Consider the following 133,012-nt stretch of genomic DNA (forward strand, 5'->3'; position numbering starts at 1 on the left):
CAATAGCTCCCCCTTTATCTGCCGGTTTGATCACCACATTATGATTATCCTCAAGGGCCTTGAAAGGCACTTTCTCTTGGTTTGACCGAATGGGGAAGAAATCTTTACTGGTGATCTCAATACCTTCAATTTCGCTGATAACTGCTAGTTTAAATGTTTGCACACCAAGAGGGGTAGCCTGTGTCTATGGTTGGAAAGCGGACTTACTTCTAAGACCGGTATTCTTGAGAATAGGTGGCACTCTTGGGTGGTCTGAAAAAATGTGTTATGCCTAATCTTTCTAAAGAATAGGGCCAATTTGCATCTCAGGTTGAATCTGTTATCATGTGGCATTATGGGGTGTTGGGACAAACCCTAAACCCCTCTTCGAAACTGTAAGGGCTGTTGGGCTAAATCTTACCGCTAAGTTGCAGCTCTGCTCGGGCCTGCATGGTTGTTGTCCCTGCCCTTACTCCTGGTCACAATCTGGGGCTCCTCTGTCCACGGAGCCTTGGCAACCTCTTTGTTTTTGTTTTCCCCTGCCCATTCCTAAAAATGGAGGTCTTGCGGGTAGGGAGGGGAAACTTGGTTGAAAATGTGGTTACAGGTGAGGCCAGAAACCTAATGGATATCTCGGGAGTGAGGGGTCCCCAAGGTGGCAAATATGGTTAGTACTGACTTTCCATTTCTTTATCCTCACTACTTCAGCTTCCACCAGAACTAAAAGACCAATCAAATGGTGTATGCCGTTTCCTTGTAGTTTTTAGGTTTTGCATAGGCAGCACAGCTGCCTCCAAGAGGCATCAAGTAGTCAGTATAAGGGGTGAAACTCCACCCATTGAGTTTATATTTGTTATCTAGCTTGCCATTGGTTAAACCTGGCACTGCTATTTTTATGTAGCTGATTGATTGGCTGGTGGTTTAAAACATCACTTCCGTTCTGCTTCCGTTTTGCAGGAAGCTGCACGGACCAACTACAGTCTATTTCAGCTGCTGCCTGTTCTCTATTCCTCTCAGGACTACTTGTTTTTTAATTTGCGCTTAGCACACCATGCCCGCTTTCACTTTCAAAGCAGGGACAATGGCGGCTGTCAAAACTAGTTTACTATAGCGATCGCGAAAGCATCGTTTTCAGTGCTGCTTGTGTCTCCCAGCAATATGAAATACAGTAGTGGGCGCTCGACAGCCTACCTGTACAGTACGGATCGGCTACATCCCAAGGTGGAGGGAGCCAGGTTCGATGCAGGGCTCGCACCTCACTGCCTCCTGCTGCTGACTGAAGCTATAAAGGTCTCCTGCACACTGCTCCCGGGGATCCCCACGGGACCTCCTGCAACGTGTAATGGGGGCTCCTCTCCTCTCCCTCCCCCCCCCCCGTTCCCCCTCCCCCGATTGGCATCTCTCTTCTTTCCATTTCTACCTCACCCTCCAACCCTCAGGCCTGAGAGAGTTAGAGGAGGGGAAACAACGTGAAGGAGGAAGACAAAATGAGGCTGAAGGACCGTGTGACCAGAGTTCACCAACGACTTTCTCTCTTTACACCCTCCTCTCTCCATTTTATCTTTCTACTACCGTCTCTCTTTTCACCCACATTCTCTCCCTCGTTTTCTTTATTCCTCCCTGCGCCCTCTCTCTTCGTCTAACTTGCTCTCCCCCATAGTTTGTTTTCTTCTGGTTTTCCTCTCCCCTTTGAGCTCTGCCTGTGCTCAGTGCTAGTATTCCCTGCGGTGTATTTTCTACTCCCACCCCCATTTTTAGGTCTCGCAAGAGGTGTCGGCTTGAGCAGCTTGCTGCTCTGGCCACGCCTTGCGAGAGATTTTGTTCTAAAAAGGGTCCTTTAAGCCCCGCCCCTCCTTTCCATTGGGTAGCGTCAGCGTTCATGGTAAACGCTGGCGTCCCATTGGAAAAGAGAGGTTTTGGGAGCCACCCTGTCCGTTTTTTGGACAGCCCCTATGGACACCGGCCAAGCATTTTGAAGCCAGGCACTTTAAAAACGTGTACCACTCTCCTGACTCTCCCCTCTCACCACTCTCACCACTCACCACTCTCACCACTCACCACTCCCTACTCTCCCCACTCTCACCGCTCTCCCCACCCTCCCCTCTCTCACCACTCACCCCTCTCACCAGTCGCCCCTCTCCCCTCTCACCACTCGCCCCTCTCACCACTCTCCCCACTCACCACTCTCCCCTCTCACCACTCTCCTCTCACCACTCTCCCCTCTCACCACTCTCCCCTCTCACCACTCTCCCCTCTCACCACTCTCCCCTCTCACCACTCTCCCCTCTACCCACTCTACCCTCTACCCACTCTACCCTCTCACCACTCTACCAACTCTACCCTCTCACCACTCTACCCTCTCACCACTCTACCCTTTCACCACTCTACCCTTTCACCACTCTACCCTCTCAACACTCTACCCGCTAACCCCTCTCCCCTCTAACCCCTCTCCCCACTCTCCCCTCTCACCACTCTCCCCTCTCACCACTCTCCTCTCTCACCACTCTCCACTCTCACCTCTCTCACCCCTCTCACCACTCGCCCCACTCTCACCTCTCCCCCTCTACACTATCACCACTCTCCCCTCTCACCACTCTCCCCTTTCACCACTCTCCCCTCTCACCACTCTCCCCTCTCACCCCTCTCCCCTCTCACCACCCTCCCCTCTCACCACTCTCCTCTCTCACCACTCTACACTCTCACCTCTCTCACCCCTCTCACCACTCTCCTCACTCTCACCTCTCCCCCTCTACACTATCACCACTCTCCCCTCTCACCACTCTCACCTTTCACCACTCTCCCCTTTGACCACTCTCCCCTCTCACCACTCTCCCCTCTCGCCACTCTCCTCTCTTACCACTCTCCCCTCTCTTCTCCTCAATGCAACATACACTCCAAATACCACTCAGTGCCACATAATTACACGCCACATAATTACACTGCACTCAATGCAACCTACACTCCAAATACCACTCAGTGCCACATAATAACACGCAACATAATTACACTATACTAAATACAACATGCACTCCAGACAATACTACTCAGTGCCTCATAATTATATGCTACATAATGACACTGCGCTCAACGCAACATACACTCCAAATACCACTCAATGCCACATAATTACACACCCCATAATTACACTGCACTCAATGCAACATACACTCCAAATACCACTCAGTGCCACATAATTACACGCCACATAATTACACTGCACTCAATGCAACATACACTCCAAATACCACTCAGTTCCACATCATTACATGCCACATAATTACACTCTACTGAATGCAACACACACTCCACACAATACCACTCAGTGCCACATAATTATATGCTACATAATTACACTGCACTCAATGCAACATACACTCCAAACAATACCACTCAGTGCCACATAATTACACACCATACAATTACTCTACTGAATACAACATACACTCCACACAATACCACTCAGTGCCACATAATTATATGCTACATAATTACACTGCGCTCAACGTAAAATACACTCCGAATACCACTCAGTGCCACATAATTACACACCACATAATTACACTCTACTGAATGTAACACACACTCCACACAATACCACTCAGTGCCACATAATTACACGCCACATAATTACACTATCTATCTATCTATCGCCCTTACTATCTATCTATCTTTCTATCTATCTATCTATCTATCTATCTATCTATCTATCTATCTATCTATCTATCTATCTATCTATCTATCTATCTATCTATCTATCTATCTATCTATCTATCTATCTATCTATCTATCTATCTATCTATCTATCTATCTATCTATCTATCTATCTATCTATCGCCCTCCATCTATCTATCCATCTATCACCCTCTATCTATCTATCTATCTATCTATCTATCTATCTATCTATCTATCTATCTATCTATCTATCTATCTATCTATCTAGCTATCGCCCTCACTCTATCTAGCTATCGCCCTCACTCTATCTATCTATCGCCCTCACTCTATCTATCTATCGGCCTCACTCTATCTATCTATCGCCCTCACTCTATCTATCTATCGGCCTCACTCTATCTATCTTTCGCCCTCACTCTATCGCATCACCACAGCATCACTCAGCACCCCCACAGCATCACTCAAGGGCACCACAACATCACTATGCGCTAGCACAGCATCACTGAACGCTACAGCATCACTCGTCGCCACCACAACATCACTCAGCGCCACCACAGCATCAATCTGTGCAACCATTCAACAACAGCTGGTTCAAATATGTTCTCTCAATGTTTCAAGCTTTATTACAAATGTCACAAAAAGATGTTATTATTTCACTTCTGTTCTTGGATTTTCGTCACAATAAAATACACTGAACTATGGGCCCGATTCACAGATATTCACAGAAGGCACTTACTCATTTCGGTATTAACAGAAGTTAGGAGTCCTAACTTTACAAGTAATAAACTAAGAAAAATCCTAACTTTAAGACTTTTGGTATTCACAGAAGGCATTTAGGAGTCCTAAAGTTAGGACTCCTAACTTCTGTGAATACTGAAATGAGTAAGTGTCTTCTGTGAATACCAAAATGAGTAAGTGCCTTCTGTGACTATCAAAATGGTAGTAAGTTTTGGATTTTGTCTTAAGTTAGTTCTGTGAATCGGGCCCATAATCTTCACAAACGTTATTTACAAAAGTTTAAGCTAGTGCCATTATAAATTACAATAACTTTGATTTAAGTATTAATTATTGAAAAAAATTAAAAGCCTTTGTTATTTTTTAATATCAATACATCTAATTCACGTAAATACAACACATATTGCATTCCAAATGCTCCAGGTGTCACATTTGCGAAAGTAACAACTATTGGCATTGTAAATGACAAAGCTATTAATTTCGCTATTTTCAAACCCAACACATAAATTAAAAATGTGTCATTTACAAGACCAATTGCTCAAACTTTCCTAATGGGAAACCTATTGCATTGCAAATGCTTGTTTATTTTGTTGTCGAGTGGAGTTACTCTTTGGTGTAATAGTCATCGGTCGTGTATGGAAAGGTTGTGGCGTGGCTGAACTTCTTGATAACTTTTTGTAATTTATCTTCAGCTGGATTAAAAATTCTCAATTATTTTACATTTCTTTGTTGCTTTCTCCAAGTCTCTTTGAGTATGTTGATATTTGGATTATGGCTTTGAGATTATTTTCACTGGTCTGTATGTGTATGAGCTGAAATTCTCTTTGCCATGTTAGTGATTAATACGAGCCAGTCTCTTCTGTGTTTTCAGGTGATAAATGACTATTCCTTTCGGAAGGTCACATAATCCAGGAAAATGCGAGGCTCATTTGTCACTATAATGTCCTCGGAGCAGCTTTTGCTTGTAAATTCTCAGTCTTAATGGCATCAGAAGTGTCATTTTTATTAGATTCTTTCTATGCTGTGTCTGTTACCCAATCACCTGCTTAGGCCAAAGATTGTGTCACATTTATGTCACCTAGGATTAAGGGGGCAGTTAAGATTTTCATGACCATGTCCTCGTCAAATGGTAGTTAATTTTGTTCAGACATGCCGAGAGAGTGAAGTGTAAAGCACTTTAATCTATGTTATAAAGTATGGAAAAAATTTAAATCAGACCCAAGGTAGTCGAAAATTTCTGTTTTATTCCCTGGTCTGCAAACCATTTACAGTACAAAAAATGGTGTGATGTTTGCGTACACTATGTGGTAAATAAAATATTACCCTGGCTGAATTTCTAGGCATTAACAATTAGCATGCATCAAGTGAGAAGCAGAGTCCGTGGTATCTGAGTTAAAATGGGCTTTATTCCAATAACTCGAGTCAAAGGGAGAATATGTTCCATCACCACAGAGGTTCAGGAAGAGTCTTCTAACATTTAATAACAAAACATTATATTATATACTTTTTACTCCTTGTACATAGGAGCAGGCGCAAGACAGAAAATGAGATAAGAGCATGTGGGCGTGCATGAGGGTGTGTACTTTGATGAGTCATAGGTAGGTGATAGGTAGGTGTCATAGGTGGGTGGGTACTTAGAGGAGGAGTTGGCATGACCAGCTCGAACTGTGCCCTAATTGTGCAACTTTGAGCATGACGTGCAATTGACGTGTAACTGGGAGGAGGCTGACTTTCAACCTAGCAGAGAGATCTCTTATGTCAAGGCGACCAGCACATCTAGTACAACTGATATCTAGAGTCAGCAAGCAAAAGAAGCAAAGGTTGTTCGTCACTAAAAAAACAGAGAGGGCATATTTATTCGTTGCATGAGCTTTCTATGGGTGCAAGCACTGTGATTTACTTATATGGAGACAGAATGGCTAGGCCTATCTCCCTCGGACGGGTTCTGTGTACTTTTCCTCAAATAACTGTTATTCATAAATAATACTGTCTTGGCAGGCCTCTTGCGAGGTCGGAGGGACGTAACTGCAGCTTCAGTGTGTCAGGAGTCATGAACTGCAAATACATGGGCCTTATGCTACCTTAACGTTTGGGAGACTTTGATGACTGGCATTTCTAATGCAGGACATGATTGCAGAGGCCTAGTGATTCAGGCCACTACGGGAAATATGCATGGGTGACATGCACATGACATGTAACATAGGGTATATGTAGAGGACATTTTTTTTTTTTGGTCAGGCAAAATATCATTTTCCTCATTCCCTCCTTGTCCCCTACATAACCCTTTAGGATACATCTATATTCATGAGACCGTATAGTTCATCATACAGAATCATTTGTTCATCTTTAACTCTTTGTTTACGTGGATGGGGAATACAGGCAGCGGCACACAGGCCGCAAATCGCCGGACCACACTGCAGACAGAGACAGCAACCAAATACCATAAGTAGGGCTATTCCTAGGAAGGACATAACTTTCCATCCCCATGCAGATATTACACCCCAGAACCAACTGGACCAAGTCCATGTGCCTGGGTCTTGATGTATGGCATGAGCAATCTTGTGGAGCCTTGTTATTGCTTCGTACACAGATGGTGCATTATCTGGGATGAAAATGCAACAACTAGATCGGATCACTCTACAAGCTCCGCCCCTATCCGCCAAGATGACGTCTAGAACGAGGCGGTTTTGAAGAACGACAAGTCTAATAGCAGACTGTTCCTGGGTCAAGTTCGCCAGGGCAGATGCAGTTATATTTACAACTGTTTCAAGAGTCCTTGTTAACCTGCGTATCAGTTTACTGTTTTGGACGGGACCTATGAAGAAAAAGAATCCTTTGTTGAAATCTGTATATTGCTCCAAAGCTGTTTCAGTCTGATCGATACCTGCAGAATCTGTCTCTCTCTTTTGTCTAACATGTTCTAGTCGTGAATCTCTATGATAATTTGATGGGGCTAGAAAAACGGGTGGCAATAAGAATGCTATATAACAAGTCCCACCCCAGTCTAAGGGCAGATGTACGTAGGCTGTCTGACCACAAATGAAATAGGTATGGCGTGATGTTTTGAAAGAAGAAAGTCCGTTATCATCAAACTCTACTACAGTGTTACACTTGCTGTGTCCCATATGTACTGAGCCTTTCTTACTAACACATAAATCACCTTTTGCTGGCAGGACTGAAATAAACGGTGGACCTGTGTTTTGCTTGGGCTGAACATTTAACATTATAAAATTAACAGATGCATTTCCCTGTTCGTACTCTTCATTCTCTAAATCGGATCCCTTTCTTTGGGGGAATCCGTCTTTGTCTGGAAAGCATGCTTCATTCATTACTTTATTCAGGTTTCCATATATCCAGCCACCTGGATAAGCTATGTACCTTCTATCTATTGAGGTCATTAGAGCAAACCATGCTCCACACGAACCATTGTGTGAGAACGGTAAAGGGTAGAAGGGCAATACTCCCTTCGTCTCTTGATAAGGGGGCAGTTGGCCACATACCCAGCAATCAGTCGCATTGCTGGTCTGGTGAGAATGGTGTAACATTCGAATAAATGTATTGTTACGTAGTGCAAGTCGATATGACAGTTCATGGGGAGGCAGGTCACTAAATGTGTGCTCTGCGGTGCTGTTACTGGAAGAGTGTATATGTGAGGAAATGGGAAAGAAAACATGTAGCAATAAACTGACACCAATTATAACAATGCACAGAATAAAAAGGATGATCAAAGTAACTATACATCTACTGCGTAATACCTTGCAGTACTTTTCCTTCTTATCTCTCTTCTTGCTATTCTCATATGTGATCTTATGCATGTCAGAATCGAGTCTAACCGATTCACCACCGGGTGGGCTTAAACAATTAAACTACGTCTGACTTGCTAGTTCTATACTCTTGCTGAGGGGTATATTCTAGCAAAGGTCTTCTTTATTAAAAGGTTCAAAGTTCCAAAGTTCCAAAGTTCCAAAGTGTCTTTTGTAGTGATGAAGGTGAGTTCGGCCTTTACGTCCTTCCACCAACTTCGGCGTCTTCCAACGTGGCTCAAGGGGACTTGAACGATCAAAAATCCGGACACAAGTATAGAATCCTCTGGTGCTATGGCATGTTCCTTGACCTGGGTGTCAGGTGTCAGGGAAGGCAGCAGCAACCTGTGAATGAAAAGAGAGTAGTGCAGACATCAAGGAAGCCAGGTAATCTGTCAGCATGTTACTGTCAACATCAGTTAGTTTTTCATTTTTAGGCATAGGCGTACCCCACATATATACTCCATAAGGAGATAGGCCTGTTCTGGAATGAGCTACCGTAAGCATGTAAAAGAGGGCGACCGGCAAGGCCACCATCCAATCCACGCCTTTTTCTGTACAGATCTGAGCAACTTTTGTCTTAATTGTCTGGTTTGTCTTTCTACAAGGCCTGCGGCTTCTGGGTGTCTGACACAATGGAATTTCCTCGAAGGGACACTTGTTTCATTAATTCAGTGGAGAATGGCTGATCGTTATCTGAATAGATCACATGAGGTGATTCATAGCTGGGGAAGTACTGCGCACTAATTGTCTGGCTGTTGTAACAGCAGTATAATCTGGAACTGGATATGCTTCTGTCCATCTAGACAGTGCACAACTACTAAGACATATTTGTTGATTCCTTGATCCTCTACATCTGTCCATTTGGATATAATCCATCTGGAGAACCTCAAAAGGGTGGTCAGGAGGATGAAATCCGCCTTGTTCCACCGGAATGCCTTTACCTGGATTGAACTGACAACAGATCATACATGTTCGCACTATCTGTTGCACATAGGTGCTTGTTAAACCAAATATACTGTAAGCTGTCTATCATCATCTATCATCTTCTCTCCTACGTGTGTTGGACTATGTGCTGAGAAGAAAACAATGTACCCTTTCCCTTAGTCATCTAACCATGGTTAGTCTGGACCCCTCCTTGTAAAGTCCATTTCATTATCTCATCTGCAGTGGCATGTGTCTGTATGTCAAGTACATCTTGAGTGGGATCCCTGACTGTCATACATGTTGTCAGTAATGGTACCTCTGTCCTTGTCGTGTCTGGTGGTGTCTGTGCTGTCTGAGCCATTACCCTGGGTAATGGTGTCTGTAACTTTGGTATGAGCTTTATATTTCAGGATAGAAATGGCTGTAGGTAAATGTATGGCCTCTAACAGGGCCTGAATAAGCTGGCTGTGCTGAATCATGGTCCCATGGGAGGTCAAGACTACGCTAAAGGCATATTGTGAATCCGTATAAATGTTTACTTTCAAGTGCTTTGCTCTTATGCAGGCTTGTGTCAGAGCAATGAGCTCTGCTGCTTGTGCTGCCAGGGTGTCTATATTCTGTGTCTCTATGACTTCTGTGGTCACGGCATACGCTGCTACTAATTCTCCTGTACTTGTTCTCATGCATGATCCATCTACATAGAGTGTCAGGTCTGGGTCTAGAAGTGCAGTATCTGTCAGGTCTTGTCTTGGTCTATTCATTACTTCCACACAGTCATGTGGTGATGCATTTACTGTACTTGAGGGCAAAAGTGTTGCAGGATTCAGAATGTTACAACGTCTGATCTCTATGTGTGGTTGAAATAATGTCAGTTCATATCCTGTCAGTCTCGCTACAGTCAAATGTAAAAATAAATAAAAATAAAAAAGCATAACATTTTTACTGTGACATGGAGTCGCTAAAGCTGGCGCGTGACATAATGCTCTTTTTAATTCCTCAAATGCCAAGGTGTGTTCTTGTGTCCTAGGGAGAACAGTCAAAATGGCTGCCTCCTGTGTAGTTAACTGTATGAGCGGTTTGCTAGATATGCATACTGGGGAATCCATTGCCTACAGTAAGAAGTGAGGCCAATAAAGGCACGTACTTCCTTTTGTGTCCTGGGCTGTGAAAGGTTAGTAATGAGCTGTATGGTTCTTGTGTTAGCTGTCTACCTGGTGTACCCTCCTTGGAAAGCAAGTGTTGTACACCACTTGCTTTACACAGAAAGTGCAAGACTGTCAGAGATGCAATGTCACAGTCTGGTTCTGATCTTGCTGTAATTAGAATGTCGTTTATGTTGGTAGGCATGTAAACACTGTCCAACCGTTCCTTTAGTGTCTGACTGTAAATGCTAGGGCTCACTGTCATCAATCTAGCAAAAATAATTATATAAAAATAAATAAATAAATAAAAATGAATTCTCAATTCAAAAGCACTATTTAATATTGGGGAACCTCTATCCAAAACCTCTGAAGTTTTACAATAAATCCTACTCTAAATCCTGGCAATAGTATGACCATACTACCTACAATATGGTCTCTAAATGTATCTGAATAAAATCCACATTATTCTTGTCATAAACAGAAGGCCTAGAAGCCTCGATACTCCTTTGAGAAACAGCCCCTCCCTCTAGAATTATGTTCGCGCTCAATTCCAAGCCGGGCTACACTGTGATCTAAAATTGAATGACTGCCAGATGCTGAACTCATTGCAAGAGCAAGACTCCTGCCAATTATTCTGTTTACACTACTGGGGGAATAACTATCCATTTGCAAGCGTGACTTTATCTGAAGTCAATGAAGCTTATAGTGTTGACTGTAATGAAGAACACTTTTTCTGTACACAAGTCAGAGGGGCTGGGGAGGTAACTTCGCTACGAACTCACTCCTTGCTCACCTACCCCTCCCCTCAGAGCCAGGAGCTGGCTCAGTGTCAAAAATCACTAAGAGGAGACAAGCCTCTCACTCGTCTCTGCTTCTCTAAAATTGGGTCGCTGCCAACGCTGAGCTCATTGAAAGAGTCAAGCGTCTGCCAAGTTTCTTAAAGAGTGGGCTTGGTTGGAATGCAAGCTTCCACCCTCTGCAGGCGAAGGAAGCTAGTGTAAGTCTGAGCAGTAGCCCTCCCTTCACATAAACATTTTCTCCGTGGCTCGTCAAGTATTTTTATTCTGCTTGCGAAGGAAGCCTGACTTAGCTGGAGAACAGCAAATAATCGTCCGCGGAAAGGAATTGGAGGATGGCCAATATCAACAGACAGGCACTCCAAGAGAGAAAAAGCCCTCCCTTTACATAAACATTTACTGGGAGCCAGGCCATCTCGGTCTCGGACTGTGTCTCAAGGTCAAAAACACATTCCTTGTACTTCAAACATATCTGTTCCCAGGCCAGGGCTTTTCTAACCTTAACTGAAGCAAAATTTAAAACGTGGTAAAAAGTAAATTAATAAAGACATATATTTTTCTGTAACTAAGTGACATGCTAGCATTTTAAAATAATTCTGTACTGCTACTAGCTGCAAGGGAAAAAATAAACAGAACAAAACAATCATGGCATGGAAACACACCATATTTTACTTTTTTGAAAATAACATGTCGAACTCCTTAATTCTGCATTGCATAACCAATATTTTCATAAGTAAGTGTGTCAGCTTTTCTATTCTACCTATTAAAAGGGCCAGATTCATACTTTTTCAAAAGGCCATGTTTTCTAATTTTAGTGGGGACTGTTCTCTGCACATATTAATTGAAGCAGCCTGTCAAAGTACATAGGTGAGCCTTGAAACTAAATGAATGCAAATCAAACTAATGTAGGGGACTCTTAGCAATGCACTAACATGGTAGTGTATTGTAGCTATCAAAAAGGGCCACGTTCATTAATTTCACAAATAGCCACTTTCCTAAGTGAGTGGGATAACATTCACACGCTATTCTAAAGGGCAGCTTGTATTGGGAAAAATATTCTGTAGAAACATTCCTATTTAAAAAACACACTGTTCTATTACAATAATTAAAAACGCATTCTATGAAGGGTCTGATTTATATTTTCTTGTCAACCCTGAAAACATCTAAGCACCCTCCGTGCAAAACCCTTATCACAATCCCACTGGTCTATTTACAACTTTACCGACCTCTGAGCCAAACACATTAAATCAAGCGTTCCAAGGCATTTACCATTCAATCTGCAAACTGAATACGCCCATAGGATAACATGGCAAATCGCACCTCCACACAAAACATGCTTTTTCCACCACTTCCACAGCTCAGATCCTTTTCAAATTTTGCATCACAGTAGTCCAAGCTATTCCCTCACCAAAAAGCAACCAAATCCCTCCACAGGAACGGGTACGAATTTCCGCTCAAAAACACGCCCCCCCCGCAAACACCAAAAAAAAACGCCAAAATTCCTCAACACCTTGTTAAAACAAATACTGCCTTCTCAATAAAAGATATTAACTCTTTGGCAGCTGAAGCACAATCATTCCCCAATGACTGCAGTACATGGGAAAGTCATGAACTCATCTCTCCACGTTATCACATAACACATACGCATACGCACATCTTAAAAACATTTTCTCTAAGCACTTGAAAGAGATCCAGCTCTCTCCTGCCTAACGTAATGGCTAGGGACCTGATGATAACATGCTCTGCACAAGCCATAACTACATGGCGCTATTTACAAGCCATATTTACAAGAAACTCAACAAGTCACAAAAATGACACGCTATTCACAAGGCATATTTACAAGGAGCTATACTTAAGAATATTCAACAAACTACTCACAAGTCTTAAGCACAAAGCGTAATTCACAAATAAACCAACTAGTTACTCACAAGGCACTTGCGCAGTCCAGAAGGGACTTGTCTAGATACAAGGAAATGAACGCTTCAGATGCTGTCGGCTTTAATTCTACATACTCTAAAGGGTACAGGTGGTGGCGTTCTCTACCTACTGGGTCTTTCTGAGGTGGTCACTTTAGCTAGTTTTTCTGACAGAACGGGATAAATACCAGTTAACAACGGCATTTCTTGGCTTGTTTAGTTCTCTCTGCTTTATTGAATTCATTCTTTGTTCTCCTATGTCACTCTTTGCGCCATAACTCAATGGCGTCTTTCTGAGAGGGTCTTGACTTCTTTTTCCAAATGGCGTTTAGCCCATGCTTATTATACATAAAATGACCAGGTGTGTCATAACAAAAATTATTTTAATCCTATCATAAACTAGCACATTTACAGCTAGATTCATCAAAGACCCGTTTTGCGAGTCTTTAATAGCGATTCATAAGGAATCGCTATTAAGGACTTGCAAAACAGGATTCATGTAGGAATTGCAAAAAATATTGAGATTCCTACATCTTCCTTATTTGCGATTAGAAAATTGCTAATCGCAAATAAGGAATAACTCCCCATTCATTCCTATGGGCCTAAAGGCCTAAAGGCCCATAGGAATGAATGGGGAGTTATTCCTTATTTGCGATTAGCAATTTGCTAATCGCAAATAAGGATGCGATTTCAAGGGTGCCAGGGGTGTCCAAAGTACACCCTGTAGCACCCCTGACAAGGAAATGTAGCCAGATGTTGCGCACACACATGTCCAAAGGACATGTGTGTGTGTAACATACCACTCAGAAAAATGCACTAAACTGCATTTTTCTGAGTTTTCGCTACTTACCACGAAGTCTGACTTCGTGGTAAATAGCGGCCAGAAATAGCGAATTCGCTAATAGAAAACGGTTAATGAATTGCATTTAAGGAATCTCAAATAGAGATTCCTTAAATGCAATTCCTCGCAAATATGCGATTTCGCAATTAGCAATTTTTGCATTTGGGAGGATGAATCCCAAATGCAAAAATTGCACTCGCAAAGGGCCAGATTCTCAGAATCTGGCCCTTTGCGAGCCGTTTTCGGCTTGATGAATCTAGCTGTTAGGAAACAAAACCAATCAATGAATCGATTGATCTTGTAAAGTATTATACAGACAACATTTGAGATCATAGAAATAGCTAGAATAAATTCACATTTTATTTGCAGCCTGATGAGCCACAGGCACACATCTCTTGCATGCTATCATAACATCCATAAAACGTGATATGCACTTGTGGTCAGGAACTGGGGTTTGAGGCAAATGACAATGAGACACAAATATACAATGTTGGTTATATATTGCTTCACAATATCAAACAAAGAAGAATTTAGGATTATGGGGTCACCGTATGGGACTAGCTACAAATGGTGATTAAAGGTCACACATAGCGTTTTGTCATAGTTATAATAATGGGTACTAAGGAAATGTATTCAGTGAACACCAAAGGTAGTTTCACCACTTTACCACTTTTTTTTCAATAACAAATTGACCATGTGGCCCCTCAGCATCATTGGGTAAGAGTGCTAAATAAACTGGCGTTTCAGCTCCCTGGTCTGGAGTTTTTGGGGCCTTGTCACCTGCCATGTCTGTCTTAACCCACCCAGGACAGCAGGAATTAAGAAGTATTCCATCTGCTCCCCTTTCTTTAGTAAATGTGCTGGATTTGTAGAGCGCACGGCTGCCCGTGAGCGTCCCGGCGCTTGCTTAGGGAACCCTTCCTGGTATTCCCCTGTGAGAAACCCCGGCAGGGTGTACACAAGGTGAAAGCCAGGCATCCCGCCACGAGGGGCCGTAGTGGAGATTAAGCAAGCTATTGCCCAGAGTCGCAGAGTGTGACCCCGTGGGTTGAGTAGGCACCAGAGCGAGAATTGTCAAGTCCGTGGAATTTTTTGAGCCCGAGACCCACCGAGGCGGGGAATCGAACCCTGGTCCACGGTCGATCTCAGCTTCCGGGTCTGCCGCCTCTAACCACTGAGCCACGCTTCTCCACTTAGTCAGCTTCCTAGCTTGAATCATGGATAGAACAGTTACTCCCATTTTTGAAACCCCATACGCTGTGTTGGGCCAGCCCTCCTCACTGCGATTTTCATTCTTGGGGTCATCAAAAAACGTTTCCATGAGTGTTACTAGCTCGTCTTCTGTGATGGTCTCACTGCGAAACTTCTCTTGGAGATCCTGACTGCATTTGGCCAAAGCACGCTGACTAACCATGCTGGAAACATTTACAACTCTTCCTGTATGAAGAAAAAAAAAATCTTTAAATTATAGAAGTTCAATAATTGCAGGAAACTAAAATAAGTTCCTAAATAAACTAGTATATTTAATTCTAGTGGTTTACAAAAAGTATGGAGTTGAAGAATTTAAATGGATATGAAATTAGGCTGATGCCAAAGTAAATAAAAAAACAAAATCTAAATTGTGATTAAATGTATTTTCTTGACTGCAAATGGGTCCCCGTTATGCCGACTCTGTGCTTCTTCCAATTCCCCTCCTGTGCATTCCACAATTCCTATTCTGCACCTGCGTCGCTCAACAAAATGCCTTATTGGTTGCCTGCCATGTTGACCCTCAGCTTCCTAATAATATCTGCTCTATTCGCACCACAATTTGCTATGAGCCTCCCACCCTGCCGAGCTGCACAACCCCACCATGCCTGCCTCGTGCTCTCTACAATGCCAGGTCTAGGGTGACCCGATTATCAGAATGAAAAGCCGGGACGGGCACAGACATAGAAATAGGACTAAATGTCCTATTAGGTTTCACGGCTTCCTAAACACAAATATATGTATTTGTGTTCTTTAAAAAAAAAAAATATATATATATATATATATATATATCAATTCAAAAGCTGTCCCTTATTTTCAAAGAGCCCACTAGCAGGTAGGTGTGGAATTTCGTTTTAATGGGCAGATTGCATCAAAAACAGAGAGAACAAAGTCCTGATTAATTTTCAGCAGCCTGACGCGTTTCATGCTCTCCTGAGCATTTCTTCAGAGGCTAATCAAAATCTGTGTGGAGCTGAAGTCCTTTTAATCAAAAGCACCTGCCCCAGTGGGCGTTGGCTCCTCGGAGCCTGCTGGTACTTGAAGTTCTGTGTTTTGCGCTCGTGCGCTGCTCCCAGAGATAAAATAAAGATTACTTCACTTGAGGGAATGAATATCCGGACCCACTGGGGTTTCAAGTGAAGTAATCTTTATTTTATCTCTGGGAGCAGCGCACGAGCGCAAAACACAGAACTTCAAGTACCAGCAGGCTCCGAGGAGCCAACGCCTCGATCTGGGAAGTGAATGTGAGGTTGAGCTCATTGACATTAATAAGCTCAACAAACCTGCTGGCTTTCTCTTTGCTTCCCTTCCACACGATAAACAGATCGTCTATATAACGCCACATATGCATCACGTACAAGTCATAAAGTGCCCTGTGCTTAATCTTGAGGACATGCTCCTCCCACCAGCCAACATGTAAACATGCATAGCTGGGGGAGAAGCATGCCTCCATCGCCACGCCTTGTTTTTGTTTGTATACTTTGCCATCAAACATGAACACATTATTCAGTAAACACCTTTTAATCATCTCCAAAAGCATTTTGTTATGTTGGTACATACCAACCACCCTTTGTTTAAGAAAATGTTCCACTGCACGGAGACCATCATCATGCTTAATACTAGTATACAGCGAGGCAATATCAAGAGTTAAAAACCCCAAATCATGAGTTCATTGCACAGTATTTAACTTTGATAAAAAGTCTATAGAGTCCTGTAAAAAAGTAGGTAAAGTGGTAACAAATTCCTTCAGGTAGTAATCTACATATTTTGATGTACTTTCAAAAATGCTATTGATAGCGGAAATAATTGGTCTTCCTTGTAATGGGTTTAAGCCCTTATGAACTTTAGGGATAAGATAAAAAATGGGTGAGACCGGATATTCTTTAAACAAAAATTTGAATTCATCTTTAGTAATCAAACCCTCCCTCTGCCATTTCAAAAGTTCATTCTTGTATTCACTATTGATTTTGCGGACAATTACTCCATTACTAAGCTCATAGGAATCAGGATCACTTAATTGTTTTAAAGCTTCTGATGTATATAGTTGCTTGTCCCACAGAACAATGTTACCACCCTTGTCCGCATTATTGATAACCACTGAATCATTCTCCCTAAGTTTTTTCATCAATTGGAAGTATTCTCTCTTTTTGCCACTAGCTTTGGTCTTGAATTTGCACATATTTTTATACAACGATTTGAGTTTTTCTGTCACTCTTTCGTGGAAAATATCAAGGGCATTCCTAGGCATTATGGGCACAAAGGTTGATACAGCTCTGAAGGGGCTGTTGCCGGGTGAGGATATGTTGATCCCCTCCAATTGCGCCACCCTTTGAGAATCAATAATTTCCGTTGTGTCCTCCAACAATGTATGATGGGTAGTTAACAATGGAATTGCCCCTGCAGAAAAGCCTCCTGTGACGTTTGTGCAGTAGTTGTGTTTTTTGCCCTGGTCTGTCCGTGATTCTTGATCATGAAAAACTTTTTTAATTTAATCTTGCCAATGAACTTATAAACATCAACCCGAGTTTGTACAAAACCAAAATTGCTTTCCAGGCAAAAACTTAAACCTAATGCCAACAGTTGTTTCTCGGCATCATTCAACTCTATTTCTGTCAAGTTAATGATAGTATTGTTGCACTAAGTTGTTATTTGTGCCAATTCCTTCTCTTTGGTTGTCGCCTGTCGGTTGTGTTTTGCACATTTCCTCCTTTGTTTCCTCCGTCTGTTCCTTTCTTGACTTGTTGTCCCTGTTTGGTTCTCGGTCGAAGGGACTGTAGTCTTTGTTCCCTTATAAAATCCAACTCATCTGCTTATGAGATTGGACCTGGTAATGCAAGTGACGAAGAGGAGCTCCCCGAGCAATTGCCTGAATCGGAATCCAATCCACTCAAAACCATACTTGATTCCGAACTTGAGGCCGTTTCGCCCAAGGCTGTTGCTTGACTTATTTCATTGGCACCTACAGGTGGCTGATTGGATCTTATTAGCGCCTTTTGTTTTTTAACAGAGTTGTACTTACGAGCGAAGGTAAACACCTGTCCTCTCTCGTAGTCGTTCTTGTCCCGAGCAAATTTCCAAGTTTTTCTGGTCTTTATTGTTTCCTCATGTTTATTTTTCCTTTCCAGCATTTCTTTGATCATTTTCTCCACTGAGTCCTTATTGTTAGCATTTGTTAAAGCATCAATTTCATTTTGTAAGCGTGTTATTTCCTGGAGGTCACTGTCACGGTCTATTTTAGCATATTTAATGAGCAGGCATACCAAACGCATTGATGCGTCGAGATTATTTTCCGCCCACTCCTTGAAAAGTTGCGGATTCGGATTATCGAAGCTGGGTGCCAACATGATTCGTAGGCCCCTCGGTACCCGCCCTGCTTCATGATACTTTTCACGTAACTTCACCTCCCACCATTTAGTAAGTTCGCTGCAATGATGCTTTTCCAACTGTTTCATCAGGCTCCTCAAATCACCATTTTGTGTTGTTATTTCCACATTTCGCCTAATACGCTCGTCGATAGACGGCAGATTTTAAACCAGTCCCTCCGCTGCCTTCTCCCTATTGGCAAAGATTTCATCCATGTCGTGGCACACTGATTCTTTCACTTAATTTTATAACCATTGAACCGCTATTATGCGGCGAGAAATCCTCTCACTGAAAACGCTATATATATATATATATATATATAGAAAACCAAGTCTCCAAACACTGCAAACACTCCTGCAATAGAAGACACGGACCCCAGGCTGCAGTAAGGTAGGTTTTAATCTCCTCTCAGGTAACGCGTTTCGAGCAACACGTGCTCTTGATCACACACCATACACCTGGTCAGCACACATTTAAATACATTTTTTTCCTTTGCAGTGCTCCACCTCCAAAGTGAGTCACATGGTGCATGAACATAAATAAAATACTTCACCGCACCCACCATCCACAAACTTAATGACAGGGGAAAGGGAATGAAAAAATATATAACTGCATGAATGCAATATATTACACTGTTCTCATAGATTACTCCTTGTAAAATCCATCATACAAGGCTTAACATTACACCTCCTTTACAAATTAATCCAAAAACACTACTCCAGATTCACAAACATTATCTACTACATATAAAAATAAATATAAATATATGTATATACATATATATACACTGTACATATATAAATACCAACATATATTGAATTCCTATATAACCATATACACTATCTACAAATATATACAATTCGATATCACTACATAGAAAACCTACTGAACTGGAGTTTGCTGCCGGTCCAAAAGGTAGGTATCTGAGAACACCATATTCAATATATTCACAGTTCCCCTCTAGTCATTACTATAACCCTAAGTGGCAATACATAAATGAGTCAATGTGAAATGATTAAAAAAACAACAAAGTACAAAAAAGATCTTTGTGTTTAGTAAATTTCATAAAACGTGCATTTTTCATAATTTATACAATTTCTCGTTAGGAGAGAGTTTTTTCATAGGACTTTCAGCTTGTAATCAGTTCAACGTCGTGGAAGATGTGGTTCACACGATTGTTTCCTAATGGATACAACTCAATGCTACAATCTTTATCATCTTACGCATTGTAATTCGTAATCCTTGTAGACCCTTTGAAAATAAAGAAAACAAGAATCCTAATCAGGATCGGATTTCTGAGGATTGTTACTCATGTGCTACGCAACACAACATACATAATGTGCTTAATTAAAGAAGATTATGCAAATCTTCAGTTGTATTGAGCCCATTTGGGTATTTACAATCCAGCTCCACTATGTATTCTGTCTCTTTTCTTCTTAGGAGTCCCTCTCTGTCACCTCCCCGACTGAGAGGAGCCACCACATCAATAACAAAGTAAGTCAACTGAGACAAATCATTGTTATGCGTTGACTTGAAGTGGCGCGCCACTGGGTACGCACTGTCATTATTCACTATGGCACGCAGATGTTGCAATATCCTGACATGCACCTGCAGCTTGGTGCTGCCCACATACCGCAGCCCACAGGTGCACGTCAGGACATATATAGCAAACTCACTATGACAGTTAAAGTTACCGCGAATGGCCTTCCTAATTGGACAGAATGGTGTGCTATAATGAGTGGTGTTCACACCAAACTTGCACGCCCTACATGTGGAGCATTTGAAAAACCCTTTATACTTGAGCCAGGTGCTGCCACCACCTGATTCTGGGCTACTTTTCACTAGGCTATTGTGCATACTTTGAGATTTTTTATAGGTTATCGTAGGTGAATTTTGTAATACTTCACTATAAAAACCATCAGTCATCAAAATTGGCCAATGTTTCCTAACAATGGACCTAATTTGTTTTTCCTGCTTGCTATAGGTCAGAATCAGGCGCGGAGTACTATCTTCTGAAGTGGGTTTTGATGTCTCAGGTCTAAGTAAAGATTCCCTGGATTTGTCACGGCTTCTTTGTAGGGCACTGTTCAGAACCCTATCACTGTAACCCCTGACTCTTAGCCTATCTATGGTGTTTTTGGCTTCTCGTTCGAATATCTCAGGGGTACTACTTATACGTTTGACACGCACCAATTCTCCATATGGGACATTATTGATCACATGTTGCGGGTGGTTACTGCTGGCGTGTAATATGCTGTTGCCAGCTGTCGGTTTACGGAAAAGGGAGGTAGTTACAGAGTTATTTTCAATCATTAGATGAACATCTAAAAAGTCTGCCTGTACCTTACTAATGTTGGAGGTGAAGAAAAGATTTTCCTGATTCTTGTTGAGAGCATCAACAAAAACTTGCGCACTTGCCTCATCCCCCTCCCACACACAAAACACATCATCTATAAACCGTTTCCAGTATCGCACATGCTGAAATCCTGGTGTGGCAGTGAGGCCGCGCTCCTCCCACCAGCCCACGTGTAAACACGCGTAGCTGGGAGAGAAGCACGACCCCATCGCCACACCCCGTACCTGTCTCCATATGCCCTTTGCAAACATAAAATAATTATTATGCAGGCACCAGTGTATCAAGTCACACAACATTTTGTTGTGTGCATAGTATTCACATGATCGAAGACCAAGATAATGTTTGATTGCCTCTAACCCTTTGGAGTGATCTATGGACGTATATAACGACTCTATATCCAAAGTTACAATACACCAGTTCTCTTGCCACACAATGGAGGATAATTTTCTCAAAAAGTCCCCCGTATCCTTAATATAGCTTGGTAAGCTTTTCACAATGTCTTGCAGGAAGAAATCAATGTAACTGGAAATGTTCTCTCCTACACTGTTAATGGCCGCAATGATTGGACGGCCAGGTGTTGGAACTTTCCGTTTGTGTATTTTAGGAATCAGATATAATATGGGTATCACTGGGTGTTCAACATTCAGAAAGTCATATTCAGTTTGTGAGATCAAATTGTTCCTTTTGAATGACATTAGCATCTTTTTCACCTCATATATATATATATATATACAAGTGAAAGGCACCATAAACGCAACAAATGCCGCAAGGAGAGGAGGAAACGCCGGCGGCTTCACGAAAAAGCAAAGAGGGAAGGGGAATCCACAATGAATGTAGCACGGGTTATTATTTTCCCTCCCACCACTTTAATGAATGAAACGTCAACTACTGAAGAAACAAAAGCAAATAATAAAAAAAACAATGATGAAAGCAATAATAATAAAAAAAGTAATGAAGAAAAAGTGGAAAAAGAGAAAAATGTCAGTAAAAATATTGAAAACACTGTGATTAATTTAACAGACCTTGACCTGAACAATGCGGAAATTCAACTCTTGTCCTTGGGTCTCTCCTTTTGCCCTAAAAATAGTTTCAAGTATGTCCAATCCAGGATTGATGTTTTTAAGTTTATTCGGAAACTGAAACTCCTTAAATTTCATACATTGAATAAAAGAAGTGATCACGCAACTAAGATTTTACAAGAATCTCAACCTAGTAGGACTTTCACGATATCAGATACCATGGCCCTGAAAACTGGACACTCTCTTTTAGCTTCGGAGAAGGAGCCTGTTGAAAATACTCAAGTAGTGCTGAAATCCATGGGTATCACGAGTGGTAGTGCTGTGAATAGACCTTTTTGTCCTCGATCTACGTTTGTCCCAATGATGCCTAGGGACGCCATTGACATTTTTAGCGATCGAATGTTTGAGGATTTGAAGAAGTTGAATCATGTTGTGGCAATTAATCAGAAACATAGGAGCTACAAGGATAAACAGTACTCTAATCTCATGCGGAAAATCAACAATCATGGAAACATTATAGTGAACAAAGCTGACAAAGTCGGAAACGTTGTTTTATGGCCACGAGATGTATATATTGCCGAAGCTGAGAGACAGCTCAATGATCCACTCTGCTATAGGAAGGCCTCTTTTAATGAACTTAACAAAGTGAAACAGCTAGTCCACACTAATTTGTCACAGTGGAAAAGAGAAGGTTTAATCAGTAAAAAGGAGTTGGAATTTCTTAAGGTACATCATCCTATTACTCCTACTCTGTATTTGTTGCCCAAGATCCATAAAGGTATTTCTCCTATACCGGGGCGACCGATTATCTCAGCCCAGAATGGATTATTGGAGACAATATCCAAATATGTGGACTTTTTTCTTCACGGTTTTATGGAGGCTCTTCCGACCTACATAAGAGACACTAGTGATTTCTTGAATAAACTGAATGGAATCACGTGGAAACCTGAATATTGGTTCTTGGTAATGGACATTTCGTCTCTCTACACATCTATAAATCATAGTGATGGCCTAAGAGCGAGTGAATATTACTTGGGTGAAAGGGACATCAGATTCTATGAACACAGTAAAATGTTGATCAAAATGATTGATTTGTGTCTAAACAATTTTTTGTTTAACAATGAGGTGTTTCAGCAGCTGCGGGGTGTGGCCATGGGAGCGTGCTTCTCCCCTAGTTACGCGTGTTTACACGTGGGCTGGTGGGAGAGGCATGCTCTCGGTCAGCCCCGGGGTTGTTTGATTGGAACAGAGACAGGGATTGTCAACATGTGGCATTTCATAGACGATGTCTTTATAATTTGGCAGGGTTGTGAGGCTTCGGCTGAAGACTTTGTCAAAGAAATCAATAGCAATGTTTTGAACCTGGAATTCACAGCCACTATAAGCAATATCAAAGTTAATTTTCAGGATGTTGAAGTGTACATTTCTAATAATGAGATCATGACTAAAATGCACAGAAAGGTCACGGCAGGTAATTCTATTTTACATGCCCAGAGCAACCATCCTTGCCACCTAATTAAAAGTATTCCATACGGAGAATTTTTAAGAATTCAGAGAATTTGCAACAATGAGGTAGATTTGAATATTTGTCTGGAGGATTCTGTCCAAAGATTCTTAGTTAGGGGTTATGATAAAAATGAACTAACTAAATCCCTGAGGCAGGCGATGGCCAAAACCCCGACAGCTCCTATAAACCCTGTGGTTAACTACTAATAAGCCAGCAGAAATAAAGGAAAGTGAGATTGAGAAATCTAAAATTAGGCTTATCACTACTTTCAATTGCCAGGAACGTAAAATTAGACAAATTGTTAAGTCAAACTGGCCGATCCTCATGACTGACATAACACTAGCCCCCCTGTTGGAAGATTATCCAGCAATAACTTTTCGAAGAGCTCCTTCGATGAGGGATGTGTTGGTTAAATCAAGTCCTGAAGTCACTGTTAAATCTAATTGGCTATCCAATAGAACTGGATTTTTTAAATGCAGCTCTTGCAGAGCATGCAAATTCGGAGTGAATACCACAGAATACCAAGAAGCTTTTTCTGAGACTATTAGTAAGATTAACAATCATTACACTTGTAAAACTGATCATGCAGTTTACGTCTTACAGTGTACCTGTTTAGTTACGGTACGTTGGAAGTACGAAACTTCAGATGTTTAATCGAATCTTACAACATTTACGGGCAATAGTCAACTCCGATGCTAGCTATCCAGTGGCGCGTCATTTCAAATTAGTTCATAAGAACAACTTGAACGATTTGAAATATTTTGTTATTGACGCCGTCCCTATCTCTAAGAGAGGAGGAGATAGAGAAAAAAGATTGAGACAAATGGAGAGCCATTACATAGTACTTCTCAACAGCAAAATCCCAAATGGCCTTAACATGGGGGAGGACCTTCAAAACTTTCTGTAAATATAGCTGATTATATATCCTGTAAACTTCTTTTTTTTTTTTTTAAATCTCTTTTTTTAGTTTTGGGATAACTATGAAGGTCCGTTATGATTAGCTTCCTCTTTATGCAGCAATATTAAATAGCTTTTAGTTCTTGGCTTTTATCAATATGTTGCTATTAGCATTTTTTTTAATTGGTTTTACCGATTTTATGGTCTTACCAAATTTTTGTGTGCTGAGGATATTACTGATTTTTGGAATGGTTGTTAAAAATTATACATTAATTGAAACATCATGTTTTCTTAAAATAGTAAACAACCACATGTTGCAAGATGAACTTTTGAGAAACTCTGTGGAAGTATTTAAATTATCTGGACTGAATTGCTTGCTAGGGTCTGTTATCAGATATCACTGTTTGCACCTTATCAGATAAATTCTCCTGCTGTTACTTGCATAATTGATGAATTAGTCGTGTTTATACTATTTTGCACTTTATTTGCACTTGGCACTTTGCACATCATGATACATATGCTGCTAATACCGGTTATGTTCTTGGTATTTTTGCTCATTATACTTCTTGTATGAGTATGCACAATCATCACTTTTTGCACTCGTTATATATTAAGTGGTTTTTAAATATTGTATGCAACATCTTTATATCACCTCTGTTTAATCCTCTTTGACTACATACTATACCATATGTTCTTCTTAGGGCACTTGCCCTTTAGTGTTTGGAACTGCCACAATAAGTTTAGCTTTTTGATGGTTTCTATAGATAACTGTTATTCCAGGATGCATACAAATGCTAAATTCTCTCTGGATTAGCGGCAAGATTTATTGTCAGATTCACAATTTCATTAACAATTTGATGAGATCATTGTTTGGTCTGGCATATATGTAAGAAGAGAGAATGTGGTAAAACAAATAAGTATGTTTTTCATTTCTATGAGGGGTAGGAGGTGGAGTCACGAAAGGTGTGCACAGTATTTAAATCACTCATGTCTCTGGGTATGTCATGTGATCAAGTCCGGGTTCCACGGACGAAACGCGTCATGCTGCTACCCATCTTGGAATAAAGCACTCTTTTTTTCATCCATCGCTGTGGTCTGTACCTGTTTGTGTTGGTGTTCGGTTTGGATTCTTGCACTGCAGGACTGTGGAGTTCGATATATATATATATATATATATATATATATATTCACGTTACTTTACTGCCCGTTCTGCAAAGAGCTCCAGGGTCTGGTTAGCAGTGGGCCTAGCCTTGCCCTGTGAACTCTGAAGCCCTAATTAACACCTCATTAAATCTTGCTGTACTACTTAAATGAGGCGAAGCAGCACAGCAGGAGAGTTTAAAGAATTGAACTCTGTCCCCGTTTCTAAGCGCGCCAGTTGAAATGTGAAACTGCACAACACTGTAATTAACGTGCAGGATAAAGTAAGTAAGTAAGTGAGGGATTTATTTAGCGCTCGATTGCCAAGGCGTCTTGACACTGGAGAAACATAGAAAGATGAATGAGTCCACAAATACAAGCTCCACTACTAAACCGGGTAGAGCCACGTCTTTAAAAGGCCACGGAATTTGGATCAAGCTGGTTGAGATTAATATCCAAAGGCAGCTTGTTCCAGAGTTTGGGAGCCAGGTATGAGAGGCATCTACCACCCCATCTGGCTTTCCTCCATTCCGCCCTGGACAATACCATTGGAAAAAGTTGCGGTACAACAAAGGACCACCACCATACAGGGTTTTGTGGACCAGGCAAAGAGCCTTAAATTCAATACGCTGCTTGACGGGGAGCCAATGAAGGCTCCTAATGGCCCCAGAAATATGATTGAATTTAGGAATGTTGAGTAACGTCAAAGCAGCAGTATTCTGAAGGGATTGCAGCTTGGTCATCTTCCATTTGTCAATCCCTTAATAAAGGGCATTGCAATAATCGATGCAACACAGTAGAAGAGCGACCACCACAGTTTTCCTTAGCTCCATAGGAAGCAATAGTAGTATCTTTTCGAGGATTTTTAATGTAAAGTAACATGCCGAAGTAACTTGATTAATCTGAGCGGCGAAATTAAACTGTGTGTCCCAGACTGTAAGGATGGGGCCCTAGGCCCGCATTATAGAAATAAGTGTGACACGGACACCAGCTTATGGATAGTAAATCTGGCCATGAGCACGTGCACTCAGGGTCTTTTATTAACAGCGTCACCTGACCCAGTGACGTCTGTGGTGGGTGGGTGTTCAGTGTAGGGTTACACTTGGAAGCAACTAGACTGTGTCCTGGCAGGACACTACATTCCTCCCAAAATTTTATGAAAGGAAAAGCGAATGTCCAACCTGCAAGAAAAACAGAATACCAGAAATTTACAGCCCCCACCGGATTCTCTTCAGGCAGCCGGCTGGGAGATGTCAAAAGTTCTGGACTGCAAAGTCAATCAGATGAGCTTCACCTCGGCGGTGTACTTCAGATCATCCTTGTCTTGCTGTGTTGACGCTTATCTACAGTGTTCATCACTTGGAGCATTGGGAGCAGAATGGGTGTGACCCTTGAGGGGTCTCGCAGGTGTTCCTAGTCCAGTGGATGACAACGCTTGTTGGTTGTTGGAGACGACTGCGGCACGAGAGGTCTTTCTTTGGATTTGCTGATCTTGATGCCTTCACACCTCCGTCCGGCCAAGTAACTTCCGACTTGCCTTTCTTGCCGGACTCCTCTCTCACTGGAGCCTCGAAGACTGGCCTCTCCTGCTTGGACTCTTCTCTCACTAGAGACGCTGGGAGGACCCTCTTGCCGGACACGATGGGACCGGGTGGACCGTGCGGGGCTTCGCATGAGCCGCGCAAAGGCGTCGCTGAGGAACTGCCAACAGACTCACCGCCAAGTTTCTCATGATGTCCTCGGGGGTGTTGATGTCATCCGCCAGGATGGTCTTGCCGTTAGGACATGGGTTCAGTGTCTTCACCAGACCGTTTCTTGGTGCCAGGTGTTCACCTGGGGCCTTCGTGCTTCCTGTTGCCTGTCGTGGAGCTGCCGCTGCTGCACCTCTCCCATCCGGATTCCTCTATCACAGGACATGCGGCCGAGGCCCTTGTCCCCTGGACTGCCACTTGATCGCGTGGGCTGTGCGGGTCGCTGCGGAACTTCGGACATGGCCACAGTCGAGTCTTGTGTAGTCCACAAGGGTGGACTGTCTAGTGCTCGGGTATGCTCTGCTTCGGCAAGCTTCAGGTTCACGGGGCACCCATACGGTTCTTCAGTGGTTGGTCTCCTCGAATGCAGGTTGTAGGGATTACTGGGATCCACATGGATGTTGCGATGTTCCTTGGACAGCACCGATGTTCCTGTGTGCTGACTGTTGCGATGCTCCTTGGACAGCACTGATGTTCCTGTGTGCTGACTGTGGTTCTCTCTCTTCCTCTGTGGAGTGATGTTGTGTTACTCCATTCTTCCTCTTCATTCTCTTCCTCGACGCGGTCCGGTCTTCTTTCTTGCTTACTCATGCTAATCAGGCTTCTCCATGTAGCAGGCCCTCTACATGTCGTCCCCTTGGTCTTATCCATGTGGTAGGACACTGTCTTCCCCTGGCTTGTTGACTAGACCTGTCGTCGTATCTTCCTGTTACTTGATCACTTCTGTTGCCTTCAATCAGGATACCCGTCCTTGGTCAATTCCATCGTGACTCTCTTGTCTCGTCGGGTACCTTTGGCTCTACTGTTCCTCCTTCCTTTTCTTTATGGCGTCGTGCCCTTCCTTTCCATGTTCCTTCTTGCGACGTGGTCTGGTCGTCTTGCTGGCGTTGGCCTTCCCGACCAGTCTTCCCCAGGCAGCGTACACCTGTTTCTTTCTGGTCTGGGCATAGCTCTCCATGGTGTTCTTCTCTTCTCTGACTGGACCGTTTGTCGCGATCTTCTCTGTTGCTTCTTTTCTTTCCTTGGCGACCAGACTGGGTGGTCGGCTTTCATCTTCGGCATGAGTTGTCATGCTGTGCTATCTTCTTCGTGGTCGCTATTCACCATCACGGTGTTTTGGCGTTGGCGCGCTTTGTCTGCGCGGAGGAGGATTGCGTCACCGCTCCTGGTGCAACTCTGGTGCATGCTGCCATGCGTGCTGATGATGGCGCTCTGGTCGCTGCGAGACGTCGCTGTCTCTCTTGGGGACCTTTGTGCTCTGTCCCGTGGCATTGGCGTGTCGCTGTGCAGCGTCACTCTGGCGCTCTTGATTCCTGGCGCTCCTGGCACGTTCCGGCGCAGTGCGGCACGGTCCTGTCGTGCGGGTGTGGAGTTCTGGCACTCCTGTCGCGTTCTTGCACTTCGTGGCGTGTTCCTGCGTTTCTGGCGCGTTCCTGCGCTGTCTGCTGGTGCGTTCCTGCGCTTCTTGGTGTGTTCCTGCGCTGTCTCTTGCGCTGCTGTGTGTCTTCTGTGCACACCGTTGCCTTCTTCTTTGGGAGTGACCACCTGTCAGCAGGTGGTTCTCTCTCCGTCTCTGTGCATCAGTTGTGGGGGGGGGGGCTCTTATGCTGGCTGGCCTGTGTTTCCTTTGCCCGTTGTAGGCTTGCTTGTTTTCTCCTTCCCTTTTGCTTTCCAGCTACAGACAGTAGCACAGACGGCCACTAAATGGCAGTGTCGGGTAGCTTGTGGGACCTCCGTCCAGGGGCCCTTACTCGCTGCTAGTCCCAGCTGTCCCCCAGCCTGCTCCGGCGAGTTTCTCTGTTGACCTCTGCCCTCTGCTCGCAGCAGCCTCCCATTCACCTGCCGGAGTTTGCCCGCAGTGTCGAGGCACGGGCCGGCGCCGGGGATCACCTGCTGCGATAGGACACAATCTGGGTGCCTTCTCTGTGCTCCCTCACCCCGCTGCCACAGCCTGTGCGGCGGGGGAGGGGCACACACACACGAGGAACAGCCGCTTCAGTCCTAGGCAGTCACCGCAGGACAGCTTCTTGTTTGCGGTGAGTCTTTCTCTTTGATTATGCTGCGCAGGGGGGCTCGCACTGCTCTCACAGGCTGCGGGCCGGGTGCTGGTCCTCTCGCTCCTTCACCTTGCAGCACTTGAAAGCGGCAGCCGGCCTCAAGGCAGTCCGGCCCCGCGTGCCATGGGTTCTGCAGGGCCTAGTGCTTTCTCCGGCGGGGCAACGGTTCTCCTCATAGCGGGTAGGCTCCGCTTTACTTTCTTCGGCGCCCGGCAGTTTTCACACGCTCCCCGCCGCAGCAGCTTCAGCTGCACGCCGCGCGGCGGGGGTTGCTGTAGGCAGACCGCGGACTTCACCCCCAGGCAGGGGGCAGCTCACAATGTGCTCATGAGGTGCGGGGTCGGCTCCCGGTCACCTCCTCTGTCGTGTCGGCCCGGGGCTTAGCTCATGCCCGGCGGGCCTCTCGGCGCGTCGCGTTGCAGGGGGAGCCCTCTAGGCGGGCAGCTCTCTCCCGCTTTTCCCAGGATGCTTGGCAGTGGCACGCACGGGCTTCACTACCGACCTCATCGCCATTGTAAGGATGGGGCCCTAGGCCCGCATTATAGAAATAAGTGTGACATGGACACCAGCTTATGGATAGTAAATCTGGCCACGAGCACGTGCGCTCTGGGTCTTTTATTAACAGCGTCACCTGACCCAGTGACGTCTGTGGTGGGTGGGTGTTCAGTGTAGGGTTACACTTGGAAGCAACTAGACTGTGTCCTAGCAGGACACTACATCGACCACACCCAGATTTCTCATCTTGTCCACTGGTGACGGACACTCTCCTGCCTCCGTTGGCCACCAGGCTGTGTTCCAGATAGGAGGGTCTGCTATCCTCTTCTGTAGGGGTAACCCTGGTAATACCACTCACCCCCTCCCCTGTGATTGACTTGGTTTGCACCACTGTGACATGCTGCAACTTCAGACCACACTCCGGATATCAGCGACCTCAAACACCCACACCGTAGGCACCCCTTTATTGATCCACTGCACGTTTAGCGAGCACCTTATCTATCCTTTTGCACAAGGCAACATAGGACCATTCACCATCACGCTATGTATGAATGATATAATTATACTCAAGTGTACTGATGGACATTCATTTTCTTGACTTGTAGAGTCATCCCCTGATGAAGGGCTGCCAGAAAGCCCGAAATGCATTGGGACACGTGATATAATTTTGGTCGACATGAGGATGTACCATGTATTATAACCATGAAATGAAATGAGTTATACCATGCATTGAATGAAAAGAAATAAACACAGAAGTGAAGCAACCTTACATTCACTGGCTAATTGATTGTTGCAGAAACCCTAGTTAGGGTCCAGAAATGAAACACTAAGACTTGGTCTTTAAAGCAGTGCGCAGAGGAGTCTTCCCCTCTGATAGGGGAAGCCATAGTACATGCTGTAGAATGTCACAGTGGCGAACGTTCAGTGGTAAGCTCCCTGCGCAAGAGTGTGACTGAAGGTGTTCAGGACGACAGCTGTGGCTGGGGTCCTTTTTTGTACTTCCTTTTTTACCCCTGCATCTCCTGTGCTTCCAACAAGGGGAGGACTAGATACTCGTTTTCACACTGGCGACAGAGGACGGGATTCGAAAGCAGAGAAGTACCAGAGAAAGTGACCCCAACACGCTAATGAAGGATGTTTTATGGTGTCCTGCTATGGTACAGTGAGTACTGCAAGGAGAGTTTCCTTTTGCGTGTTGGGAAACATATGTGCTGAAAAGTGTTACGCGCATTACTAGATGTAACAGAGGAATGCTTGCTGAGGAGGAAAAAAAACACAGAATTCCTTACCTTCTGCTGGAGACTTTGATTGATCGTATTCTCCTAAGTACTGGCCACATTGTGCTCTTATCTCGGGCTGAGCAGTTTCGACTGCCGGCGCTGGGCGAGCAGCACTTGGGCTCTGAGGAAAGAGGTTAACGTCCTGGGTGCACTTTGCCATACGCGCTTCCTAGCTCTGCTGTGTGCACTTTTGAGAGGATTTTCAGGGTTAGGTGTCTGTTGAGGTGGCACTGTGTGGTTTTGCCTTCCTCTCTTCGTGTTGTATGAGGTGATTTTTGCCAGTTAGACACGGCTTTGAGACGATCGCCTTGCCTAGGTGTATGCTCCAGGGCCTGTGGACGCGTTTGGATGGTATTGGTGGTGTCCTTTTCGCCCCGCACTACTTCCTGGCAGTGGGCAGTGGAGAAGTATCCAAGGACAGTCACGCTGACTGGCACAGCTCTTGTCAACTGAGTTGAGCAGCTGTGACGCATACTCATCTTTTAGGTGTGTGGCGTTTTCAAAGCCCATCCCAATGCGCTACTACATGCCGGTCGCGCTGACTGGCACAGCTCCACAGTAAAATATATGGGGAAAAAAGCGCTAGTGCTGCCTAGTGGATATTAAACAGTTGCCGGTCACGCTGACTGGCAAAGCCTTCCTCTCCCTCAGGAGTACATCAGTTACCTCAGACACATTTTTGTCACCGCGGGAAAGAGAGACATTGCAGCAGTTTTCCTAAGCTCTAAATAATTTAGTGTGCAGACAACCTTCGGGGATATATCCAGCTGCTCAAGGAGGGCAGTTCCAGAGGAGACTTGTTGTATTTGTTGATTTGTGTAAAGAAAGGAGCCTCACAAAATTCAAAGAGCAGAGCATGAGAGGAGCTCTGCTACTCGCTGGAACAGATTATTAAGTGAATATCGCCACCTAGTGCTTATCGGGTGTTATTGTTCCCCTTCCTTCATTTCTCCATTTTTCCTCCCACTGTAGATGCTTTAATTCACATCCTGACATTATATCTCTGTCCTACATACACACTTGGCCAGACAAAAGTGTATTGTGTAAATTTTGTAGTGCAAGGTACTTTACATGTCTGACTGACATCCAGGGAAACATTGCAGGGCATCTGTCTCTCTGGAGTCAAATACTGTACCCTTTAGGTATCATGCAGAACGTCACACCACCGTCATTCTTTCAGACCACTCCAGGGGAGCCAGTTTTAAAGTGGAATAAGTGGGAAAAGGTTTTATAGAATTATGCAGTCGTATGTGGTCCTAACTTGGGACTTGAAAGGAAAGTGGCTTTACTGATGCACCATCTGGGGGCTGAAGGGCAGGAGGTATTAGAACATCTTCCTGATTTGAATGCCAATGACGCAAGAGGGTTGAATGAATATGAAATGAATCTGAAGAAATTAGACACCCATTTTTTGCCAAAAATAAGCACCATAATGGAAAGATACCATTTTGGAAAGAGAGGGCAGAAGGAGGTAAAAACAGTAGAGGAATTTGTCTCTGAGCTGCGTAAGTTGCTGGCTACATGCAAGTTTGGGGGAGCTTGTGAGGAGCGGATACGTGATCAATTTCTCTTAACATGTATTATTGAACATATACGTGAGGAGTTGTGGTTAAAAGATGACCTGCCCCTTGGGGAGGTGCTTATCGTGGCGAAATAAGTGAAGCACATGATGGAATGTGTGAATGAAATTAAGCAGGATAGCGAGGGTAAAGACAAAGCGAGTGAAGTCTCTGTTGAAAGGGAAAATGTGCTTGAAGTCAGAGGGCTAAAAAAGGAACAAAAAGAGAATAAGGGGAGTTGGAGTTTCAAAGGAAACTGTTACAACTGTGACAAAGCGGGTCACTTGGCAAATAACAAAGAGTGCCCCGCCCTAAAAGCCACATGCACTAAGTGTGGTAGGAGGGGACACCTCAGATAATGCTGCAGGAGCAATGCTAATTACAGGAAACATAACAGGGTTGACTCTACCCGTGTCTGTGACAAAATTGTGTTACAGGTTCAGGGTGAGTCAGTGAGCATTCCTAAGGATTTTATAGCTGTGGAAGAGACAAAAATTGAAGCAATGTTTGATTCTTGTTCCAAACTGACAATTATATCTGCAGAAGAATTTGGGAAAGTGTCTAAAGGAAAATTGAGCCTGCAGAGAATGGATGTAAGACCGGGAGGTTATGGTGGGCAACCCACACAGATGAAGGGTTGCTTCTGGGGTACCGTAGGCTATAGGGACAGGCTAGCGGTAGAAAAGATTTAGATATCCAAGAAAGGGGATAACATCCTGGGGTGGCAAGCCCAAAAAGACTTAGGTATCTACCTGAATCCCAACAAGAATCCCCAGACATTAGTACAAGAAGTGGGTAAAAGTCTTGAAGGGATTGAGGAAGAGTTCAAGGAGGTCTTCACAGAGAAATTAGGATGCCTCAAACACTATGCCCACAGCTTAAAACTTAAAAAGAACTCTAAGCCTGCCCAGCCAAGGTTAGGAATCTTCCCATATCGATACAGGAGGCTGTGAGGGAGGAGTTGGAGAAGTTGTGCAGGTTGGGGGTGATTGAACCAGTAGAGGCCACTAAGTGGTTGGCACCCATTGTTGCAGCCAGGAAGGGGAATGGGACAGTGCGCTTATGCATTGATCTAAGAGCATTAAACAAGGAGGTCATTGTTGATCAATCTCCCCTGCCGAACATTTCGCAAATGAGCAGATTAGCGGGGGCAAAGGTGTTCACCACACTTGATCTAAGTTCTGCCTACTACCAAGTCAGGCTCAACACCCGATTCACAGGAACTCACAGCATTCAATACGCCCATGGGGGAATACAAATTCAAGCGTATGCCATTTGGACTAGTGTCCGCTGCGGCGGTTTTCCAAAGGATCATGAGCAACCTTCTTAAGGGCATTCCTGGGGTTATGTGCTACCAGGATGAAGTTCTGATCTTCGGAGAAGATGGCACACAACACAAACTCAGGATCAGACAGGTTCTGGAGTGATTCAAAGAACAAGGACTCACAGTGAAGAAGGAAAAGTGCAAGATTTGGTTTGCGGAGATAGAGTTCCTAGGCCACAAGGTTACAATGGAGGGCATTTGGCCAAAAGCAGGTCTGCAAAACATAATTCTCAACCTTGCACCACCCGAAAGCAAAGATGAAATCAAGTCATTCATGGGGATGGTGGAATTCTACAGAACTTTGCCAGAAACACATATACCATGCGCAACCTACTCAGGAAAGGGGTGGCATTTGACTGGAGTGTGGCATGCCAGGAGGAGTTTGAGGATACTAAAAAAGCATTAGCTGCAGCCCCTGACCTCAAATCTTTTATACCAGGCAGGAAGACTGTGCTGACCACCAACGCCAGTTCCAAGGGACTAGGAGCAGTCCTGGAGAAGGTAGGGAAGAAACAATAGCGTTTGCATCGCGCTCGTTACGCAAGGCAGAGTTCAATTACTCAGTAATCGAGAAAGAAGCTTTAGCAGCACATTGGGCCATAAACAAATTCAGAGACTTTGTTTGGGGAATTAAGTTCAACCTGAGAGCTGATCACAAGCCCCTGGTCGAAGTCTTCAGCAAGAAAGGGCTAGACTCTATCTCAAGCAGAATCAGACGATGGGTTGTGAGCCTCCAAGAGTACACTTTTGAGGTCGAATACGTACCAGGGGTGACGATTTTTGCAGCTGACTATCTCTCACGCCTGGTGAGTGCAGATTGTGATGAAGCAGTCGACATGGAGGAGGATATTGAGGCAGATAAAGAGATGCAGGTGGAGAACGTGTGCGTCATCACCCAAGGAGCCATTGAAGAAGAACCCTGGAAGGAAGCCTTAAGAGCTCCTACAGAGAGTTTGCGAGAAGATGAAGAGTGGTTGGACGGACCAAGACAAGCGGGAAGAGACTCTTAGACCGTTCTGGATGGTCAGAAATTAACTATCCTGCACTGAAGATTGTCTTTTCAGGGGTACAAAGTTGGTCCCTCCCGAGACTTTGAGAGAGAGTTTAGTCAACTTGGTCCTTAAGGGGCATTTGGGAGTTACCAAAACCAGACAAAGGTTGCGGCTAGACTACTAGTGGCCGAGCATGGATCTGTAAATCAAGAGGAAAATAAGAGACTGTATGCCATGCTCCGCCAGTGACAAGGTTTTAAAACAGCACACAGCTTCCATGCACTGTAGGTCTCCCCCTGTGGGTCCATGGATGGATGTGGCATTAGACATTGTGGGTCCCTTGACCGGGGAACATCGCACACCTTACATTCTGATACTCATAGATCTTTACTCCAGGTGGCCAGAAGTTAAATTTGTGTCTGAGATCACCACGAGGGCTGTCATAGACTTTTTGCTAGTAGTGTTTATCAGGGAAGGTTTGCCAAGTAGCTTATTGACGGATAATGGGGTGCTACTCTGCTCAAAAGAAATGAGAGAATTCTTAGAGTGCAACGGAATGGGACACAAGCGGTGTGTACTTTATCACCCAGAGACTAATGGGATGGTCGAGCGATTCAACAAGACCATCAAGGAGGGTATCCAACTAGCAAGGGTGAGTGGGTTGTGTTGAAATGATGAGGTCTTGAAACGTCTTGAAGCCTACAGGCTGACCCCTCATCAAACTACAGGCATGACACTATTCGAATTGCTCGAAGCTAGAAAACCCAACTCAAGGTTAGTACCAGGGTGGATGAAGTGGTATAAAGGTTGGACAGGCCACTCTAAAGAGTCACAGTGGTGAGACAGAGAACATAAAGCCATGAATGATAGAAAGACAAGGTTTGATAGACTACATGCTGTCAAAGATGTGAGATTCCAGGTCGGGGATCTGGTCAAAATCAAAGCACCCACTGGCAGAGCAAATGATTACGAGTTCACTGAGCCTAACAAGATTGTAAAGTTATTCAAGAATGCAGTCAAGACACAAGAAGGGAAGATTTGGAATTTGGGGAGAGTGGTAAGGCACACTGCTCCCACTGTAGACACCAACAACACCCTAGGGAGTGGGAGTGGAACCCAGATTAAGGGCAGTACGTCTGAGCCAGGTTGTTCAAGACAGGCCAGTCTATTTCCCAGGATAAGGTACAGGAAAGTTTGCCTCCCGAGGTATTTGGATCACTACGTTGAAAAATAAATATTGTTATCCGTTCTCTTTCCTCATGTTCACTATGTTCTTTCAATGTGTAAAGGAGGGGGATGTGTGGTATCCTCTTTTGTAGGGGGAACCCTGGTAATACCACTCACCCCCTCCCCTGTGGTTGATTTGGTTGGCACCACTGTGACATGCTGTAGAATGTCACAGTGGCGAACGTTCCGTAGTGAGCTCCTTGCGTGGAGTGTGACTGAAGGTGTTCAGGATGACAGCTGTGGCTGGGGTCCTTTCTTGTACTTCGTGAAATAAACTTCATCCTTTTTTATCCCTGCGTCTCCTGTGCTTCCAACAAGGGGGAGGACTAGATATTCGTTTTCACAGAGGGCCATTGCCAAACTCCATGACTTCGGTCTTCTGTGTATTTAGTATCAAATTGTTGTTGTGCATCCATTGTATGATGCGACCAAGACAACTATGAAACCTTGCCGACGGCACCTCTTCTAACAGTAGATATTGAAACTATAATTTGAGTGTTGTTGGCATAAGACACAAGAGAGAAGCCACATTTTCTAACTAGATTGGCCAATGGCGTCACATAAATATTGAAAAAGTTGGGTGAAAGCGCCGACTCTTGTGGGACTCCACAGGGGACATGTAATGTGTCCGATTTAAGATTGTCCCAGCAAACCGTATGTTCTCTGTTTGCCAGGAAATAAGAAAGAAGAGCCAACGCCTTATCCTTGATCCCACTTGCGTTCAGCCATTGCATGAGAATTAGATGATTCACAGAATCAAACGCGGCTGACAGGTCAAGTAGGATCAGGATCGCCCTTCCACCACTATCAATTTGCATGCGAAGTTCTTCCGTGGCCACAACCAATGCGGACTCTGTAAACTGGTCTGCACAGAAGCCATGTTGTGAGGTATCCGGAGTATTATTGGAGATAAGATAGTCATTTAATTCCTGATTAATGGCTTTCTCCAAAACCTTGGCCGCCAAAGGAGGCAGGAGATAGGTCTATAGCTCTTGACATCCCTAGGGTCCATAGAGGGCTTTTTTAGAATGGGCCTAATACAGACTTTCTTCCATACTCTAGGAAAATCTCCAGATCCTACCACGGTGTTTAATAAGGGGGTCAGGAGAGAGCGTGTTAGTCTGGAGACCTCATGAATTATATTCAGTGGACAGGGATCCTCTGGTGAGCCAGACTTGATAGACAGTAAGAGATCATTTACTGAATCCTGAGTAACTAGGGAGAAACTAGATAAATGGTTAGGAGTTGCTGACCCCTCCTCACTGTCCTGAATGACTGGAATTTGGGGGGCAGAATCCAGTCCCTCCAATTCGTTGTATATTCTTTATGCTTTTGACTGAAAGAACCCTGTCATTTAGTCACATTGATTTTAGTCGGGATAAAACAGGTCTCCTTGTTGAAGCTTAGAAAGAGAGGTAACAGTCTTAAAGAGTTCTCTGGTAGAATTATTTGCCTTCTCAATCTTGCCAGTATAAAACTCTGTTTTACCTCTACAGATACCTTCTTTATAATTTGTAAGACACTTATTATAGCTAAGTTTGCCTTCTGTAGTATAATGCAACCTTCATTCGCGTTCTGCATTTTGATTTCAGGTCTTTCAGCTCTGCAGTATACCAAGGGGCTGTAGGTTTATGTCTAAGTTGGGAACACTGATCTTAGAGGGGCAAATTGGACAATTGCTTCTCTAATCCAATTGTCGTAATTAACTGCATCTAAATTAGAATTAACAGTAGGCAAAGGAAATGTAAATGTACAGGAATTTATATAGCGCAAATCACCAAGCAGTTTCTAAGCGCTTGCTTAGGGAACCCGTCCTGGTATTCCCCTGTGAGATAACCCCGGCAGGGTATCCGCAAGGTGAAAGCCAGGCATCCCGCCGCGAGGGGCCATTGTGGAGATTAAGCAAGCTATTGCCCAGAGTTGCAGAGTGTGAGCCCGTAAATCAAGTAGGCACCGGAGCGAGAATTGTCGAGTCCATGGACATTTTAGGACTCAAGACCCTGCCGAGCCGGGAATTGAACCCTGGTCCCAGGCTGACCTCTGCTTCCAGGCCTGCCTCCTCTAACCAGTGAGCCACACTTCTCCACTAACAGGAACAGTGTTAGTTAGCCTCTCAGTGAAGATCTCATGATTAAAATGATGCCAGGACCGTGCAAAAGTTGAAGGTGGACATTTTGCAGGGGAGTGAGGAGTAGTTTCAACCAGGAAATTGAAGGAAGATAGCCATATGGTCTGTCCAAGTCAGTGGCAGAATCTTATCAATCTGAATAGCAGGATAATTAGTAAAAAATTCCATACAATGTGCGTAATGCATTATGAGTGGGGCCAATCACTCGCCCCCGACTCGGCCCTACCTTAAATACTGGGACATTTCTTTAAATAACCCAAACACTACCCAAAAACCGGGACATTTCTTCAATTTGGAGAAAAGTGTCAGGACACATCTCCAAAAACCGGGACCGTCCGGGGAAATCCGGGACGTCTGGTCACCCTAGCCTGGTCCATGTTTACCACTTAGCCAGCTTTTAAAACCTGACACAGGTAAACACTCCTGTATACTCCTCCCAGTTCACTGCTATGGTCTAATCTGTCTTCCAATTTGATGCTCCACTTACCCTTCTTGCCACCCATGTCCTTCACCAAACCCTGCGGCATCATTTCAACTCACTTTGGTCTCTGACATTATGCGTGTTCTCACGCTCATGCTTATTGCTACAGTCTTGTCCAGCAGGCTTCTTCACTCGCCTGTGTGCCGGGCCATATCTCTCTCCTCCATCGATTTTATGAATGTCCAGTCACTCAGGGGGATTCTTCTCATAACAAGGTGGTGGTACAGGCTGATGGTGGTGAATGGAGGTGCATTACACTTACAGCGGGGTCCCAGCATGCTTTGAGTTCAGGCACAGGTGAAGAGCGTTCGTTGTGAATTGCAGTATACTGTTGCTATGACAACAGTAAAAGGCAAGTAAGAGGCACTTTTGCTTCCGCCCCAAACCTACTCCTCCCCCATGCCCCCCAAAAAACAACAACAAAAAGCTTTCTGAGGCTGTTTTCACGCCCCCTTTTTGGACGTTGGCACTGCAAGGCCTCTAAAAACAAGTGGAAATCCACTGTTTACAGTCGTTTTCAGCCTGCTTCCCGTGTGACATCGGCTTCTCACCGGGTGACCGTGTGACGGGAGCAGATATCGTGTGTCACACGGTGGCACTGCGTGAGTGGGCAGGTCTGTATTTTTATTATGCAGAACCCCATATAAGGACAGTTTGACCTCAATCTTGAAACATTTATTCATTTGTGTTCGGATTCCCATACTGACCAGATTGTTATTAAATGGTGTACGTCCTAAGAGGGCATTTACCACATGCAAGCTAATTTCTGAAAGCAACCCTAGGACCACCCCTAGCTTTCCTTGTGCATCAGCCAACATTGAATGCTGAATTGGGACCATTATTTAATTACTGCACCGTGTTAATACCCTTTCCTTGGTTAACGTTACACAGAACTGCTGGAAAAAAACAAATCACACTGCCCAAATTCCTGAAAATGGTTTCAGCATCGTACAATAAATGTCTTTTAAGCATCTGAAAGACAAACGTCCCCTCTGTGTACCCGAGCCCCACAAGAGATATTGGTAGAAGAGAACGCTTCAATCACAGCAGACTTCATTGGCAAAGGGACAAGAAGGCAGGGAAGCGCACACGCGAATCATCCACGCAAAGCGACTCGGACGCATCTAAATGTTTACATTTGCAGGGTCTGCACGCTGTCGATACTAGCTGCCCACAGCCCTATACAATTGAGAACATGGTCAAGGACATAACCTCTGAAGAGTCACTAAAATAAACACAGGGTAAGTCAGCGTTGACAGGGTCTGCTGGCCTATGTCTGTTCAAAACATGAGTGCAAGGAACAGCATATACACATCCATTTATATGGACAGTATTAGCAAGTTGGAGCTTACCGTGCGGCTTTATGATCGGTAACAAATCCGTGCAGACATCCCTGGTAGCAAAAAAGTTGGTTTTCAAAGTAACTTCCGCTTGAATATGAAATGGTGTAGGATCAGCGACTTTTGAACGGTTAAGAAGAGGAAAGAAGAAAGAATTAGTTGGAGTTCTAAATAAAGGCGTATTTATACAGAGTTAATAATGTACATCATTGCTGTTGGGAACAGTCAAAGAGTTTATCTGTACACTGTGTTGCAGCCGGAAAATCTACATAATCAACAATAAACAATTTAAGTTCTTTGAGACTAATGGCACACGCACAAACACTAACTGTTGAAATTCTTGATCATGGATAGTTCTGCAAAAACAGTCTCTGCTCCACTGCCACCGTCTGCTGCATCTGTTCTGCACAGCAGGGTGGTACTTCATTCCGCTTCATCTCAATGCAAACAAGCATTGGCATAGCCAATATGTCTCGCTTTTGGGACCTTATAAGTGTTTGGCCATGCAACAATTGATGTTGTTGCACCAAGGATATTGTGCTGCATAACTAAATACTTATAAGGTCCCAAAGACGAGACCTATTGGCTATGCCAATGCTGGTTTACAATTACTGCTCCTCTGAATTCCTGTTACTTATCTGTTTTAATATGAAAGTGAAATTACCATACATTGACATCTCTTCCACCCCAGACTGCCTGTTCGCTGCGTTTTTCTGTGATAGTGACAGGGGTCTCTGTTCATTATTGCCAGCCTTGCCCAAACATTTTCTTGTGCTCTTTGTAAAGTATCCCTTCTCTGTCACTTTGTCTCAGGTGGACAGGCCCACTAAATCCGTGTCCTGGAGAACTACACCTTAAAGTTGCCACTTTGCTACCTGTTTTTTTCTTTTCCCCCACAAAATCTGGAATGAAGCAGATAAAATTCTGCGCCATCCTTGCTCCACCATGTCCCTAGCATGACATTATTTTATATTTAAAGCTTTTTTTAAAGCATGCATAATGCCATTGTCTATGGCAGAGTGCTTTATATCAAATAAATCTTGCATGGAAATATTTTAGGTTAATATCGGTATGGGTAATAGTCGTCAAGTCAAAAAGTTTATTGTATACGATTACTTAAAATCATTACAATTTACACTTTAAAAAAGTATTAAACTTAATCTTCCATAAAATATCATCGACAATGAGCTTGGCAGTATTACAATATTAATAACATTAATAAAGCTCATAAAATATTGGGTAACTGGTTAAACAATCTCCAAAAGTTCTATTCTTCACAACTTTCCCAGGAGCTCCAATGACCAAAATTATCCAAAAGATAAATTATTTAAGGTAAAATGACCATATAAAATGCCAAACTTTCCGGTAGACTTTGGTCAGCCACTGTTTCTCTGTATTGTTCCTGTTTTCTTGTGGAATAGGATCCCAGTCCTTGTTCTACTTGAGTTAGTGAAGGAGAGCTGTATTTGTAGTCCCTGCCGTCCTTGTTCATGCTTTATCAATCTCCTCTAAATCGGCTTGCCTTAATAGTTCTCTTACTTTTGCCAGATATTTTACCTCCCAGCACGCCAACATTATAGAGTAGCCTTCCAACCAACGTATCACAGCTTGCCTGCACGTGCGAATCTTTAATTAGTTAAAAATCAGTTTTAAAAGCCCCCTCCTTAGTTCCTTAACTGCGGGGCAAGCACAAAGAAGGTGAGTGAATGTTTCGTTACAATACCCGCATAATCGACAGTGTGCCACTTGTTGGTTGCTTTTCCAGGACGGTTGTATATCTTTTGAATCATGCAGGCCCAAACGGTAATTGGTGAAACTTTTTTTTAGTTCCACACTAAAATGAGTTACTAAGTAGGCCTGTGGCTTTGTTGATATGTAGGAGTTAATCACAGTCCACCCATGTCTACGTTTCGACGTTGTAATTTTATCTCCTAAGAAGGACTTCTTCTTTGCCGTCTTATTTGCCAATTCGCCAAACGCTGCCCGATCCATCTGGCTGTCCCATGTCATTTGTATGTCAAGTTCCGCCAATGATTTTCTCAGATAGGCTCCCCACGAGTGTGGAATGTCCTGATCCATCTGGATTTTGATTTCTTTCCAGCATAGATTGTTCAATGTCCCCAGTTCAGATGCACAGAATTTGTGGCATAATTTCACGAAGCCGCTCATGCTTCGGATTTTCTGATTTTGAAGGCCAAATTCCAGCTGCCACCAAGCGCTCCTATTCCATGACCTAGCAGTCTCCACCCTTCAAAAGAGGAGAGCGTTCCAGCCCATCACAACACACCCCGCTCTCTTGAAATTCCTTACTCATGGTGACACCCCTTTATATTAATCTTCCGCTTGAATGGGAAGATACACCATATTCGCTCCTTGAGAGAGGCCCACCAACTATTGAATATCCCAACTGATGCTCCAAAAGACTCCCACTCTCCCGCCAAAACAGGCAGAGATCCAGGAGCCCACAGGCGATGGCCCACCTCTGCCCTGATCCAGAGACAATCAATAAAGAGAGGAATGCAGTACTGGACTCCCTTGACGAGGACGCCAGTGGGCCGGGGTACTGGGGGCGAGCCACTCCAGCTAGCAATCGACCACAAGCAACACTTAACCTCCCCTGAGTTCTTGTCTTTCTACAGTCTATAAGGGCAGTGGTCTGGAGCGGATGGGGATTGAGGGCCTCTTTCACCCCCCTCTCATGGGTCTAACCACCCAGGACATCTGTTTATCTCTGTTATGCTTTTTGTTTGTTAACTTAATTGGGGTTTGTATGGCCCTCCCACACCTCGGAGTTCCCCCGGAATAAGATTCTTGTGTGTCTAGCCACTCAACTTCATCCCCTAGGCAGCCCACACAGGGGTCTCCATTTCTCAGATGACTCACTCCTTCAAACAGTGCACTCAATTAGAACCTTTTACGAACCCCCTTGATGACACCTAATCTTAAAATCATCACCATAAACGTAAAAGGGCTCAACAACCCAGTTAAGAGATGCGCCATCCTCTTAACTAGAGCACTCGGGCGCCCATATTTGTCTCCTCCCCGGAGGCACGCACAGACTCCGCTCTAGGGCGTTCCCTCATCAGCTATTTTCCTCTCAGTCCTCCAAGTCTGCTGGGGTTGCCCTTTTAGAATATACCACCTTTCCCGGCAAGATTTGCCTCAAACAGTCAGAGATCAGAGGCAGGTTATTGGCCCATTTCTTTACAGTGGGCCCCCACATCTTAACGATAGGTTCGATCTAATCCACAAACGAAGGACAAGAACAATTCCTTGAGAAGGCGGTGTCCGAGTTTACTCAGTCAAATGACCGAAGGTTACTGTTAGGGGGAGACTTAAACCTGGCTTTCAGCAACACTATTGACAGATCCGCCAAATGTCAGGGCCAAACTAGGGCACTCACAAAGGAGGGGGTGAAGTTGCTGTAGGAGGTAGGATTGATGGACATATTGAGAAACTTACACCCCACAGACAGGGAGTACACATTTTACTATAATTCTCACAAAACATATGTAAGAATCAATTACTTCCTAGGCACTCAGAACATGGTAACCCATAATCAACAAGCTGACATACTGCCCTGCATGCTGTGGAATCACTCTGCGGTGACGGTAGAATTTTCTCTCCCCTTTTCTTGCCCCCCATCTAGATCTTGCCACCTTAGAGATATACTGCTGCACCATCCAGTGGTAATTCAACAGGTCTTGCAAGCATTGTGGGATTTTCTGGATATAAACGATACTCCTGAGACCCCTATTACCATTATATGGGCCACTTTGAAGGCGGTGTTAAGGGGGAGAATTTATAGCGATAGCCGGGCCGAAAATAAGACACATAGGGACAAGAGAGAATCACTCACAAGACAGGTTCAGGAGTTGGAACGTATACACCAACAAACCAGTGCTCCATGGATCTGGCGGCAGCTAGAGGCAGCTAGATCTCAGTTGTCTGCCATGGATCTTGACAGGGTGGTGTAGTAGTATTTTATTGATTGATCATTTAAAATCATTACCAAAATAATTGCGAAATTATGGACATTTCAATTAAGATACCTCATTAAAATGGTTTTTAAATAACAGTAAACCTTTAAAATTATACAAACGCGTTATAAAACTCTTTTATATTTCGCTAGTTCCTATGTTTAAAAGATTGGCAGAGCACAGTAAGTTTAAAGATTAAGATTATATCATTCTAATTTTTTCCATGCAACTTTAAACAAGCATTTACAATGCAATGGTTTCGCCTTTGGAGTACTCTAAAGTACCCCACTCCAGTCCACCCCAACCAACCCCACTCATTCTACCCCACTCCAATCTAACCATCTCTACCCACACTCCAATCAGCCCCAATCTACCCCACAGCGCCAACAGAGAAGCCTTGGAATGCTCGCCTCAAACTAGCATTGAAAGTCAAGTGCTAAATGAGTACTTAGCTCAGTTACTCAGGAACCATAGTAGATCGGGTCTCAGGACATCAGGCATAAAATGCCTCAACCGCAAAAAATGGGGCCAGTAACTCCTGCTTACCCAGTGGCCCTATGAGCGGTGTTGTGACAGATGCCAAACTGCATCTCACCCATCAGTAGCCTCTAATCAGACCTCTTCCGCTGTACGATACAGCGTCCGACAGTACTTTGAAGAAGGCTACATGGGTATTCAGACAAATGGCTTACCACATCAAACAGTCTACTTCAAGGTCTATATAAATCCCACGAAAGTATGCACTGCTGCGCTAGTCTAATGTCTTCAAATGACAATCCAAGAGCTATGTATGTTCTAATCAAATGTTATGCAACACACGCAGGGAGGTTTACTGTACATTCACATCATCACGACTAACACCATAGCACAACCAGCGATTCTGAAGAGACAAAGCAACTAGTGAAAGAATACTAGAGTCACGGCAGTGGCACAGTATGGTTAGTATAGCTAGGCTGTGTGTGGGAGTAAATCGAGGCTGGGTGATTATATTTTTATGGATATAGATTAATGTAATGAGCCCAAGTTCGCCTCCCATTAAGTACTCTACCCGATAATAAACACAGCTTTATTTGACCACCACAGTATATAGGTTCCTTAATTACACAAAAACCTTGTTGTTTACATTGATTCCCCAAGCACAAGCTTTTAAATGTGCAGCTGCTGTTAAGGTAGCAAAGCCTAGACTACAAGTAACTCGGACTTCCATGCCACTTCCGACAAAGCTCGGCAACGACTACAGTTTAGATGTCTCCAAAATGCAGTGAGCCACTGAAAAAAAAATATTAAACTAAATCACTGGCTCTCTGTACAGTACTCCTTAAGGCAACAGTCTAGTACCATCTAAGTCTCTGAGGTAACTGCATCTCTGTGCTGGTTATAGGTTTAAAATAGTATAGCCATAATAATGCGCCTCTAAGGAGTAGAGCACCCCGCATTTCCCAACGCAATAGAAACACTGCCTTCTGTGTGGTGTCAGAAACCTTCCCTCGGTATACGGTGCCAACCACCACGGAGTACTAATGTATCGGCACCGTACATTCCAAAACACACTCCTGAGTTTACAGTGCTCTTTATAGTCAGTGTGCATGCACACCTACAAGTGTCTTTTAGCCTCCCACAGGGAACCGAGCCCAACAAGAGCACGGCGCCATTCAGGCCAGCACCTGTGGGCACCCCGGTAGACCACCAATACCCAGCACCATTCTTCAGAGTACTCACACGGCGAGTATAATGTAACGACAGAATTGACACTGCACCAGTGCATTACTCATTGCATTTCAGAACATAGTGTGTATTAATTTTCACTTGGGAACCACCACCTTCGACAGTGCCCGCTGAAGTCCTCAGCCAGGCTGGAGTATGCAAGCACCTGCGTCCTTGCACCTTCTGGCAGTAGTAGCTTAGGAGCCCCCGCTCCCCCCAGGCCGTACCTGCATAGAAGCGGATGAGGCAGGCGATGTCGGGCTCCAGCCCCTCGTCCTGCAGCCGGCTCTGCTGGCGGAAGCCCAGGCGCTGCAGGTAGCGGCTCTGCAGATGCAGGGGCCGCTCGTGCGGCCGCAGGCGGCGGGCCGGCTCCCCGTGCAGTTGCACGTACAGGGCGGGCGGCTCCCCTCCGGGGGCGGCATCCGGGCACAGCTCTTCGGAGGACGAGGAGGCGCTGCCCCCGCCGGGGCACGGCACACGCAGGGCTCCCGGGGCCCCCGAGCGGCCCGCCGGCGGCAGCAGGCGCCGCGCCAGCTCCACGGCCGTGGTGCTGAGGGTGCAGAGCACGGGTCGCGGGGGCGCGGAGGCCCGGGGCCAGGGGGACACGTGCAGGCAGCTGCGGCCCCGCTCCGCCCGCACTCACTTCCTTTTGTCAGCCATATACCCCATTAGGATTCTCCTTGATGGTGGTACTTCTCCCATTTGTTTATTTAAGCTGGTGGAAGGGCACTTTTTTATTTTTTATTTAGTGCATTTATATAAAGCGCGGACATTACCCGAAGGTGTCAGAGCGCTGAACAATAGAGCCAGTTACGTCACAAGAGAACGTGTAAACACAATACAACATTAAAAACTACAAATGAAGGTTACATAAACACAAAATCCAACAAAGCACGCAGAAAAGAGGAATGTACAGGAAAAGGAATACTTAACTCGAAGTAGGATAGACAGTCTAGATAGCCCATACTGGACAATGTGTTCGTCAGAGAAATGTCAACTAAAGTTCGTCCTCCTTCCTTCACAAATACAGCAGTCGTCCGAAGCGCAACGCTGCCGCCACGGAACCGCCACAACTCCTAGTGCCTTATGCGCCTGCAGCCCCTACGCGTATACAGCCCGGCTTACATGTATTATAAGTCCGTAATTAGCTCAATTTAGATCACCCGCCTGTTGTGCCCCCCCCCAATTTTGCAAGTCAGCCGGCAGAAGGCGGTTCTAAGGCAATGTTTACATACCATAGAAGCACGTGCGGAATGAACAACCAATGAGCGCTTCGATATATTGTGCAGCGTACTAGGATTGGACGAAGTGTGGCCAGCGTTCCAATCCCAGGTCACCGTACATATTACCAGCCCCTCCGATTTCCAGAACACGATCAGGCATGGCATTGGCTATTATGCGACCCGGAAGTGCTGTCTTTACAGACAACGGACATTGTGCTGAATGTACGTGCGGTCCGTGTAAAAGTGGTGGCCATGTGGTTATCTTAGTGAAAAAGATCCGTCCATTTGATAGAAGGAATATTTCAGCGGAGCCAAAATGAAGCTGGTCAGCAAGGACATCGAGAAAGACAATACCGGGTGAGGGATTTTGTCCATAGAACCCTAAAAGATGCAAATGTCGAAAGTGTTGTCAGTCACCTTCTCCACTGGAGTGCAGTTTGGCACAGTGAATGGTGTTAGTCGATTATTATACTTCCAGCACGTCAGTCGATTATTATACTTCCAGCACGTCTGCCAGACTTCCTATCCGAGGCTTTCTCATTACTGGCATGATGTGCACAGCTGCCACGTTGTCTTGATTTCAGTGTGCTCATATATGGCATTTCAGTGTCTGATGCATAGGCATAGCTGACACGTTTCGAGTTTGCTTATGTGTGACATTTTCATATTTTCCCCGCTCATACATCGCGTCATAAAGGGGGCGGGGTGGTGCCTTTGCAGAACAAGTCAGGTCCTGGGCCGGCAGCCAATCTCAGCGCGGCCCGGGGAATGACGTCACGGGGCCCCGGGCCGGCAGCCAATCACAGCGCGGCCCGGGGAATGACGTCACGGGGGTGTCCCGGGCCGGCAGCCAATCACAGCGCGGCCCGGGACACACGGCAACAAGGGGCGGGACTTAAAAAAAGACCCCAAACGCCCCCGAATCGCGTTTTCACGGGAAAGCGTGATTGACAGCCAATCTCTTCCAATGGCTAGCCTCCATTTATGGAGCTAGCCAATGGAAGACAAAAGCGGAACCAAAGCCCCATATCTAGGACATAAGATTTCGCCCTGGGCGGAGCAACTGCTATGCAGTTGCAACGGCCAGGGCGAAACCTAAAAATTTGTAAAAGCAGAATTAATGAGTACATCGTCCGGGCAAATACAGTGAAGCAGTGCTTGTCTACAAGTCCTTATCGCTCTTTCATTAAAAAGCCTTTTTAATAGAGTTAGTCTTTCATTTTTCAGTTCTGGACAAAGGCACAGAAGATGTATAATATTTTCCTCTCCAGCTTTGTACAACCGACATAATTTGTTATTTTCAAGTTTTTTCCAAGGTAGTGCATGGGATTCTCCTGGCAACATTCCGAAACGTGCTTTCACGAATATATTTTTATTTACCCACGACCATGCTGTGTCCAGATACTGCTGAGGCCCTTCTTTTTGTAATTGTTTATTATGGACCAAGCGTGTTTCCTTTTAGCAAAGGTCTCTTTATCGCTTATCAATGATAGGTGATCTGTTGTTTTGTTCACAACTTTTTTGAAGGATTCCTGGTTTATGGTAGTATTCCAAACACTCCTGACCCCAAATTCGTCCAGGGCCTTGTTCAGATATTTCCAGACAGAAGATTTAGTGTTGCCATCAATTTCTTTCCATAAGACCTGAGAAATTAAGTTCTCCTCATCATTTTTTACTCTGTTCCATACTTTGATTGTATGAGCCATTCATGCATATAGTTGGTTATTCAAGCCGAATTCCAATCTGACTTGGGCTTGTGAGGCATTTTTTGGTAAAAGAAAGAGGGACCGATACGTTTTTGAGACAGCTTTATTTATGATTGTTGCATCTTTTCCGTTTAACGCCTCACTTCCATAGGTTAATGAAGGTAGCAATTTCGCCGATATCACCTTAAGTAGCGGTCCGTAAGTTAAATTGCTAGTAGATTTCTTAATTATCCCAAATGCACCTGTAAGTGCATTTGCTTTCCTGGTGATATCCAGTTTTTGAGGGTTAAAGTTACCATTATCGTTAAATATAACTCCTAGGTATCTGTAGGTTTTAACTTGCTCCAAATTTTCCTTTCCCAAGAACCATTTTGAGTTGTACTTGTTCCTTAGGTTTTTTGTAACAACCATAATTTGGGATTTTGACTCCTTTATTACCATTTTGTTTTCTGTCGCATATTCCTGTATGCGTGTTATTAACCGTTGGAGGCCCACCTTTGTGTTACTTAGAAGAATGACGTCATCTGCATACAGTAGGTTAGATATATGTTTATCAGCAATCTTCGGTGGGTGTGCATTTATGTTGTTTAAGGCCTCGGGTAAGTCGGCTAAAAACAGATTAAATAATAAGGGAGCCAGTACATATCCTTGATTCACTCCACCTAACGTTGGTATTTCTTTGGTAAATGAGTGGCCATTGCCGATGCGTACTCTAGCCCAAGTTTTTGTGTGCAGAAGCCGGATTAGGTATATTAGCAGTGGGGGAATACCTTGAGCATGTAGTTTTCCGTATAGGAGTTCTCTGTTTACATAGTCAAAAGCTGACTTAAAATCAATAAAGCATAAGTATAAGGTTTGGCCATTTATGATTGTTTTGTCGATTAAAACCGATAGGGCTAGGATGTTGGCAGTTGTTCCCAGTCCTTTTATCAACCGGTTTGATTTGGCAGGAGAATGTTATTAGTCTTTACCCAGTCAGATAGAGTTGTTACGTAAACGTAAACGTGCTGGACTTGTAAAGCGCACAGCTGCCCCGGCGCTTGCTTAGGGAACCCGTCCTGGTATTCCCCTGTGAGAAACCCCGGCAGGGTGTCCACAAGGTGAAAGCCAGGCAACCTGCCGTGAGGGGCCGTAGTGGAGATTAAGCAAGCTATTGCCCAGAGTCGCAGAGTGTGACCCCGTGAGTTGAGTAGGCACCAGAGCGAGAATTGTCGAGTCCGTGGAATTTTTGAGCCGGAGACCTGCAGAGGCGGGGAATCGAACCCAGGTCCACGGTCAATCTCAGCTTCTGGGTCTGCCGCCTCTAACCACTGAGCCACGCTTCTCCACTAGATGACTTGCGAATATTTTTGCATCGGTATCCTGTAAGGTTATTAAACGATAATTTTCTGGTGACGTCCAATCTCCTTTTTTATACATGGGGGATATTAAAGAACCTATCCAACTTTCTGGTATCTCCTCTTTCCTAACGACTTCTTTGAAAACCCTTACAAGATGTTCTGCCCATGCTTCCAGATCTTCTTTATATAGGGCAAAAGGTATACCGTTTGGCCCTGGTGCTCCATCTTTCTGTTTTTTTATTAGCTTGGCAACTTGTTCTTGAGTTATTTCTAAATCAAATTCTCGTATTATTTCAAGGTCAAGTTCTTGTCTTGTAAATTGAATTTCCTTCCTTGAATAATGTTCTTCGGTTCCAGGTTTTGTAGAATTTGGGTTTAGATGATGCCCCAAAAAATTCACCCATTCCATCTCAGTTAGTACTGATGAGACTATGGATTTATCTGCCCTGGTTAGGCTATTTATCATTTTCCAGAACTCCCTTGAGTTTCCTTGGTTACTGGCATAAAAGATTTTAGTCCAAAGAACGTTATTAGCTGCCATTTTTTCTTTCCAGATTAATTTCCTTAAGCTTTGATTTAGCTCCTTTAGGGTTGTTTTAATTTCTTAATTATTTGGGAAGTTAGTCAACTCTTTCCTTAATCGATTTCTTGTTCGTTTCATTTTCTGTACTGCATATGGAAGGTTAATATGGGTTACCCTTTTTAATTCCCTAGTCACACAACTATCTCTAGGTTTATTATAATTCCCATTGTATGCAGGTAGTTTAGAAATGAAACTAGCCCATTGGTCAATTATAGATATAGGTGCTGTTTCATCAAGGCATTTCCTAGCCCGTTTTAAGGCCAGCTCACTAGTCAATCTTATGTCTTGTGACTGTGTCTCCCAGTTTAATTTCCGATAGTTGATGGTTCCGATTTGGCCTTGAGTTGTTGAGTAAATTTGATGTCCCCTATTTATAAATGATGTGGTGATAATTTGCTGACTGTGATCACTCTCCAGGACCTTCTTTAGATAGTATGAGGTGCAGTAGTAGAAAATGTTCAATGATACCATGGTATAATCGATGCAAGATTTACTGTTATGGTTGTAGAAGGACCATGATGGAGGCGAATCCATTGGAAATCTGCCATTTAGTATCCGTAGCCCCAAAGCTTCTATATCTTTAAGAAAATTCATACCTATTTGATTTTGTCCTGGTTTAGCTGAGGGCTCTAATACTTGGGCCGGAATTAACCATTGGTGGTCTTGTGACTGCGTCACCTCATCTCTTATGAAAGGTATTAAGAGATTGAAATCACCTGTAATTATAAAATCCATAAAGGGGTCCTCTATCCTTTGTTCTACTAAATAGGCAGAAAGAGTAGCACACATGGTTTTCCTAGAAATAGATGTAGGTGGAATATAGATATTAACCAACTTCAGTGATCTTTTTTGTTCGTAAACCCTATATTTTAGCAATACTGATTGAACATTACAGTTGTTTGTAACTAATTCCACATGTTCCGCATCTAAATCAATTGATATAAAAATTGCTGGACCTCCTGAAGGGCGTCCAAAATTACTTAGCTTAGTAGCAGGTTGATAGTATCCTTTATAGCCATTGATTTTGAACGGGCTGTAGCCCAAGTCTCCTGTAGCAGAATTATCTGATAATTCTTCAGTGAGTCAGTTATTTTATCCATGTTATTACCTATACCATTAATGTTCCAAGAGCACATTGTTATTGCCTTTTCAATATTACATGAATTTTCATCTGTTGTTTCCTGATTTACTTGTTATTCTACGTTGTTTCCATGTAAGGCACTTTTAATCCATGAATCATTTATCCCGTTCTCATTGTCTACTCTATTATCTTCCGATTGATTTACAACTCCTCTATCTATTTGTTGTATTGGATTTTTTAGCACGGAGAATGGTGATTGCCCCTTTTTTCCTTTCTCAGAGCTTGGTAAATTTTGAGCTTTTAAGAGTGGTGTGGGATATTGTTTTGGCCCGATTTTACTGATCATTATTCCCCAACTGCGGAAGGTATCCTCTTCCTTCATAATTTGTTCTGCTACAGCAGGGGATGTGACTGTTAGAACTGTTAGTGGCAGTAATCCATCTGGGTTTTGTATGAAGCTGACAGAGTCTATTACTTTAGTCGTAAGATTTACCAAGGATGGAACTGATTTAAATAGACACAGGAGGTTACCTCTATTTAGTGTATCTTGATGTCCTCTGGACTCATATACCGGTTTAAGGATTAGTTGTTCTTTCCTCTGATTATCCAGATCACTTTCATTATCTAAAATCAGTTCCTTTCTGACTATATTTAAGAGTCGTTTATTATTACCTCTTTTAACTATTACTATTTGGTCTCCCTTTGTTAGATCGGCCGCATCCTCTGTCAAATTAATTGTTTCCATTGATTTCGCCAGTTTGATGGATGGAAATAGTTTTTTGTCTGATACTTTATTTATGGTTTGTTTCAATGTTTGTTTTAATGGTTTTGGGGATGAAAGTTGATTAATAGTTAATTCTTCATTTAGGGTTTGTGTATTTATTTGTTGTTCCATGGCATCAGAGTTCGATGGGACTAAAATCTTTCTTTCTGGCACTGTCTTGTCTATTGCCTGTTCTATTGAACTGATTGTGTGGCCACGTTTAAGTAGGGTGCCAACCAGGGTCCCCTCCTTAGGTGTTTTTTCCTCGGAGTCAATTCTATTCTTATTATCAGGTGATTTATTTGATGTGGAGTTTTTCCAAATCTTAGAAACTTTTTCGAGAACAAGATCACTTGTATCATTTACAGGCTATGCTATGCCATTTTTAGGTTTCTTATCTCTGGCTATCTTATTTTCCAGATCATTAGTCGTGTTCGTATATTTTCCATGGTATGCAAAGATATCATAATACTTAGGGGGCCATTAGGATGGCGGGCGGGCTTTGCCCGCCCGCCACCCTATCGGGAAACGGGACCGCCCGCCTCGAGGGCGGGGGTCCCGAAATGTGCATTAGGATGCGCCCGCCACAGTGGCGGGCGCAATCCTCATTTTAACATTGTGGCGGGTGGTGCTCACTGCACCGCCCACCACAATCTAACAATCAAATGCATGCATTGGCATACATGAAGCGGCAGGCACCCCGCGGTGCCTGCTGCTTGGTGTATGCAAATGCGGGGGGGTACCACAGTACCCCCCCCATTGCACCAATCCCCTCGGCCATCACCAGGGGGGCCCGCAGGGGGCCCCCAAACCAAAGACCGCCTGCCTTTCCGTGGCGGCATTGCCGCCACGGAAAGGCCTGACAAAATGCTCATTATATTATGGTTGGCGGTGTCGAACAGACACCGCCACCATATGTAACACATTCCGCCCCGGCCGCAAGGCGACCGGGGCGGAAAACAGGCGGGCGGTGTTTTGCACCGCAGCGGTCCCCCCCGCCATCCTAATGTGGCGGGGGGGAATCGGGCAATGGATGTCGGGCGGATTGCCTCCGCCAGGCCGGCGGTGGCTACCGCCAGCCTGGCGGAGGCAATCCGCCCGACATCATAATGGATCCCTTAGTATTTGTTGTATTTGGTTTTATTAGCGAATCATTACCAAAATGCAATGTTGTATCCCTTAAAGTTTGTTGTCCCTTAGTTCCATGATTGGGTTTATTTTTCGACGATTCCTCAAATGATCCTTGATCTAGTTGATTTTGCAACTTTACTTTATTTCGTGATTTGCGTAACTTTTTTTTGCACCGTTTTGACATTTTAAAATGATTCGGGTCCGGATCAGTTTTGTCCTTGTCGTCATTATCCCCTTTATCATTTTCCACTACTTGATTACCAAATTTCTCATTTTCGGTTTTTTTGGTGTTCTCTTGAATATTAAGTGTTTTTGTGCTGGGTGACTGATAATTAACTGCTTGCTCATTTTGGACTAGTGGATAATCTTTTTTAGAATGTTTATTTTCTGTTAAACAACTTGTACCTTTGTTATCTTCCTCTTTTTTCCAGGTCTGATCCCTTTTAAGAGTTGCCTTAGCATCCTCTAATATTGCACCAATAACTTCCGGTATAGCTGTTAGTTTGTTGATTATAGGCCCACATAAACATTCTAAGTAAGAGGTGGATTGATCTGCTTGAGCTCTGGGTATCAATGAGTTAAGGTCCACTAATTTGAGATCTATACCCGCGACCGCTTTTGCCATTGTACCTAATATGTCAATTTGAATATCCATTTTGTGGGACTGAAGTGACAGTGCTTCAATTGTAAGTGTTGAAGTTTGATAAAAAATATCCCAAATAGAACCGAGATCCTGGTTATCAGTGGTTATGGTATTATTCAGCCGTGGTTTTTGATAGTTGGTGGGGATATTTTTTAAACGGGTCCTATTATAGTCGTCGTATTGTACTGATTGGACTGGTTCAGAGTTACGTCTTGCTCTGACTCCCACAGGTTGTGTAATTTCTATGCCCAATTTTGGTTTGTCTGATTTTTCTTCATCTAATTGATTCAGTACTCTAGTAGGTTTAAAATTTGTTGGTTCCTGTGTTTGAGCACCCTGTTCGCTATATATTGTTTTGAGGCCTGTGCTCTCATCCTTATATGGGAACATGGATATTTCCAGTGTAGGTGAAGCAATTTGTTTTGTTCGTGGAGAGTCGTCCACTATGTTGAGGCTATTAGTTATGGGTACCATACTTTGGGCACTGTTTTTATTTATTTCAACGTTAACCTCTATCGGTATCCTCGATGAACTGGTTACTATACTTGGATCGGTAAAGTGATCAAGACCTCAGTTTTAGTTTTTTCCATACTGTTCACTAAGATACCCCCTTCCTGTGTGTCCTTTATATGCAGTGGGTCCTGGTTATTAGATTTCATTGGTGTATGGTTTACTAATTTTACCAGTTTGTTAGGCTCAATGACAGTATTATTTGTTGCCTCCAAACCTTGATTTAGCCCCAATTGTTGAGTCATGACTTTCTGATTGCTGATAGGTTTAATAGGTGGTTGCAAATTTCCTATTGCTGGATCACTTTGTATTGACAATAAAACTCCTGTTGGATCCTTTAGAAAATCAAATTTTTGAGGAATTTTTTTACTTTTTTCAAACATTCTTGCTATTATCCCAATAGCAAGAATGTTTGAAAAAAGTAAAAAAATTCCTCAAAAATTTGATTTTCTAAAGGATCCAACAGGAGTTTTGGGTCAGCTCCTTAGGTTGTATTTTGACTTTATTTAATATGCTTATAGCTTTCAGTTTACGGGATCTACGTGCTGGGAGAGCAGGCGCCCTCTCCTTTCCAGAACGCATTGATTTTGAAGGTGATTATGCGATTTAATATGAGGAAAGAATCAAACTCCCAGAAAAGAAATTACATTTGAGAAACAGAACAACAATTTAACAATACCTTATGCAACCATATGCACCCATATGCAACTGAACAGCAGATATTTGGCCTGAGTAAACACTCAACAAGTGATCAGCATATGTTCAGACAGGGTGGTGTACGCGGCGCTGCGATTGAGACATGCGTTTTACAACGGAGGTAACAGAGGGGGGAAACTGCTAGCCAACAGACTGAGAATCTAGAGACAGATGTCTGGTGTTACATCTGTGATTAGCTTGACAGGGGAGGAATACACCGAAGACCAACAGATTACCGAAATATTTCACCAATTTTATGTGGGGCTCTACGATTCGCAGGATCTCCCCCCGAACGTCCCAGTGGGCTACCTCTGGGAAGCCGCCACCACTAAACTAACATTGGATCAGGCAAAGCCACTTAAAGTCCCAATCCGAATAGAGGAGGTGATATCAGCCTTCTCTAAGCAGAAATTACAGAAGTCCATGGGCCCAGACGGGTTCACTTCACTCTTTTATAAGACATTCTGCAATATTCTGGCTCCCGTTCTCACAAGAGTCTATAATGCGGTTAGAACCTCCTCGGACCTTCCACCCACCATGCTAGAGGCCACATTGGTTGTTATACCTAAACCATATAAAGATCGGCACCAGTCCACTTCATATCGGCTGCTCTTCCTCCTTAATAGCGACCTAAAACTGTTCACTGGGATTATGGCATTGCAAGTGTCTCTTATTCTTCCCAGCCTGATCGATTCCGATCAAGCAGGTGCTGTACCCAAGAGACAATGCACAGAATACTAAGCGCCTGCTCCATATCATAGACAAGGCTCAACGCTTTGACACTGAACGCATGCTTCTGTCCATTGATGCGGAAAAAGTGTTCGACAGAATCCACTGGCGATACCTGAGAGACACCCTACGACATTGCGGTCTGCCCGTTAGATATATACAATGGGTCATGAGTAGTTACACAGCAACAGTGTAAGTAAACGGAGTAGCCTCTACTCCTTTCTGCATCCAGAGGGGAACCCTCCAGGGATCCCTGCTTTCCCCCCCTCCTTGCTCTTTGTATGGAGCAGATGGCCCAAAAGGTTCAGGACAGCCCCCAAATATCAGGAGTGAGCTGCGAAGGAGACAAGCACACACTCAGCTTGTACGCCGAGGATGTCATAGCGTCGCTGGAAGACCCACCCCATACTTCTTTACCGGCCTTCATGACAGAGCTAGAACAATTCATTCGGCGAGCGGCAGGTTTCAAGATCAATAGCCATAAATTCCAAGCCCTTAACCTGTTCCAAAAAAACCCTACACTCACTGCACTACAACGCATATACCCTTTCCAATGGGCTTCTTCAGCAATCCATATCTTGGGGTACAACTCACTAAAAACACACAACGTACAGTGACACTCAACTACAATGCTTTGCTTCACCAGATACAAGAGGACTTACGCCACTGGAGACCATACGCCCCATACTGGATAGGCCATGTAGCTGCAGTGAAAATGATCATATTACCTAAACTACTTTACCTCTTTCAAACCTTGAAATTAGAACCCCCTGCAAGATCATTACAATTCATGCAGCGGGCGGTAGACCGGTTTATATAGGAGACCCCGCTTACATAGAGATCTGTCGCAGAACCCCGAGAGAGGGTGGAATTCGGTCACTAAATCTAAAAGAATATCTCCGGGCGGCACAATTGAAGGTGTTTGTAGAATGGTCCCTCACTGAATCCGAAAAGCATTGGCTACTTATGGAAAGGCAGTGGTGGGGCAGTCACTATGGAAGATTGGTAGCTGTGGAGAGTACAATAAGTGGGACTCCAGGAAATCTGGCATTCGCCTCCATGCATCGACTGTGCTAGTCACCGTCGTGGGTGGCACCCCTCTAGCGCGAGCAAGTCCAGGTATAAGACCACTCAATGGAAGAGGGTGTGCCAGTCAATCTTCAGCAGCTATTTGAGGCATATATGGTGTGGGACGCCTCATGCTGCGACATGAGACTGACCATTTAGAGAGGTGTGGTGCCGCGGCCAGGGCGACTGACGCTGGAATCTGGGGATCACGGTTCGATCCCCGGCTCCGGCGGCAGGTTAGCCCAGCACCATGTGACTCTGGGCAATAGCTTGCTTAATCTTCCCGACGGCCCCCAGCGCCTAGAGACCCTTACGGGTGATTGTGCGCTTTACAAATGTGGATTATTATTATTATTATTTAATGTTATTACCATCGCCGGACACTCCCACGCTAGATGCAGGAAACCCGCCCCAGACCTTCCACACCTTTTACACCTGTCATTATCTGATAACTGAAATCTGTACTTTTTGGCAGGAGTGTAATATAAACGCTGCAAGAATGTATAATGTAGTAATTTAAATCTGCAACTGGCCGAGATATGTTCAGTTAGTTTGCAACAATACAGCCACTGGTTGTCTGTCACTTCCAGTCCCAACTCCTCACTCCAGTGCATGCGGGCCGATCCCTCTATACCTCTTCAATGCGTTCGTATGCAACGGTATAAACCCGAAACCAGATGCTTCCCATCCGAAGAGCTGAGCATGAAATGTAGCGGGCCAAAGTTCTCCGGTTCACGGGGGAAGTCAGTAATGACTACCCTCATCCCCTGCCTCAGTCGCACATACAAGAATACATCCAATGGCGTAGGCTGCACACCCTGGAATAAGTGCTCCAGGGAGCAAAACACACCTTCATGGAACAGGTCCCCCCTAGAAATAATATGAAGTCGTTTGCACAAAGCGTGAAATGCTTTTTCCTGTAGTAGTGCCATAGTTGGGTGATAAGATAGCGGTAGCCGTGGAGAGTACAATAAGTGGGACTCCAGGAAATCCGCCATTCGCCTCTATGCATCCACTGTGCTAGTCACCGTCGTGGTTGGCATCCCTCTAGCCCGAGCAGGTCCATGTATGAGACCACTCAATGGAAGAGGGTGTGCCAGCCAATCTTCAGCAGCTATTTGTGGCATATATGGTGCGGGCCGCATCCAATGGTATGCATAATGAGCTTGTGCACTGACATAATAGACTTCGAAGTCTGGAATATAGAATCTACCCTTGTCATAGGGCTGTGTGAGTATGGACCATTTAAGTCGTGACTGTTTACCTCCCCATAGTAAGTGAATCAATTAATTGCAGAAGGTTTTAAAGAAAAATGCTCCGGGATGATAGGGGACATTGAGAAATGAGTAAAGAAACTGGGGGAGAACTACCATTTTTATGAGGGAAGCTCATCCTGAAAGCGATAAAGGCAGAGGAATCCAACGTGTGACGTTACTGGTCAATCTTGTTATAGCTGTGCAGTAATTTAGTCTGATCATTTCCCCCCTATCCCTGGACAGCTGTATGCCTAAATACTGAAGGTCTGAGTCACACCGCTCAAGGGGAAAATCCAGCTGAAATCTGGAGACCGCAGGCGTAAGTGGAAAGAATTGCGACTTCCCCCAATTAATATTGACACCCGACAGCCGGTCAAACACAAGAAATTCCCGCAGAAGGGGGTTAATGTTTTGTTGCGGATCCCTAACATATAATGTAACGTCGTCAGCATATAATGAAATCAAGACTTGACGCTGAAAACATCAAAACGCCCTGTCCTGATGAATCTGGCGCAACCTAGAGGCCAGCGGCTCGATCGCTATAGCAAAGAGCAACGGGGAGAGCGGGCACCCCTGCCAGGTACCCCGCGTTATGGAAAAAGCAGGGGACAGGTGGAAATTTATCAACACCCTAGCAGAGGGTTGATGATACAACAGTTGCACCCAAGAAATAAATAGCTTAGGGAACCCCATTCTCTGCAACACACCAAATAAATAATCCCACTCTACAGAATCAAATGCCTTGGAGGCATCTAAAAAAACAGCAGCACGGGACTTCTGGCACCACGGTCTGTATTAGGGAGAACAGAGTACGCAAGTTGTGAGTAGTAGCCCTGCCAGGGACGAAGCCAGACTGGTCAGGGAGAATGATCCTATCCATAAGAAGAGTCAGGCGAATGGCCAGTACCTTGGCTAAGATTTTCGTGTCGCAAATAATAAGCAACAATGTCCTGAAAGAATCGCAGGCCCTGGGGGGTTTACCAGGTTTCAATAGGGACGTTATTACCACTTCCCTCATCGAGGGGGGAAGTATTCCCACTTCAAGGGACTCCTCGAAAACTTCCTTTATGACCGGTGCCATAATATCAATATAGCTTTTATAAAACTCAGCGGGCGGGCCATCCAGGCCTGGCGCCTTCCCGTTCTTCAAGGCCATGATTGCTTCCCTATTCTCAACAGTCTCAAATGGAGCACTAAGAAACTCTCGATGCACATTGCTGAGCCAGCATAACGGTACAGAACAGCATCAAGATCTGCCCCCCATGTCGTTGGGTATAGCGCCGCATAATGTGAAGTGAAAGTTTTGAGGATACCTAGAGTATCTTGACAAATCTCTCCCCCGTCTTCTCTATTTCTAATACATTCGTGTTAAACCGCTGACATCGTGTTATCTCAGCCAGAGCCCTCCCTGGACGCTTCCCCTCCCCGTACCTGCGTGCCACCCGATAGCACCCCCTAAACTTCACCTCCCTGGCAGCCTCCACTTCATATTCAGATACATTTTCCCTAAAATCTGTCTGCACCTGACCCGTTTCTCCACCCGACATTCGACCTTCAAGCCTCTTCAAATCCTGTTCTAAATTCCTCAGTGTGCGTTGTATGTCTCTCAGTATGCCAAAGCTCTTGGAAATACAATACCCCCTTATCGTGACTTTAACCCCTTCGACGCTCATGACGAGCTCAGCTCGTCATGAGTTACGCCTCTTGTACACTCATGACGAGCTGAGCTCGTCATGAACCGCGGGTTTTTAAAAAACCCAGCGCACAGCGGGAAAACGCTTAGCGCGGATGCGGTTAAAGGCCTCCCATATAACCTCCACGTTGTCTACGGAGCCCTTGTTGCAAAGAAAAAAATCCCTTATTTCCTCCCCGAGTTCAGTCTGAAAGACTGTGTCCAACAGAGCGTTTGGCTGCAATCGCCAAGTTGGCCTGGGCCTGTCATAACCAGGTATTGTTAGGGTTTTGCGGCATAGGCATTGACATGTGGTTAGGCAGGGTTCAAACCATGAACAGGATCAACCTGCTCTAGTGTGCACTGTTCCTGATGAACAAAACTGTTCACAATTTTTCAAAACTGTAAATAATTTCAATCACTCAACTTATACCACGATATTGCTTTGTTCATATCGGTATTTACTCATTATATCATAACGTCAATTTGTGGCTCAATCATATACATAATCATAAATCATTCAAATGTTGTGTCATCACATAAGTTGACAGTAGATATTATATATACAAATACAAATACTAGTTTCAATACAAAAAATCTTCACTTTCTACATTAATGGCATCATAGCTGCTGAACCACATTTAGTTGAGTGATTGAAATTATTTACAGTTTTGAAAAATTGTGAACAGTTTTGTTCATCAGGAACAGTGCACACTAGAGCAGGTTGATCCTGTTCATGGTTTGAATTGCAACATTATGTGGAGCCAACACATTGTTATAGTGTAGCACCCTTGGTTAAACAGGTTAAGGTAGTAGAGATATGTTAAGTTTGAGTGCGCCTTCCACCCTCTTGAGGGTATTTAATTTGAGTTAGGCAGGGTTCCCCATGTCAATTCATTCCCACTCCCTAGGCGTTCTGCAAGGAATAGGGTCCTTTATTGACGGTCCCTAGCAGACGTAAAGAGACGTTCTACCTGTAAGTCGACGCTTGGCTTACTTCCGTGACCACGCCCCCTTCCCTGTTTCCTGAGCGAGTGAATCGCCATTCCCCGGCGTCTTGCCCGATTCCCCGGCGTCTTGCTCGATTCCCCGTTCCTGATCCAACTTCCTTGCTTCCTTGGCTTCCCTCCGTTGAGGGCTGTTTTAGAGGCACTCTGGTTTCGGAACCTGTGACCTGTCCGATCACCCTAGCCTCCGCCTCTCCTCGTTCGCGGATCTTTCCGCACCTTGGTTCTGGTCTTAGCGAGGAGCCGGTCCTACTTCCCGCTTGCTCCTGGTACTTGACAGAAACCTCGGGCCGTTCGGCTCGCTTCTCAGAGGTTCTTTCTTCCCTTGAGAGAGAGTGTTGCTCCGCCTGTTATTCATTCCCGGGCCGGGCTTCGCCTCTCTTGGGTGAGTACATGCTCCGCTCTTCGTGCCCCCCAGAAGAGCTGGCCATTGCTCCTCAAATCCCATTGCTCCCCCTTTGTTTTATTCAATACCCTTCTTTGGTCTGAATGTAGTGTGAATGTGTTACTGAGTGGTCCAGTACGTAGTGTTCAGAACCATACTTCCCTGAACTATTGGTTATCAGGTACCTTCTTCAAGGACATTCATGTACGTGACTGGGGTAAGTGAACTGCGATACTAATCACATGTCAATGTAATTCTATGTGGATGGTAGTACTGTGTATATAGAAGTGGTACCATTATACTATTTTCTCTACAGCCTCCGCACTACCAGACAGACCTGCTTCCTTCCTGTGATTCCGCCCCATGTATGGGGAGAGGGATCACTGAAATAATATCGACTAGCAAAAATATCGAGGAAAAAATATCTACAGACAAAATATCGAGTTTGTATCTACAAACAGGTAAGTACAAAAATATCGAGTACAAAATATCGTTTACAATAATATAGTTGTAAAAAATATCGACTTTATTAAAAACAGTGTTAAATTAAATTAAAATTATTAATTAATTACTAAAATATACTTAAAAATACTTAAATTAACTTATAATAATTAAATAATTATTGAAAATTATAAAAAAAATTACAATCATATTTGTTAAAACATATATATATATTAACATAATATAATTAAATAATATCCAATAGTATTACCGTACGATAGCATTAGTGTAAAAAATACTATTCCCAATCCACAGAGTGCAACTGTAGAGAAAGCATTGGATAGCGTAGGGGTAAAAATTACTATTCCCACTCCAGTGGGTGCAACAGTGAGGAAAGCGTTGGATAGCGTAGGGGTAAAAATTACTATTCCCACTCCAGTGGGTGCAACAGTAGGGAAAGCGTTGGATAGTGTAGAGGTTAAAATTACTATTCTCACTCCAGTGAGTGCAACAGTAGGAAAAGTGTTGGATAGCGTAGGGGTAAAAATTACTATTCCCACTCCAGTGGGTGCAACAGTAAGGAAAGTGTTGGATAGCGTAGGGGTAAAAAATACTATTCCCACTCCAGTGGGTACAACAGTAGGGAAAGCGTTGGATAGCGTAGGGGTAAAAATTACTATTCCCACTCCAAAAAGTGCAACAGTAGGGAAAGCGTTGGATAGCGTAGGGGTTTACATTACTATTCCCACTCCAAAGAGTGCAACAGTAGAGAAAGCGTTGGATAGCATAGAGGTAAAAATTACTATTCCCACTCCAGTGGGTGCAACAGTAGGGAAAACGTTGGATAGCGTAGGGGTAAAAATGACTATTCCCACTCCAAATAGTGCAACAGTAGGGAAAGCGTTGGATAGCGTAGGGGTTAAAATTACTATTCCCACTCCAGTGGGTGCAACAGTAGGGAAAGTGTTGCATAGCGTTGGGGTAAAAAATACTATTCCCACTCCAGTGGGTGCAACATTAGGGAAAGCGTTGGATAGCGTAGGGGTAACAATTACTATTCCCACTCCAAAGAGTGCAACAGTAGGGAAAGCGTTGGATAGCGTAGGGGTAAAAATTACTATTCCCACTCCAAAGAGTGCAACAGTAGGGAAAGCATTGGATAGCGTAGGGGTTTAAATTACTATTCCCACTCCAAAGAGTGCAACAGTAGGGAAAGCGTTGGATAGCGTAGAGGTAAAAATTACTATTCCCACTCCAGTGGGTGCAACAGTAGGGAAAGTGTTGGATAGCGTAGGGGTTAAAATTACTATTCCCACTCCAAAGAGTGCAACAGTAGGGAAAGCGTTGGATAGCGTAGAGGTAAAAATTACTTTTCCCACTCCAGTGGGTGCAACAGTAGGGAAAGCGTTGGATAGCGTAGGGCTAAAAATTACTATTCCCACTCCAGTAGGTGCAACAGTAGGGAAATTAAATACTTCATATATCATTTCAATAAATATAAATTAATATCAATCAAAAATTAATTAAAAGTAATTACGAATTTAATATAATATAATAATTAATCAATTAAAATTACAATTTAAAATGAATTATTACAATTATGTAACTAATAATACAAATTAATTACAAATTAACAATTAATAATTTCACATTTAAAAATTCATTTACAATAAATTCTAATTAAATACAATTAAAAAAAGTTGTTTTATTTAATTATTTATAAATAAATTACTTCCCATCCTAGTCCCCTATAAACCCACAACCCACTACAGAATTTTTTTAATTAAATTAACATAATTAGCAATTAATCAATTAAATAAAATTAAATAGCAATTCTAATTTAATTATTTACCCATTAAAAATTAATTAACAATTAATTCTAAAACAATACCAATAAATACTATTCCCACTCCAAAGAGTGCAACAGTAGGGAAAGCGTTGGATAGCGTAGAGGTAAAAATTACTATTCCCACTCCAGTGGGTGCAACAGTAGGGAAAGCGTTGGATAGCGTAGGGCTAAAAATTACTATTCCCACTCCAGTAGGTGCAACAGTAAGGAAATTAAATACTTCATATATTATTTCAATAAATATAAATTAATATCAATCAAAAATTAATTAAAAGTAATTACGAATTTAATATAATATAATAATTAATCAATTAAAATTACAATTTAAAATGAATTATTACAATTATGTAACTAATAATACAAATTAATTACAAATTAACAATTAATAATTTCACATTTAAAAATTCATTTACAATAAATTCTAATTAAATACAATTAAAAAAAGTTGTTTTATTTAATTATTTATAAATAAATTACTTCCCATCCTAGTCCCCTATAAACCCACAACCCACTACAGAATTTTTTTAATTAAATTAACATAATTAGCAATTAATCAATTAAATAAAATTAAATAGCAATTCTAATTTAATTATTTACCCATTAAAAATTAATTAACAATTAATTCTAAAACAATACCAATAAATATGTTAGCATATTTAATTAATTATAAATAAATTACTTGCCACCCAATTCCCCTATAAACCCACAACCCGCTACAGAAAATAATTTAGTAAAATTACATAATTAGCAATTAATCAATAATTAAAATTAATCGCCAATTAAAAGGTAATTAATTACCAAATATAAATTAATTAACAAATAATTAAAAATGAATAACAATAAATAAATGTACATATTTAATTAATTATAATTAAATTACTTCCCACCCTATTCCCCTATAAACCCACAACCCGCTACAGAATTAAATAACGCAAAAATTTAAAAATACAAATTTCATTTATTAAAATTATTCATAACATAAATACACACTTTTAACACACATAATAACATAAATATCACAAAAAAATTTTATATTATCAAAAATTCGATAATTTTATTAAACTATAATATATACTTCGATATTTTAAATGTCTATATTTTTAACAATCGATATTACATTACTTACCTTAATAACGATATTTTTGATGTCTATATTCTGTCCAGTCGATATTTTGTCCATTCGATATTTAAAACTCGATATTGTGTCCAAACGATATTTTGTAGTCGACATTTTGACTGTGCACCATGGGGAGAGTGGTGGACACTCCTTGGAATTTTCCCCCATACCTTTAGAGAACAGTCTTCAGGAGTGTATACTATACAGCATTCCTGTACCTGTTGTTTGCAGGTTAAGGGGATTTATCTTCACTCCTGTGTACCCTTGGCTCCTAGCTCACGAATCCTGACAGGTATAGTGATCGTAATTCTCCCAGGACAGTGGTCGGAGTAAGTCCTGGCGAGATTTGTGGCATTGCGTATGCCGGTCCCCAACCCCCTGGAGGTCAAGCAGTAGTCTAACCTCGCCCATGTCCCGGTGTGTGAAGTAAAGTGAGTCCCCTCCCTCCGCAGTGGTTGTATTCGACGCCATGCATCTATCAATCCTCCCTCTTCCACAATGCTTGCCAGCATCTCTCGAGACTTGCTATTATAATGTACTGCAGCATCCGATCTATTCTGGGCGTGATGCAAAGCAACATTAAAATCAACCCCCCCCCCCCCAGATAATGTGTGTGGAGTCCAAATCCACTATTTTACTCCACAGGGAAGTGAAAAACTCAGGCGTATCCACAATGGGGGGCATATCAATTCGCAATTGTTACAGAATCCCTGCCCATTCTCCACCATACAATGACATACCTCCCTTGGAGGTCTAACAAAGTACCAGCAAGTGCAAAGGTTGTCCGCTTTATAACCAATATGGCAGTGGAATAAGAAGAAAATGCTTGTACACTCGCCCATTTACTGGCAAAGGCATTGTGGGAGTTTGGATTTATGTGCGTCTCTTGCAGAAATGCCACTTGTACCTGCTGTCCATCCAAATAAGTGAGGATCTGTCTGCATTTTCTTGAATCGTTCAGCCCTCTAACATTCCAGGATACCACTTTCAGTTCCGAATCATCCCCCTGTGTTGCCATGCTGCCTTATTTTATCACATTGGCTATCCTGCGACATGAATTGCAGTGGCACACCTCCAATAAACAAGTCACATATTCTGTCTGCTTAACATAAGTCAGTCTTGTCAAAGCTGTAAACTTCCCATTCCCCCCACCCACTGAAGCATCCCAATTATGCCAGCATTGTTCGATCCCCCTCCAAAACCAAGAAGAACAATGCAACAGGGGTGCTCCCATTAGGGGTAACCCTACCAGATGGCCCACAGGTACCTCACGCCTGCCCAGGAGACCCATAACAACTGGTCAGTCCTTGTTAGACCTGGCACCATTGGCGTGGGTCTCCCTTCCATTTTTTTGCTGTTGCCTTATGTATTTTTGCTGTTGTTGTATGCTTTGGGCACTGTGCTACTGCTATCCAGTGCCACAGGGCACGTGCACCCTATTGTACATTGATGTACTAATCAGTGGTTCCATGTTTGGCTATTTGGTTTACTTGTCATACCCTAGTCTAGTGCACTGAGTGTGCTCAGGGCATGTACATCCAAATGCTGCTGGTGGGCCTAAAGCACTGGTTGTGTCACCCACAGAAGCAGCCTTGTAAAATGTGTCTAAGGTCTGCCATTGCAGGGCCTGCGTTCAGTCTGGTACTGTCATGCTGACTGGGCAAGTGCACCCCCTTGCCAATCCCTAAACCTTCCCTTTTCTTCATATCAGTCACTCCTATGGTAGGCCCAAGGGCAGGGTGCATTGTAAGTATAAGGTAGGACAAGCCTTGGTGTGTGTGGCATGCCCTAATAGTGAATTACAGCCATTTTTGTTTTTCACTATTGCAAGGCTACCTGTTCTCAATAGGCCAGAATGAGCTGTTAGAGTTATTACATTTTATAATCCCAACTTTCTCAGAGAACATGGTAGAAATTCGAGTTTAGTGTGCCCGAACTCAGAATAATAAAATACATCTTTTAGTGAAGTTTATTTTAATATTCTGTGTTTGCAAATACCACATTTAGAAAGTAGGTATTTGCTTGTCTAACCATTCAAACCTGCCTCTGCTAGGTTGTGTATTCCTATGTCTGGTTTTGAGAGTGACAGGGCTGGGGAATTCCAGGAGACAGGCTGAGTCACCCAGTGGTGAATAGAGAGATCTGCATCTAGATGGGAGGGAGGAGTTGCACCTGAACCTTGAATAGGGCTGTGCCTGCCTTCCACAATGCTGGCTCCGCCCCCTGCGGAGCGGCTGATGTCTCTGCCCTGCACACTGAAAGAAGAGAAGGAGTCCTGTAAACAAAGTGCTCCAGGACTGTACTTGCCTTCCATAAAGCTGGCTCCATCTCCTGTGGGGCGTCTGATGTTTCTACCCTGCACTGCGATAGGAAAGGAGAAGTCTGGTAAACAGAGTGCTTCAGGACTGGTTTGGACTGGGCAAAGGCCCCTCTCCCCTCAGAGAACAAAGGATTTTGGTCTATAAATATTAGAACCCTGAAATTAGATCACTTTGGACTTCAAGAAGAAACCTTTACTGAGGAGAGGAACCTGAAGAAACCGAGGAGAGACTATTCCCAAGCTGCTGGGAGGATTGGCCTGCAGTGGTTGCCTTACTGCCAAAGGAAGGAGAAAGGAACTTTGTGTACTTTGCTTTCAACTTGTGAAGGATCTCCAAGGGCTTGGAAAAGAGCTTGCCTCCTACTGAAGTCTCAGGGACAACAGACTTCACCACCCAGCTCCCCAGAGTTCCTTTGGAAGTGCCTGCTGCTGTTTTAGGCCTTCTGATGAACTGCGTGTCGCAAGGAGCTGGAAGCGCGACTCAACGAGAAGAAGTGTGTCGCCGTCGCTGTGCCTGCCGTCGCAACTCCGAAGGAGGGTGTCGCTGCTGGAACTGTCATACTGCACCGCATCGGAGAGAAGCGTGCCGCAACGAAGAGGAAGCTGCTGCTGCCGTCGCAACACCGAAAAAGGAGGGTGTCGCCGCTGTGGTTGTCGCACTGCACCGCATCAGGAAAAGAATCTCGCAACGAGGTCGGAGTGTGTCGCCATCGCTGTTCCTGCCGTCGCAACTCCGAAGCAGGAGGGTGTCGCCACTGGAACTGTCGCATTGCACCGCATCGACCAAGAGCACCTCGCATCTCTGAGAACCGCGCCGCCGTCGGAGCTGCTGCCGTCGCATCTTGGATGTCGGCGCTGTAGTTGTCGCATTGAGCGGAAGCTTCACACATCGTGGAGAAGAGCGTCGCCGCTGGAGCTGTTGCCGTCGCATCGTAAGGGTGTCACCGCTGCAGTCCACGCATCGAACCGAGGGCTTCTCGCATCCCTGAGAAGCGTGCCACATCTGGAAGATGTCCACAACTTTGTTTCTTTGTATCTGAACTTTACCGCGTTTCCCATCGCTGCGACATTGCTTGTCATGGAAGCGCAACGCAACTTAAGGTACTATGACGCAGAGTGTCTAAGAACTGAAATGAACTAAGATTAAATCTACCATCTTAAAGTAATCATACTGTGTATTTTTGTCGTTTATGGTCTTGTGGTAACTCTATATAAAGTCTACTTATTTTTTAGATAAAACCTGTGTGTTGTCCATTTATAGTGTTGTCACTGGGCTACTGTATGTGGTCACAACTGCTTAACTTACAACGCCGCTGAAATAAGCCTTGACTGCTCGCGCCACGCAGCCTAGAGGGTGAGCAGGGGTTATTTTAGGAGTGTAATCCCCTTGTCCTGACTAGAGGAGAGGGTCCCTATTTGTCACAAGTACCTACCTGTGCCAACTAGAGACCCCCAAATCTAACAGTCCCCAAAGTGGCAATGAGGGTGTCCGGCTCTCCATATCATCCGTGTCCTGCCCAGCTGCAACATTATCAACTTAAGGCCCTTAGCACAAGGCGGGTATGGAAACCTCTCATAATCCATTGAAAAAGCCAAGCAGTGGTGAAGTTCCAGTGGAAACAGCAATACAGCGCCATCCTTCAAGGAATTCATTCCATGTCCGACAGGTGTGCCTCCGATATGTCGTGGTGGTCAGGAGTTGTGGCCTTTCTTCTTTTAAGTTTCTTGAGGAAGTCCTCCACCTGTTGCGGTTTCGTGTAGATCGTTTGTATGCCCTTATATGTAACTCGGAGGCGTGCTGGGTACAGTAGGACATAATCCACTTGAGCTTGCCTCAATTTCTGGTTCACTGCGTTGAACTTGTGCCTTTCCTCCTGCACATGTGTTGTGAAGTCAGGGAAAATCATGAAGGAGACACCATCATAGATCAACTGCCTCTTCTCCCTGGCCACTCGCAGTACATTGTCACTGTCCCTGTAATTTAGGAAGCGCACTATGATGAAGGTCTTGGGCCGAGGGATCGATGTGCTCTCTCCACACTAAATTGAGGGGAGAGTACTTCTGCACCAATCACCGTAGTGAGCATCTTTTCAACATATACCTCCAGCCTGCCCGTATTTGTGCTTTCTGGTATACCCAAAATACGAACATTATTACGCCTACTTCGGGCTTCAATATCCTCGTTCTCTGCGTTTATAATTTTCATCATTTTATCCATCCGGGTTACTGCGGTCTTCAGTTGCACCGTAATGTCTTCAGTATCTGATAGCCTTTCCTCCGCTTCCTTTAGGCATGTGTCATGCCCGTCGAGTTTGCGGGCAATGGCATCCAGATGCGTAGTAAGAGTATCCATCTTGTCTGCCATCGTCTCAAAGCCCTGACGTACTTCTGACAGGATTGAGTTCATATCATTGCTCAGCCCAAAGCATTTCTCTGGGGGTGCCTCCTCTGCGCCATTCTCCGCCTCCGCTGCCTGGTAACGCGCGCTCTTTTTGGTTTCAAACGTGAGCCGCGGTTGGCGTGCATCCATCCCCCCCATCCTGCAGTGTCCCGGCCAGTGAAATTGCCACTAAATATCGTAGCTCAGTTGGGAGGATGAGTTGGCATTTTGCACCACAAGTCAGTCACACCTGTGGTCTCTTATCTCCTTGAGTTTTGAAACACACAGCCTATGTTGAACGACACGGCCCAGCGTCCATCCCAGGCCGTCCCTATGGCAATCGCCTCTTTAGCACACCTGGTTACACTGGCTCCACTCTATATGCCGCCGCACCAACCATTGGAGCCATGAAAAAAAAGGGCCTTGTATATCAACTCAGGAGCATATGCCTGGCTCCCAGATCGTTTGATGTGGGCACTCCCAGCCCAGAGTCGCCTCTCGTCTAATTCCAAATGTGACCTCCACTAGCTCGGCACCAGAGCACAAGATCAAGCGATCAGTACTCCTCGTGGCCATATAGTTGTTCAGCAGCAGAATGCCAAGTGGCCCATGCGGGATATGCAGCAGATCAGTTCAGGGCTCACACACCACTTGTCTCCATATATCGTTGTATCAGGGAGTTATATTGTGTGGGAGGCCTCCGTAGCACTATTGTACAGGCAGCGCCACAGTATACAAAATAATCAGTGTCTCTATGAGGGGACCTCACTATGCTATAATGCTTCAGGCTCTCTGTCCAGTCAGGAGACCGTCATCCATTAGAGGCGCACCTTCTGCGACGCAACGCTACCATCCGCCATTTTCTCCAGCACGGCACGCCGGGACAGGCAGCACTCACCCTCTCTATCACTCCGACACTTTGGCAGCAGACTGCGGGCTCAGGCTCACAGATGTGGCTTCAGCGCCGTGCGGGCAGTTTGATATGTCTCACGGCCCTCAGTAAGACTAACTGGAAGGATGTTGTCCCAGGCGTGTCTGCCCGGCCTGTACCCCACGTGGCATCCACGGCACTTGCATACCTCCCGCTGCCCAGCCACAGCACCAGGGCGCTCCACAGGTCCGCCCGCTCAGCAGTTTCCAGTAGCCACAGACCTCTCGATGCTCCGCTCCGGGCGCTGGAAAGGACACCGCTTGTGCCCCAGATTTCGAGCTTCCCGACTATGTACTTTTTAATTATTCAGCATAAGCAAAGTCACAGGATAATTAAAGGATTAGTGGCCGGACTGCGGGATCCTCACGAGATCGCGGCCATACCGCTCGAGCGCCACCTAGCGCCCCCAAGCAGGTAGTCAACTTTAACCTGATATGCAAGAGGTATGCAGAGGAGTGAGGTTCTTACCAGTTAAACACTAGAGGGGAGAGCTCCATATAGGAGCAAGGGTCCTCACACACCCAGAAGGGTGCCATGCTTCATCATTAGGCAGCTCCTCGTTGGGCAGGCGGTGCAATGCCCAACGGGCACCACAGGGGGGCTCTTTGCTGTAGATCTTTCTTTTTGCCGATGAGTATGGGGTGTGATGAGAAGAGTGTGTGTAAGTGGGGAGTAGAGGGGAGGGAATGTGCTATGTAAAAATAACTATAGCAGCCCAATAAACCGAATTTAACAGCTGGGTTCCAATGTTATGATAAAAAACCTTCAGTATCGCGAGAAATGGATAGAATGGTCCTTTCTGGTGTTTTCGTGGCCTTTCATCAGGACCAGTAATCCTTATCTACTCTCAGAGTGTTAGTAGGTACAAATATATGAAACGATCCCTTCTCAAAGTCACACTGAGATCTGTAGTGTACCTTCAGGGTAAAAATCCGGATACTAAGATCCAAAGTGGCCCAATCGCCCCGGCCTGAACTGACGCTCACTGGCATCTCTATCTTTTGACGATTTGCGGCTAGCCTACCCTTCGTTCTTGCCATACCTGGCCCCATTTTTGTAATTTATACAGATTACAATCTGCCATTTTTATGGCACTACTGCATGTTCAGTAAACTGGGGAAGACTTCACAAATAGTACGGAGTTTTCCCATCACAAATCGGTGTCGGATTAGGTTTGTATACATATGACCACCACCCATCTACTCTACCACACACACACACACACACACACACACACCTAATGAAGAGCCTCTTTCAACAAGAACTATTTTCTTTACCGCTATTGATGTGAGCACGGCTGATAGTCTGTGAAGGGTGTGAGCGTGCAGAGGGTGAAGACCGCTACATTATGATGGGTTTTTGAGTTGTTCCCGTAGTGTTGGACTGCTACTCTGAGGTGTGAGTCCAGTCAGGGTGTGGCTACTACTCTGAAGGGGTGTAATTGTAACTTGTTCTTCTGATGGATATATCTGCCTGTGGATTCCTCACCTTTTGAATTGAATCCCAAAGCAGTCCGCTCCCAGCGGAGGTTGTCCACCTACCACATCAAAAAATCCTGCAGCACAGAACGTGCAAAATGGCCACCCCTCCTCACTTCTGAATCCAAGCAATAATGCTTCACAAAAGTGTGGAGGGAAGCCCAAGTTGCTGTCTTACAGATGTCTACAACAGGGACACCTCTAGCCAAAGCCTATGAAAAAGACTTAACTTTAGTAGAATGAGCTCTAATACCTTCAGGTGGCTCCTTCTTGGCCAAGGCGTAGCAGATCTTGATGCACAAGATGATCCACCTGGAAAGCGTTTGCTTGAGGACAGCTTTGTCCTTCATTCTTCCCACGCAACCAATGAAGAGCTGGTCATCCAGTCGCAAGACCTTGGTTCTGTCCAGGTAGAAGCAGACCACCCTCCTAGGGTCCAGGCTGTGAAGTCTCTCCTCATCCTTGGAAGGGTGAGGGGTAAGGATAGAAAGTGGTTAAGGTGATAGACTATCCTAGATGAAAAGGTGTAACCACCATAGGCAGGAAAGCAGCTCTGGTCCTGAGAAACATATTATTTGCATAGATGATGGTAAATGGAGGCTTAGAACTAAGAGCTTGAAGCTCACTTACCCTTCTGGCACATGTAAAAGCAATCAGAAAAACTGTTTTGAATGTAGGAAGCCTCAACGAAAAACTATGAAGAGGCTCAAAGGGAGACTCCATCAAGAAAGTGAGAACCAAATGTATGTCCCACTGAGGCATAATGAAAGGAGTGGGAGGAAATCTATTAGTGAGACCCTTAATGAACCTCATAACTATGGGTGACTTAAACAACAATGGCTGGTCTGGCAAACAAAGGAGGCTGATAAATAGCCCTTAAACGTCGCCACAGCACAACCTTGCTGGGCCAAGGAAAGAGAAAAACTAAGAAAATCAGACAAATAGGCCTTCAAAGGATCAATTGAACTCTCTCCATACTTCTTAACAAATCTGGCCCGTCTACAGGAATAGACAGATTTGGTGGAGTGTCTCCTGGCCGATAATAAAACATCCATCAAATCCAGTGGGAGAGAGTAAGAATTCAGGTTGCCCTGTTCAACCTCCAGGCATGAAGGTGTAGGCTCTGGAGGTGGGAGGGTAGAACCTGCCCCTGTGATTGCAAGAGGCGGTCTGCTCTGAGAGGGATTCAGAGGGTGCGATGAGAGGTGAAGAAGGTCTGTGTACCACACTCTTCTTGGCCAATCCGAGGCGATCAATATGACTTGGGCCAGGTCTTGGCGAATCTTCCTCAGAACCCGTGAAATCAAGGGTATGGGAGGGAATGTGTAAAGAAGCTGTGAGACCCAATCTAACTGAAACGCGTTCCCCAGAACTCCCCGCATCGGATACTGGAGACTGCAGAACGATGGGCAGTCTGTGTTCTCATGAGTCGCAAAAGGGCCACCCGAGGAAACGCCCAAATTCTGAGAATGCACTGAACCACCTCCAGCGGAAGACCCCACTCGTGATCAGCTGAGTATTGCAGACTGAGACTGTCCAGACGCACATTCAGCACCCCAGCCAGATGATTTGCAGTTATGCAAATCTGGTGGCCCTGAGCCAAGGGCCAGAGCCGCAGAGCCACTCTGCCGGGACGATACAACTCTACTCCTCCCTGTTTGTTGATGTACCACACTGTGGTAGTGTTGTCCATCAGGACCAGAACCGACTGACCAGGAAGTCAGGAAAGAGAGGCCTTGAGATCCACATGTATCGCTCGCAATTCAGCTAACTGAAAAGCTAAATTTCCTCTGGAGACCAAAGTCCCATGATCTCCAGATCCCCCAGATGAGCACCCCTCTCCAGAGTGAAAGCATCGGTTATCACGGTGGCCACCGGTGAAGGAGGTTGAAACGGCTTCCCTTGAGTCAGGTTGCCTGAAACACTCCACCATAACAGATCCGCTGCAGTGTCTCTGGAGATTCTGACCACCTCCCGGAGATCCCAATTGTGCTGAAATCACTGCCTGCTGAGGCGCCACTGAAGTGCCCTCATGTGCCAGCGTGCACAGTTGACCAAAAAAATGCAGGAAGCAAACGGACCGCGCAAGCGCAAAACCTTCATGACTGGAACAGCTGCTCCATTTTGAAACATTGGAATCATAGCTTGGATGTCTAGAACCCTCCGAGGAGGTGGGAAAACACAACTCAGAGTAGTATCCTGTACCGTCCTTATGAACAGGTTGCACTGAGAGGGCATCAGGTGAGCTTTAGATACATTTATCAAAAAACCACACCGAACAACAGTAAAGTTGTTATTTGCAGATGATGAAGCACTATCTCTGGCGAACTTGCTTTGAGCAGCCTGTCCTCCAGATAGGGAAAAACTTCTTCCTGCTGCAGCGCCAGAAGAACCTGAGCTGGGGTCAACATCTTGAACTTCTCCCGTATGAGGTAAAAATTCAAGACCCTGAGGTCCAGGATCGGCCGCAAACGACCGTCTTTTTTGGGATCAGGAAATACTCGGAGTAGCATCCCTGACCCCTCTCCTGATCAGAAACAATCTCTATTGCACCTTTCTGTAACAGGGACAAGACCACTTGTTGCAGATGCAACAGACGAACACCAACCCTGGCAAGGAGGGTAAGGAAGGGGAAACTCCCAGAAGAAAAGGGTGTACCCATTGTCTACCCATTGTCTACAAGATTCAAAACCCAAAGATCTTACGTAACAGATTTCCAATTTTGTATAAAATGGGACACCCAACCTCCAACAGGACCAGCATGCCCCAAGATGGGGGATCTAGAGATGCTTCCCTGCTGAGTCGGTGGTGGGGACAGGGGGAGGAGGAGGAGGAGGAGACCTGTTGACGAGCAGCCTCTCGCAGACAACCTCTTCCCTTCCCTCTGTATGACTTACACAGAGGTCTCTGTTGTTGGTGTTGCTGCTGTCGGCCTCAAAAAGGATCCGCCTTCCCAAAGCTCCAAAATCTCCGGAAACCAAATCCCTAGGCTGGGATTGCAAGCCTAAGGATCTAGCAGTAGCTCCGCTATCCTTAAAACACTGTAAAGCTGAATCAGCCATGGTCCCAAAGAGTCCAGATCCGTCAAAGGGAAGGTCCAACAGCGTGGCCTGGACATCCAGAGATAATCCGGACCCTCTCAACCAGGCATGGCTCCTAGTTGCCACTGGAGAGCCCATTACCCTGGCAACTGAGTCAGCTGTATCAAGGCCGGACTGGGTCACCAGACGGGCTGCAGCCAGCATGTCCGACAGCACCTCAGCGAAGTGACCCTGGACATCCTCTGGCAACTTAGGTATTACCTCCTTGGCAGAATACAGCAATGAATGGATATAACACCCCATCAAGCATGTGCCATTAGTTGATTTCAAGGCCATTCTGGCAGATGAAAATACCTTTTTTGCTGATTGTTCCAACTGCTTGGATTCCCTATGCCTCGTAGTGGAAGGGAGGGAGCCAGCAGATTGTTTTGAGGAACAAGACGCTTGAACCACAAGGCTCTCAGGTGAAGGGTGTGATGATAAAAAAAGCTGGATCCCCAGGCGCCACCTTATAGCGCCTTGCCACTGTTCTTGACACAGTAGTGGCAGACATTGACTTTTGCCATACTTCCAAAATCAGATCTGTCAGAGCATCATTGAAATGAAGCAAAGGCTCCACCGCAGAAGAAGGAGAGTGCAGCACCTCTGTTAAAATATTAGATTTGACCTCTGTTGTTGGCAACTGTAAGTCCAAAAAGTCAGCAGCCTTTCTTATGCCTGAATGGTATGAGGCCATATCCTGAAAGGGAAGAGCTTTTGGGGAGGAGAGTTCCCACTCTGGTGTCAAGCCCACTGGCTTCTTGCAGCTCTGCGAAATCATCCATTGGGTCTAGTATCTCCCCTTCCTCAGCCTGCTTCTGTTGTTCCTGGAGTTCTGCCAGATGCAGCGCCAGAGTTGGTGTCGATTTAGGGCCTTCAGAAGCGGGCAGCAGCACTGACCGAAGTCAAGACGGCGCTGGAACGGAGCCTGACGACGCCGGTGAGAAGTACATCCTCCCCTCCTGAGATGGAATCGGCGTCAAGAACCTTGGTGTCTGGAGAGGCCAAGATTGAGTCATTGGCATGATCGGCTAGAATGGTGCCTGGGCATAATGTTGGAGAACACCCAAATTATAAGAAAGAGGACCCACTGAGTCCACCAGAGCGCTGGACGGGTTAACCACCCTGGCAAACATGCCAAACACCGCATTAAGAAAATGCGACGGATACACACTTGGAGTCGGGAAAGGTGGGTATGGATCTGGAACAGTCTGACCGGAGATAGAGGTCGCAGAACGGGCTCTGGTTGCAGCGCCGGAGATGCCGGATCCGGGATTGGAGCATCCGGAGGTGCAGGAGACTCCCCCCTGGGCGTCGGAGAGGGCCTCGGTGTTGGAGAGTGCACAGGAGACACCTGCGGTGAAGGAGAAGGGGAAAGGTCATCCTTCCTATGACGACGCCAGACCGGAGACCCCGACTTTGATGACCTCTCCTTTGAAGAGCGATGATTGGACCCATCTCACCTCTTCTTCTTGTGTTTTTTTTGGACGATCTTGAAGTGTCCGGAGTCAGCGACTTCGACCTCGTCTTGGTTCTCTTCCGACCTCTCTTCTTCTATACACGGGCCATAAACGACTTCACTTGTCTTTCCTTAATTGCCCTCGGATTCATCGGACAATACAGGAACATTCTTCGATGTTGTGGTATGACGACAAACACCAAAAGCAGTCTTTGTGAGGGTTCTACCGAAATATGGCCTCCACATTCCCTACAGGGTTTAAAAACCAGGCTTCTTCTGAGGAGCCAAAACGAAGAAACAGTTTAAGGACAACTGCAAAAAAGTAGACTACAAATAAATAGAGAGACCTAGAAAAACCTACGCATCGACAGCACAAGAAAAGGGAACTTCTTATGGCTATGATGACGTCACGCAGAGTCACAAGCGGAGACATGCCATAGTGACTTCCTCTTCGACGTGGGAGAGCTATGAAAAGACTTTTGCAGAATGCTACGCAAGGGGTAATTCAAAAGGTGAGTAATTCACAGGCAGATGTATCCATCAGAAACCCCTAGCTACTGTATCTATCATGGGGTAACACCATGCAAAGACCCTTTCACCCATAACTGACATAAGTCCATGTTAACAATGTCTCAATTAACTGTGAGCAACAGAACATCTCCACAGCTGGGCTAACAGCTACTGGTCAACAAAGCGGGTAAACGAAAGCTGAAGGGTCACCTCATTATTGGACCCAAAATGAGCATCAAGTACACCTGGTACTTTACATTTTGAAAAAAGCATAAATGTAGAGACTCCGTAGTTTCTTCAGAGGCCACTGCTAGATGTGTTGAATGCAAAGGGTATCGAATAGCAACTCTGCTTAGTTATGATTTCACTCAATACCTCTTTCTTCTAACACTCTTCACTCTCTCTTTATCTCACACTTGAGGGTTCTTCGTCATCCATGGTTTCTTTCTACTTTTGTCCCTGTTTTCCCATCTCTCTCTGCCTCCTTGTTTTTCCCTTTTCTACCTCGCTACCTCATGCTCTGGGTCCTAAGCACCCCCCTTGGCACCGCTTTATTCGCCGTAAGTTGGCAGGGCATGCTCAGACGTGAGTCCCTTGCTCACTTTGCCTCTGGATTCAAGCAAGCCTGGCTGAAGACGGCTGCAATGCCAGAAAGCGGTCCTAGGAAGCTTGTTTCTGGTCCAGGGAAGGCATGGCTTGGCAGTTTGGGCTGGACTGTTCCCATGAGGCACAGGGTCAGACTGATTTGCATATGGCCATGTCTGAACTGGGGTGGCATAGTGGGCTAAAGAACGGTGATGGATTAAACCCAGATCTGTTGACTGGGTGTGAGTGTTTGATTGGTTCAGATGCTCTGTCCATCACCACCCCCTTTGGTACCGCTTTGTTCGCCATAAGTTGGCAGGGTATGCTCAGACGTGAGTCCCTTGCTCACTTTGCCACTGGATTCAAGCAAGCCTGGCTGAAGACGGCTGCAATGCCAGAAACCGGTCCTAGGAAGCTTGTTTCCGGTCCAGGGAAGGCATGGCTTGGCAGTTCGGGCTGGACTGTTCCCATGAGGCACAGGGTCAGACTGATTTGCATATGGCCATTTCTGAACTGGGGTGGCATAGTGGGCTAAAGAACGGTGATGGATTAAACCCCCATCCGTTGACTGGGTGTGAGTGTTTGATTGGTTCAGATGCTCTGTCCATCACCACCCCCTTTGGTACCGCTGGGTCCTAAGCAGAGCACCATTCTAATACTGAGCTCAAAGTGTCATTCATATAACACAATCATGCAGAAGGTTTCCACTATCTTCTGCAATTTAGGATTATCCCACCTGGCACATCCAAGAATCAATCCCAGCAACCAACGTCAATTTACCTTTGAAAGCAATTCCTGCGTTATTGATCAGAACATCTATTCCACCATACTTTTTCTTCATGAAGTCCCTCAGTGTTCTGATACTCTGCAAGTCTGTGATGTCAAGCTGGTGGAAATGAGACGTCAAACCCTCCTCCTCGTGCAGCTTTTTCACAGATGCTTCCCCCAGTTTGGGATCTCGGGCAGTCAGGTACACGTCCCCTTTGAACTGCTTGCAGAGAGCCCGCACAATTGCCAGTCCGATTCCTTTATTACCTCCGGTCACTACTGCTACTCTGGTGCTAGCCATGATTGGGCAGCAAGGCACTAATTGGAAAGAAAGAAAACACAGTTGTAAAAGAATAATGCATGCCACCAAAGGCGAGTACGAACAATGCGCTAACAGTGGGAGAAAATGTGCCCAATAGGCGGGATGGAGACACCAGACGACATCTGCTAAAGTGGAAAATCTGAACAGGAAAGGCCTACAAAAACTCAAAGTTCTTTGGCTCACGGGAATCCAGTGGGCAAGGTGATATCCTAGTCTTGCTACCACATACAGTGCCTGTAAAGAAGCCACTGAGCCAAAGCGAAACAATGGGAAGATCACCAAATTGTAGGCCTTACCCAGTACCATTGTCTGGATAGGTCTAGATAAGGGTTTTACCTCCCGTGATAAATCATCCTCAACTAAGTTTCTCCAGTGACACTGCCTATGAATCACACAGAATGAATTCCAGCAACAGAGTTGACACAAAGGTAATTTTGTAAGTAGCCTTTGGAACGATTTCTAAGACTCAATTCCTATGCTGGCAAAGTTTTAGATGAAGGCACTTTTTAGGTTTCACCTGCACAGCGCTTGCGCTGTACTTGTGAAGTCTTTTGTATTTGATGTACATTAAAAGGGGGCTCTTCCTCCAAGATCGACGCCTGAGGCAGATGTTTAGTTGTCCTGATGGATTGTAGTCCCACTGATATGACTTCAGAGTAATGTGTTGTTCCTTGTGTGACCTACTGTACGCCTTTGCAACCCTATTGTGTGGCCTGGATGGCCAATGTATGGTGTTAATTTCAATAATAAAAATAATAAATAAAAAAAAAGGGGGGCTCTTATCAGTTCCCTTACCTGAATTACTGTTTTTATTTGCTTTTGTGTGGAACTATTTTTTTTGTTAACTACCCCTGGCTGCACGAATTTACGATACTCCTACTAAAGCTGTTCAGATTGTTTAAGCCCCATTTGTTGTCAAGATAAGATCTCTTCCCAAGGAAAAGGCAGACAGCTTCTAACAGTATGCTGGAATGCTTGCATGTTTTTTTTTTACTTAGTTGTGTAAAGCAGATGCTTCAGCCTTACAATATTTGTGGCATATCCTATTCATGCCTAAGTGACTTTCTTTGCACTTTGTAGGCATTATTGGATTGATTTTTTCAACTTAATCTATTTGGTCATTATGATCAAATTATTACAAGATTTAAAAACATGGCACGTTAAAAATTAAGTTAATATAGAAGAGCTATGCTATACTTTACTACTAAACAGATAGCCACAAGTGCAGTTAGCTTTCAGTTAAAAGGGACTTGATGTTAATGGCGCAGCAGATGCAGTGGCACTGGAGCCAAAGGCTCTAGGGATTCTACTGAACCAGATTATTGCTAAATGTAAAACTAAACAGACAGTCACAAGTGTAGTTACCTTGCAGACAACAGGGTCATGGTTTGAATGGTGCAGTAGCACCAGGCGCACAAGTTGTCAGAACTCCTCTAAACTCATAATATTGCTATATTGGACTTCTAAACAAGCAGTCACAATTGCAGTTACCTTTCAGTTAAAAGGGACTTGATTTGAACAGTGCAGCAGGTGCAGTCGCACTGGGGCCAAAAGCTCTAGGGACTCCACTAAATCCAGATTATTGCTAAATGTTACTATTTAACAAGACAGTCACAAGTGCATCTATCTGGAAGGTAATAGGCTGATTCAGGGGCGTAACAAAGGCCTCCCGCAGCCACCGCAGTGCGGGGGGGGGGCTGAGCTCCAGGGGGCCCCTTCAACACTTTACCCTGGCCTGACAGCTCCTGAGGAAGCCACTTCCAACTGAAATGCATTGGCATTTGCGCCTGCCCCCGGAAAGTCAAGTCATAGCGTTGCTAATTGTGCTACTATGTAATGATTGGCGCCTAGTGTCAGCAGCCGACTTTCGATATTCGTGGTACGTCACGACCTGCTGGGCTTGTGGCGCAAGAGGGCAGGGGTCAGGCAGCAAAGTTTCTGTGCGGAAAATGGTAGTTATGCTTCCACCGCCGCGGTCAAATTTATAATGAATCTACGCTGTGATACCCGACGACTGGGCTCTTAACCGGAGGCAGGTGTGACAGAGGGGTGAAGAGTCTGAGAGGCTTTCACCAGGGCACAGCACTGCTCTGGCGTCATGTGGCGGAATGCATCCGAGAGCTTTGGCTCCCTCTGTACAAACCAAATATTTTGCGAGGCACATAGTGCCAATATCGGCCCACTCACCAGCCCGCTCGCAGTAACATGCATTTCACAAAAATAAGCAGACAAGACAACTTTTTTGTTGGAGAAAAGTAGCTGCAGGTTTATTAGCATATACACAATGCCAACAAGGTGGGTTATCTTACAGGCGATCCAAAAAGCAAGCCGCCCCTCGCGACTTACCACCTGATGGGCCAATTTGCAACGTGGCCTTAGCCAATCGTTGCTTAGCGGTTATGGGAGGAGATAGCCCCTCCCAATTCCGGTGAACCATTGGTCCACCCTCTTGCTCACGCCCCCCCCTACGAGGGGCGGAGCGTTCAAGCGACCCCCGGTTGTACAGGTTTCCAACCGCCCGTAGGATAGCGGGGCGCCGTCGTACCCCCAGGGTCCTCCGCACAGACTTCCTGGGGATATTAGGCCTCTTCGCATCCTTTATGCTCCTGAAGAGGGTACTCCCGGGTACCTTTCCGCCTTTGGATCGCCCTGTAACTCCGCCACAGCCCTGGGTGTGGCGACCGTCGCAGCCAGGGCCCCCCACCAAGGCCGGCATTCCTCCTAGCTGTTCCTACTTGCTATTACTAGGGTCTCTTCCCTATTCAGAAATAACAGGTCCATGCCAACGTGGACCGCTGACCCAAAAGTCCAGCAACACCAAGTGAGTATGGCTTGTAGCCCACATGTAAAAGGCCAAATCTCTGCCCAAAATATTTACGCATGGCGCAGCAACCTCGTGCCAGCCAGCTGCCTCACTGTCCCAGACAGGGCATCATGCCTCTGGAGTTCGGGATAAGAAATCAGACCACAGAGCTCATCTGTCACCAACACGTGACCAATCCCTCCTCTAAGGTGCATGCTAGCCCCAGAGCCCAGACAAATTAACAATACTTATCCATGGCTCCCCGGCGACACAGCATGGTGTCACAACCAGATGGAGGGAAGGAGAGTGTGTTGCCTGTGGATAGGTACTGAAAACCTCAGTGAAGGGCCAACTAGTGCAGTCTACCCTGCTTGCTGACCCAGTGACCGGACACAGAAACCCGGTCCCTGCTAACCACCCGTGTGAGCCTTGATACTTACACCAGGCCGGTGTCGGGCTATCAGGTTTTGTGTCACCTGCTTTGCTGAGATCCGTATGGGGGATCCACTGAGACCCATATGTGTCCCTGCAAATACTGCGTCATGCACTAGGCCCCTAATGCCCAACTCCGACCCACAAGGACATCTGAGAGCCCGATGCCCCATCGCAGCTTAGGTTAATGGCATAGGGCCCGCACCCCCAGTCAGTGAGTGTGACCTGCATTGCTTGAAAGTGACCAGAAAATGTGAGTAGCTGGTCCTGTCCTGACGAGGCTTGAAACTGGCCGTTCCCCCTAGTAGTGACTGTCGTGCCATGGGAAGGGTGACATGAGCACGGGTATCCCAGAGTACCGGCCCGGTAGGAGTGGGAACTACCAGAATGAAACTTGACCCATCGAGGGCAGTGGGAACGCCATCGAGTTATGATGACTGACTTGGCAGATCTCGAGGAACAACCTTTATGCATGCCTGCCCCCATAACAAGATGCATTATTTGGGCAGCCCACCGCTGGCCGCGAGCCTCTCCGACAAGCGAATGAGGCCAGAGAGAGATTCGCACAGGCAACATCCCTTATAACACTGTGTAGGGATCTCCTCGTGTTAGGCACATGCGCAAGTCGTCCCCCGGTGCCTGGACTAAGTTGTACCCTATGAAGCTTAATCAAGCAGCCTATACAACAGAATATGCATCCTGTGGAAGTCAGGGAACTAAAACTTCCTCCTCTTACTACCTGGTAAGTGAACACTGCCAAAGGAATCCCGACTATCTTACCTGAATAACAACTAAATCGATGTTGTCTGGTATAAAAGCTTACCCAAGCACCTAGCCAAGGGTCCTCCATTGCGAGTCAACCCTTGAAGAGGGACATGGACTGAGGAGATTCCTGCCCCTCGCGGACCCTTCACGAAAAGACAGCTAAAGCGATCGCCTAATGGGCTATACCGCTTGCACGGGCAAAAGTGCTGAGAAGTGCTTGGTGATAGGCCGCTAAGACAAAGCCTCCCTATCCTTACTTAGAAAAGGAGCGCTAACATACAACAAGGCCATCTCATAGTAGAGTCAATGCTTCATGGTGCATAAGAGAACTAAGCCACAATAAAAGCTTTCTTGCAGCCAGCAAGAAAAAGTCGCCCCCATCCATAGCTACCAAGGTGTCAACAGCTAAGTGTGACATTTCCATCAATACAGTGCACTAAGAGTGACAGAAAGGGACCAAAATAACACTTTCGTGCCAGCACTCGAACATGAAGCTGAGTAAGACCCCAATCAGTAAATACACCAAAGACTAACAAGAGACTCTAAAAGGCCAACGAAGAGGCTGCATTGTGTCAGACAATCCCGAGCTAGACGTGTGCCTGTGTGCAACAATGACGTGTATACGCTACTTTGGGAGTCGAATTGCCAGTCAATGCTGCTTAGTTGCACAAGAAAAGAGGCCACAAAAGAGCTTCCTTGCCTAGTCAAGCACGAACTAGCCATCCTTTATCAGAGCTACCCGGGATAAACCGCTATGTGTGACCTGTCCAAGGTACAGAGCACAAAGAGTGACATTGTTTCTTCCCCTGCAGTTAGTATAAAGACTGTTATACCTGCCCCCTCTGGGCCCTACAAGTAAAACCCAGCCAAAACAATTGCAGGCCTACCTGCTAAGACACAACCCAAACTGGGTGAAACGTGCTAATAAGTGTCCAACTAATCTGTGGACGGGAAATTAAACAAACCGATAAATCCACAGGCAAAGTCACCAATAAACTTGACTTACTCAGTGGCGTCGAACGGTCCTCACTGAAAGCCAGCAGTGCTGAGGATGACAATTGAGGGACGGTGCTGCAGAACAGAAACAACCACCCTACTCAATCGCGCACTGATAACTTGCAACTGCAAAAACAGTGGCGGGCCATAGCGGCACCTCCGGGAGTCCCGGGTAGACTCACCTTACAGGGTTAAAAGTTACCAGTATGACAAGAGTGTGCCCGGCCGCGAATGAGCCGGGAAAAATGGTTGGGCCCCTCCCCTCTTGTGAGACCCGGGAGGATGTCAAGACATTAAATTATAATTAAAATAGTGTGTCCAGGTATAATATTGCCCTGCTAGTAGAAGGAGTTCTAAAAAAAAAGGAGAATAAAACTGAATTGAACAGGTCCAAACTATTAACCCAATATTACTAGCTGCACTAGTTACGTAAGCACTCCTACGATCCATATCAAGAGAAGGCATGAACGTTGCCTGCTAGAAACATGTGCATGAGACAATTTGTCCCAATGATACATGTAACTACCTTTACTACATGTTAGAAAGGCAAGCCCCATACACTAACGGTGAAAGCTTTTACCCTGCCACGTTTGAGGCTTCCTGGTACATCAGGTCGAAATCAATAAAGTATTTTGCTATCCAGGGAGCTGGAACAAAATAGCATGTTACAAGGAACCAAAATGTGTATAGCTGGCTCCGCACCCTAGAGGGACTCCAAACCAGGGTAAAGGACTACTCTGGAAGACATAACTCACTAGGTCAATCGGGCCACATTCCTACTGTTCCAAGACCAATCAAGTTCAACACTCCACAAACTTGCATCTTAATTGCTGTGTTGCACGAGATAAGGGCAACCTGTCAACGTATCCAAACGCAACAAATAATTAAAACCTTACCCTTAAGAGTCACCATCCTAGCACCGGGACGAGCAACAATCTCAGGCAACTCAGCAGCTTCCCTCAAACTTTGCCTGCTGGTTAAATGCTCAAAACACTGGAAGCTAATAGCTTGGTACCCTGAGTGACCCCTGCTAGCCCTCCTTGCGAGGGGTGGTCCTCATGGACTCCTTCTCTTGCACCATATTGTAGATGTGCCCTTAGAAGACCTTTGTCGCGCTGCAGTCACCTAATGATCCTGGCCCTGCGCTAGCAGCTCACTTCGGCTGTGGACCAAAACAATTCACCAAGATCATCCTCAGAACCCATCCAGTATGTGAACAACACGGTGTGCAGTCATAATATCGAGTCTTTTATTTCGACTGGACAGAATATCGAGTAAAAAATATAGAATGGACATAATATCGACTAGACATAATATAGACAACAAAAATATCGACTAGAGAAAATTAATATCGAATAGAATGGACATAATATCGAATCAAAAATATAGAATGGACATAATATCGACTAGACATAATATAGACAACAAAAATATCGAATTTAAGGTAAGTTAATAATAATTTTTATTTTTTGTGTAATATAAGTCTGTAGCGGGTTGTGGGTTTATAGGGGAATAGGGTGGGAAGTAATTTAATTCTAATTAATTAAATATTTTAATTTATTTATTGATATTTATTTAGAATTAATTGTTAATTAATTATTAATTGGTAATTAATTAAAATATAATTGGTAATTAATTATAATTGATTAATTGATAAATATTTTAATTTTAGTAATTTATTTTCTGTAGCGGGTTGTGGGTTTATAGGGGAATAGGGTGGGAAGTAATTTAATTATAATTAATTAAATATGTTAATTTATTTATTGATATTTATTTAGAATTAATTGTTAATTAATTATTAATTGGTAATTAATTAAAATATAATTGGTAATTAATTATAATTGATTAATTGATAAATATTTTAATTTTAGTAATTTATTTTCTGTAGCGGGTTGTGGGTTTATAGGGGAATAGGGTGGGAAGTAATTTAATTATAATTTATTAAATATGTTAATTTATTTATTGATATTTATTTAGAATTAATTGTAAATTAATTATTAATTGGTAATTAATTAAAATATAATTTGTAATTAATTATAATCGATTAATTGATAAATATTTTAACTTTAGTAATTTATTTTCTGTAGCGGGTTGTGGGTTTATAGGGGAATAGGGTGGGAAGTAATTTAATTATAATTAATTAAATATGTTAATTTATTTATTCTTATTTATTTGGAATACATTGTTAATTAAATAATAATTGGTAATTAATAAAAATATGATTGGTAAATAATTTTAATTGATTAATTGATAAATATGTTAATTTCATTCATTTAATTTCTGTAGCGGGTTGTGGGTTTATAGGGGAATAGGGTGGGAAATAATTTAATTCTCATTAATTAAATATGTCATTTAAATTATTGGTATGTATTTTGAATTAATTGTTAATTAATTTTTAATAGGTAATTAATTAAAATATAATTGGTAATTAAAATTAATTTATTAATTTTTAAATTGTAAATTAATTTATTGTTAATAGGTAATTAATTAGTATGAGTAGTCAATTTTTATAATTAAATAATTTTATTTTGTATTTATAAATAAATATTTAATAATTTTTATACACTTTTTTAATATTTTAATTATTTGTAATTGGTATTACTATTTATGTTATTTATATCTATTTGTGAAGTATTTACTTTCCCTACTATTGCACTCTCTGAAGTTGGAATAGTAATTTTAACCCCTACGCTATCCAACACTTTCCCTACTGTTGCACCCACTGGAGTGGGTATGCAACGTTTACAACGCTACTTTTACTATGCACTACCATTACAACAAAACTTTTAAATCGCAAAAACTTTTACAACGCATACATTTACAAAGCATGTTTTTAAAACGCAGATACCTTTACAACGCATACCATTACAATGTAAGTATTAGTAAGTATATAATTATTTTTAAAAGGTTATATGTTTGGGATTTTGGGTAAAGGGGTATTTTTAGGGTTCAGGGTCAGTTTTCAGTTTTTGGGTAAAGGGGTATTTTTAGGGTTCAGGGTCAGTTTTCAGTTTTTGGGGTAAAGGGGTATTTTTAGGGATCAGGGTCAGTTTTCAGTTTTTGGGGTAAAGGGGTATTTTTAGGGTTCAGGGTCAGTTTTCAGTTTTTGGGGTAAAGGGGTATTTTTAGGGTTCAGGGTCAGTTTTCAGTTTTTGGGTAAAGGGGTATTTTTAGGGTTCAGGGTCAGTTTTCAGTTTTTGGGTAAAGGGGTATTTTTAGGGTTCAGGGTCAGTTTTCAGTTTTTGGGGTAAAGGGGTATTTTTAGGGATCAGGGACAGTTTTCAGTTTTTGGGGTAAAGGGGTATTTTTAGGGTTCAGGGTCAGTTTTCAGTTTTTGGGGTAAAGGGGTATTTTTAGGGTTCAGGGTCAGTTTTCAGTTTTTGGGTAAAGGGGTATTTTTAGGGTTCAGGGTCAGTTTTCAGTTTTTGGGGTAAAGGGGTATTTTTAGGGTTCAGGGTCAGTTTTCTGGTAAAGGGATATTTTTAGGGTTCAGGGTCAGTTTTCAGTTTATGGGTAAAGGGGTATTTTTAGGGTTCAGGGTCAGTTTTGGGTTTTTGGGGTACAGGGGTACTTTGTAAAAATAAAGTAAAATTACATTTAAATTAAATTTATTTAATAAAATTAAATACAATTAAATTATATTATAATATTTTTTATTAATTTATATTCAAAAAATTATTATATACTCACCAATACTTACGTTGTAATGGTATGCGTTGTAAAGGTATATGCGTTGTAAAATCTTGCGTTGTAAATGTATGCGTTGTAAAAGTTTTTGCGTTGTAAAAGTTTTGTTGTAATGGTAGGCGTTGTAAAGTATGCGTTGTAACGTCATACATCCCTGGAGTGGGAATAGTAATTTTAACCCCTACGCTATCCAGCGCTTTCCCTACTGTTGCACCCACTGGAGTGGGAATAGTAAATTTTACCTCTACGCTATGCAACACTTTTGCTAATGTTGAACTCACTATAGTTGTAACAATAAATTTTAAACATTTTCTAAAATGTTATATATGTTTATTTAATAATATGTTTATATATATATATATATATATATATATATATATTTATATATATATATATATATGTGTGTAATTTTTGGTGATATAATTTTTTTAATTATATAAATTATTTATTAAAATTACATTTTTTTATTAATTATTTCTAAGTTTATATTAAATATATTTATTACTATATTAGTTTTAACTTAATTTTAAGACATTTAAAAAAATCGATATTTTGACAGTCTATATTTTTGTAAGTCGATATTTTGGAGTCGATATTTTGGTACTTACCTGTTTGAATATAGGGAGTCGATATTTTGTCAATCGATATTTCTGACTCGATATTTGTGTATCTCGATATTTGTGTCGTCGATATTATGTCAGTGATCCGAACAACACACCTTATTCCAGTTACCGCAAGCAAGACTATAGCCTCCAAATAAAATCGGGAGTCACAGCCATAATTCAGGGCAAGGTCGGGCACAACCCATATCTACTGATGCCCAACTGCTAATTACAACCCTGACACTCATGTACGTGTGCAATTCCGGTTATTCCGTGCCCAAGTAGCTAGGAACGGCTTCGGCAGCAGGCAACAGAATTCTAATGCAACTTGAAACCAGCGAAGTCCTCCCCCAATGCAATAAAGCGAACCCACTCAGTTTACGACACATGCCCACATAGGCACCAACGGGCTAAGCCGAGGTTTGTACAGAGTATCCCAACTCCAAGGGAAAGCACCCACCAACCAATCCACTGCGCAGATCACCCACCCAGGCACATGACCCGCCGGCCATATCTTGGGACGCTACCTGTTCTGCACATCCCGTGCCTGGAAAACCAGAAAAATAAAGTCTGCATGAGAGAAAACATACAATCCTAGTTTGTGCATGTGTTTGAGTGTGTGCCAACTGTTGCAGCATACCTTCTGCCAGTGTCGGGTACCCTTATGTAACTTGCGCACGACACTTAACTCTTATAACACACAGTCTGCTACCTCTACATGAGTTCTGCAAGATTGGCTGTTACCTCGAAAATACCTACCGGAGGGAGGAGGGAGGGGCAAACACTTGTGGCGCGCAGGGCGGTGGAGTAGTGCCGTGTCTAGACAGAGACAATATTCCGAAGAAAAGTCTGAAAATGACCAATGCACTAAGGTGTGATGAAGAGAAGACATCTAACTCGTACCATGCCATGCTACCTAGGAGCACCTCCTCGTCCCAGGCCAAAAAACTGAACTAAAAGTTCACAACCTGAAGAGACACTTCCCAAATCCAAAAATAGCCCCCACTAGAATCACAGGGGAGCCTAGAAGCACGGTCCATTCTCAATGACAATGGAAGAGTCCTCCCAGAGGTTCCTGAGGTTTGAGAGGGGCAAGGTTGCCGTAATATTCCTCCTGTTATATGCGATGAGTGAAACCTGCACACTTCGCTAAATCCGACACACACTGTTAGCTACCTCTTACATCGCGTTTTCGTCCGGTACTCGCAAGGGTGCCACAATTTCCTACGCTACGTTTGTTCATGAGTCACTGTCTGCCAAGTCTAGAGGGCCAAACCTCTACTTGGAATCTGCCACTACAGTGTGATGCGCAGCGCCAAACAATGCTCGAACCCGCTTGCCCCGAAACAAGGCCGGCCCTATATGCAGTACGCCCCCTCATCCTACGATAAGCACGAGTACCTAGGACGGTGCCCTGCCTAGTCCAATTGGCCTCCCAGACACTAGCTTACTGTCTGGAAATACCAAGAAGCATGCCGCCAGGCGCCACTGACACCGCTGGCACCTGCCCGGACCAACTCTTGCCGCATAATGGAAACCCGGGCCTCGGTGACTGCCTCATCCCAACCTGGCCGCAAGCCGCTGCCTTACCAAGAGAGAACACCCCCCTGTTGTGCTAAATGGGTGCAGGTCAAAGAAAACGGAGCCCCCCACAGCACCCTGGATAAAAGCACCTGCGCCTGTCGGCAAGCCCTAGACAGCAACGGCACAACCTACGCGCTCCGAACATGAGCGCAGCAAACGCACTAATTGACGCGACCTGCCGAGGGAAGAGGGAGATCATAAAGATACATAGCGCGCTCGCCTGCCAGACGACCGCCCTCGATCCCGGCACGCACATGCCTCGCCTGATCCAGCTCATGACAAAGCCTAAAGTGCATTGACACTAATGGTTAAACCGCCATAAAGAACATGCGTGTGCAGCGGGGCAACGCGTGCCACATGCATCCCGGAACAGCCAATCCGTGGCCCCAATGGGGGGTCGGGCACCTAAGTAATGCGGACTTCCAAAACCCACGACTCAATGACACGTCCACGGTATAGGAGTTGGGACTCAAACCCCCAGTCAGGGCAACTGAGGCGAACGTAACTGGGGTACTGAGCCACGCACCGCGTACGACTTAGCTGGCTAGGCGACAAAAGAAAGGCCCATTACCAGGAAATGGCCGGCGCCGAACCCCGGAGCAATACGATCTCGCTAGGAGGAGCAAAGGAGAGAAACTCGGACATAAAGAAAATACCGCTGCCATTCTACATACTAAAAACCACGGCCCGTTGACCCCGAACCGGGGTAAATAGGGGTCTCGAACCCCCGACAGCTATTACCAAGGCAATCGTAACTAGGGTACTGCACCAAGCCCAACATAGCTGAAAAAATCGGCACTAATCAGGCGAAAACCCCGAAAGGGCCGGAACTGAAAATCAGGAGCAAACCCAACTCGCTCCGCTTCCGGAGAAAAGACACATAGTGAACTAATGTCGAGTGAACGGGACCCGCGCCCACGTAAAAATTGTCTAAAGTGAGCACCCGTAAGAAAAGGAGGGACACGTGGTGAACTCCAGAAACACGGGAGGTGGACGTGAGACAAAGAAACATCCTGAAAGAGAAAACACCCGAAAGAGACTGGTTATGCCCGCAATACCCCTCGGTAAAAGTGGAGGCAAGATGGCCCAGAAGGCAGGAGGAGTCTCGGGTCGCCAAGATGGCCGCTGCCTGCCGCCCTTGCCCGCTAGAGCAGTGGACAACAGCTGCCCTGGTCCCTAAAATGGCCGCGACCTTGCGCCTCTGCTTACGTAAGCAGTGACCCAAGGCTCCTTGAAGGCCAAAAATGGCCTCTACCTTGCACCAAAACTGCATGGTCCTAGTGCAGATGCCCCAGACGTCCAGGCCGCCAAAGACACAGTAAATGCTATGTAAACTTCCCTCGGACGGTCCTGCCGCGTGTCTAGGGGCCCCGGGGAAACAGCACGACCTGTCCACAAAAGGCAGCAAAGATAGTGAACGGACCATCTGTCCCCTGTACCCTTACGTGTCGCGCCAGCTGAACCGCCCGAAACCCGGGCAACACACCCCCTCCACTGTCGCATCACGGGCCAGATGCGCCGCCCCACCCCCGAACAACAAACAACAGCGCCCCCCGCAACACGAGGCCTACCACTGCTAAAAAGCACCCGAACCCGAGGGCACTGCGTGATTGTGAAGAATCCCCTTCAGGCGTGATAGGGGGGAGCGCATAAAAAGTTATTATCGTTCTCAGTGGCCGAATCCGTGTACATTCCCTTAGACGGGACAAGCGTGCGACCATGTAGAATTCCCATAAATTATTGCAGTCTGCTTCTGCACCCAGCCACCAGCTTTCCATTGTCGAGCCACCACTTTGCGCCACCAAGAGAAGAACACCAGGGTGAGAGCTCTCCAGGCCGAGGGAAAATAGTTGCAAACAAAGCTCGATTCCCCTTAACTCCGGCCCGTGGCCGAGGGGCTCTGCCCTAGCATCATGCAAACCACTGCAGTCAACGAAGAAGAATACAACACTGCCGACAATTCGAGAGGAATTTAACACTGAAGCAACGGAGAAACAATGTAGCAGAGAAAGCAATAAAACCCTCCGGCAGACCCACAGCCTCACATCGAGGAAACAATGAAAAGGGATCAATCCGAGTGATCCTAAACCCTAAAACATCGGCCGGGAATAGTGCATAATGTCATGACTCTGCACTTCCAAAGTCCCCTCACCCAAAAGAAATACAAGGGGGGGCCAATAGGCCCCCACGCAAGCATGGCGGGGCCCGGTCCCTCCCACACCCCGTCCCTTTCGGGGCCGCTTGCCCCGCCCCCTCGCCCCGGAAGTACTGGTGTGCTTCCGGGGCGAGGGGGCGGGGTCGCGGCGGCGAAAGGGTTAAAAGCCTGGGGAGCGCGGGAAGCGGCCTCTTTGTGCCCGCGCTCCCAGGCTCGCTCCTCGCCCCACCGTGGGGCCGTTTAATTTTCTGTTTTGTTTTCCAGGTCCACTGTCGGCGTTTCGTGGGAGCACACCCTGTGAAGCGGGCAGCGAGGAGCATTTTCTTCGTGGCGGAGCGGGAGAATCTGCTGTGACCGGAGATCGAGCGAGCTATTGGGCCCCCAGCGGCCCGTAATGTTTTTCTTCTTTGTTCCCTCTGCAGGTCTGCGGTTCCATACTTGAGGAGCAAGCAGAGTCGACGAGGATCGTGGTCTCTGGAAGGAGCGGACAAGGGCGAAAAAGAGGAGCCATCCGGAGGTCCGAGGGATGGTGGACAGACTTTCAGCAACACTGGAGCAGCGTTTGTCGCGGCCACCCATCGTTTTACCCGACGGAAGGCTGGAGTGCACAGGGGCAACGGAGATAGGGTAAATTTACCTAGGTAGTGCGTTGCCCGTTGGGAACTATGTGCCGCTAGTTTAGAGTGTGGTGCGCATATTCTCATGGTGGTGTGTTGGGGTACTCATATTCCATTTACTCATTTACTGTTCTGATAACGTGTATATTCATTAGTTCCCTCCTTCTGATTGAATGAAACTGCACTTAAAGGTAGATTCAAACTCGCTAAGTGAGGGGCAACCTAGGATATATGGTTCCTGACATAGGGATGCACCAGCATATTACCAAGAGCGATTTTAACAACATTTTGCATAATAAACAAGCAGGGAAATTATTTTCGCCGATAGCGTTTGGTCTGCTCTTTTTTGAGTCAAAACTTAAGTTAGTTTAGAGTGTGGTGCGCATATTCTCATGGTGGTGTGTTGGGGTACTTTTGTGGGTTAATGATACCGATGGGGAGCACAAGTTTAATTTGCGCTATGATTGAGGATTTTGTGCGCTATGTTAGTGGGCGCTCGTTGAGCAAAAATACGCACTTTTATGTGCTCAGTTTGGACAACGAGGTTGTCGTCTGTCGCCATGCTAGTCCGGGAAAGTAAATGAAGGAATTTAAAGTGAAGGTAACTGAGGATCTTTCCCGGACTAGGACAATACTGTTTAGTTACATTCTCCCAGAAAGCGTTGTTGCCAAAGTACGCTGATTCTGAAAGGGCTGCATGCTCTTTCTACACAGAGAAAAACTCAATTTAGGGAACATTTAAATGGACATTCCTAATTATTACTCTAAAATGCAACATTAAAAAAGTGTTATCAAAAGTGATGGCTTTAGAGTGGTGTGAAACGCGAGCGTTTGTCGAGCTGCCGCATGCGATATTGTCCAAGCTAATTGTTGTTGCACCGGGTTACACGCGAAGCTAAGCAGGGACAGCTAGGGCACAAAGTGGATGGGAGACTACAGAAGGTTTCTTTGAAGGGCAACGTTTTAATTTTGTTTTTCATAGAAACAAAGGGTTAGATGATAAGGTACATAGTGAAGGCACCCCAATTTTACAACAGGCGGAGATTGAAAGTGTTTTTATACTAGTTAACTTTGTGGTGGGATTTTATGTAAGGTTGTATTTTAGGCTTTGCAAGTTAAAGGGGTATATACCCTGTTGTGTGTGTGTGTCACGTTTCGGGTAAAGTCCGCGCTATATATGTAAGGGCACGTATGAATACATTGCGACCCCACGTGCAATGGGGCCCGGGTGGGACCGCAGTAGGGTATACAGCTGGGCGAGAAGCAGGTAATCTGTTCTCAGGTACTGGTCGCATTCATGTATAGATGTGGTTCCTATCGTGGAGCGCTATGAAGCTTTCGGGTAAAGTCCGTGCTATATATGTAAGGGCATAAATAAATACATTCCACGTGCAATATGGCCCGGGTGGGATCGCTGTAGGGTAGTCAGCTGGATGAGAAGCGGATACTTTAGATAGGGGGTATTACCACGTCGATAGGTTTCCCCTTCCATTGCTCAATAGGCCAATAACGTCACCATTCGCACAATATAGCGAGAACATATAGTTAGTCGAAAGCGCATCTTTTATACGCGTGATGTCAGTCCCTGGCAGGAGTATGAGATAGGAACTCCTAATTTGTCTATAGTATTACTCACTCTGGAAACTGTCCCTGGCGTGAATGATGCCAGTCTGGTTTTGTGGCGTTTATGATTGTTTTAACCATGTAGAATTCCCATAAATTATTGCAGTCTGCTTCTGCACCCAGCCACCAGCTTTCCATTGTCGAGCCACCACTTTGCGCCACCAAGAGAACAACACCAGGGTGAGAGCTCTCCAGGCCGAGGGAAAATAGTTGCAAACAAAGCTCGATTCCCCTTAACTCCGGCCCGTGGCCGAGGGGCTCTGCCCTAGCATCATGCAAACCACTGCAGTCAACGAAGAAGAATACAACACTGCCGACAATTCGAGAGGAATTTAACACTGAAGCAACGGAGAAACAATGTAGCAGAGAAAGCAATAAAACCCTCCGGCAGACCCACAGCCTCACAGCGAGGAAACAATGAAAAGGGATCAATCCGAGTGATCCTAAACCCTAAAACATCGGCCGGGAATAGTGCATAATGTCATGACTCTGCACTTCCAAAGTCCCCTCACCCAAAAGAAAAAAACAGAACCATCCCGAGAGGGGGATGACTCACCCGGAGCGAGGAGACACCGTCGCCAGACAAAGCCTCAGGCCGAAGCACAAACGGCGCAGGGTGAGGGGACAGCGGACAAAGAGGCCGCTCGGTGGGCGGGGGAGGAATATATACCCTCCCCCGCCCACCCCAGGAAGGAAGTGATGCGCGGGACCCACCAGGGTCCGAAAGAGCTAGAGCTGGGCTGCCCCGTGTGCCATCTTGTGGCACTACGGTGGCCGCCCTCTTATCTGTGTCCCCTGCGGGGACGTGTCGGTCGGCCTGCAAAGGTGAGGTGAGTTTGGTCCGCAAACCTTTATGTAATGTAAGGTGTATTTGGATGTAGAGCACTGTTCGTGAGGGTATCCAGGCGCTGGTTCTTACAGGGTCATCCCAAATGCAGAGAGTGGCGAAAACCCCACCTCACAATGATTTACTTTTTATTGCTGTTATTTTCATCTAACGCATACCCTAACATTGACTAAAAGAGAACAGCACAACATACCAATAAATCGGTATAAGTTCAATGACGTTAGTACAGCTATTAATCAACATGCAGACATTTCTGCTCAATAGTGATTAGTGCATGTACATCCAATCCCACCGAAAATGGTGACGAAAGAGCGATTTGGAAACCTTCAAACAATGCCCCACACCAGACCAAAAAGTATGAAGCAATGAGTGTGAGTTCACGAGGGGTACTCAGAGGGTGGTGGGGTATTGCATCGGTGGAGGGGGCAGAGTAGGGAGCACAGCATTCTTTCTGAAAAGCAAACAAAGCATCCCTGGCGCTCCGTCACAAGGACTCCTACCCTACAAGCACGCCAAGCAGATAGAATGGTGGGTTGATGTACCCATGGAAACAGTGACGTCATGCTCTTCTCGACTCATGGGACCGTGGCAGCCGCGATGGAGCCCAGAGCAGGAGAGTACACACCATTCACAGACTGTGCAGCTGGTGAGTACTGTGGTAGTGGAATAGATTGGTATTAGAGTTTAGAATGTATTTGTGAATTCTACTCATGTATTCTTTTATGGATCTTCTAGTCACTTGCATTCATGTTTTATTTTGTATTCCTTTAAATGTTGTTACCTGTTCCAGGTTCTGAAGATCAGCTGGGTTTCAGTTACACTGCTGATCTTCAGAAGGTGGATGCTTCAATAAACCACTCTTCAACTCCAACTGGATTTTCTGGATTTATTTCTAAAGAACCCACTACTACATATTGGCAACATTTGGGATTTATTCTGGAGCATCCACAGGTATAATTATATAATTTAGAAGACATTTTTTTCGTTTTCCTGCATTTTCGAGTTCCTCAACTGAATTTATTGACATTTTATTCTATATTCAGCAAGGAAACATTTCGTGGACTTATTGTGATTTCCTGCAGTGTACTCTTTTATTTATTGTTAGTTGGCATTTCCTGAAATTCAGCTGGATTGATTCTCATTTTTACCTTATTACGATTTCTTGAAAACGGAAAAATCTTGGCACAGTGTTATAGACTGAATTTACACGGTAATTGTAATCATCTAGTTATTAACATTATTGCTGACGATGATTTAATACAATTGCATGTACAGCTGTTGACATTTGGAAGAAAACACTTAAAAAGTGCCAAAAAGGGTTCATTTGTTTTCACAGACGTATGTGGAGCAATTTTCTGCTGTGAATTTCTCGACCGCGAAAATCGAGCGGTGGCGTGTTATTGTTTGACTGTGAATATCATGCTGTTGTGTGCAGTTTATCAGAATCTGTTTCCTGCATCATTTGAGTCCCCGCATTATTTAAAAGTGCCACGTTACCTTCCTCAAGCTTCTTGCTTTTCCGAGATCTTCTTTTTCGAGTTCGGATTCCACACGGAGAACTTCTCGGCGTACATCATTCCTCATCATCGCGTGTCTTCGACGAAAACGAACAGCGTCACTGTCACCGTCAGGTCACGTTAAACGTTTACGTCCTTACATCACCGCGTTGTTGTTATCACGTCTCAACGTCATTAGCGGCCATTTTGCTTATTGTTTTATTACCTTAGCAACCCAGTACGAGTCCAGCAGCAGTTCCAACAGAATCAACTTATATTGAACCTTTTGATGCCTTGTTATTACTTCTGGTACATTTATAACTCATTTATTCAACTTTATTAATATTTTTACATTGTTGTGCTATTTTTAAGCTTATGTTACTATGAGTACTGTGTGTGGCACCCCTCCACCTCCATTTTATTCAGGTCCCAATCAACCCAGCATGAAATGGGGAAAGTGGCACTGGCAATTTGAAAATTATTTAATTGCTATTAATGGTGAAAGCTTTAGCGCTAAAAGGAAAAAAGGAATTCTTTTAAATACTTTAGGAGGCCATGCTGAAGATGTTTCTGTGCATTTACCACCATCTCCTACTCCAGTTGGGATGGGGAGTGGTGATTATGATTGCTTTTCAGAAGCAATTGATAGACTTAAAAAGAGATTCACTGAACAACCTCATATTGTTATGGAGAGATATAACCTTTATACCAGACATCAGTTACTAAATGAATCTGTTGATATGTATGTTGAATGTTTAAGAGTCCTAGCAGCTGAATGTGATTTTCGTGATCAAGTAGATAATTATATTTGTGATCAATTGATTATTCGTTGCTCTAATAAGAAGATTCAAGAGCAACTTTTAAGACAACGCAATCCTTCATTACAAGAAACTATTCAGATTGCGAAAAGTGTTGAACTTTCTATTATTTCTTTTAATACCATTAATGTTGACAACGTTTCTACTGGAGTGGCAGCTGTCAATTTAAAAGACTCGAATGTTAAACCTACTTATGTTAAAAACAAATTTGCTAAAAAATACATCCACTCCACAAAATCAAAATCAAACTAAACAGTATCCTAATTCTGGAAAATTGTTTTGTAATCGTTGTGGTTCAAGGTCACATTCATTTGAATTTAGACATTGTCCAGCTAGAGGCAAAGAGTGTTTCAAATGTAAAGAAATAGGCCATTTTGGGACATATTGCCAATCTAGCAGGAGAGTGGCTATTTTGTCTGATGTGGATTTTGAAGAAGAGATAATTTCTGAGCCTGACTTTGAAAACAAAATTCTGTCTATAACTGAAACTCATAAATTAGGTCAAGTTTCTCACAATGATGATGACATTGACTCTGAACCTTATGTTCCTCCCATGTGTATCATTACTGTTGAAGGTTAAGATATAGAAGTTATGGCAGACTCTGGCTCTCCCTATACAATTATCTCTGATTCTTTCTTTTACAAGTCCTGGACAAATAAGAAACTAGAACCCAATGATATTCGTGTGTATGGTTTTGGAGGCAAAGAAAATGAAATGTTAGGGTATTTTATTTCTGATATTACGTTCAAACAAAAAACCATACGTGGTAAGGTTTATGTTGCTGTTGATGGGTTGCAGGTATTAGGATGGAAACATCAAGGGAAGTTTGATATCACTTTGCATCCTAATGCAAAAACACAAGTTTGTTTTGTAGAGGATTTACAAACTACTAAAAATGATTCAAAAAATTATGAAAACTTTAAGCAGAAAATTCATGATAGGCACAAGAATGTGTTTAAAAAAGAGTTGGGAAAAGTTATAGGATTTTCACACAGAAATATTTTTTTTTTTAAATGTTCCACCTTCAAGACACAAATTGAGAGATGTTCCCTTATCGGTTAGGAATGAATTATCCGATATGATTAAAAACTTATGTGCTGAGGTTGTTATTGAACCAGTAAATGCTTCAGAATGGGTTTCTACCATAGTTTTAGTTAAAAAACGGAATGGTGGGCTTAGGATGTGCACAGATTTGAGGTATGTAAACAAAGAAATTGTTATGGAATGCCACTCCTGCCTAAGGCACCAGATTTATTAGTTAAATTAGATAATGCAAAAAAATGTTAGTACCATAGACTTATATCCGCTTACCATCAGGTGGAGTTAACTTAAGATTCTAGGGATATCACAACCTTTATTACACCTGATGGTACTTTTAGGTATATTAGAATGCCTTTTGGGCTTTCATCTGCCGCCTCAGTTTTCCAAAAATTAATGAATTGTTTGTTTGGAAATACTGACGGTGTAGTTGCCTTTCAGGATGATATTTTAGTTTTTTCGGATTCTATTGAAAATCATCAGGAGATGTTAGGAAATGGGTCTAGTCCCCTTTCAGTGATCATGGACTGTCATCACATGACCTACCAGGACAGGTATATAGGTCAGTCCTACCTTTCTTTTCTTGCTTGTTATTGCTATTGTGTGGGTTCCTGGTTGCTGGTTCCTGTGTTTCCTGGATTCATTCTCGAATTCCTCATGGGCTCGTGAGGACTTTCGGAACCCCTTTGGAGTTCTTGTCTTTGGCTCCTGAATTCCTTCCCCCTTCCTTGTTTTCCCTGGTGTAGTCAGTTAGTTTCCCTCTTATCCTATCCCCCTTCCGGTGCCTTCCAGTCCCCATTATTTGTTGTCTCGGGGATTTATAAGGGCTCCTGTTTTCCCCCTCATTGTAAGCCTACTAACATCGCCTCGGAGCTGAGTAGTGTGGAGGAAACGCGGAACTGATCGAAACAACTGTTTCGTTCTACGCGTTTCCTTTTTTCACTGCTCCATGTCGTTATACGCGGAAATGACATTTTAGGTCAATCCGCGACTTGCTTTCGATTCCGAGTGCTGGAATAGCCGGCTTGTCTACCGCGACCCTTCCTGTCCCTTTCCAAGTGCCGTTTTTTTTAATGCTTGAACGAAAACGGATAGGGTTTTTTTGTCCATGCCGATATTGAGGCATGTTTTTCCCCTAATGCCCAAATAACACGAGGGACACCTATTTTTCATTAATAAATCCCTGAATCCAAGAGACGTTATCTTGGATCAGAATTGTCTGCTGTCCGAAGTCTCCACAAAACAAAGCCTGCATCCTCAACTGGTAAGCGAAACGTGATTGTTTTGGCAGGACATGGTCACTGGTTTTGGGGTATTTGTAAAGGTACATGAAGTGTGAAGTGTATTCCTTTTGTTTGTTCAGGTGCAGAAGCGTGGAGGAGGGAGCAGTGAACTCTTCGTTCTACAAGGGTGGAAGGCTTGGTGTCTCCTCATATTCCACCCTCTTTCCGGGTCCATCGGCACACTCATAGTTACTATCTTGTGAGTGGCATATGGGCAAGGGAAGTGGATTGGTTCATACTTCGTTCCTGCAGTGTGTGGGCTGAGTCGACGGAATCCAACAGAATAACAAGCCCACAAATTGTCACACTGCCCGGACGGGTATGGAGGAAGACTTAAGGGATCCCTCGGATGGTGGCACTGGTGTTCCTACCATGCAAGACGTAATGGGGGCTTTAGCGGCTTTGCAGGCTCAGGTACAGGACCTACGACAGGAGAATGTGGGCCTGAAACAAGAACTAGGGGCTGTGAGGGCTAGGGAACAGTCGCAACATAGGGGACAAGGACCGGTTATACAGCCTGCAACATTCCAGTATGGTGGTGAGTCGGGACAGAGTACCGCAGGAGGCGGGGTTCCTATAGCAGTTAGCGTCACATCCCCTGTTGCTGTACCTTTGGCTCCCCCTGAGCGGTTTACAGGGGATAGTGACAAGTTTGGTACGTTTATGAACCAGTGCCAATTACACTTTATGTGCAAGCCTGGTGCCTTTCCCGATGACTCTGCCAAGGTCGCTTTCACTATATCGTATATGGCTGGCATTGCTGCTCAGTGGTCTATTCCCTTAGTAGACAGCGATGATCGTGTGTTGTACGATTATTTGGCGTTCCAGGAGTTGATGCGGGGATTGTTCGCTAAGCATGCTTTTATGCAAGCGAGTGATGCGGAGCTTTTGAAGCTACGGCAGGGCAGGCAGGATTTATTAACGTACATAGCCTGGTTTAACAGGTTGGTGTAGGAAACTCATTGGCCTATGGAGAAGAGGACTTCCTTGTTCTACCAGGGTCTATGTGAGGACCTCAAGGATGTGGTGTCACAGGTGGTGGATCCACCTGAAGACTGTGCTGCGTTCATTGACTTCGTAGTAAAATTAAACCATCGATTGTCAGAGAGGCGTGGGGAACGTAACCGTTTCCAGGTATCCCAGGGAAGTTATGTTAAACCTGAGGCAAAACCCATTGGGGAGAACAAGACAGCGCCTGAACCTATGGAAATAGGTGGGGTAAGAGGGCCATTGACTACGGAAGAGAAGAAAAGGAGGAGGGAGTTGAATCTCTGTTTGTATTGTGGACAGTTAGGCCATTTTGCCAGGGAATGTCCTGTGAAGCCGTCAGGTGTGGGGTATGGTAAAAAGGTAGCGTTTATCCAGGTGGATGGGCGCTTAAAAGAGGAGGTGGACCGGGAGAGACAGTATGAGGTACTGGGGGCAATAGATCAGGCACCTAGGCATTTTATTATTAACGCCCATCTTTTGCTTTCTGGGCACCGTCAAGTACCTGTGTCAGTGCTGCTGGATTCCGGCGCAACTGGTAACTTTATCGACATTTCTTTGGCGGATAAATTACTGATTCCCTGTCATTACAAGGAACAGCCGGAACCGGTGAGAGCCATAGATGGAACCGAACTGACATCGGGTTGTATTACCCGTCAGACTGTTCCTTTACGGTTACTGTGCGAGAACGGGCATTCTGAAACAGTGGTTTTTGATCTGATAGATGCTCCTTCCTTTGGGTTGGTGTTGGGGGTTCCCTGGCTACAGGAACATAATCCTAAAAGCGACTGGGTGCAGCGTTTGGTGACGTTGGATTCCGTTTATTGTTTGAAACATTGTTATAATGTGGCCAGTGACCGGATCCCCCTTTTGGCCTGTGCGGTGACTGAGGTGGGCTCTGTTCCATTGCAGTATTCTGCTTTCAAAGATGTTTTTGATAAAGGACATGCTCAGGGTCTTCCTCCGCACAAGTCTTTCGACTGTAAGATAGATATGGTGCCGGGTATTCCTTTACCATGTAGCCGCATATATGCACTGTCAGAACCTGAGGAGCTGCATCTCAAGGAATACATAGATGAGATGTTAAAGTTGGGTTTCATCCGTCCCTCCTGTTCGCCTGTGTCATCGGCGATTTTCTTCATACGGAAGAAGGAGGGGTCGTTGAGGGCCTGTGTGGACTATAGGGCCTTGAATAAAGCCACGGTGAAGAACAAGTACCCTCTTCCTCTCATCCCCGTGTTGTTGGACCAGCTCCGCAAAGCCATGGTGTTTACCAAATTGGATTTGCGGGGCGCTTATCATCTTATCCGTGTTCGACCCGGGGATGAGTGGAAGACGGCTTTTAAGACCAAACATGGTTTGTTTGAATCCTGTGTAATGCCATTTGGCTTATGTAATGCGCCAGCGGCATTTCAGTTCTTCATTAATGAGGTCCTTAGCGAATATTTGGATAGAACTGTCATCGTCTATCTGGATGACATACCCATCTTTTCGGAGATCGGTGCTGAACATCAAGAACATGTGGCACAAGTGCTACAGAAATTGCAGGAACATCATCTGTATGCCAAACTAGAAAAGTGTCAGTTCGGCACTCCGAGGTGGAGTTCTTGGGATTTATTATCTCGGCGGAAGGTATTCGGATGGATCCAAAAAAGATACAGGCCATCGTGACCTGGCCCATATCATCTACTGTGAAGCACATTCAGGTGCTTTTGGGATTTGCCAATTGTTATCGGCGTTTTATATCTCATTTTTCCGATATAGTGGCACCCATGACCCGCCTGATGAGGAAGGGGGTTCCCTTTGTGTGGTCTGTTGAGGCTGAGGACGCTTTCCAACTGTTGCTCAGGCAATTCACGTCGGCACCTGTGTTGGTGCATCCTGATCCTGCCCGTGCCGTTCTTTGTTGAAACGGACGCTTCAATGTGTGCGGTGGGGGGGTGTTATCCCAACGGGAGGAAGACACTGGCCATATGAACCCCATCGCCTTTTTCTCTAAAACTTTGTTGCCGGCGGAACGTAACTATACTGTGGCAGAGAGGGAATTGTTGGCTGTGAAGTTGGCCTTTGAGGAATGGCGCCTCTATTTATGGGGCGCCCGGCATACCATTACAATCTATACCGACCATAAAAACCTAGAGTTTTTTCGATCTGCTCGGGCTTTGACACCATCGCAAATGCGGTGGGTCCTATTCTTTAATGAATATGACTTTGTTATAACATACAGACCTGCAGCACAGCAGATTAAATCCGACGCTCTTTCTCGGATTCATGTTGATCTTAGGGAAGTGAGTCCCTTGAGAGAAGATAGGCCTATGATTGATGGTGAAAGGATCATTGGAGCCGTAACAGCTGATGACTTCCCTTCTCTGGTGAAAGAGCGGTTGTGTCGGATGGATTTGGCTCCCTGGTTAGCACTGCCCCAGGTTGTCGCTCAGGACGGGTTGTTGTACCATGAGAGTCGGTTGTTTGTTCCCCCCGTCTTGAGAGAAATGGTTTTGGAGTGGTGTCATTCTTCTGCATTGGTGGCGCATACCGGGATGCGGAAAACTAAGGAGTTGTGTTTGAGATGGTTTTGGTGGGAGACTTTGGCGAGAGATATCCAAAGTTATGTGACCGCTTGCCCTATTTGTGCCATTAGTAAGCCTTCGCACTGTAAGCACTCTGGTCTTTTGCAGCCCTTAGAGGTCCCCACTACCCCTTGGCATACCATCAGTATGGATTTTGTGGCTGATTTACCATCTGTGTCTGGATTTACCGTCATTCTGGTGGTGGTAGAATTATTTACGAAAATTGCGGATTTCATCCCGCTATCCAAAATCCCTACGGCTAAGGAGATGGCTTGGGTATTTATGACCTCGGTTGTGAGGATACATGGCTTACCGTCTGTAATCATATCTGACAGGGGGGCTCAGTTCGTGTCCCATTTTTGGATGGAGCTTTGCTTGGTGCTCAAGACTGAAATACGGTTGTCATCAGCGTATCATCCAAAGTCCGATGGTCAGACTGAGCGCACCAATCAGACCATGGAGCAATATTTGAGGTGCCTTGTTTCGTCCTTGTCATGTGATTGGGTAACTGCTCTTCCCATAGCGGAGTTTGCCTATAATAACAGTCTGCATTCCGCTTTGGGTATGACACCTTTTTATTGTTCCTTGGGGTACCATCCTAGAGCATTAGCTATCCAACCCACTGGCATGTGCCAGCCATAGATGATGTGTGTAAGAGGCTGAGTGACATCTGGGGTTTGGCAAAGGAGCGGTTGCTGGAAGCCAAGGCTGATATGAAACTGCAGGCGGATAGGCATCGAGCCCCTGCCCCTTGTTATCGGGTGGGAGATCAGGTTTGGTTAGCTTCACGTAATCTGAGAATGCAGGGTTCCCGTAAGTTGCAACCTCGGTTTGTGGGCCCTTTTCCGATTGTTCAGGTGATTAATCCGGTGGCTATGAAGCTCCAATTGCCACTGGACTACAAGGTTCATCCTGTGTTTCACACGTCCTTGTGGAAACCTTACGTGCCCTCGGCTCGGGTGCTGCCCCTTCCCCTCCTTTGGTAGTCGATGGACAGGTTGAGTTTGAGGTCCAGGCTATTCTACATTCCAGACGTAGGAGGGGGTCGTCTTTACTATCTGGTGGATTGGAAGGGATATGCCCCTGAGGACATGACGTGGGAGCCGGCTGGGGGAGTGCATGCGCCTCATTTGGTCAGGTTGTTCCATAGACAGCATCCCTTGAAACCCCGCCCGGTGGGGAGGATCATTGGGGAGGGGGGAGCTGTTAGGAAATGGGTCTAGTCCCCTTTCAGTGATCATGGACTGTCATCACATGACCTACCAGGACAGGTATATAGGTCAGTCCTACCTTTCTTTTCTTGCTTGTTATTGCTATTGTGTGGGTTCCTGGTTGCTGGTTCCTGTGTTTCCTTGATTCATTCTCGAATTCCTCACGGGCTCGTGAGGACTTTCGGAACCCCTTTGGAGTTCTTGTCTTTGGCTCCTGAATTCCTTCCCCCTTCCTTGTGTTCCCTGGTGTAGTCAGTTAGTTTCCCTCTTATCCTATCCCCCTTCCGGTGCTTTTCAGTCCCCGTTATTTGTTGTCTCGGGGATTTATAGGGGCTCCTGTTTTCCCCCTCATTGTAAGCCTACTAACATCGCCTCGCAGCTGAGTAGTGTGGAGGAAACGCGGAACCGATCGAAACAACTGTTTCGTTCTACGCGTTTCCTTTTTTCACCGCTCCGTGTCGTTATATGCAGAAATTACGTTTTAGGTAATTCCGCGACTTGCTTTCGATTCCGAGTGCTGGAATAGCCGGCTTGTCTACCGCGACCCTTCCAGTCCGTTTCCAAGTGCTGTTTTTTTTAATGCTTGAACGAAAACGGATAGGGTTTTTTTGTCCATGCCGATATTGAGGCATGTTTTTCCCCTAATGCCCAAATAACACGAGGGACACCTATTTTTCAATAATAAATCCCTGAATCCAAGAGACGTTATCTTGGATCAGAATTGTCTGCTGTCCGAAGTCTCCACGAAACAAAGCCTGCATCCTCAACTGGTAAGCGAAACGTGATTGTTTTGGCAGGACATGGTCACTGGTTTTGGGGTATTTGTAAAGGTACATGAAGTGTGAAATGTATTTCTTTTGTTTGTTCAGGCGCAGAAGCGTGGAGGAGGGAGCAGTGAACTCTTCGTTCTACAAGGGTGGAAGGCTTGATGTCTCCTCATATTCCACCCTCTTTCCGGGTCCATCGGCACACTCATAGTTACTATCTTGTGAGTGGCATATGGGCAAGGTAAGTGGATTTGTTCATACTTCGTTCCTGCAGTGTGTGGGCTGAGTGGACGGAATCCAACAGGAGACACTTGATAAAGTTTTATCAGTGTTAGAAGATAAAGCTATGACTATTCACCTTGACAAATGCAAGTTCTTTTCCTCTGAAGTAGAATATTTAGGTCACATGATTAATGGTAATGTTATTTTCCAGAAATAGATCTCCTGTTGTCAATTAAAAACATATGTAACCCTCAAGATAAGGACCAACTTAAATCCTTTTTAGGATTATGGGAGTACTACTCTAATGTGTGCCCAAGTTTTCTAACATTGTTTTACCTCTAAGATTATTACTAAAAAAAGGATGCAAATTTTTATCGACAAATGAACATTCTCAAGCGGTCAATGTCATTAAATCTGATATTATTGGGTGTAAACCTTTATCCCCTTTTTCTCCAACTGCTCCAAACATTATTACTGTTCATGCAAGTGCAACTGGGCTTGGTGCCGTGTTAAGTCAATGTAAAGCGAATAAGGAATCTACCATTTCTTTTGCATCCAGACCATTGTCAATTGCTGAGTCCAAATATTCTACCAGTGAAAGAGAAGCATTGGGTTGTTCATGGGCAGTTGAACATTTTAAAACTTATTTGTGGGGCAAATCATTGAAAATCAGAACTGATCATAAACCATTGATTTCGTTATTGTCTAACAATGGTGTTGGTAAAGCATCAGCCAGGTTGATTCGAATTCCTGCTAAACTTTATGAGTACAATTTTGAGATTGCCTACATTCCAGGTTATCAAAATTTGAGAGCCAACGGTTTTGGAAAAAAAAAAAAATTTGAGAGCTGATTGTTTAACTACATTATTACGGGATTCTCAAGTTAAAAATCATTCTTAATCTTTTGAGGAATGTGTAGTTGCATCTGTTGAAGACATGGTTCTTTATATGTCTCTGCGTATTTCTAAGGAAGAATGGTTACAAGCAATGGATTTAGATGAAGATATTAAGTTGGTACATAAATACATTGTTGAAGGTTGGCCACTTGAGAGAAATCTTTCAAAAGAACTTGCTGTGTTTTTGAAAGTTAGAGATGATCTTTTGTGTAATGAAAATGTAATTTTAAAAGGTGATTGTTTTGTTCCTCCAAACAATCTGAGAGAAAGAATTATCTCTATTGCTCATTTGGGTCATTTAGACCAGTCAAACACTATTAAAAAAGTTAGGGATATATTTTGGTGGCCTTATATGGACAGTTGTGTAACTGATTTTGTTATAAATGTACCCTATGTGCTGACTCAGATAAAGTTTTAAAACCATTACATTCTGAAGTAAGAAAAATCGAACTACCTGATATTCCTTGGAATAAGATTGCTATTGATATCATTGGTCCATATGAAGGAATTTCTTCACAGAAATTGTACATTTTCGTAGCGATTTATTATTTTTCCAAATGGGTGGAATTAAATGGGTAACCCAAACTGATACGTCATCAGTAATTACATTTCCTAAAGAAATTTTCAGAAAAGAAGGTTTACCTTCAATTATTGTTTCTGGTAATGGTCCATAATTTTCTTCGCATGTTTTTAGCTCTTTTCTTCAAAAAGTTAATATCAAGCAAGTTAAAACTGCTTTATATTCTCCTAACATGAATGGTTTAGTGGAAAGGTTTAATAAAACCTTAGTTGAAGGAATTCAATTTTCCATCAAAGCTCGTATTGATGTTAAAACTCATATAGCAGATTTGGTGTGGTCGTATTTGTGTACGCCACATTGTTCCACTAAATTTTCACCTTTTGTCTTATGAAAAGGCAGGAAACCATGGCAAGAACTTTCGTTGTCATGGGCTAAAACTTCTGATTCCAAATTACAGATTAAGAAAATTTATAAAATGGTTAAATAAAATTGTAATACTTCAAAGAAAGTTGTGCCTTCAATACAGTCTATGCAAGCTTCTTTACAAGTAGGTGATAAAGTTAAAATCAAATTACCTGTTTTTGTTAAAAAAGGTCAATCTAAATGTTTTTATTGTCCTTACAGTTGGTAAGACTTCTGTTCTTTTGGATAATGGTTTTTGGTGGAACATATCTAGACTTGCTAAAGTTAATGCATCTTGTTCAAAAAATTATGAATGTTCATCTGAACCTGATTTTTCAAGTGATTTTATTGTTTTGGAAAAAGGAATAGGACCTGTTGATATAGTTGATCCTGCTTCTTCTTCTACATTGTTGTCTTCAAATTTGCCATCTCAAGTACATTCTGACGATCAGCTTGCTTCATCAGGTTTGTTGAATACCTCCAAGAGACAGATACGTTTACCAAAGAAGTTTGATGATTATGTATTGGTTAAATAATTTCTTGTTATTATCTTTTCCTATTATATTTTATATGGAAGGAGGATATGTGGTAGTGGAATAGATTGTTATTAGAGTTTAGAATGTATTTGTGAATTATACTCATGTATTCTTTTATAGATCTTCTGGTCCCTTGCATTCATGTTTTATTTTGTATACCGTTAAATGTTGTAACCTGTTCCAGGTTCTGAAGATCAGCTGGGTTTCAGTTACACTGCTGATCTTCAGAAGGTGGATACTTCAATAAACCACTCTTCAACGACAACTGGATTTTTTTCTAAAGAACTCCCTACTACAAGTACCCTTAAAATCATTGCCCGGGTGTCGCCGCAGTAAGTGATCACTTATTCACTCTTGGGACGGGTGGGGTTCACACTGCCATGCTGTGGAACAGAAAAGAAAGGTTTTTTTTAAGTGTACCCCATCAAGACTTCATTAAAAATTACCCTCCACATCCCCTCGACCGACGTAACAATCCTTGCGGAGTCAATTATTATCAGCATCTCTAATGCTGCCGTTGCAGGTCTGGACAGGCGGGAATTTCAAAGGTATCAGATGGGTGCCAGAAGGAGCTTGTTTGGTGAGAGCCCCTCTCTGCAGTCTTTTGCTACCTTTGCCCTGTGTCTAAACATTCTACACTCACTCAGGGTCACATAGTTGATCGCCCATCTGTGGCTAGACTGTCCCACTGAGTGCCGTCGCAAGCAGCAAGAAGTTGCAGCACAAGCACTTAAAGTTACTTGATTTTTACAGCTGCACGCCTTTACATTTATTTCAGCACGGACGGCTCTCTCACTTTCCGTGTCTGCCAGGTATGTAATAGCACTTGGTTGCTATAAAATCGGATTCATTCTGGGCTGCGTATGATCTCATTTACTCTAGGAATTATTGTGCAGCAAGCAGCCTCTCTCTACTTCAGCAGTGACACGTTAGTGCACAATACTGTAGTGTAACAGCGTCATTCGGGAGGGGGTCCTGTACTAATCGAGGAGCGCTGCATGCAATTTGCATCAGCCTCATTGTAGCGCCTAATAAACAAGATCTCTCCAGCAGGGGGGGCCGTCCTGCCCAGCTTTACAGTACTATCAGATTACGAGTGCCCTCTAATTTCTAGTGATGCTTTGCAGTAGTTTTAAAATCCTTTTCTCGTTGTTCATATGGCTGTAAATTCTGATATTTATATATTTCCCTCCTATTCATTGCTGTATTTTGCTCTCGAGATAGTGTCACTCATTGTCATTGAAATATCACTCCTAATCACTCTGAAATTATGAAAATGTCACACATAACAACCTGAACCCTTGGCAGCTATGAGAGGGGGGGCTCTCCGTGACAGTTCTACACATTCGCCATATAAATATATCCGTTACCTTTCTTTTACTCAAAGTTTCATTTGACTCATAAATTAAAGAAACAATGTTGTATGTGATAAACTTCATAGAATGTAGTCAAGGAATCGAACCGACAACCACTGCTCACGCCAGTCAGGCCTAAAGTCACCCACGGAAGTCTGGAGCGCGCGCCCAGTCATTGGGGATTGGGAAACAATGAGACTATTCCCTCAGGACGCATCATTGGAAAGTTAAACATGGAACTTGGAGGGAGTAAACAGACAATAACTTATGAATGTTCTCATGGAAGGTAGGTAGACGAATCCACGACTTAGAAGTGAGCAATCCAACAAATTAACAGTGCGAGAGCTGAGCCAAGGGTCTGGGTGGTTCTTGGAGTCCGTGCACGAGCCGAGCCGCGAACACGTTTGCGATGTAAATCATACTCCTTGAACAAGTGGAAGCTGTGACATTATAAATCACATGGAAACACTGTCTGAGACGTACTTATCAAAAGTGATAGTTTTTAACTTGAATTTATAACCATGGCAGTAGAGCTATTAATGAACTAAGAGGCAAGACAGTTTTCATGTTTTTGAAGGTGCTTTTATATGCAATAGTGAAGAAAAAGCAGGTAAAAAAAGATATCTGCCTGAGATCACACAATTGAGTTACGGGGGAAGCTGCATTGAATCCAAGTGCTCTGGTTCCACTTTGTACTAATCATTCACTGAATGGGTATTTGTGTATCTCTCCTTTTTAGGTCGAGCTTAGACGTAAGCAATGCGAAGCATTGCTTAGTCTGCGAAGACATCTATAGTCACCCGTTTCTGGAAATGAGGACAAGAGGGTGCACGAGCGCAGATTGCACCTCGTGGGCGCGCACGGCGCCGTGCCCCTCTCCTGCCTCGGAATCACCAACACGCATGCGCATACCCAGAGACACACACACACACACAAGAGCACCCATGCACGCACCCATACATACAGAGAACACCCCCCCGCCGTCGCATACACACACATGCGCGCACACACACTGCATACACACACGCTCCCCCCTTACCTCACCAGAGACACACACATATACATAGAAGCGCCCCCGGCTGCTGCATACATGAGGCCTCACGCCCCTCCTCTCTATTCGGGACTCACCGGGTCGGCTGGCGCTCGGCGGCGGGCCGGTCTCTCCTTCTCCAGCGGGGGCTCCCTCTTCTGCGGGGGCTCCCTCTTCTGCGGGGGCTCCCTCTTCTGCGCGGGCTCCCTCTTCTGCGCGGCCCCCCCCCCCCCAAATGGCTGGCACGGCATCTCCGGTCTCCCTCACGACTCGGGAGACCGGAGGACAACAGGCAAAGCTTCCGCAAGGCAGTCGGAGCGGACCCACCTCTTCCCGGCCCCGCCCACAACCAGGCGGCGGGCCGGACATCTGCTTCCGGTGTTCATCAATGGGAAAATCTGTGTTATGGGCGCTTGTAAAAAGCCTGCTTCCCGTAAATTCGATCAAAGCGTCCCGTGCTTAGAGGCACATCATTTGGCAGAGAATGAGGTATGTTCTTGGCGGATTACGCAAACTTTGTAATTGACTGCAAACGTATTTGGAAACTTGGACGGCATTGCGTGCAACAGATAAGCGGCGCACATGTGTTTTTAGGTCTCGTCCTTTACCATTCCGAAGGAATGGGAAATGGCGAGAATTCAAGTGCTCGAACGGATTGTCAAACCACCGCTTTTTTTCGTGGCGTTTTCTTCGAGTGCACGTACAGGCACGCGCTTTTGGCCCATACACTTTCATGGCCATCTGTTCCTGTTCCTCAATGTCCCTCCCACCCTTCGTTTGATCTTGCCGCGAGTTCAGGCTAATGGCCCTCCCCCTCCCCCAGCACAGAGCACGCATCGCGGCCGCACAGCACATCAAAGGGCTTCTCCCAGCGTGTGCTGTGCGGCTTCTCCTCCCCTAATTATGTGGCCGGCCGTACTTGTGTTTCCTGGCCGCTTCCCGGCCGCTCTTGTATTTAATTAGCAGCAGCAGCATTTCTCCTGCGCCAGGCCACATCAAAGGCTCTGTGCCACTTTCACCCACACAGCAACACTTACAGACACGCAACGCCACTCACACCCACGCAAGCCCACTATCATCCACGCAACACCACACTCACCCACGCAACGCCACTCACCCAAGCAACACCACTCACACACGCAACCCCACTCATCCACGCAACCCCACTCATCCATGCAACACCACTCATCTAAGCAACCCCACTCATCCACGCAACGCCACTCATCCACGCAACGCCACTCACACACGCAACGCCACTCACCCACGCAACACCACTCACCCACGCAACCCCACTCATCCACGCAATGCCACTCATCCACGCAACGCCACTCATCCACGCAACGCCACTCACACATGCAACGCCACTCACCCACGCAACACCACTCACCCACGCAACACCACTCACCCACGCAACACCACTCACACACGCAACGCCACTCACCCACGCAACGCCACTCACTAACGCAACGCCACTCACCCACGCAACGCCACTCACCCACGCAACGCCACTCACACACGCAATGCCACTCACACATGCAACGCCACTCACACACGCAACGCCACTCACACGCGCAACGCCACTCACACGCGCAACGCCACTCACACGCGCAACGCCACTCACACGCGCAACGCCACTCACACGCGCAACGCCACTCACACGTGCAACGCCACTCGCGCACGCAACACCACTCACGCACGCAACGCCACTCACGCACGCAACGCCACTCATGCACGCAACGCCACTCACGCACGCAACGCCACTCACACGCGCAACGCCACTCACACACGCAACGCCACTCACGCACGCAACGCCACTCACGCACGCAACGCCACTCACACACGCAACGCCACTCACACACGCAACGCCACTCACACACGCAACGCCACTCACACATGCAACGCCACTCACACGTGCAACGCCACTCACACGTGCAATGCCACTCACACGTGCAACGCCACTCACACGTGCAATGCCACTCACACGCGCAACGCCACTCACACGCGCAACGCCACTCACACGTGCAACGGCACTCACACGCGCAACGCCACTCACACGCGCAACGCCACTCACACACGCAACGCCACTCACACGTGCAACGCGACTCACACGCGCAACGCCACTCACACGTGCAACGCCACTCACACGCGCAACGCCACTGACACGCGCAACGCCACTGACACACGCAACGCCACTCACACGCGCAACACCACTCACACGCGCAACGCCACTAACACGCGCAACGCCACTCACACGCGCAACGCCACTCACACGCGCAACGCCACTTGCACACGCAACGCCACACACACGCAATGCCACTCACACACGCAACGCCACTCACACACGCAGCGCCACTCACACACGCAACGCCACTCACACACGCAACGCCACTCGCACACGCAACGCCACACGCACAGGCAACGCCACTCACACAGGCAACGCCACTCACACAGTGTGTACTTTGTCAAAAAGATCTCCACATGAGGTATGTTTTGACTTATTGAATGGGGTTTGGCTGTCCCAACATTGGGAACACGTCAACAAATTGCTTTTCGCTTTTATTTTTTTCAGCGTATGAATACGCCACAGCACCCCTTTTGATTCCTCCGTGGCCTGACATTGATATATACGAAGAGCCAAACCGGCTATTTAATGAAGGTATGATGGTATGGTTATATTGCTGCGGCAATTGCTTTAATTGACAACATGGGCCAACCTCTAATAAAGGTTATATGTTTTTCAACAGTTTTAACCGACGAAGACGAACAATACCTGTTATCAAATTTGATTACCAGTGTTTTCATACCTGGATAGCCAATGTAAGTTGGTAATCGCACTGTACCAATGAGTGTAACTTATATCTCAGTCATATATTAACATCAATTTTATTATGATTCAACCTAGAGTTGGTGTTTGTCTTGGAGCAGCTAGTCTCGCATGAAAACAGTTAAACAATTTGGATCTCAGACTTCAGCGGTCTGATTATTCTTATTTGAAGTGAGTTCACTTTTGCAGTGTTTTTTAATATGTCCTTTTCATTCGCTGTTGGTTACAAGTATCCTCTGTTAAAATTGACTGATACTACCGAGACAGAGCATGATTAATTACGTGCCTTTTTCTCGTTTATCCTAGTCCTGAGGTCTGTTTTGACCCGGACTCCATGGTCCATTCTCAATTTGAATGCCTTTTGTGGGTACGATGATAATGATTGTTGTGTCGATTTAATTCAATTATTTTGACACGGGTCTTTTAATCTTAATTTCGCAGATAGGACGGCCCCAACTCGTCCCTTCCCCGTTGCACCTGTCCTGATGAAGACCCCGTTAAAGGACTCAATCTAGCCTATATATTGGGGTCGAAACGTCGACGAGTTTTTCCTTTTGGGTTTTCCGGCACATTCCCTGTATTATAGTTATTCATATATGTGACCGTAGAATGTCCTCATGAAAATTGCATTTACAATATACGCCATAATTGATGTTGGCTTTTTTGCGTTTGCAAAACAATTTTCATTATGTTTTGAAGATTGCAAATATTTATTCCTTTTGAGTCTGTATACTTTGCTAGACTTTCTCACCGCTTTTAAGCACTACCCCCTCCTTTCCCTTTCCTTTTCCTACCTAGGGGCTTTATATTGTTTAAATTTGAATGTATTACTACACTGATTCATACGAAGTGTTGTTAAATAAATGACAACATTTGCCTTTTGAATAACTCCCTGGTTATTGTGTGATTGTTTGTCTTATAATTTTAGTTGTGTGTGTGTTTGACCCAACACCTCCTCCTTGCGGGGACCCTTTATTTACATTTACCATATAACGCCCAGGTCCCCGCGACTGCATAGGTTCAACCCCCTTTTTGTAATGACTCACACAGGCAACGCCACTCACACACGCAATGCCACTCACACACGCAACGCCGCTCACACACGCAACCCAACTCACACACGCAACGCCACTCACACACGCAACGCCGCTCACACACGCAACGCCACTCACACAGGCAACGCCACTGACACGCGCAACGCCACTGACACGCGCAACGCCACTGACACGCGCAACGCCACTCACACACGCAACGCCACTCACACATTGTGGGTGCAGATTGTGGGTGCAGATTGTGGGTGCAGATTGTGGGTGCAGATTCAGAGAAAACTCAGCAGCACCACCACCATTGCAATGCAATAGGTCTCGTTTTAACGCAAATTTAAGCTATAGGCCTTGTAAATGGCAAAGCCTTTTATTTATGTTCCAAAAACCAGAACGCAAAAATAAAGGGCATAATCATTTACAATACTAATAGTTCAGACTCGCGTTATTGCGAGACCTATTGCATTTTCAATGCTTGTTTACTCAGCCCCACTGTCTTCGCCGAAAACAACCACGTTCACCGGCGCGACAAGGCAAGGCCGGGGTAAGGTAAAATAGTCACAACATACTGCAAAAAGTGCTTCAAATCTCTGATAAAGCGATAGTTTATCGCAAAAACTGGGTCTCCTCTAATTATTCAACCTATGTGCTTGTTTAAAATAGAAAGCACGGCTGTGTTTTTGCTGTTTGAGTGCGTGCTGATGGAAACATCAAAGCACGCCTCCCTTGAATCATATTCCAAAGTACTCTCGGGTGTCCACAACAAGATCAGAGGCTTCCAGAAACTCACCCTTTCAAACGTAGTCCGCTGTCGCTGCCCTCACACATTCTTGCTGGGCAGTCACGCCTATCAGCAACCATTTCCCGTCTTTCCTTCCCTTTTAATTCCAAGCATAACAGTTGGAATTCGCCCGCTTGTTTCTGCCGTCCTCCATTCCAGTGGCAGCTGTTGTGAGGTGAAGGTGGCCCGGTCCCTGGCTCTGCCCTCTCACCCCCCTCTCCCGATCCCTAAAGCCTGCCTCCCCAGGGGTTATTCTGGCACACGATCTCCCATTGTCCTGGAGGTGTGCACATTACCCAGTTTGTGTGCGTGTTCGTGTGGGTGTGTGTGTGTGCGACTCACTGCCTCATGCGCCCCAGCGTGCAAAGCCTCTGAGATGCCCCAGCATTTCAAAACTATTGAATGTATTGAATAATCTGGCCTGAATGCATTATGGGACGCTCGCCTGGCCACTCAAGCAGGTTGCAGCGTTCTGCAATCATTTGAAAAGCTCTCCACTTGTTAATAAACGAGGGGCACTTAACCGAGGCGCCCCCCAGAACTCTGTCACAGAAACAAACATCGTGTGGTTGTGTTAAGCCCGCGACACCCCCATAATCAACACATGCCACCTAGAAATAAGAGCGCTGGTGCCACATACCCTAGTGACATTTACGTGGCAGGCGGCATATTGAAAACAAAACTGTCGCATGAGAATGTGCACTACTTGCGTCAGTACGTGAACGCAATACTCTTAGCTCGCTGATGCTACTCAGCGGCAGCACGTTGGCACTATATTACATAAATACAGATCGGTTTTATCCGGGTATTTGTTGAAAAGGTAATAACTCTCAGAGCGGTTGGAAGGAACAATGTTAGTCCTGTTTTTGCCTAGGCTCCTTATCGCTCAGGTTCTCTTCAGATTTTGCGTTTAATTCACATATTTTTAAGTGATGAAGTATGAGTGTTAATTCAAATGCCAGACAAACAACCTATGATTGGAGGAGCTTTTTAATATAGTTTATTTTTCGATTCATTTTGCTTTTGTAGCGCTACGAGGTGGCCTCGTGGTGGCGCATGCCACTATAGAAAGCACCACATATCACGAGAACACTTGGTTGCTGAAACTGCAATTTTATACGCATAAGCTTCATATATATATATATATATATATATATATATATATATATATATATATATGTGTGTATGTGTATATATATATATATATATATATATATATATGTATGTATATATACGTTCTCAAGTGTGTTTATATGTAACAATGTGTGTTGCTGCAAGCTCCCAAAGACCCTGCCTTGGTTTCGTGTGAGGGCTATATTAAATATACAAACAAATATACTAAACACATTTCTTCAGATAAAGAGTCTCGATGCAAAACACGTTTCTTAAAAACAATTAGAAAGTTCTGACTTTTCTAGAATTCAGCGATTGGCCTGCGTCTGAAATCCTGGCTCGCTTACGGGACTAAATAGTGTGATACTGGGAAGATTACGTTTTCTCCCCGTGCCTTGGCTGCCTTTCCTTACTGAGACCGCCTAGTTAAACATATTTTGGACACACTTGAAATATAGGCGCGGGTCTGTAAATGTGAGTTTCACTCCCTGCTTCCTCTGCTCGCACCTTCTGAGGAAACGAAATCCAAACTCGAAACCTGGATAACCTCACAAGTTCTCTTCATGGATCTCTGCCCAGCTCGCTGTCCAGCTGTCTACCCCGCAATCCTACCTGGCTCTCGTCACGTTCAGGGCTTCTCTTCAACCTGCTCTGTCCAACTGTCTGATTCCTCCTGCCTGCTCTCTGCTGTTGCTCTGTTCCATACTTCTGCCTAAGGTGCCCTCTGTCCAGCTCCCTGTCCAGCTCTCTCTACTGCTTTCTGCCCCACTCCCTGTCCCGCTCCCTGCCCGGCTCTCTGATCTCCCTGCCCGGCTCTCTGCCCCAGTCTTAGTTTCTTTCTCCCTGTCTCCCTCTCTGTCCGACTTTCTGACCTACTCCCTGCCCCTCTGTGAGCTCAGCTCTGCCCCACATTGGCCCCAATTTGTGCCCCCTCTCTCTGCCGGGCCATGGCTGAAGCAAACCCCGTGGAGCACCTGATGGAAGAGACCAGATGCTCCATCTGTCTGGACTACTACACAGACCCGGTGACCACGCAGTGCGGGCACAACTTCTGCCGGCCCTGCCTCTCCCGATGCTGGGCAGGAGTGGCCTCAAACTTCCCCTGCCACAAGGGCCAGAAGGCGTCACCCAAGGCAAAGGTGCCCTGCACTCCAACTGGCAGCTGGCCAACATTGTGCAGCTCGCCAAGGACTTCTGCCAGCAGGGGGCGCAGCTGCAGGTGGAGGGGGAGCGCGGCCGGCACCGCGAGAAGCAGCGGCTCTTCTGTAGGAAGGAGGAACGGCCATCTGTGTGGTGTGCAGAGAGGCCAAGGAGCACCGGTCCCACGAGGCGGTGTCCCTGGAGGAGGCGGCCCTGGAGTACAAGGTAAGAGAACATTCACCCACCTCACGGTGTTCGACAGACACTTGCTCCATTCATCCATCCATCTATCCACCCATCCATCGCCCACGTATCCATCCATGCATCTATCCACCCAACTATCTGCCCACCTGTCCATCCAGCCACACACCATCCATTCATCCAACCACGCGTCCACCCATCTGTTCATCCACCCATCCATACACCCATCCGCCCACCTGTCCATCCATCCACCCACTATTCATTCATCCACCCATTCTTCCACGTATCCTCCCATCCATCCATCCACCCACCCACCCATCCACCCATCCATCCACCCACCACCCACCCATCTACCGGTCCCCCATCCATCCCCATCCACCCACCCTTCCTTCCTTCCTCCAAACCAAACACCCACCCACACATCCATCTTATTCCAATCGTCCACACATCGTCAAATTTCATCTATCCATCAGACACCCATTTGTTCATAGCCAGCTCCATTCATCTATCCTTCACCATATCATATCAATTCATATATCACTCTATTCCATCCATCCATCCCCACTCATCCACCCATCCATCCATCCATCTTATTCCATTCGTCCACTTGTTTCATCTATCCCCCAGGCACCCATTCATCCATCGCCTTCTTACATTCATCCACCCATCTCCCTACTGCATCCATTCATATATCACTTTATTCCGCCCATCCATCTCTCGGCCATTCATTCATCACCTTGTTTATCTTTGTATCTAGTTTATATTATGTTGGCTGCCATTTTCCGATCATTCATGCTTGCATGGTTCTTTAAATATTAGTTGCTGCTACTATCCCGTTGACTAGTACATAATTTGTAGATCCTGGCAGGATGAAAAATAAAGTCAGTCTCTGGGTAACTAGCCGGTGACCTGCAGGTAGGACATAGATTTCTGCAGCTGCCACGTTACCCAGTGGTACCTTATTTGTGTCTTCATGCTGCAAAGATTTCGCAGCTGATACTTCTATCTCTGTTTTAAGGCCTCGCATACAGCTATTCGCTGTCTAAAGGCCAAAGCCTCTTGTCGACCATACCAACAAGCACTTGCAATGCAATAGGTCTCGCATTATTAAAGTTTGAGCTATTGGTGTTGCATTATTATTAGCAATGCCAATAGCTCAAACTTTATTAATGCGAGACCTATTGCATTGCAAATGCTTGTTATCTCAAATGTTAAGGTTCTGTTTTCACTTCTTTGTCCATAAAGGTAGCGCGAGGGTGGCAGGCAGAAGGCACATGACGGCTCATTTCGCTTTTGGCTCAAGGTTCCAATGGGACCTCGAGTTGAGCCAGATCCAGGCTTCAACTTTCAATGGCTCGCCTAACTCTATCTCAACTCCGCTCACTACATACCTCTGCACCACTTTAGTACTCCTTTTGAAGTAACATGCAGTTTCACACTACATCAGGTATTACTGTTTTTTCAGTTCTGAAATGTACATTGCATATATTTCACCAACATAAATGATTCAATTTAAACACCATGACTTCGTTGTAGGAATAGTTTATGTCGACAGAACCCTTGAAGGACGACAAACAGACAAAATAACTTTCCATAATTCATAATCGTGATAATGAAAACACATTGGAAAGAGAACAATGAAAGGGTACATTCCATTTTAAAGCCTTCATTTACCAAGAATAACACATCGCAGGCAGAGTAACGTGGAACAGTAATTTACAGATGGCTGCAAATTAGAAACAGAGACAAGAAAAGCGGTCAAGGTGATGTGTAAATGTTTTAATTTTTATGTTTTTAAGATTTAACTGTGTGCCGGAGCTTAGACGATTAAGAAATAAAGCAAAATATATGAATCCCACCCTCTATCTCTCTCCCAAGCTATCAATACCCAGGATACCAGTAACTCTAGGTGCAGAGGTGTTAGGGTGTTACGAGGGACACTTAAATGGTCCCTTAGTAACTTGCACTGGTAGAATCAGACAGCTCAAGCACAGGCTTGAGTTGAATGCTTATGGCAATGAGAAAAGATCTCCGTTCTCTGAAAAGCGTGCATTCAGCCAATATTTCTCAGCAAAACTGCAAAACTGTTCATGCACAAGCTTTCTAAGTGATGATTTAAATCCATGCATAAAATAAAATTCGAGTGTTGCTACAAATATGGCCATTCAGTCGACATTTCAAAATGACTGTGAAAACATCAGCATGTACTAATTACTACTGGGCGATGGTGCAGATCTGGGTATGCAGTTAGGATTACTGAGTGATGATGCAACTCTGAGCTCGCATTAAGGATTATTGAGGGATGTGCATATTCAAACATATACTAATAATGAATGATGGGGCAAATCTAATTATGCACGATGATGGTAATTCTACACATAATGTGGGAATACTTGGCACAATGGTGTCCTCCGTAATGCTTTCGGTGGCATAATGGAAGCAAATCTTAACATACTGTAAGCACTTGGCGCAATGGTGCCCACTGGGGCAGTGGAGCTGCCCCCTACAGTCATTGGTTAGCTGGAAATGTCATTCACAGTTTTGAACAGCCCAAAGGTGGGTGGATTATCTGTCGAAATGATTGATGGCATGTCATCAGGGATGGGCAAGCTCCAGGAGGCGTAGCACCTCTCCATCTGTACCACCACTGCCCAAACACGCCAGAGGGGGTCCTTTCAACAGTTCCGTTGCCACCTTACATGGAAGTGGCATGGCTCAATTATCACACCACTCCGGGAGCTACTTTTGAGGTTTGCTGGAGCCAAACAGGGCGCACTCCTTGCAGTATCTGTGATGTTCTTTCCAGGCTGTGCTTCTCCAGACTGCTGAGCAGGGCATGCAGGGCGTTTCACTGACACGGAAACGGCAAACAAATGTCAGATTCAGAGTTTTGACAGTCTTTGGCCAGACGCACATGGACCAGTACCCGTTTCCTAGCAGAAAGTGAAGAACCTAGGAATATGGTTTGACAAAATCTATCATCAGACAGACAGCCTCGCGGTGAAATGTGTTGATATCTTAAAAATATTGAACAAGATCGGGGCCTTCCCGTGTGAAGCCGCCAGGTAAACAGTAGTCCAGGCCCTGGCCATGTCCAGACTGGACTAATGTAATGTGTTATATATCGGAGCCACACAAGGGAGGTTGAGAAAGCTAAAGAGGGTGCAGAATTCGGCAGCAAGTTTGCTGCTGAACATCACGAGACGATCCGCCATGGGACCAGCCCTTGCTAAACTACACTAGATCCCGCTGAGCAAGAGAGTGTCCTTTAAAGCCACGTGCTTCTGCCATAAAATCTTGAATTATAAAGTACCTTATTACCAATATTCTCTGGTGAAGCCTTATCGAGCCAGAAGAAGTCTTAAGTCTGCAGGAGCAGCGTTCACCACAATCCCCATCATAAAAAAAGCACCCATGGAAGGATGTTCCTTTAGTTTTCTGGCTTCCAAAATGAGGAACACCATGCCTCTGGATCTGAGACAGAAATGCTCAGGATTAGTCTTTCGTAAGAAACTTAAGACTTGGCTTTTTAAACAAATTTAGGGCGGGTAGACAGTGCATTTTGGCTCTATACTGGATAATTAATTTCTAGCGCAGGAACACTCTGTATGGAGTAACCAGGCGCTTTATAAATTTTATATTATTATGAATTTATTTTACAAAAGAAGGCTAGTGCTTGTCATCCCAGGAAAAAGATGAACCTTTGAAAGGTACAGTGGCTTATTTTAAATATAAATGAAACACGTGGAATATGTTACAATGTAAGGAAAAATCAGCCTGATTACTGAAAATCGCATTTAAAGATTGCAGCAATAGAAGAAAGGATCGTGGGAATGTAGATTTGACATAAAGGTTTGTGGGTATTTAAATATCCTGCTCAGCTACCTTCTCTTCAGAGAAAGACTGGATCTTCATCCACTCTGGATCAGATGCTTCTGAGCAGGTAAAAAGGGACTCCGCGCAATACTTCTATTAGTAACACAGATCAATGTTGACTGGGTGTGGAGTTGGAGTCCTTTAGGGCAGTCTCAAGGGTTAGTGCTCAGCTCAGAGAGGAAACTAAGGCTGCAAGAGCTGAGCACACAGCATTGTCTGGGGAATAATGTGTGAAGGCTGCAGCCTCAGTGGCAGCCCTGGCGGTGCCTTTGGTGATGGCATGTCTAATAACATGCACAATTGTGGTTAAGTGTTGTTTGCTTTGTTTAAGATGTGAATATTTTTGGGAGGTGCTTTACTTGATAATACCGGTTTGGTTACAGTAAGCAATCTGATAGGCCCTCTCAAGCTGCCTACTTAAGATGATCCTGTTTTCGTTTAACAATAAAGTACTGAAATAAGCCCAACCCCAGCAATGTAATGGCCCCAGGTCTAGATTAATACATTCTGAAAGTGACAACTCAACTAACTTGGCAGGATCTTTAAGGTCAGGTGATGGAGTTTCAATGCACTGCTGACAATCATGAACCGGGTTGTAAGTGTTTCACTGCTAAGGCTGTCAAAAACAAGAAAGAATCAAGGAGAGTCAGGTTGGATGTAACTGGTAGGAGTGCTTTCAGCTCATGGGCCCTTTCCTTTGTGAGTACTTGGAACGAAGCAGAAAATACACAAAGGTTTGGGATCCAAGATTGTAAAAGGGGACTGTATAAGCTCAGTTTATTATATTATTATTATTATTATTATTATACCTGCAAACCCTCTACATTCCCAGTTTTATAACATATGCCATATCACTTTAGTCACCTAAAATAGGGGACATAGCTATCATTAGAGCAGCAGGAACAGTGGCACCAGGACCCAGAGACATAGGGTTATTGCACTCAGATTAGGGCTCTCTTTTTCTATACAAATCAGCATTTTCTAGATAACTCCAGAACACGGAGTTCAGTTTTCTAGAAACCTAGACAGTAAGCAGTGGGGTAACAATAGCCCCTGCGACCTCCATGGTGGGGGGGGTGCGGTGGCAGAGAGGGGCAGAGGGGGTAACGGGGGGGGGTAGGGGGCGAGCTCCAGGGGGCCCCTCTGGCACTGCGCACGGGTGGTGGACACCTGGCCTGCAAGCTCCTTACTTGGTCCGGAGAGTGGGGGGCCCCACTCCATGTACTTTGCAGGGGGGGGGGCTCAGGTTTTGTTGAATTGTTCAGGAGGTTCAGTAGAACCCCAATAAATAACTAATATTGCTTTATTTTACGACTAAACAGAACTCCTCTAACCATCTAATATTGCTATATTTTACTATTAAACGCAGAATATTGCTCAATTTTACTACTAAACAGGGAGTCACAAGTGCAGTTATCTAGCAGGAACTAGGGCCATGATTTCAATGGTGCTGCAGGTGCAGTGGCACCGTGGCCAAAAGTTATCAGAACTCCTCCAAACACCAAATATTGCTATATTTAATTACTAAACATGGCAGTCACAAGTGCAGTTTTACCTTACAGGCAATAGGGGCATGATTTGAATGGTGCAGCAGGTGAAGTGGCAACAGGTCCAAAAGTTGTCAGAACTCCTCTAAACAAATAATACTGCTGTTACATCAATTAATTCTATTATTTCCCTCTTTCATTTTTCAACATTTTGTTATTACTTACCCGCACTATACCACTAGTAACAGCACAATTTATTGCCTTTTTGTACATAAACAAGTCATAACACTTTAACAAACTTTCTTTAACATGTTGTACATCTACTCAGCAAGCTGCAACTTACAACAAAGAACAGCTTATTAATAATCACATAGCTGAAACCTAATGCATTTACCAATGCTTGTTTATGTTGTGGGATGTGGGCGACTGGAGACTGTACGTTCTTCAATGCTCTTACCCACTTTAAGGCTGAATAATCCACTCCTGCTATTATGCTACATATTAACCCACTCTGGGTGCACCCTCCAGTCACACTCATCCAAGTCCTGCCCTGTGGCCATCATTCCTTTGTTCTACATAGTTGGCTAAGAGCCACGCGGAGGAGACACACAAGAATAGATGGAGTAAAGCAGGGATATGAATGCTGGACAAGACAGGAGAGAAAGGACAGATAGTAGATATACTGAATATGCGAGAGGAAAGAAATAGAGAAAAACAATGACACATTTTTATTTGGGAGAGAAGAGTCTTTGGTATTATTCAAAAGGATAGAGGAGACCTAGCAACAAAACAACCCTTCGGATGCTCGCTTTAAATGGATTTCCAATTCTACTTTTGAACAACTTTGTATTATCTTTCTCTATCATGTTGGAAATGTTCAATTCAGTAAAGACCTATATGTATGGGAAGGATTAACCCAGTGTGAAAATATTATGTTAATCAGAAGTGTCACTATTACCACCCCCAAACCTCATTACCTATAAATCAGAATTCTGTTTTGTAAGTGAGAAATAAGATGTTGAAATAATGTTGCCACAAGTTAATTATCATTAGTGCAGAAAATGTACCACCAGATGTTTGCTAATATTAGCTTGCCACAGATGTCTGGTGCTCTGATGTGCTATTACTGTCCAACAATACAAGGACCACACATTTGCAACTTTAATGTAGCCAGCTAAATAATGGTCAGAGTACAGTCTATACTGTTTGCTTGTTCCCTGTTTTAGGATACATCAGCCTGAAGGTGCTTCAAGAATATATTATGGTTGGCCACGAAAAATTGAATACTGTACAAATCACAATTCTAGTCTTTTTGTGACTATCCATTCATCCAAAACACAAGACAAAATAACAACTGGAATAACTTCTACAAAATGTAGGCGATCCACACTACTCCTAAAGTTACCGTGGAATGCAAATAAGGTATATTTTCCACTCAACTTCTCAGCTGATAATAACTAGAAGGAGCTTTTGCAAATTCTAGATGAGATCTATGACCTCCGATTGACAAAAATCGGCATAAAATCTTTTTTCCAATTTACTTTCCAGCGCTATTATGGAAATAATGTGAAAGTAACTTAAAGCAGTGCTAAGCACTGCTTTGCACTACTTAGCACCAAGGTGGTGTACCTTGGGTGGTGCATGGGCGTTCCCTTGCAACCACCCTTGGTTTCGGACGCTAACCCCAATTTACTAAACAAAGTAGACCGGGTTTAGTGTCAGAAAACGGCGACCTTTTAAAGTAGGCACAAGGAAGGAGCAAAGCTTTTATTTCTCCTTCCTTTTCCGACTTTGTATGAGTGCAGCACTGTACAGCACACAGACAAAGTCAGAAAAGGGTTGAAATCAGTCTTTACATGGAACTTTATACTGGAAGGGGACGCTTCTAGTACAAAACCTATGCTAGACTCAGGGTCCCTGCTGCTGAGAGCTCTAGCGCCCCACTGGAGGTCGGCGCCAGGGGCGTACGCCCACAAGATAACGGAATGGCAGAAGTATAGATACAATGCTAAGAGAAATGAGAAGGGATAAGAAGGCAGTGCTTTTAAAGAAACAGAGGGTGCGACAGAGTCCTGAATTAAACAACGGGCACAATGTGCTAAAAAGGCAGTGGAACACCATTCAGTGGAAATTGCATACAGGAAAGCTACACTGAAGAAGTCAAGACACTAAGCTCTGAGGAGGGCAATAAGCAATGTCCCAAAGACAAATGGAGAGTTTGATGAAATGAAAGGAGGCGGCGAAAGCATAATGCACTGAACAGATTGGGCACACAAATCACAGAAAGGGAGACAGCATTAAATGTGAGTCACAGGAGAGAAAGGCATAATGCACATGGCGCACAAAGTAGCCTTAAAGGAGGTAAGTTGTAATTGTCATATATAAAAATAAATGTCCCAGGTAATCAAACTGTAACGCACCTGTCAGGAGGGCCCGGGTCTGAATTATGCAGAAGTCAACCGAAGACTGCGAGCGGTTACAAGGGAGGGTTGAGTTTGTTGCCTCGAGTCCTGGGGGCAGGGAAGGATCTGATTGGCGGAAAACCTAACATCAGCATGACTCAGGAGTGTTTCACAGGTACCACTTGAAAAAGAAGCGTCAGCAGTTGTAGAAATAATACCAAAACACCCACGCACCTGTAACAACGTAGAAAGGCCGAAAATGCAAGAGTCTGAATAACAGCAGAAGACGTGTAATGTTGGAATAAATATCAATCTCCAGATGCTCTGGCATTGGAGTTGACTTGACCCATTTCCTTTGGTGGCGGGGGGGTGATTACTTTGAACGGAACTTTACGAATGCTTCTATGTTCGGAAAGTCGACACTTTTCCATAGAAAAAAAACGGCCGTTTGTGCCCAAGTTCTAGGAATCTGGAAAGATCTGGACGAACTGTTTAGATCTCGCCTGACCCAGCGCATGCGCTACTCTGGCGAGACATTTAGTTAGGGCTCAAAAAATGCTACCATGGCCAGCCTGGCCAGCCTAGAGCTACAGTGCATTTGCACGGGCGCGCGCTTAGGAGCAGAGGTGCCAAATGGCAAACCTAGTCATACACATTAAGCGCCCGCGATCACTTTAGCAGCGCCCCTTTGATGTTCTCGTTCAAAGAACATCAAAGATGTTGTGTTAATGCTTTGCTGCGCCAGTTTGAATGTGCTTTCTCTTTCCACAAACTCGATGTTTGAGTTCCTTTATTTTGAGATGCTTTTAGTATTACTGTCACACAAACAACCACAACCACACACACAACCACACACACAAAACCACACACACACACACAACCCGACAGGCACAACCACACGCACAACCACACACACACACAACCACACGCGCAACCACACACACACAACACCACACGCAAAACCACACCCACACAACCATACACACACCACCACACGCACAACCACACACAACCCCACACACACCACCACACACACAACCACACACACAACCACAAACACACACACAACCACACACAACCACACACACACAGAACCACACACACAACCATAACCACACACACAACACACACAACCACAAACACAACCACACACACAGAACCACACACACAACCACACACACCGCACACAATCACACACACAACCACACACAGAACCACACACAACCATAACCACACACACAACCACAAACACACACACACAAACACACACACACAACCGCACACACAGAACCACACACACAACCCCACACACACAAACACACGCACAACTACACACACAACCACACACACAACCACACGCACAACCACACGCACAACCACACACACTGAACCACACAACCACACACACAGAACCACACACACAGAACCACACACACAACCATAACCACACACACAACACACACAACCACAAACACAACCACACACACACAACCACACACACAGAACCACACACACAACCCCACACACAACCACACAATCACACACCACACATACAAACAACCACACAAACAACCCCACACACAACCACACGCACAACCACACACACCCACACACAACCACACCCACAACCATAACCACACACAACCACAACCACACACACAACCACACACTCACACAACCACACAAACGCACACAACCACACCAAACCACACAACCACACTCAACCGCACCCACAAACACACAACCACACACACAAAACCACACACACACAACCACACACAACCACACACACACAACCACACACAACCACGCAACACGTGCACGTCTGGTGATTTCCTTGTGAGAGTGCGTGGCGCCATATGGTGGTGCCATACGGTCGCACGCGCCCGCTAGGGAATCTCGCAGGCCCCCTCCCCTGCTGCCTCGCGAGGCTCGTTTCCCACAGGGGGGGGGTAGGAGCTGGTGCGCTGAAGTGAAGAGACGATGACACACACCACCACACACACAAAACCACAACCACACACACAACCACACACACACAACCACACACATAAACACACCACACACACAACCACACCCTACCACACATACAACTGCACACACACAACCACAAGCACCCACACAACAACAGCACAACCACACAACCACACCCACACAACCACCCAACCACCCACACAACCACAAACACACAACCACACCCACAAACACACAAACACACAAACTCACACACACACACACACACACACACAACCCACACACCCAACCACACACACAACCACACACAAACACAACCCACACACACAACCACACCCACAAACACACAACCACACACAACCAACCACGCAACGTGTGCAGGTCTGGCAATTCCCTTGCGGTAGCGTGTGGCATCATATGGTCGCATACTCCCGCAAGGGAATCTCGCAGGCCCCCTCCTCTTCTGCTGCGTGAGGCTCGTTTCCCACAGTGATGAGAGGGAGGAGCTGGTGCGCGGATGCGAAGACGAAGTAATTCGCTGCCTCTGAATGGATTCCTGCAGCGGAGAGCAAACAGCACCCAGGCAGTATATGTCTATGTGAGAGCTGCATGCACAGCCCGCCCCATCCATCATCACCCCACTTTTCTGATGTGTGATCTGCAGCCACCAACAGCAGAGCCTGATAAGACGTGGAAGAGAACCCGGGGCGTCCTTGGCGCACCGACGCCGTATCCCACCTGCCGTTTCATTCTGAAGCTGTGGGGCGCATCATTTTTCTTGCTGCTTAACTTCTAATTTTTCATGTGGCCTCTCTTGGGACTGCCGCACACCTAATGCCACTACTGGCCTTTCCTCAGGCAGTACAAGGACGTACCGCAAAGCAATAGAGTGTAAGCACTTTAAAGCGAGAGAGCGCCTCGTTTTGTAACGGGTGAAATAGCGTGGTAGGTTGTGTGCCTACTGCGGAGATCAGTGTACCCTGCGTGTCACCACTTAGGAGATCAATAATAGAAGTGCCTTTTAGCAGTGCTGTTATTGAACCACCGGAACACAGTTCATTAACTAGGTAATATGTTGATGTACATTATTATTGTTTAATACCCCACCTAAAATGACACCACATCTATGATTCCGGAGAACCGTCCAATAGATGCAGTCCTCCTGTGTCATCTCGAAGTATCTGTCAGCGCCCGGGGCCCAGCGAATGACACCCCCACCCTCATTCTCTGGAAAGAAATCACCCACGCACATATGGACCCAGCAGGGAGGAAAAGCTGGGGCTGGAGGTGATAGAGCTCCTGGTGGGCCCAATTTAAACAAAACAAATAGACTTTAGGGGTGGCGGGGGCTGTGTGGTCGCTCTAGGTAGAGCCCTCTCCTTCAGGGTCTTCTGAAGGTTGGTTCCTTTAAGAGTCAACGAAAGGCTGTTTTCTTACACTACCGGAACAAGGAAAGGAACAAAGATTACACCACTGAAATCACGGAAACTTAATTTAGTTTTGTTTTTTGTGAATGTTTTGTAGGAATGTGGTTGTGATACTAGTGAAAGAAAAAGTATTAATCTATGACACTTATTTGGAAATAAACATTTGTAAGAAATGGAGAACATTTGACTCTAGAAAGAATTCCTGTGATAGAAAGTCTCATTCATCATCTGTAGCATCGGTTTTAGTTCTAACAACTAAGTTTCCTAAATTATAGAAGTAAATGGTTAGAGTGCCAGGGTATGTGCTTTGTGTAGGCAACGAAAATGGTTGGAAGGCGTTTTTTTACAGTTTGGTTTACTTTCATGCATGCCCTCTACTGAGGTAGTTTTTGGTTGTTCATGTGTGCCTGTACAGTGCCGGGTCACAGAATGCAGACCCAAAGAGACTGCCATTATAACGAATTTAAAAGTATGTTTCTTTCTTTCTTTTTAATGCTTGCGAAAGGGAATATCTAGTACAAAACGTGTTCAGTTGCATCATGAATGAAGTTTCTTAAACGTCCACGCTGCGAAATGCATAGTGTTGTAGGCCTTGGTCTCGTGCAACTGCGCTGCAGGCACGTGCAGTTTGAGGTTGGTCCTGAGAGGCAGGTTAAAGGTTATTGTGGAAAACTGAGCTGAAAGTTCTGACCTGTGGAATACACTCGGTGTCTAATGTGGCTCTGGCGTTTTACACTTGATTTATTTATTAGAGAGTATTGCAGTGTGCTGGCATTTCCCCTTCCTGCCACTTCAGAGTGCTGTGTTGCAGTTGGCCTCGTGGGCAGTAAACACTCTGCTACATGGACAGCCAGAGTGAAGTATGGACGGAGGAACCTCTCTGGCCACCGACTAGTCTTAATTTACGTGTAATGTATACTGTAAATGATTGTTTAGCAATATACGAGAGCACCCAGAGTGAGTGTTGTTTTGAATGTACATGGGGCCAGCCATGATGTCTGGTGGCAATAAGCAATGACTGCCAGAGTTGTCAGTGGTCAATAAGGCGAGGCATGTACAAGTGGCGAAATGTAATGTGGCCCATGTATACCAAAACAGTCCATTCCCTCCCTATATCATGTGTCAGTCCAAAATGTGACCTTTGCTCTGCCGCCATCCCCTAATCAGCTACCTGTTATTCTGATATGAGCCTTCGAGTGACCTTCACTGTGCTGCAGGGGCGGCCTTAGGCATGTGCAAGCTGTGCACTTGCACAGGGCCCCCAAACCCCAGGGGCCACCACGCCAATATATAGCCTTAATATAATAATCCTCTGAGGATAGATACATATTTGGGTGGCGGCCCCTGACAGGGATTTGGCAGCCTCCGGCTCTGTTCCACTTCCAAACACCCTGACGCCCCCCACGCCCCCTCTCCACTGGCCTCCACGCTCCACCCCGCCCGGACCCCCTCTTCCGGGGCCCCCTACCTACGCTCCCTGCCCAGGGCCGCCATGAGCCTAGAGCAGAGTTCTTCAATCTGTGGGACACGCCCCCTGGGGGGCCGTGACATCTGTGGGACGCGCCCCCCTGGGGGGGCGTGACACCTTCTCAGGGGGGCGCGCACTCCACTGTAATGCCTTGGAGAACTCCGGTATGGCTGGAGGGAGGGGAAATCTACAGGGCATGAAGTGCCCTTGCTTTTGTTATGTTAACCCTCCCAGGAGGGGGTTAATTCACGAGCTGACAGCTTCAGCTGCAGTGGGGGACAGGATGACTCCTTTGCTAAAACCGAAAGAAAGCAAACCAACAAACACGCTTTCGGTTTTAGCAGAGGAGACCCCTTGCCTCCCACTGCAGCTGAAGCATTTCAGCTCTTATGAATTAACCCCCTCCTGGGAGAGTTAGCTCTTCCCACAGAGACACATTTTCCCGGGACTTTCAAGGCATGGGCAAGTGGGCCCTGGGCAAGGTGGGCTCTGGTCCAGGGCCCCAGCCTTTCAAAGGGGAAGGGGTGGGTTTGGGGAGGTGACTGAAAGAGCCAGCTCTGTTCTACAGAGTCTTGTCCTCATGACCTTGACATTTTTTTAAACCCAATGTTGTAAATAGCGTTTTTCTATCATTAATTTTTAATGTGTAAGAGTCTATTACAGACATTTTGCAGACAAAATGTGTTTGTGTCATACAAAATCCATATAAAAAAATATTTTAGATCAATACAGGACCTCACATATGAGAAAGGGAGGGTGTGACAGAGATTATTTGCAGTAATATTAGTGAACTGCTATTGTGTTACATACTGAAAACACACATCACTATCCCTGAATATCAGATGTACACACATTTAGTATTTGACCACAGAAGGCATGAAAGAGCTGAGACTGCATCATAAAATCAAAGTTGGTCCGAACTGGGGCCCCCAAATATATTTGGCCCAGGGCCCCCAAAATCCTTAAAACGTCCCTGAAAGTTTATTTTAAAATTACACAGGCAGACTGGCAAAATGCCAACCAGCCATGTGTTGTTTAACCAGCCTGCAAATTGCCTGTCTTGACACTAAATAGTATGTATTCATGGACGGCTTTAGCGCTGGTGGCGCCTGGTGCGAGAATCGTTTTTGGTGCCCCCACACCCCATGACTGCCACCTCGGATTCTCTCACTACCACCAGGCTTATATGCCATTCATAAGTTATTGCTAAACACAGCACCTCCCCATGAGGTCGGCGCCCCCTCCATAGGTCAGCGCCCAGTGCGGCTGCACCTGTTGCACTGCCATTAAGCCGGCCCTGTACGTATTCATTTGTAAAGTGACTTTTCTGTCTTTGTTCCCTTTTATTATCAGTCATGGATTATTCAGGCAGCTCTAGAGAACAATTAAAAGTTCTTTCTATTTATATTTGCTGTTCAAAGTATGCACAAACAAGTGCTGAAAATTCAGCTTTAGGAGACTGCTTATATTTATATCATCTGTGACATCAAAATAATAAGCTGGCAACCCTAATCATAAGATTGGAAGTTTGTTGAGGGATGAGCACATTATTTTCTTCCACCACCCTGATCCCTGGTTACTGCCATTATATCAATAGTTTAACACATTTGAAACCCTACGCTGCCGTCAATAACATGCTGAGTTACTTCAAGTGTCTGGGAATGCACCCTGCATTCAGACAACTCGCTCCTCATTCTCGCCCTTCACTTTCACCCTCTCCCAGCACTCACACTGATCCTGATACACTCACACCATTCACCCACTTGCCCTCCACTCACAGTGATCACTCTGCACTCACAGTGATCACAATGCACTCGCACCATTCACCTGCTCACCCTGCACTCACAGTGATCACCATGCACTCACACCATACACCCGCTCACCCTGCACTCACAGTGATCACTCTGCACTCACACGGATCACAATGCACTTGCGCTGTTCACCCTGTATCTCACCCTGCAGTCACATGAGCACTCTACTCAACCTGCTCATGTGATACTTCACGCACCTGTCCCCCTCACTGCGCAATCTGCAATCTCACTCCAATAAGTCCACCACTAACCATACATTCATTCGTCCCACTCTGCACTAACATGCGCACCCAAATTCATATGGTCACCTCACTCACCCCTGTGAACAAGTGTGGGAATGTCCTACCCCATCAATGTTTTCGTCCTAAATTACAAAAGGAGACATCTAAATGCACTTCAATCCAGCCTTCCAGGGGCTCCTTGATAGAGACAGTTCTGTTTTTGCCCTGATGGCCTGGAATAATTCCTAAACAGATTCTTGCAAATACTGTTTCGTTTAATTTCTTTTTAATGTGATTGATGTGAGGGAGTCTAGTACTATCTGCAGAGAAATGTGTTTGTTTCATGCAACAACCATAAAAAAGTTAACTATAAAAAAGTTAGATCCAAGCGGGTCCTCACATATGTGAAATTGGAGGATATAACAGATATTATTCTTTGTAAAATTAGTGGGCTGCTGCTTTGTTACAACAGTGAAAACACATCACTATCTCTGAATAATAGATGTAAAAGCTTTCAGAATTTCGACTACAGCGCCTGTGCACCGTTAGTAGCCTGGCTAAATAGAGTATGGCAGAGCTGAAAGTAAATTATTTAAACTCAAATCTGTACTGAACAGGGGCCCCCAAAATAGTTTTTGCCAAGGGCACCCAAAATCCCCAACATGTCCATGACATCACAAAGTCTGTCAGACAACATTGCTCTGAAGTAAAATAGACGACATCATTAATTTATTATTAGTTTTATTTTTTTTTAAACATAAGCCTAATGCATACTAAACCCCCATTGCTTCAGGCAAGCAACTTATCGTACTACTAAGGAATTCTCAATTAGGTGTTCGTTCAGCGCCCTCTCTGCTGACTTTCAACTGTCTTCGGGTCCATAACTGGTTGGTGGGCAATTATCACAGTATAATGCTGCCGAAGACATTTGTTAATGATTTCTAGAGAAGATTTGTTTCTCGTGTATCAGCTCTGAGCTAGGGAATGCTTGAAAAATATGACAACACTGTCTCCCTTACAGTCCCGGTCATGGCTGAAAATGTCTGCAGAATATTCAGCTTTGGGAGAAACTGCTATCAAAACTCACTTGCCTTTCAGGTCGTCCTATTTATGTGAGATTGGGTTCTCAGCACTTGCAATATTAAAGGCTAAGTACGGTTCAAGACTGGATGTGGAGCACAACCTGAGGATGGCAGTAGCAAAAATCCATCCACAGATTGACCGTCTCTGAAAAACTGGCACACCTGCCACATTTATGTTGGTGGTGTTATTATCAATCTATGTCCTGTGTAAAACAAAGCATTCTAGTAA

The 133,012-nt window shown here is 44.9% G+C and overlaps 1 protein-coding gene across 1 annotated transcript; it reads right to left on the bottom strand.

Moving 5' to 3' along the window:
* Positions 1 to 14,063: 14,063 nt before the first annotated feature.
* On the bottom strand, positions 14,064 to 78,682 carry LOC144771539 (carbonyl reductase [NADPH] 1-like). The gene is made up of 4 exons (XM_078655943.1): positions 78,381 to 78,682; positions 39,986 to 40,093; positions 15,003 to 15,246; positions 14,064 to 14,669 (listed from the first exon to the last, which is right to left on the bottom strand). The coding sequence occupies exons 1-4, from the start codon at positions 78,667 to 78,669 to the stop codon at positions 14,465 to 14,467; spliced, it is 846 nt and encodes a 281-aa protein (XP_078512069.1). The 5' UTR covers positions 78,670 to 78,682; the 3' UTR covers positions 14,064 to 14,464.
* Between the last annotated feature and the right edge of the window lie 54,330 nt (positions 78,683 to 133,012).

The sequence above is a fragment of the Lissotriton helveticus genome, chromosome 8 (genome assembly GCF_964261635.1).
Source record: "Lissotriton helveticus chromosome 8, aLisHel1.1, whole genome shotgun sequence".
NCBI lineage: Eukaryota > Metazoa > Chordata > Amphibia > Caudata > Salamandridae > Lissotriton > Lissotriton helveticus.

Bases quoted from the DNA above. Each gene is read 5' to 3' on its own strand.
- LOC144771539 (XM_078655943.1), bottom strand. From the start codon at position 78,669: ATGGCTAGCACCAGAGTAGCAGTAGTGACCGGAGGTAATAAAGGAATC. The intron at 40,094-78,380 runs GTAAATTGACGT...ACCGTTCAAAAG, and splicing joins CGCAGGAATTGCTTTCAAAG to TCGCTGATCCTACACCATTT. The intron at 15,247-39,985 runs GTAAGCTCCAAC...TTCTTCATACAG, and splicing joins ACCGATCATAAAGCCGCACG to GAAGAGTTGTAAATGTTTCC.